Source organism: Astatotilapia calliptera, chromosome 3 (assembly GCF_900246225.1).
Source record: "Astatotilapia calliptera chromosome 3, fAstCal1.2, whole genome shotgun sequence".
NCBI classification, from domain to species: domain Eukaryota; kingdom Metazoa; phylum Chordata; class Actinopteri; order Cichliformes; family Cichlidae; genus Astatotilapia; species Astatotilapia calliptera.
The window spans coordinates 8,949,779-9,092,336 of record NC_039304.1 but is presented as its reverse complement, the minus strand read 5'-3'; the positions used below and the strand labels follow the sequence as shown (position 1 = coordinate 9,092,336).

The 142,558-nt window shown below is 43.0% G+C and overlaps 9 protein-coding genes and 1 pseudogene across 17 annotated transcripts in view; 5 read left to right on the top strand and 5 right to left on the bottom strand.

Annotated features, from left to right (window-relative positions):
- efnb3b (ephrin-B3b) overlaps positions 1-43,117 on the bottom strand; it is a 92,802-nt gene extending 49,685 nt beyond the window's left edge. The window contains exons 1-2 of the mRNA XM_026161642.1: positions 41,516-43,117; positions 1,019-1,308 (exon numbers count right to left, since the gene is read on the bottom strand). Of these exons, the coding sequence (XP_026017427.1) occupies positions 1,019-1,308; positions 41,516-41,664 (439 nt within the window). The 5' untranslated portion in view covers positions 41,665-43,117. The remainder of the gene's footprint in view (positions 1-1,018; positions 1,309-41,515) is intronic.
- A 14,685-nt stretch (positions 43,118-57,802) lies between these two features.
- Positions 57,803-72,009, bottom strand: wrap53 (WD repeat containing, antisense to TP53). 4 transcript variants are annotated; one of them, XM_026161640.1, is made up of 11 exons: positions 71,761-72,009; positions 70,865-71,310; positions 70,583-70,760; positions 68,571-68,666; positions 66,692-66,800; positions 65,942-66,030; positions 64,081-64,304; positions 61,361-61,572; positions 60,043-60,146; positions 59,760-59,903; positions 57,803-58,967 (listed from the first exon to the last, which is right to left on the bottom strand). In XM_026161640.1, the coding sequence occupies exons 2-11, from the start codon at positions 71,130-71,132 to the stop codon at positions 58,742-58,744; spliced, it is 1,650 nt and encodes a 549-aa protein (XP_026017425.1). In that variant the 5' UTR covers positions 71,133-71,310; positions 71,761-72,009; the 3' UTR covers positions 57,803-58,741. The 4 variants fall into 4 exon arrangements, with proteins under 4 accessions (XP_026017425.1, XP_026017422.1, XP_026017426.1 ...); XM_026161637.1 differs by having other exon boundaries at positions 70,583-70,766; positions 71,761-72,008; XM_026161641.1 differs by having other exon boundaries at positions 70,601-70,766; positions 71,761-72,007.
- A 6,584-nt stretch (positions 72,010-78,593) lies between these two features.
- Positions 78,594-99,086, bottom strand: gigyf1a (GRB10 interacting GYF protein 1a). 2 transcript variants are annotated; one of them, XM_026161634.1, is made up of 25 exons: positions 98,830-99,086; positions 92,910-93,533; positions 92,741-92,804; positions 89,814-89,943; positions 88,933-89,028; positions 88,639-88,756; positions 88,066-88,174; positions 87,538-87,737; positions 86,794-87,023; positions 86,578-86,698; positions 86,257-86,442; positions 85,538-85,695; positions 84,862-85,027; positions 84,501-84,724; positions 84,109-84,212; positions 83,891-83,985; positions 83,707-83,780; positions 83,466-83,603; positions 83,036-83,245; positions 82,692-82,912; positions 82,401-82,558; positions 82,093-82,256; positions 79,997-80,041; positions 79,605-79,749; positions 78,594-78,762 (listed from the first exon to the last, which is right to left on the bottom strand). In XM_026161634.1, the coding sequence occupies exons 3-25, from the start codon at positions 92,773-92,775 to the stop codon at positions 78,695-78,697; spliced, it is 3,195 nt and encodes a 1,064-aa protein (XP_026017419.1). In that variant the 5' UTR covers positions 92,776-92,804; positions 92,910-93,533; positions 98,830-99,086; the 3' UTR covers positions 78,594-78,694. The 2 variants fall into 2 exon arrangements, with proteins under 2 accessions (XP_026017419.1, XP_026017418.1); XM_026161633.1 differs by having other exon boundaries at positions 83,891-83,991; positions 98,830-99,085.
- Positions 99,087-99,182: 96 nt separating this feature from the next.
- Positions 99,183-104,575, top strand: LOC113018551 (endonuclease domain-containing 1 protein-like). Of its 2 annotated transcripts, none has more exons than XM_026161636.1 (3): positions 99,183-99,232; positions 102,238-102,551; positions 103,807-104,575. In XM_026161636.1, the coding sequence occupies exons 2-3, from the start codon at positions 102,258-102,260 to the stop codon at positions 104,425-104,427; spliced, it is 915 nt and encodes a 304-aa protein (XP_026017421.1). In that variant the 5' UTR covers positions 99,183-99,232; positions 102,238-102,257; the 3' UTR covers positions 104,428-104,575. The 2 variants fall into 2 exon arrangements, with proteins under 2 accessions (XP_026017421.1, XP_026017420.1); XM_026161635.1 differs by lacking the exon at positions 99,183-99,232 and adding an exon at positions 99,445-99,615.
- A 2,619-nt stretch (positions 104,576-107,194) lies between these two features.
- On the top strand, positions 107,195-108,228 carry LOC113012257 (endonuclease domain-containing 1 protein-like). The gene is made up of 2 exons (XM_026152357.1): positions 107,195-107,443; positions 107,564-108,228. The coding sequence occupies exons 1-2, from the start codon at positions 107,195-107,197 to the stop codon at positions 108,155-108,157; spliced, it is 843 nt and encodes a 280-aa protein (XP_026008142.1). The 3' UTR covers positions 108,158-108,228.
- A 1,489-nt stretch (positions 108,229-109,717) lies between these two features.
- On the top strand, positions 109,718-111,977 carry LOC113012242 (endonuclease domain-containing 1 protein-like). The gene is made up of 2 exons (XM_026152332.1): positions 109,718-109,996; positions 111,061-111,977. Exons 1-2 carry the CDS (start codon positions 109,718-109,720, stop codon positions 111,640-111,642), a joined length of 861 nt encoding a protein of 286 aa, XP_026008117.1. The 3' UTR covers positions 111,643-111,977.
- On the bottom strand, positions 111,757-113,109 carry ufsp1 (UFM1-specific peptidase 1). Its single transcript, XM_026151975.1, has one exon. The coding sequence runs from the start codon at positions 112,974-112,976 to the stop codon at positions 112,218-112,220; it is 759 nt and encodes a 252-aa protein (XP_026007760.1). The 5' UTR covers positions 112,977-113,109; the 3' UTR covers positions 111,757-112,217.
- Positions 113,110-113,668: 559 nt separating this feature from the next.
- On the top strand, positions 113,669-115,494 carry LOC113012237 (zona pellucida sperm-binding protein 3-like; annotated as a pseudogene).
- A 14,042-nt stretch (positions 115,495-129,536) lies between these two features.
- Positions 129,537-138,669, top strand: epoa (erythropoietin a). 4 transcript variants are annotated; one of them, XM_026161630.1, is made up of 5 exons: positions 129,537-129,650; positions 133,753-133,883; positions 134,002-134,088; positions 134,274-134,438; positions 137,123-138,669. In XM_026161630.1, exons 1-5 carry the CDS (start codon positions 129,572-129,574, stop codon positions 137,273-137,275), a joined length of 615 nt encoding a protein of 204 aa, XP_026017415.1. In that variant the 5' UTR covers positions 129,537-129,571; the 3' UTR covers positions 137,276-138,669. The 4 variants fall into 4 exon arrangements, with proteins under 4 accessions (XP_026017415.1, XP_026017413.1, XP_026017416.1 ...); XM_026161631.1 differs by lacking the exon at positions 129,537-129,650 and adding an exon at positions 129,755-130,077; XM_026161628.1 differs by lacking the exon at positions 137,123-138,669 and having other exon boundaries at positions 134,274-135,118.
- A 69-nt stretch (positions 138,670-138,738) lies between these two features.
- On the bottom strand, positions 138,739-142,230 carry pop7 (POP7 homolog, ribonuclease P/MRP subunit). The gene is made up of 2 exons (XM_026161632.1): positions 142,138-142,230; positions 138,739-139,792 (listed from the first exon to the last, which is right to left on the bottom strand). Exon 2 carries the CDS (start codon positions 139,733-139,735, stop codon positions 139,280-139,282), a length of 456 nt encoding a protein of 151 aa, XP_026017417.1. The 5' UTR covers positions 139,736-139,792; positions 142,138-142,230; the 3' UTR covers positions 138,739-139,279.
- Between the last annotated feature and the right edge of the window lie 328 nt (positions 142,231-142,558).

Here is a 142,558-nt window from a genome sequence, read left to right as displayed (position 1 = left end):
CGGCAGACGAAAAGAAATGAAAAGAGCATTTGCACACCTGAGTGAATAGACCTCGCAGGTGCGTGGGAGGGGAGCTATGGGAATCAGGGTCTCTCGCTCTCTCTTTCTTTGTCTATCCTGCTCGCTGTCTCACTCCCGAGGTGTTTTTACAGCGCCTGTGTTTGTACTAGAAACTCGTGGGCGTGTGTGTATACATGCACTTGAGTGTGATCCCTATGTGTTGCGTGCATTGCTCCAGTTGGCCCCAGGTCCGCATTTAAAAACAACCCACATGTTTCAGTTGACGCAAACTTTACCCGCCGATCGTTCCGTCCGATACAGACACCTGGCCTCGCTCGCCTCGGTGACCTCATCGGGTCATCCGCACGGCTAAACTCCAAACAAGCCTTTTGAACAAACCAAAACAAACTGCGCCTCACCATCTGTGGTCACCGTCTAAGGCTGGCAGTAACAATAAACAGGCCCGAGCCCGGCGCTGTGGGACAAAGAGGGCTTCGCAACGACCGACAGCATCTCGATACGAATCTAACCGCTAAACACAAAATCCCACACATGCAGCACATCTAGAGATACTGCAAGAAGAGACAAGAAAACACAGATTGCATTTGAAGCGTGGTAATCCCACAGAGGTGAAACTTTAGGTGAGTAAATAGTTAGTGAAAAAATCTACATCTTACTTCATTTGGGGGAAAAAAACCCTCAAATGTCATGAATGTTTTGTTTTGTTGTGTTTCTTGTTTTTTAGTGCAGTGCATGTCCTGTACTGTATCTCCGCCTGTGGGCTGGATCACACGCAATTCTCAAACCTAATTATTGTAAACACACCCGCCCAATCAGCGCTATCATCTCTGAAATAAACAAACACACTCAGGCACAATCAGAAATCAACCATGCAATCATAACAACCCCCCGCCCTCCAACCGACACCAACCGCACACTGCAAATAAGGCTCAACAAACACGCCCGTAAGCGCACATACACACATCGACCCAGCGTTTGGTCAGGGTCCTCCACTCACCGATGATGTAGTAGTCTTGCATGCTCTTGAACTCGTGGCCCCAGAGGTTGGGCGAGAACTCCTGGAACTTGATGGTGAAGCGGCGTTCGCGGGTGGGCTCGTCGCAAGTGAGCACGATGTTGGGGGGTCCCATCACTTCGCAGCGGTCCGCCTGCTCCCGCGTCGACACGAGGTAGAGCTTGTAGAACTCGTACTCCGGCGTGGACCTGGCGGTGTCCAGAGGAGGGCAGATGAGGTCCAGCCGGTCCCCGATCTGAGGGTACAGAACGTAGCCCTTGTCGTCTCTGAATCTAAAGGAAGGAGAGTCGAAGATAAAAAAAACAGAAAGGAGGCAACGGAGGGAGAGAAAGGCAGAGAATCATTAATTAAAGTCTTTATAAACAGTTCAGAGCCACCTGTCCTTGCTGCTGAATGAGCAACAGATGGGTCCTTTAGCGCTACCGTTTCTCCTTCTCCTATCCTGGTTTTTGTGTCCTTCACAGGGAACAGGTGCCTTTGCAGAGGAACTGCTGTGCAGTCAACTGCACAAATAAATTTTTACTACACAAGCTCACGCAATCCCCCGCTGACCCCATAAGGTGGTGGAGAAAAACGCAGGAAATATAACCACAAATTGATGATTCACGCGGGGAAAATAACCACCGCTGAAGCCAAAAAGGATTCAGCTGTTAGAAAACCACTCATTTTCTTTTGTAAACGAATCCCCGTGAGTTCACAGATATTTGTAACTAATCAAAATCTGGTGCCTTTGAGATTAAGCAGATATTAAAATAATCAGAAGTATTCAAAAGGAAGCTTTTTCGCTTAAAAAAAAATACCTATTTTGGCCAAAGTTATCTCATCTACTTGAATGGGACAGCTGTGACAGAGAAAAGAAACATGTCCTTGATTCTTACACATCTTTTTAACAGGACTTGTGCTTTTTTTTTTTTATCATTTGTAGCATGAAATTATTTATATGTGGCTCTATTTTAAGCATTATATGATAAATTTTATATTCTTTTATACTTCCTCAGAGAGGGCCTGTTGTTCCTTTAGCTAATTATTCTTGCTACCTTTGTCACAAAAATTAGCATGTACTGATCAGGTATATTAATGGCTGCCTACAGATGATCTCATGTTTTCTCCATCGGTCCCTTAGTTATGCTGTCATAGGCCTAGGCTGCTGAGGATTCCCATGATGCACTGAGTGTTTATTCTCCACTCACTTTGTGCTTACACACCACTCTGCATTTAATCATTAGTTATTATTAATCTCTGGCTCTCTTCCACAGTGTGTTTTTGTCCTGTCTTCCTCCCGTCACCCAGCCAGTCCCAGCAGATGGCTGCCCTCCCACCCCCTGCTTCTGCTGGAGCTTCCTTCCTGTTAAAAGGGAGTTTTTCCTTCCCATTTCACCAAGTGCTTGCTCTTAGAGGGTCGCCTTATTGTTGGGGTTTATTTCCTAATTATTTTAGGGTATTTACCTTACAATATAAAGCAATTTGAGGCATTTGCTGCTGTGATTTGGTGCTATATAAATAAAACTGAATTGAATAATACTGCAGCTGGCAATAGTAGGTAGACGAAGGTCTTTTTAACCAGAACTTGCAGCAGGCAGAGAGTTTATGCGCCACTACCTTAAGGTCACAGATTCTGCAGAGCAGAACAGAGACTACAGAGTTTATCCACAGGATGTACAACTCACTGCAGAGACAGATGGCTTTATTGCTGTTATTTATCTGTGACAAAGTACGAGTAAAATATTTCAAGAACTGAATTACTTAATTATTCATGTAAGAGAGAGCATGTGTACAGGAAGACTTTTCACTCTGTGCACGCCATGTGAAACTACGCAGGACAAATGTAGTACAAACATAATGTTACTATCAAAACTGTAGCAAAACATTGAGATTTTTTTTCCTTTTCATCTGCAATGCACATTTTCTCCCCGACTTCATTTTTCTCTCGTTTTTCCGCAGCTCTTGAAGTGAGAACTTCACGTCAACTGAGGAAGAACCAGGCAGACAACTTTCACTGTAGATCAACAAAGCTGCCAAAGCCAGTTCTCAGGTATGTACAGTTAATTAGTTTGCTAATTAGCTGTTTCTGTATCACTCCCTCAACTGCTTTGGTATGAACGGCGTGCCGCTTCGTCTGATGAGTTGACACCTGTCATCTATGGAAAACCTTCAGCCTGATGTGATTCTAATCCAGCAGGCTGACTAAATTCCACCAAAGTAGAACTGGGTGAGGTTGATTATCACTAGCATGACATTTTTGTGGCTTTCTGTGTGCAGCTATGTGTTTAATTTAGTTAAATAGTTTTTCTGGGTAAACGCTGAGTAGAATTTGAGGAAAGATTTTTATACGAAAATTGAAATTAATTCAGCCTACATGAAAAGAGCTGCTGCAGTTTGAAGGCTGGTGGGCTCACTGTGACTTCACAGTTTCCAGAGGTCTCTGCGGAGCAGACAACATGAAACGCAGCAGTCACAGGGGCATAAAATTAACAAATGACTAAGTCTGTGTCATCCCCCCCTCACAGCACAGGGCCATCTCTTGCTGATAAGGCCAAATACTATGAATTATCAACTTAGCTACTCGCCCCGAGGCCTGCGATGACTTTAACGCACCATGCTAGCATGACTGGCTAACAGTGGGAAAACAGAACTATGCACCATCTACCTCAGGTTAAAATAAATGTCACCACTGACAGGAAGAAGGAAAGTGTTTATAGTAGTAAAAGTTCAAATGGGGTGGGGGGTTGCTGGATTTATTCTACTGTTAGCATTCTCAGAGAATCTTACGTGACACTTTGATGTGGATGTGGGAGGAAGCAAATGCCTGTAATGTTAAAGAGCCCATTTTCTGTTACCTCTGACTCAAACGCTGTTTTCTGTTTCCAACAAATCCACACGAACACTGGGGAGTCACAGCACTAAAACCTGCTTAATTATTCTCTCTGTTCTGCTGTCAGACAACCGTTTGAGTATTAAAAATAAACAATACAGGATCACAAAGCACACAAAGACAATGAAGCATGTTACATAACTGCTCTGTCAAAGGGAGACAGGCTACATACTGCTGCTCTCACATAAACATCAAGTGACAGTTTCGTTTGTTAATTAAAAAAAAATATTGTTCACACTTTTCACTAACGCATAAATTGTTTGCTTATCAAGGATTTTCCTTTCATAGCCTCCTTTAAAAGACAACAAAGAGATCATACCAGTCCATAATGATATTAGGTAGGACTGAAAACTATTTGACTTTTGGTAATAAAATTATCTAGCATGACTTTTTTTTCTACTTACAATATGTTTCTTATTAGCTCAGTTGTAGGGATTAAATGAGTATCCCAGCAAATTAATACTGCCTGTTGTTCTGCATATGTGGGCTCACTAAAGTCATACTAATGAAATCCAGTCGCAGTAAAGACTATAGAGAAAGTATAATGATTTTTAGTGTCAATTGTGGGTTAAGCTCCAAAAAACGCTCAAGTCTACGCATCTCACGCAATTTGGTTGAAGTGTTGTTAGAGCTACATATTTCCGAGGCTACACCAAGGCTCAGATGGCCTAACGATTTCTGTTGAGACAAAACAAGTAAAGCGGTGGCTTTCCTGATACTTTTTCAGGAACCCTGAAAGTAAACAACTACTGTCGCTAATCTGAGTTTTCTTAGCTTTAGTAAAATAAGATTATCTGGTCTCCACATTGGACACTACCTGCTGAAGAAGCAAAAATCCCATTTATGTTTTCCATAAGGGTTTTGATTATGAGCCATAATGCTGCACCATGCAAAGAAGACTTACTACGAGCTCTGGCACCAAGAAATGCTGACATGCACTTCTTTAGAAACCACAACCCTGTATGATATCAAACTTTGTCTAAAGAGAAACACTTCAACAAACGACTCTGCAAACAATCCCAAACTGAAACATCTCTGATTGGTGAATGTCTGTAGTACTAACAAAAAGTGCTTAAACCTGCAAATGTCAGGTAACTGAGTTAGCGCCAAACTTCAGAAACCACAAGAGTGGGGAATGCAGTCAGGGACAAACGATTATTATCATGCAAAAATACAAAAATTGATTAAATTCTAGATACATACATACATACATACATAGAAGCCATTTGCTGTGCAATCTAGGATGTGTAATGCATTATGGGATAAGTAGTTCCTTCAACATTAAACTTCAGTCACATCTTATTATCGTCATGATTCACCTTGTAGCTAGTTAGCTTGTTTCAGGGCGTTTATACAATTTATATCAGTATTTTTATAAGGATATAAGAAACAGTCAATGGAGATAATGAATTTAAAAATCACTTTTAAAAATGGACGCTAAAACTAGCTTCCAGAAGTGAGACCACTACACAATGTTTGCATCGGTATGCTAATGTTTAATGTTTTCACCATTTGACGTTAGCATTTTAGCATGCTAACACTGTTAGCTGTAATTGAAGAGTGTTTTACTGTAGTTGTCAAGTAAGTATGACCAACAGATAACATTGTGATGTTAGCAAAGCTAAACAAAGATAGTGAAGAAAAGATAAAGCATGTTACACAGTTCTGCTGGCTGTTTTGAGCAACGAGTTGTTCTGATAAAATTCATGACACGCAGCTATCTAACAGAGTAAAAAAAACATGGGTGTACATGCAAATTATTATACTTTCCAATAGATAAGGATTTCTTTTATTTGGTTGTATGTTTTTTCTTTCACAATCACGCGATGCAAGCTGGCAGGCTACAGCTACCTCTTAGCAATGTGATCTAAACAGCCTTAGACTTTCTAAAAATTGAGATGTAAGCTCTTCTGTCTGTCGGTGTGTTTGGCTAGCGGGCGTACACTGGAGGGAAGCTTCATAATGCAGGCTGAGCGGCGGAGGAGCTTTAGCTGAGGCGGGCCCAGAGGCCTGCTGGGAAGCCACTGTTCCACTTCTCATTACCCAGGTCACTCGGGGTTATCAGGCAATACTTAGACAGGAGAGGCAGGCACTCAGCTTCACTCAACGCATACACGCACACATTTATTTCACCTTCCTGTCGGCTTCAGACTGGTGAGCACATGTACTCATGCCATTTATAGAGCAAGAACTATAAACATGGTGTTAGTTCCTGAGGCTTGTGTAGCACAGCCTAATCAGAAAAATCTATTCAACACATACACAAACCCATACAAATGCCCTTCTGCTCAACACAAAAGGTTTGCCCAAGCACATCCACCCACATCCAAACACACACAGACACACTTGGGTTTATTTTTTCCTAAACATGAACACTAGCACACACATGAACACACCTTAACAGCAACAAGCACCTTTAGCTTCCTGCGTGACGCATTCTTTGAGTGCTATCTGATGGTACCCTGAGTCAGAGCTGAGCTGCATTGCAGAGTGGCTGAGAAAACGCACACAGACACACACAGAATGCTCTTAGAGGTAAAATGCCACTGGGCAGGTGCGGTGCTTTAAAAGAACGGCAGGAAGAAAGACGGAGAAATCAGTGAAGTGAACGAGAGAGAGGAAGGAGTGTGGACAAAAAAAATCAAAAAAAAAATCGAACACGTTAGGCAAGGTATGTAGCGACAACAAAGAGACGTGGAGAACAAGCAGAAAGGAAACACGGCCACAAGCAGCCCACAGAGGATGAGAACAAGGTCCTAAAATATAACGTGGAAGAGGAGGCCAAAACAAATGGGGGAAAATAGAAAGGGTGGAGGAAAGGAGGGCAGAAAGATGGAGAGTGATGGTGAATTCCAGCCTATTCCTGCAACAGAACTCAATTTTCTGATAGGCTCCATGCTCAGGGTGTCACATTTGCCGAGTTAACCCGGGTTAACCCTGCGTTTGTGAGTGAATGATAGTGTCTATGTGCAGTGTAAACAGGATGGAGTTAGGGAGACCTTGTCCCAATCTAATCATGCGGTAAGGGGAAAAATGCTGTGTATTTATCTCAGAGGCATGCTTTCCATGCCCTCCGTGTGAGGCCTTCAGTGTCCTGGGCTGCATTCAAACATCACTTAAACTCTTTTTTTATAAGGTGGATATGTTTAAATCCGCCTTTGAAAAAAAAAAAAAGTCTAGCCAGAAAGCGCCATTTAATTTTTAGAGCCCTCAGAATCTCAGAGGTGCCACAAGGCTGTTAAACTTCCAGAGGAAAAAAAGGGAAGCACGCACAAGAGGGGAGGATGGAGAGCCGGAGTGGGAAAAGTGAAGTGAGGTGAACTTATAAACAACTTTATAGAGTTCATCTGTGACCACATCTAAATAAATCATCCCATTCAGAGACAGCCCTGAGCAACATTACGTTTTCCCTTTACTCTTTTCTTCTTTGCCACATTACGCTCTGACAGAGACTCTCTCTCTCTCAGTGTCTGCTTCTATTTTTTTAAATCCTCTCTCGCTCGCTCTCATCTCTTTTGCCGTCCAGTCTCTCTCCTTCCCCTTTCTCTCGGCCATTAACAATAGAGCCATTCATGTGGCCACACTTTGAAACATGGCGTGGGAGGTTGGAGGGGGCCAGAGGTGACACTGAGGGGGGGGGGGGAGGAGAAAGGAGAAGGCCGTGAGTAGAAGAGATGGAGAGGAGGGGAGGGAGGAGGGGGATGTGAGCATTACAATCTTTTCTTCTTTGGAGCTCTTTTATGAGGGCAGAAACATCATTTTCTCAACCCAAGCGTCACCCTGCCACGACTCCCGAGTCGAGCTGAGAAGACTCAAGTGTCAGTCTCCCTGACGCCTCCCTCCCAACTCCTCCGACCTCTCACACCTCCTGCTTCCCATTCTCCCGCTCCTCCCTGTCCCACTCTCTACCACTATTATAATGCAGTAGCCACTTGGTTTCTTTTACATTTTAAACCGAGAGGAGATGGTTTAAAATCAACCAAAAAGGACTTTTGAGCGTCCTCCCCGCCTCCGTCTATCTACCTGCTCTAGGTGGCATATCGGACAGCTCGAACATTTCCCAGATTCCACAGAGGCAACCTGAGCCGTGTCCAGACCAAAGCCGGGCACACAGGTGCAGTCGGAAGAGGGGGAGGACAAGGGATGGGGCGTGTTTGAAATGTATGTCTGTGTGAACTTGAGGAATATGCTACGGGAGGTGAGGTTTGGGGGATGTTGGAAGGGCATAGGAGTGTGAGCGCCGAGTCCACGAGAGGGGAAAAAAAATCAGAATGGATGCTGGAAAAAAAACAGAAAAAAATAAGGCGAGAGACAAAAGAGAGAGGTGGGATTCCAAGTGATAAAGCATCAGAGTAAACACATAAGGACAAAGAGAAAGCAAGGGAGTTGGACAGATTGCAACTGCAACAAATGTGGAAAAATAAAAGGCTAGGGCGAAAAAAAAAAGAAGGAGAAGAAAAGAAATGGGAGCGGACACTGGAGTTGGCGGGGAACACAAAACAAACCAAAATGAAATCAGTCTGGAGGATTTACTCGAAACTCTTCTAAACTTTAACCTCCTACCGTCCTCTGAGGCGGTTTTGTCCTTGAGCTAACCACAACCTGGTGTGAGCGGGAAGCCAAGGAGAGACAGCAAAGGACCGATCTATTAGAGAATAATAAACGACGGCGGTATTGGGTTCTGTGGCGTTCGAGAGTTGGAGAGGGGGGAAGATTTATGGCGGCCCCTGCGCATAAAGCTGTCTGCGCTAATCTCATGGTATACACAGTGTAATCACACACACAGGGGCCCTCAGTGCAGCCCCCCTCCCTGCACCCAAACCCACCATTAATGTACACACGCTGTCAAACGCACGGCGGGGGGGCACGCACACTAAAGAGTAGCAAACCGATCGGCTACGGGAGGAATACACACTCTACAGGACGAGCGCGCACGTAGACAGGCCCACTGAGCTGCTGCAACACCTGCAGGCCATCTAGTAGCTGTCTAAAGTAAATCCGCTGGGTCTCATTTGCTGGAGAGGTGCTTTCTAAAGTGTGCCACAATGAGCAAACACACACACACACACACACACACACAAACGTCCATTTTGAACATGTCACTCGAGCCTTCATGGAATCTTTAAACCTGATGAAAACACACGGAGCTTCGCGCGGTGGATCCTGCACCATAATTAATTTTCTTCCAGTGCACTTTAATGAATTTTCTATCAAACAAGCATTAAAGTCTTGAAAGAATAAATAATTACTCCTCAGGTATGAATAAAATGATTTAAAAGATTTGGAAATGCAAAATTATCTCACTCCGCTGACAGACTGCATTACCCACTTTAGGGAAAATATTATTTCAAGCCTCAATGCTGGATTAAATCACTTGCTACGGTGAAGCGATTTTTTCTTCTTCTTTTTCCTGCTCTGCAGAGAACCCACACAGAGAAGGATCAGCTATCATTTTCCACTCTTCTGCTGCAGCAATCAGAACCCCAGAAACACCAACAACACGTAACGTAAAACACATGGTCAGGAGTATATGGAACATGAATTCGGCCCAATCTTTCTTTTATACTTGTTCGCGGGAGCCGCGCCTTCGTCCACTTGACCTGTTGTCCTCTTCACGTCTCACCTACATCCCTTTTGCCCGCCGCTCCGTCTGATAGGCGTGCGATAAATGATTCAGGAGCTTTTAAATGTTACTCGTGTTGTGCTCTTTTATCTTGACCTCATCTTTGATCACTTCTGCAACTAAAAAGGGGGCTTTTCAGAGCATGTCTGAAAACCGTTTTGCAGGTTGAACTCGAGGCCTAGCTTCAAAAAATTGCTATTATCATCTTCAGCGGCACCCGTGTGCAGAGTCATCTTATAATAGATTAATACCGTGCTTGCGGTTTTCACACAGACACAAACATCAGCCTGACACGTTTATATTAAAGAAAAAAAAACCTGTGGCTGTAGCTTCTCGAGTAAAGGAAATCATTGAATTCCTGAACTTTTGACACATTATTTGTCATCTTAAGCTGTTGCTAGGAAATAATGGCTGATGATTATGATTTAGCTGTTCCAAATTCTGCATCATCTGACAGGACCTTTTGCACGCAGACACTGCAGTTTCTGCTCCCATCAGTGCGCGGGGCAGACAGACGGTTTTAAAATATCCATAATCATTATTACTGTCTTCATTAAAGAACCATATACCCTGGAGAAGAGCTGCAGAAAGTGGTCTTTGACTGTGTGTATAGAGCTGGAGAGAGATAGAGACGCATTTGTACGAGGTGGAGGGAGACAGAGAAGGGTTCGGAAGAGACAGAGGGGGAGAAGAGAGAGCTATAATGTAAATTGATGAGAGTTTGAGTCTCTCTAGAAGGCATGGCCCAGATACCTCTGAACATTTCTATTATGGATGAAATGGTGAAATGGATGTGAGTTTGACGGGGGAGTAGGGGGGGAGGCAGGGGTAGAAGAGGGAGAATGAATCTCCCAAGCTCGCTTTCCTTCCAAGAACTTGTGTTTTATCTTTAGCGGTATATATCACATACATAGCGGGGAGTAATTTCAACATTGTAAAACGAGCTCATCGTCTTCGTCTCGCAGCGTCCCACAGGGTGGCCGGAGATTTATGCTGGGCAGTAAATCACGTCGGCAAAATAACGCATTTCTTTCTTTAATTCTAGTGGACGTCGCAAAGTTTCCAAAGATAGCAAACACGTCTGACAGAGTTTGATTTGGGAATATATTTTACAAAAGAAACATGAGAAACACTGGAAAAATATGGCGTCTTTGAGCTCTAAGTGTCGTACAAAGAAGCACCAATGAGGATGCTTTTTGTTAGTCATTTTCAGCCACTGCAAGAGGCTGCTTTCTGTAGATCAAACCAACGATTGAACGTGGGCATCAAATACGGCAGTGCTGTCAAAGTGCGCCTCAAAGAAGGTACGCTTAAAGGTCGGGGCTGTGATGCAATGTGTTGACGGCAACAGGGAACCAACTTGTCACACGAAAACGCTTGTAAACGACTTCTTTGCACCAAATTAAAAATTATATGGGTAAGCATCCTTTTATAAGCAAGTACTTTTGTTGTTAATCTCTATGGTGCCTTCCTACAGGTGTGGCTACCCTGTGATTTCCACTCCTCTGTAAGCCGGCGCATCGATCCTATCATCACTTACCTGCAGTACATGAGGACCAGCTCTCGCGCCCACTCTCCTACAGACCGCTCCAACAGCCTTTATAGCCGGTGATGTTGTTCAGGCTCTCTGGTGAAACTTGCTTTCTCTCTAAATATGTTTTCCAAGTTGCTAACCTCGATTCTTGTTCTGCTCCAGATTCCCTACGCATGCCAGCCAGCAGCTCAGACTCTTGCTGTCCAATCTGGTTTTCCTGCCTGCCCACTCTCCAGCAAAACAACCTCGCTCACGGATCTCCTGTCTGCGCTCACCTCTGGGGCCTTCGCCGCACAGTCTGAGCCTTTGAATGCAACTTTTGAAAGGATTCTCCCGCCAGACGGAAGATTTTAAGTGCCTAAGCCTTGTGAGTCCAAATGAGCTTCATCAGCAAATCAAAATTAATCCAACTTGACTTCATCACTCCTGAAAAGCATTCCGTTAAACACTGCCACATCGAGCCACCAGTGTGAGAGGTGCGCATGACAGAAGGCCAGTATTTGATGCCCTGCTGAGAATGCATTGACACGGTGATCTAGCAATTCCTTTAGGAATTGGAGGAGGCCAAAACAGAGCCAAAAGGGCAGGTTTTAACTTAAACATGTGTAAATCTGTAAAATTCAAAAGATGTGTCAACACCAGGGCACAGTGAATGTTTTCTTGGCCCAGAAGTGAAAAATCACATACATGTTACCTACACGTAGGGAAATAAAAGAGGGGAACTGGATATTGAAAGGTTAAAAAGAAAACGAGGAGAGAAATGACAAAAGATAAGCTGACTATGAACAACAGCGTGAACAAGGAAAGAGGAGCACAAGGTTGATGTAAAGTCAGTGAGTGGTGGAAAGCCCTCAGGAATGTCGGTGGTGAGAAACGACAACGCTTGTAATGCGTTCCATATGGCAAGAGGGGGAGGGAGGGCGAAACGGGAGGGGACGAGAGGAGAAGAGGTGGTGAAGGGAAAGGTAAAGCAGCACCGAGGAGGCTTGCAGGGGAGAGAAAAGAGAGGCAGAGGGAGGCGGGAGGTGGCAGTGGGCAGGTAGAGATGCAGAGCCTTGTTTGAATAGTTAGCTGGCATCGTGGGACTTTGAAGGTAACTCCGTCCTTGTCATCTCTTACACACACGCGCGCACACTCATACACACTCGTTCTGCTGTCCAGAGGCGGTCCAGAATGCTGCAGCGTCGGTGTCACATCCAGTACATATCACAACCCGGATAACCACAGAGACACAGGATGGCGGCACGCTGGATGCCTTGGCATTTGCAAAGAGCACGTACACACACACAGAGGCGCTCGCTATGTTTGTCTCCCTCATAAACACACACACACACCCTTCATCTCCCATGCTGCTGTGCTCCTGCTGCGCTCAATACCATCCCATACGCTACAATGCAGCAGACGAGCGTATCGCATTAAGTTGAAACTTGTAGCTGCATCATAAAGAGAAGCGAGAACTAACTAAGCAGCTATGGAAAAAGATTCTTTTCCCTCTTTGAACAGAGCTGAGCAACGCAGCCATATCCAGGTCAACAGAAACTTTTCTCAAGCAAACATCTCCTTCCCTTCTCCTTCGTCATCTCTCCCTCTCATTTACATCCTTGTTCCTGTATTTTTTATGTTTCTGCTCCCGCGTCTTTGGCTCAGAACTTTTGTTCGTGGCGTCTTTTGACTCCTCCAAACATTCGCTAAAAGTGAGCTCTAGACGCCGCACTGCACTCCATCTCTCATGCCTCAAAGAGCCTCCCCTCCTTGCTCTGCCTCTCCACCTCTCTATACCTTTCTTCATTAAAGTCTTGTTTTCTCTCTCCCTCTCTTCACCCAGGTATATATCACCTAATGCGTTTGCAGCTTTACAACGATTGCTGTTTCCTCCAAAGTGTCTCCCTAGAACAAAAATGGAACAATGAAAAACATCCACACATAATTATCAACCAAGAAAAATGTCGCTTTTAGTGGTGGATGCAAATATTACACATGGCCAAAGCTTTATATTAGATTTCTACGCATGTACAAGACGGGAAGGAGACAGGGAATGATTAGCCAAAAGCTAAAGCTGCTGCTCTTCTAGGGCCAGATTTATCAACTCGTTACAGCAACACAAACTGGGTTTTGGCGTTTTCAAAGAGAACACAGTGGCAAGATTACGTGTAAGAAGTGATAACTTTGAGATTTTCGTGACTGCGGCTGCGTATGTATCTCTAGAAGTTCCTTTCTCAAGGTGCAAAATATCGGGAGAAGAATAATTAAATCAACTGTGCTGATATTTCATGCCAAAAAACAAAACTGACCTAATTGTTTTGAAACTGATATTTAAACGAACCAGCTGCGCCTGTGTTTGCAAAAACTTTTCGTAAATCAAAACTAAACCACATCTATCAGCGCCATTTCGGGATTGCACTCACGCGCTGTTTTGTCCAGTTTAATAAATCTGAGACCAAGTTTTCTGTTTTTGAGGGGCAGCCAATCAGAAGAAAGTTGCTTTAAAAGGAGGGTAATGGAGTTACGATACCTTGTTTCAGAAAATGCAAGAACTGAGGTCGTATGAGACCCAGTGTAACACAAATAAGGATGATTTTGAGCCGTGAATCATGCAAAGCTAGTCTAGTGGTGCCCAAGAGTAAAAACATGGTTTCTCTTTAAAACACTAACATATGCTAATTTTCTGTTAGATTTACATCTAATTTCATTGCGTTTGTGTGTGTTTTTAATAAATCGTGTTTTCCTAATATCATTCAGGATTCCTGACTACAGTCTGTGAAATCACCGAGACCCAATCGAGGCACTGACCGACCTGTAAAAGTCACCTATCTCTCAAGCATTAACTCTATAAAAACAGGCTCAGTTTCAGCTTTACGATTGCTTGAGAAAATCTAACAGGTTATAAAACGATTTGTTTGGTTTAAGAAACTGGAGATTATTCTCATCCCATAAAGAAAGGTGCAATTTCCCCCTAAGTGTTTAGTTTCTCTCTGAAAATGAACTCGATGATTAACCAGCAACCGTAAAGCCACAGACAGGTTTTTTGGGGGGGTCCAAAAGCTTTCGAACTGTTCCACAAAGAAACCTAACCATCCCTGTGGGTGATCATGTGAGCCTAAAATCATACTCTACTCCTTTTTTTTACTTCCCTCCTCAGATGTTCTCCATCTTCTCGGCTTTTTTCTATCTCCGCCCTGCTACACTGTCTCAAACCACCATTTCTTCCCGCTCCTATATCTCTTTTCCTCTCACCTCCCCTCCCCACTTCCCCTTTCTCTTCCATTTTCAGCGTGTACTCCGGATGATTTGCAGCAGTCTGGATTGGTCCCATTAAGGTGGTCTAGTGGAGGTGTGCGGTGACAGAGTGCTGCGGGCCCTGACAGCTCTGTGTGTGCGCACATGAGTTTATGAGAAAGAGAGAAAAAGAGTGTGAGAGAGGAAGCGATCGCGAGTGCCCCTATAGTCCACAAATGGATACACCCACGCCTACCCCTCGACGGGGCTGGAGAGTACCCTTGAGACACGCACACACTGACACTACAGAAGCTTATACTTCCCAGTGAACTCTTGTTGTGCTTAAGTGTAAAGCTTATGACGATATCTACACACACATATATACGTAGACAGCAGCAGCTGGTGGTGGAGCAGTCTTTGAGCTTCAACTCTTTCACTCCATCCACCTCACTAATTTAATTAGGTCAATCGGTGCTCTGGAGGAATGAAGGTTATAATGCATGCAGTGGCTCTCATTCACATTCTCAGAAGCGCGCACCACGACCTGCCACAGTCGCCCAAATTTCCAAAGCTCCCTGCATGCGTGTGTGTGTGTGCGTATGTGTCTGAGCGCATCCACATGCAGTCATGCATGTAGCCATTCTCCCGAGGGTCCCTTCTCCCCCATCTGTGACCTGTGAGGCCACTCTTCTGTGTGTGCCTGTGTGTGTGTCGAGGTTCGACTTTACTCCTAAGAGGCCACAGGGTGCAGGGAGTCTGAAACTTTAGCTAAAGGCGACTCAACTTAAGCTCAGTCAGGCCATAGTGTCAGGAGTGCATGGTAATCCATAGGGGCCCCCGAGGGGCCACCAAGCATGCAAAGACTCATGGGACATATCCCCCTCACCCCCAGTCTTTTCTTCACAGAACGAGCAAAGGAACATGGAAATAATGCATGTGCCCAACTCAGCAGTAGTACTAGTAGTATAATTGAATTTACACAGGACTATTTTTTTAGGTGTGGATTAATACACTTAGAGTCCCCAGGATTTGTGCTGTAACATAATGAGTGAAAAACAAGAAAAGGCTCTGGATACACACAAAAAAAGACCGAAATCCGATCTTTTGATTTGATTTGTCAGAGCGTTGACTTCCTGGAGTTTTGTTGTCACTGGGAGATTGTGAGCCAGTCAGCAGAGACCCTGAAAAAGCCATGGCCCAGATCAAGAAGTCATCTGGTTACCTCTTGTAAAACCACAGTGTGACATTTTGACATTTCAGTTTCACAATTTGGCATAAAATCTTAAAATAATAGAAATAAGGTCAAGGGAAGTAGTTATGGTATGTAGACTCTAATATTCCAAAGGAGTGCCCCAAGGATATGTGTTTGTTGTGTGCACCCCAAAGGGGCCTTGTGTATCTGCAGCAGCACTTAATCCACCATTGGAAATGGGAACCTGGCTTCCAGTCGGTTTTCCCCAAAGGCTACGAGCAGCGCTACCCCAACTCCCAGATTCTCAGCTACTCCGACTCCACTGGAACGCATCTTGAAGCGATTTGGGGCTCAAACCCTTCTGTTGCTCCCTCTCTCTCTCTTTTTTCGCCTTCATCCTTGGCTCTCCTAACCTCGCCATCATTCCCTCCCCCCGTTCTCAGCTGAAGGAAGATTTAAGGGCTTAGGGGAAAGCGCTGGAGCGGCAGTCCCGGCTCGACCCAGGGGTTGTAGAGCCCCGTGGTAAAATCAACAGTTAGCTTGCTGCAAGAGGCGAGACTCTGAGCAGTCAGGGAGGGATGAAAGTAGGACAGGCATGGGCGTAGGGATAGCTGATGACTGGCTGAATTGCAAACAGGCGCACATAAGTGCAAGACGATGCGCACACATGCCTGCACACCAACTGAAAGATAAAGCCTCCGGGTCATCAAAAACAAAAAAAATACAATTCACTCCCGTCGGGATATTGAAGGCTGTTATGCCAATATTTCAGTGCTGATAGCTCTGCCAGAGTGTGTGTGTGTGTGTGTGTGTGTGTGTGTGTGTGTGTGTGTGTGTGTGTGTGTGTGTGTGTGTGTGTGTGTGTGTGTGTGTGTGTGTGTGTGTGTCAGTGGCTGCGTGTGGGCGTGTGCTTGAGCACGTCCGTGTGCGTACCTCGCCACTTCTCCTCCTCTTTACTTTCTAAAGAGTGGCTTTTTCAAAAAGTCACCCGGGTATTTTCAAGGGGCCTGTCTAATTCATGCGGGTGAAGTGTTTTAAAAGTTCCATTCCCCGTTTACCTGCGGGGCCCGAAAAACACACAACAGAGGTGTTGAAACCGTCACCTCCCCTCCTTCTCCCTCCACTTTTATCACAACTTCTATCCTTTTGTCCTTCACTTTCCCCCCGTCCCTCCACACCTGCCTCCTCCTTCACTTTCTTTCCATCTTTTTTCTTATCCCTCATTTTCTTCTTTGCTCCTTCGCTTCCCGTCCTCCCCTCCTGCCTCCCTTTTTTACCTCCTCCATCCCTCATCCTCTCTCTCTCTCTCTGCCTCTCATAGGGTTTGAAGCAGAGTGTTTGTCTCTGGGGCTGGATGATTGACAGCTGAGAGAGAGCCAGGCAGCTCTCTGGTGACAGATAAGGACTTTGGCTCTATTACTCACTGGGTCCCACAGACACACACACATACAAACTCTCACCCATCCTTCCCGCACACACACGGATTCACTTACTCTCTTGCAAGCGTACACACACACACACACACACACACACAGAAACACACACTCCCAGTCCCATGCTGCTCCCACAGTTCAGCGGGGAGCAGACAAACCTATTTGCATTAGGAAGCAGCGTGTAAAATAAATAAAGAATCGGATGAATCGAGGAATAAATAGACAGGAGGCACGGCTGGGGATGAGTATGACTGATTTGCAGAGTGTGTGTGTGTGCTCTCTTTTTCAACCTCTGGGCTCCCGAGTGGGGAGAGCGGCAGTGCAGCAAAAAAGAAACACCCTGCACACCCTGTTGAACACACACACACACACACAAACACAAACACAAACACACAGTCAAATATAAATGAAAAGATTCTACAAAGCCTGAATCATTATGGTAATGAAAAATGAAAGGGGTCTAAAAATACTGTTTTATTTCTCCCTTTGTTTTGTGGGAACTCCAGAGAGACCACTGGCTGACAATGAAAAGGAGAAGAGTGAGAAGGAAAAGGAGTTGTTTTGCTTTTTTATGCACATCTCCCTGCACAGCCACCCAAATATCTGGATTGCAACACTCTGCTTTAGCTTCAAAGACAAAAATTGGATTGAGTGCAACTGGTTCAAATTGAGTACATGTTTATGTTCTTGGCAACCAAAAAAAAGAGGGAGAGAGAGAAGCCTTAGTGACTTGTTGATTGACAGCTAAAAGTGGTAAGATGGTGAGAAAAGGAGAGCAGCCGATGCATAAACAGGTGCAAAATCAGAGACGGGGAAAGGAGAGAGAGGGGAAAAATAGAACGGGAACAGGAAAAGGAAAAGGAGAGCAAACATGGAATTAGACAAGAGAAGCAGAGAGCTCGAACTTACATAAGTTTGCGCAAGATTGAAAAATGGAGGGGGAGGTGAAAATCTAGCAAGCAGATAGGATGGATGAAAAGGAAAAGACGCGTGCTGGGCTACAGGTGCATGAGTCGAGGAGACGGTGGTTGAGTAAAACGATGGGAGAGATGAGGAATAATTAGGCCGACCCCCAGCAGAGAAGTGTGGCAGGTGAGAGGACGAATGGCAGGGCGGGGGGGAAAGATGGATGGAAGGGTTGAAGGCGAAGACGTGGTGACATAGGAGAGGGGGGAAAGGGGAAGAAGAAAGGAAAGGGTTAAGGCATGACTAAAGAGGTGGCAGGCTCAGCGTGAGAGAAAGAAGGAAGAAAGGAAAAGGAGGACAGAGGTTTAAAAGCGAGAGGAGGAAAAAGAGGAGAAAGAAGAGGAGGAGGAGGTGACAGAGACAGACGCTTGAGCATGAAAATGGCCTTTGTCATCCCTTCTCAAGCGTAGAGCTGGGAGACAAAGGAAGCGTGAGCGCGAGTCGCTTTTTCCAGCATCTCTTAGATGACAATAGCTATTTGTCTCCTCATCAGAGAAAGGAGAGAGAAGAAAGTGCAGAACATACTGTTCTTCATGTCTGTTTCTCCTCATTCACTTCTTATCGCCGGCCTCCTTACTCTCGCTTTTTCCCCCCTCCCTCCCAGCCTCCCGTCCTTCCCCAACACATTTCTTTCTCCGGCGCACAGACACGCAAACCCTCAAACGCCGTTTCCCTTGGATCCTAAACCGCTCCAACTCTCACCCTCCCCCGTTTATTTGAGGTTGGAGGTTAAGGGTCATGCTTGAGTGCTGATGGTGCATGGAGACAGACAAAGCAGATTAACACGCACACATACGGGGCGAGCTGTGGTATGTCACCCCTCTGGGAAGCTGGGGAACAAGCCTCCCCTCTCATTGGGTGACATAGTATCATATGTTGCCGGTTGCACCAATGGGAGGTCAAAACCCTGATTGTCCTTGCGGTCAGTGGTCATCCACCTCTCGCCTGTCAGGTTTGTATTCATTGCAAACAAATTGCTCAAGGATACTCTGGTTCCTCGTGCGCTTTTCCCAGACAGACATGTTTACTGAATTGCACAACTCTTGTCCTTCAGTGAAGATCAACCTGCTTCTGCTTCTAAACTTAGCATTAATCTGAAGTATGTCGTCTAAGAAAGTGTTTGATCTACTCGTCTAATACGCTTCCTCTCTGGTGACAAATTTAGAGGTTACGTTAGTTGTTTCTCCTCACCAACCTGTGATCTCCTCCGCACGAGGATAGTTTCTGTTGCCGTGAGGAATCAGTGTTGTTCCACAGAAATGTTCTGATGTGTTATTAGTTCATTTGCAAACATCTTTTTTTTCCTTTCTTTTTTTATTGTTGACTATTGAGACAATTTAGTAGCTGTTCTGAGGCTTTTGATCGTAGCAAAACCCAGTTGTCAAGCAAAAGCGGATCTTCAAATTTCCATTTCTGGATATTTCAAGGACTTCTGGTCCACATGGGCTTAAAAACTATGCTATTTTTTTGTCCTTCAGTTGCTGTTTGAGGTTGTTGTGGAAACTCCACAAATCCCCATGCAATCTGAATCAGATACAGTAATTTCTGTCTGCATTAGTGCAGAAAAATCTTATTGTCTCAAATGCTGAACATCTGCCAATGTACCAAAAGCAAATTCAGCTCCTTTCCAGGGGTAATAAAGTACTTTTCCATGAGTTGGTATATGTTTGAAATCAACAAAAATGACTTGATTTGGAGGAAATAATTCAAACAAGCTGATCTGTATTGGAAACAGTGTGGAATATTTCTGCAGCACTGGCAAATTTTAAAGAATTGACTGCAGACACAAAAGGATTTGATGGAGAGGTTTTTGCAAACAAAACAATTGTCAACTCAAAAAAAAGAAAAAATGTAAAACACCAGATCAATTTTGATGTCCTTCTTCTCAGTGTTGATCTGAGTGTGAGGTCCTCCTTCTGATCTGGCATCAGTGGTCAGCTCTGCCAGTGTGTTTAGAAGTGTTAAATGCCCCCCTGACCTGCTGCAGTCTGTTATTAGGCCTACCCACTGCCAGGCCTGCTAACTCATACTGGCATCGGTGCCCACGCCTGGCAGTGCACACAAATCGGTCAGATACACAAACTCACATGTGCAAACACTTAGAAGCAAACATGTTTCCCGCACACGCAGGCACACAAACCTGACGGGCACGCAGCAGAGGGTGAATAGCCAGTGATCCTCCTCCTCCTCCTTCCGCCTTATCAGTGAGTCGCGTTCCGCCTTAGCCATGCATACTGTACAGTCATTAATCATGATTCTCATTAATTATCTATGCACCCGGCTGGCTAATTAACACATCAGCTCAAGCAGAACTAATGCTGCATGCTAGTTCACCTCCCACTCTCACCCAACACACACACACACACATATGTATATCTACAGACACACCCGATAAACAGTACTACCCTGCTTTAGTTTGTGTCCACTGCAAGGAGGAGACAGGACACACAAGAAAGCTTTAATCTGACAGCACGGTTCGGGGCGAGGAGAAGGGCATCAACATGAACCACCAGCTGCAGATTAAAGGAACATTTTTGTTAATTATGCTGAGGCGCTCACGTTTAATGTCTGATGTTGTGATTTAAATTTCTGGTAATGCTCTTCTTGTAATGTCTTTTTAGCGGTCTGTCGCAGTCCACTTACAGATTTGCCAGTTTTGCATTGGTTAGAAGTGTGAAAGATGTGTCGATGGCACACGGGCTGGGCTCAAATCTGATTAAATTTGGTTTAACATAAAGCTTTGGTGGAGACAAAGATCTGCGTTAGGAGCAGCTATTGTTTCAGCAGCTATAAATTCAAATACAAATGCAAAGACATGCAAATTTTAGGCTCTGGGTTCACCAAGCTCACCGTGATGAGACATGGAAATAAGTTGCATGCAGACATTCATTTTATTACATTTTATTTCATTACTATTTATTATTTGAAAGTGCTGGATGGATGAATTCAGTTGCCCTTGTTCTTGTTTTGTTTTTAACTTTACTTTTTTTCTTAGTCTGTATTAACCTGACAAATTCTGTCTATACTTTTTGACCAATTAGTAGATTGTGGCATCTATGTGACAGCTACAATTAAACCCCAACAGCAGATTCTGGTCTAAATCTCAGTTGCAAACATCTAGAAATGAATAACCAGAAACTGAATTTGTCAGAAAATGTAAGTGAGGCTCAAGCACATTAGAGTTTGAATCAAAAGCTCAACATCTCTTTAAATACACTGAAGAGTTTCGTGGTCCAAAACCCAAATATACACAGTTTGTCATCTAGAATAAAAAAAACAGACAGGTCCTTTTAGATTAAAGATTACAGTTACACTCTGTAAATGAAAACAATGTTGATACCTAATTTAAAGCAGTTCATTTAACTGCTTAATTTGCATAACTTCCTGAAGCTTAACTACATATACTGTCTCGCTTAAATATTAAGTAGTATAGTTATTAGTATTTTCATTGTCAGCAGAACACTACTGTACTGCAAACACTACCAGTTCAAATCCATAATTTAGTAGTATTGTGATCTTGTTTCAGTTATTTTGTGTTTAGACTTTGTGATGTTCAAAAGTTGATAAAATCCTTGTTCCTCTAAAAAGTGCGGTGTATGGGGCACATACACGCTATGTCCTGTAAACTCTTAACATAGCTCAATAGGGAAGGTACATTTTATAAACTTTTATATACTAAAATAAAATCGAATAAAAAAGGTGCAACTGGAGTGCATTTACCCTCAAATCACGTAGCAATCGTTTTCTGTGGCACCCTATTTTAAGACAATGTAACTTCTCAAATTCAACAGTGCGTAAAGTGTAGCTGTATGCTCAGAGATACATTGTGAAGTAAAAATAAATGCTGAAATGTCACAGAATAGATCTAATACCTGCTCAATTTTCTTCCAAAAATAATAAATGGTTAATTTACCACTAAAGCTCAAATAAGATCTCAGTGGGGAGAAGGCTGCATAGCACACAAAACAGCAGAAAGTGAAACTTTCGCAGTCTTGACCTTGTAGTTAAGTTAAAGTTTGAACCACCTGACGATTTTTGTTTTTGGTGCGTTTCTTCTCATTAAGGATACACGGAAGCATAAAGAGATAACAAGCAGACAGATTGATTCAAACCAACTTCATTGAGCGTACAGTAGAAGTGTCACATCCCGCTGGGATATCTGGCCACTCCATGTGGCTTTATATGCTGGTCCAGCTTTCACAGTATTTTCTCCCTTTAATCTCCCATGAGGCCTTGGGCAAGAGTGAGATATGTGCCTGGGGGTAAAATGGAGAGTAATTCACACTCAGACATGGAATTATAATGTTTCCATGCATGAAGCCTCTGAATAATTTACAGCATTCAATGGCTTAGCATTACTCATCCCTGCGTGCACACACACACACACACACACACACACACAGGTCTGCAACTGCCCAGGCTGTGGCACAGATTTAGTCGTCGCCCTCGCCTCACCGATCTCTCACTGGTGCATCACTAAATACAACCCCCTCATCTCATTCTTTCTGACAGGCTGTGCAGCATATAATTATGTCCCCCCTGAAACCAGGGCAGTAATCTCACACACTTGTCTGGCCATTATTACGCCGGCTCTGGCTCCGCTCTGCCCACACCTCGTCCCTTCTCTGCCTCTCTCTCTCATCTGCAGCTTGTTCTTTTCAGCTCGCCTCTGATTTCTCTATCTCCACTTCTTCATATCGCCCTTCTCTCTTCCTCCCTCTATGGGCCAAAAAAGCCTGAATGAGAGACAGAATGAGAAAAGGAACGAGGCGCTCTGACATTAACGAGATTGCTCGTTAAGAAAGGGAGTGGGGGGGGGGGGGGTAGAAGGAGAGCGGATGGGAGGTGGAAAATGGAGTGGCTATAATTGGGAGGTTTTTGAAAAGAAGAGAAAGAAAAAGACAGAATTAGGTTTCTGTCCAGGGGCCTGTCTGTGTGTGTGTGTGTGTGGGGAGCAGATACGTAGGGGACTAAATATAAGGTGAGAGAATGACTTGTTGGATTTCTCAAGAGGTGCTAAAGGTCACACACACCTATCAATCAGGTTCATACAAAGAGCCCAGCCTGCTCCCCTCCATCCCCTCTCTCCCAGTTCCCCCCCCATCTCTATACCGAGACAAAGAAACACTTTACAGTAACAGGCTTCTGGAGACTATTTCCTCTCTGCGCTCATAGCTGCTGCACTGTCAGCAGGCCCATTACAGAAATGCATTCCACTGGCATTTCACTTCTTGTCGGGCAGGGAGGCTCGAAAGGCTGCTTCACAACACCAGACACATCCCTGCAGAGACAGCTTGGTTTATAGCAACATAAAGAAGCGTCAAGATCTCTCTGCATGTGGGTAAAAATATTTACTCTCCCTTCAAAATAAGCCTGCAGGAGTCGTGCACAGTGCACTTATATGTTCTCTCTTCAAGGCCCTGGACTCCTCTCCAAACTTTTCCAGCTCATAATACTTGCTAATCAATTCACGGAAACCGATATCCCGATGTCTGAATGAGCGAGACCACCTCGAATGAGTCTGTGTGTGGCGGAAAGCATGGGGGTTTTTTTTGGATTTCTTAATGTGCAAAATACATGCCAACAAATGCGGGCATGTGCGCGTGTATGCTCGTGTAAGTCAGTGTAATCCCTCGCTATGGGACGCCCTCTCTTCTTCCTGTGCCAGATGAGGAGATATTCTGCCAAATCCGACGGGCGAGTGGGCTGCCAACCGCAAACATACACTCGCAACCGCACGGCAAAATCATACGCTGGCATGTGACGCACGCATATGGGACACAAAGAGTTTCTGTATGTCTTGTGCATGTGCGTGTTGGGTGTGTGTGCTGAGATGTAAACACACACTGTTGGCCGGGTGTGGGCAGGTTTATTCTCATCTGTAGGTCTGGAAGAGATGTTGGGGAGGGGGCGATCACAAAGAGGTAAATGGAGGAACTCCGAAATAAATAAAGAAGAAGAAGAAGAAGATGATGATAATAAAAATGTGAATTAATAAATTTTTAGATCAAGGGAACAATATGAGGAAATTAGGCCCATAGTCATGATGGCAGAGGAATAAAGGCAGGCCAAGTTGGTGCTGTGAAACAGTAAACTCCACGGCTTATACAGCTGGATGGATTATCTATACCTCTATTTCTCGCCCCTCCTGTTTCAATCTCTCCATTGTGCACCACTATAGAGCTTTATGGAGGCAGCGGGGTGTGTGAATGTGTGTGTGTGTTGGAGGGGGGGCTGAAATTCCTACTCTTTCTCCAGCTAAATTAATAATATGAGGCTCTCTATCCCTCTCAGTCTGCTTTATCCCTCTATTGCCCCCCCCTCCCTTCGCTGCTTTATCTCCGAGTATTCCTTGATTCTATTATTCCCTTGGAGTTACAGAAGTATCTGCTGGTGTGCATGTGTATTCAAAGCAAGCTTGACAGGCTCCGCACCAAACTGAGCATGAGAAGTTTTTGTGCTGGTGAGAGACTGCAGGGTATGAAAGAGGAAAAGAGTGAGAAATGGCGAGAGGTGGATACGACAAAGGGAACGCTGAGTTGGGGGGAGAGAGAGAGAGGAGCGACGTGCAAAGGCGGAGGTGTGAGATGAGACTGAACAGATCAGAGTCACAGTTTCTAATAAGGGGTATGACACATTCTCAACTTTTACCTTTTCTTCTTCTTTCCCTTTTTTATTCGTAGCCCTATTTCTTCCCTCTTTCTCCCCCACCTTACATTTGTTCCTACATCTCTCCCCTGCCTTTGTTTTTCCACGCAGACCTAAAAACAGGAGCAAAAAAAAGAAAAAGAAAAGAATGCGTGCATATATAACGCAGGCGAATTATTTATTTCACATGAGTGCGCAAATTAACAAGCAACGCTCGCTCGTGTGCACAAATCCAGCTACTTCTGTACAGGTTATTTATGGATTTTCGAGGACCTCACACCTCCTCTGACCTTTAACCTGTTGCATCTGTTTAAGCAAGCGGTATTTGTATTGTGGCATTTTAATTGCCACAATACAAATACCAAGCTGTGAGCGTGTTTCAACTCTGGCCTTCTGCAGCCGCGGATAGCTGCCCTGAACCATATTGTTGCGGTCAAGCTGTGAAAATCCTTTCTATTCGAACCAAATTTCAGTTTTCATCATCACTTTCGTGCGTTTATGCCAGATATAAACCTTTACTCTGTACTATAAACCGTGATTACGTTCAATGGAGTCAAATCGGACATTAGCTGGTCTTTAGCCTGCCAGTGCAAAGCATGAGTATTGGTGGATTGTGCAGATGAGCCGTTAGCGCAGGCTAGCAAGTGGGTGTAATGTGACCCTCACTTAAACCACGTGGAACGTTTTATTTCCAGCAGCGCATTTAAAGCACTAATGGAAATTGTCTTTAGTTTTTGTAGTCTTGGTGTTTTGAAACCAGAAACGATGCATAAATGGTGGATCCGACCGAGAACGCTGCACGCCTACACGTTAGCGTTTCCATTAAAGTAGCCACGTTCTAAATCATACCTGGGAATAACTTTTGCTCTACATGGAAATATCATTTCAAATCTCACATTTTACTGCAGATTACTTAAAGCTGGTAGATGAGACAGACACTTCTTCACAATCAGACGTGTTTTTATAACCAGTGGAGTCACACCCTGCTGACCATTAAATGGAATTTAAGGTTCAGTGTGGGTGGTGGGTTCGCTGTCTGCTGGCATCCCGGGGATGGCCTGTCTGCCTGCAGCGAGCTCTGTTGCCAGATTGAGGCGGTGTGCTCATGTTGGTCTGTCATCCAGCCAAGAAGAACAAAGTTATAAAATACAAGGAGGTGAAGTGTTAAAAACAATGAAGTCTCCACTGCAGTTACTGTTCGTCCTTTTTTTTAATTATTCGTGATGAATGATGATGTGATGATGACCCCACTGTCACTCTGTTTCTTGTTTTGGCCCACTTATCAACCAATCACAACACGACCTACTTATAGTGTCATAGGAGTCATTGTAACAACTACTCACAAGTACGATTACATAGATTGCAAACCGCTCTGTGTAGGCGAACATGTGCACAGATGCATTAGTGTAAATACCTCATAAGACTGTGCAAACAGTCTTCCTACTGTTTTTTCACACTAAACGTTTGATAACCGCAGACCAACGGGAGACTGAAGCAGCAGCGGGATATACAATGTAATGCTATTTGTATTTGTCACAAGGTAGCGAGGCACCTGTTTGAACTTGATTTTTTTATTATTATTATTTGGTTTGGGTTTTTTATCTGGAGCTTCTGTGGAAGTGGCACCCCTGCTGCATTGTCAGCTCTATTTAATTGGATGTTTTTTCGACACAGTGGTGAAATCGGGCTGGAGTTGGCTCTACAAAACAAGATATGGACATATTCTGTACTGTGTGATCAGAACCATTTTTGATATTGTAGGGAGCAATGGTACAAGCAGAAACTGCCAAATTAAGATGTTAGGCTGCAGGCAACAGGCTCGATGGCAGCTTGTGCAAACCAGCACATGTCCAACACCTTTTTTTTCTTCTTTTTCTACTTGCAATGCAACAAGGTGAAAAAATACCACATTCGCCCAGCAGAAATTGGTTGTTTTGACTGATAAGTAGTGACTTCAGCTAGTGCACAGTATAAGTGGGCACCAGCCCAGTTCAAGCACCGCTCCTCACCCTCTTCCTCACCCATCTTTTGTCTCTCTTCTTTCTTTCAGTTCTTCTGTCAGCGGAAGTCTTTAATCAGAGCGTCAATCAGAGAACGACGTGTAAGAGAATGAAGTTAAATCCAATATGAGATACACAAGATAACACAGCTGTTAAAACCATCAGTTGCCTAGATAACAACCCTGTCGCCTGCATTAAGTCTCCTCTCCCTGACTTTCACTCTCTGTCGTTGTCTAATCTCGCTGTCTTAATGGGAAAATGAATGGTTGTTAAATCTCAGCTTCTCTCCATCGCTTCATCATTTCTTTTCTTTTTTTTTCCTAAATTGAAGTCTCTTTGCATCATAGTCTCCTTCGGGGTCATTGTTGTTAACAAGAAGTCAAAATCTAGCCATGGAATAAAATCACTGTCAGATCAGCTGAAATGAGATATAAATCACTGCACAGGAAAACGAAAAGTAATCTCTGTGAGGCAAAAGTTTAGGCTTAAACTAGTTTGCTTAAACCCTTAGTTTCAGAGAGTTTTTTTCTACCGTGGAATCTGTATGATGTCAATACGGTGAGCACGGAAGCCCCGCCCACCTGCTTTCAAACTTTCTGTTTATAATGGGCAGCCAATCAGAGTGAAGTTACCTGAAAGAAATGTAACCTATAACTGCGTGAAATTTTTTTTGAACTGTGATTTAAGCAAAGTTACTCTAGTAGAGTCAAAGATGGCTGCTGGAAACAAGCATGGTTACCTTCTGAAAAAAAACTAAACCTACATTAAACAGATGATAACAGGTTAAGATACCATCCTGTAATTAAATTAAAAATGAAATTCATTTCAGTGAAATTGAAAAAGCCCTTTTGTACAGCTAGCAGAAGGACAATCCTTCATTTCTCCCTTGTAGCGCTGTCCCCACCCCAATTGCTTCATTAAAGCTGCAAGATTACTCACAGGATTGAGGCAGATTAACCAGAAGAGATCCAGAAACTCACCATGACCCACTGCTTGCCAAACCTCAGAGAGAATCAGAGAAGCAAACAGGAGACAGTGCTTGCAAAACACAGAGCCCTTTAAAAAAACAAAAAAAAACAAAAAAAAACTAAAGGAGACAGCAGGAAATAAAACAGGACAACAGAGGTGGTCGAACCGGTTAAGAGGTGAGGAGTGAAAGCTCGTCTGGGCGCAGACAGACTTTTAAACTAAACAGACATTTTTAACAGACGGGTAGATGGGGGAGATAGTCGGCGGGGAAAAGCGATGGATTAATGGAGGGTGACTGTGGGAGGAGAGGCTGTCACCACCTGCAGCAGCCGATGGAAGCGGCGCTTGGGTTTAAAATGGCACTGTTAAGGACAGAGAGATAAGATAGGACTGCGAGCCATTCATCACATTTATAGGAAAGGTGACATTTAGCCAGACGACAGCTTGGTGTGTCTATATTATGAGGGTGCAAAGGCCACAAAAAACATATGAAAATGTGTGAAAATGGGCTTACATGTGAATGGATTCATGTTCTTAAAGCTCATTTTTAAGTATGAAATATTTTTGCTCTTGGATGCTGGGCCTGATATGACCATATTGGGGATACCACTCTTAGTGATGTCATTAAGAGCCAAGAAAAAAAAACTTTCTGAAACACTTTACAAGAGGCTTAATTTTGGCTCATTAGGATTGAAACTTCGGTCATTTTCAGAACGATCGCCCACCAGTGACAACACGTGCACTGATCTTTTGCAACTTTTTCCTCTGTAGTTTGTGCTGCCAAACTCGTTATTCTTGCGCATGTCCGCAGCAGACACACATCCACATAACACACTAACAAGCACCTGTCACTTGTCCAGGTGAGAAATAAAACACGGGTGGGACGAAGAGATAGAGAAAGAGTGCAAAGGGCTTTGGAGAGGAGAGAAATGGGGCTTATGGAGGACAGAGGAGGACCGGATGGAAAGCTGGAGATAAACTAAGCTTCACACAGCAAAGCAAAACGTGTGTTGGGAGAAAGGCGCACTTTGTTGTGAGAGGACGCCGGACAAGCAAACTGACAGCCAGGTTTGAAGGTAGGGAACCAGAGGGGCAGGATGCAAGAGATGGCAATAAGAGAAAGAGGAATAAATGAATGAAGGGGGGGGGGGGGGCAAAAAGGAGGAAAAAAAGAGCGGGGTGATGAGGAGGAGGGAGGGTCCATGGGTTCATAATCCCCTTACAGACAGCTTTGTTGAGTGATTGACAGCCCAGCACGCCACGTTATAGAGTAAGCGCAGAGGGGGCCTGCAATGACTGGAGGGATTATCGCTCCCCTTGGCTTACAAATCCCCTCCCACACCACCTCATCACCACCTCATCACCCCCACCCCCTCCCTTTCCATAGGGTCAAGTGGTACAGGCCAGTTTCTGTTGTTTCCCTGCTCTCTCTTTAATGCTCACCCAGAAGCTCGCTTTGTCTCACATGATTGTGTTGTTTTGCAAATAATGCTTAATGTGCTGATGGAGGGGAAGGGGCGGTGGAGGGGTATCGAGCATCACGGGGATGTGGGGAAGAGAAGGGGAGGGGGGTTGTACACAAACCCACGCAGGGCATGTACACAAGCACGGATACACACCTACGCATGACGCATGCCTGACATCCACACAATCACACTTTCTGCACACAGGCAGAAACGCACGCACACACACACACATTAAAAAAAAAACCCTCCCTCTGTTCAGCATGCAAGGGCATCATGAGGGTACAGAAGCACTTAAACGAGACCTTGAGTGAATTCTTTTGTTCTAGCTAAGTACCGCCATAATAGAGTTAGCTCGCCCGTCACAAGAGTGATTAAATTTAAGAGGAAACATAAGGAGAAAGCAAAGGTTTTGATTAAAAAGAGATAACATTAAAAATACAGTTGAAGTGCGCCACTTATGCATGATAGCGCCGATGTTTGGCTGCTCTACAGCAGCTGCATTAAGGATTTGGGAAATCAGATAATGTGTACGATTTACCAAGTGCCAGAATACACCTCATAGACTGGACGTGTTGCAATATTCAGCTGTGTACACACACTGCACATACACACACACACATATATATATATAACGGCCACCCAGGACTAAGGCTCCAGATGGGCTAGGCCTAACTGGGACTGGTGGCTTTGCTGAAGCACACAAAATAGGGAACCAAACACAAACACCACAGCAGCTGTGTGTGTTAGCCAGCAAAACCCAAGACCACACAGCCAAGGGTTATCGGCGCCACGTAACCGAAATAAGGAGTCCGTACACGTAAGCGTGCGTGCACCCAAGGTACGGGCACGGTGACCCGCAGTCGTGCCGCTTGGCTAAAAGAGAGATTGTGGAAGAGAGAGGCTTTCGCCCCCACCACCACCATTGTGCACTAGCATTCATCTGGCTTGATTTTCTTTGTAGGGAAGGAGGGAGAGAGGGAAGAATCAAGAAAGTTTACAAAAAAAATAGAAAGGAGGGTGTTCCATCTGTTTTTCCCCCTCCTGTGGCTGGGGACCTGCAGTACAGCTGCACTCCAAAGGAGAGCAAGGCTGATAAAGAAGAGGAAAGATTTTTAGAAGGGGAGGTTTCAAGATAGGGTTGCTAATGAGGGAATGGCTGTGTGTGTGTGTGTGTGTGTGTGTGTGTGTGTGTGTGTGTGTGTGTGTGTGTGTGTGTGTGTGTGTGTGTGTGTGTGTGTGTGTGTGTGTGCTAGCCACGCTCTGGTTGGTTCACAGTCACCCCCGAATTACTCTGACACTGCAGTGATAGGCAATCATGATCACTCATTCTGTCTTTACTACAGAGGGCCTATTTACTGCCGGACAATGATGAGCGAATGAGAAGAAGCAGAGACTACAGATCAAAAAAGCCACCCACAAAGAAAAAGAGACACAAAAGGAGCTGCTGGGAGGAACAAGAGAAATAAGAGGAGGAAGAAATGAGAGCAATTTAAAACAAAAAAAGAGAGAGGGGGAATAAATTTTACTGGCTGCCAACCGGCTGTAACATGATAACGGCTTGGATATGTAGCGGAGGGAACTTACACTGATGGCGAGCCAAGCAATGAGTAAAAAGTAAAAAAAAAAAAAAAAAGGAAAGACAAAAGAAATGAAAGGGGGATTAGCGCGGAGAAGTGGACTGGTTTTCGCAGACGACGAGAGGGCTGAGAGTGCGTGTGGGAGAGTGGGAAGCCAGCGAGCCGAGTGTGTGTGAGGGCTTTCAGTGGGGAGCTCTGCGAGGGGAGCTCTTTTGTTCACAGAGGAGCAGAGGGAGGAGGAAGAAGTGAGGGAGAGAGAGAAGGAGGACTGGAAGAAGAAGGGAGTGAGGGATATGCTACTGATAGAAAGAGGAGGGGCGGTGGAGTGTACCTCAGAAGAAACTCAACCCCTCCACTTGGCCTTTTTCCAGGACTGGGAGCAATAACATTTTTCATCTGTGCATACATGAGTATGTGTGTGTGTGTGTGTGTACAAGCTCGCCACTGTGCATGCCTGGATGTGTGTAAGCCAGTGTATCTAAATGAATGCTGAAGTGTGTTAAGGTTGACTGCGAGACATGAGGACAAAAGCAAGACGAGAGAGAGGGAGTTAAAAAACGCTAGAAAGCAGCTCGCACACACAGCGGTGTATTAAAGCCAGAGCTGGGGTATCAGATGATGGGATGTGGAAGGGGCAACAACAATCCACTTCACCACTCTGTCTGTAACAAGATGGATCTTGTTAGAGTTACTTGTGCTAGACAACAAAGCGCTGCAGTGCACTCCATATGTCGTTGCTGCAAAAAAGAAAAAGAGCATTTGGAGGCAGTCAGCTAGTTCACTTTAGTACACGGCCTTAAATCATTGCTTCAGGGTGGAATACTTCTATCGGGAAAATGTCTGCTTTTCAGGAAGTGGGAGAAGCCACCTTGTTTTCGTTTGACAGCCATGCACTTTTGAGTTTATTCATTGCAGGTCTGAAATGGGTTCATAAACCTGAGACTCTGAATCATTTTTTTTTTCAGTCTCGGTGAACAATGCAGCGCTTCAACTGATGACAAACCAAAAAAAAAGGTAACACACTCTTCCTTTTGCAAATTAAAACTAGAACATATAAGCAATTATATGAAACCCCATACACTTTGGGATTTTGCTGCTACAGCTTTTCTAGATCTGGTATAACCAGTTATGACTGCAACTAATTGTTCCAGTCTTCAGAATCACACAAACAGGATCCGTGGTGTGAATTACTGAGCTTTTGGAGGATTTAGCAGGAAGTCGACACAGACTTGCTTTGCTTTAATATCCCTTTGCGAACCTCTCCGACTACGCAGGGGAAAGGATTATGAGACAAACGCAGAGGCCGCTGGGACTCTGCCCTGCAACATCCAAGTACGTGGCCTGTGATATGTTATGGGGAGCGCGGTTGTTTTAGTTAAATAAAACAAAATTAGCTGGGACAAAAACACTTAGCTAAACATAGCTAATAGCTAAAAAAAAAAATAGCTAGCAAATGAACTCAACATTGTGCACATGTGCGGGAACTGCCTTCAGTTTTCCTCTTTGACCATTTGGTCTAATGTGTCAACACTGCAACCCAAAGGAGATTTAGCATGTCTGTTTTCTGTTAAGACTGGGACGTCTGCACAACTGTGTCAACTGACTTAACAAAGGAGTCTGTTTGCGTTTGTATTAACTATTTATAACCTTTTAAATTTTTGCCCCTGACAAACAAAATCATATTGTTTTAAAACTAAAAGTAAAGTAACATCTCAACTAAAACATTTTTAGATAAAAAGTGTGTAAACCCCTCTCTGGAAACACATTGAAGTTAGTTAAATGAGTTCATTTAAAACTAATGAAAAGACAAAACAAAGCTATGACAACTTTGTTGCATCGGCTCAATGCTGAGTGGCTCGAGCGGGGGAAAAAAATAATGAGCATCAGAGTTCGCCACAGAAAGCGCAAAAGATCAGCAAAGACCAAAGAAGCACAGATGAGAAGCGCAGACAAAGGTTGCAGTGGACAGTTTTATTTGTCAAACACTCTGCTTCGCTCTGCTGCAAAGAAGCTTCTGTACCTTTGGCTCCTTGCCTTTCCCATGGCAGGAGGATAACTAAAGAAAAGCAACGCAAACAAACAGAGTAGCTCACGTTACCGGTTAATCCACATATTTTTGACGCTGCCCCCAAGTGGCAGCAGACAGCTACACATGTGCAGAATGAAGAAAGCAGCAGCATGTTTTAAGAGGTTTCCAATTATGATTCTGTACACATAGTTTTTATGTCTGATGACCACTGAAGTTACAGCTCAGCCTCTCTTTATATATTTATATGAAGTAACAGCCCAAAGGACGGGGTCGGCGTGATGGCCCCTGAGACCTGAGACGTGCCTATATCGACTTCCATCTCAGCATGTGATTTCTATAAACTGAGATACACTGATAGCGTTCAGTGGCTGCTAAGCTTCCCTCACGTGAGGCCCGTGTGCATCTGAAAGCAGAGGAGTTCAACCTAATCTTACATTTCCATCATAACGATGCATTTTTAATGTCAGTCCCACTTAAATTAAATGTTCTACAGAACCCAGGAAATGGAGCGTGATTTTTCCCCCTCGCGCTGCTCGCCAAGGTCAGTTTCCCCGTAGACTATAGCAACAATGGGCTAATGCCAAAGCCAGATGGACTACGCTTACTGTACGGTCTTTTAACTCCTAATTAGAAGTATGCATATGTGCGCACACACGCACAAGCATCCGAGGAGGAAGAAAGCGTGAAGGCTGGAAAAATCATCAAGGTGGTGGGAGTCAGCCGTGGAGAATATTGCAAAAGATCTGAGGTAGGAGAAGCAGGACTGTGCATATGTGGAGTAATAAATGTGGCCGTTTATTACTGGGCCGGGTTTCAAGATGACTGGCTGTTATTGCAGAGGGCCATACCAGCACGCAGGGTTCCCCCACCAAAGCCTCTTAGCATGAAGATCATCTCTGACCTATTGTGAGTGAAGAGGGTAAAGATTATCTTAAAGCTAAGATGCTTTGGAGTAACAAGTCCCTACATCTCTCACACAAGAGACCAAACATCTCTCCACACCCGCTACATCGCCCTCCTCCCTACACACACACACACAAATAAAAGCCATGCATCATTTTGTAGCTCAGCACTGAATAGCTGTTCTGCTTTGTAACCGGGCTCCTTGCAGGCAGTGTGATTCATGTCTGCTTACTTTTGCGGCTGCGTGTGCTTTCTGCAAATCTCCGGATAACAGCTTCTTATGCCAAAAATATAAATGTAAAATGAGATATTTAAAGAAAACTCCACCTGTAGCCACTTCATCATTTACAACTGCAGCTACTGGCTGGCTGTATCGCATTTCTGGGTCCATTTCGCCGTTCGACTGTGTACTTTTTGTTATCCCCCGACATGATTTGGCGAGATTGCGTTCCACCTAAGCTATCCTGGAGTACAATGAAAATGAAAGGGTCCCGGTAAATGTCAGGTTTCCGAGTACAGTTCACTCAATCAAAGAATGGGAATGATTGCGGGGGATGAAATCCATCAAAGACGAGGCAGAGACATCATTTGACTGAAGCCTCAAAAGACCAGAATGCAAGTTGACTTTTGAATACGAAGCATGACTCTTACAATGGCTAAGAAAATCTTTGCCGTATTATTATCCCTGTTTTCGCCCACACACGGCACTGAAAGCAACGCATGTGTGTAAAAATCAGAAAGCGCAGCACAAGTCGGCTAAAGAAGATGAGACAAAGCGGGTTCACCACTAAATGTAAATTACAGCGCTTTATCCTGGAGTAAAGTGAACTTCAAGTATTGATTGTACAGTGGAAAAGTAGCTTTATTTTAAAAGGAATTGATTTAGCTTTTGGCAAATTAACTCCATCAACACGTTGTTCTGCTACGAAGCATTTGGCATCATTTCTGCCTCCGTGAGCTTGCTTTATGTGAAGTTTAACCACTGCGTGTGTTTGCATCTTATCATATAAACTGTAGAAGTAAATACCAGGAGGGGAAACAGCTGCCAGTCTCTTAATCGCTCCGTGCTAAGTTGATCAAAGAGCTTATTCTGCTCAAAAAGTCAATGAATTCCTTTAAAGCTTACCAGGTTTCACGCTGGACTTCACAGGGATAAATATTATGGGACGTGTCAGTAATGAGAAATGAGGGCCTGGCTCGGTTGAAGTTGAGCAGGAAGCAGCTAGTCATTGTGGTGACCTACAGATCATCAGTCACTCTCACTAGCTGGGACATGTCACATCATCCAGTACCTCTGTCAGACCTGGTTGTGCTGCCAAATAATCCATCTCCCTCTTCACTGTCTTTCATGGCTGTTTTTGGGTTTTTTTTGTTTCCCTCTCCGAGCCTGTCAGCTCTCTGCTCTCGTCCTGTCTCCTCTATCTTTGCCTCATCTCACCCTGACAACACCCACTTCTTCTATTTTTGCCCTCCTGCTCATATCGGTCGAAGATGTTTGGCAAGACTTCAGCTGTGACAAGGCACAGCTGTCCGCTGACAAACCCCGCTCATTTGTCTCTCTTGTGTGCAGGCGCACACACGCGCGCTCTCTCTTAGCATTCAGTTACAAAACCATTTTGAGCCTGCGACCAATCAAAGCTCCACGCTGACGTCCACCGGGAGATGGCGAGGGGAGAGTGATGGAGTTGCGGTGTTGATGAAAGTGACAGGATGTAAAGCCCGAAACTGGAATGCATTCTGGCTGTTGAGAGAGCAAGATAAGGGAAAAGAAAACATTTGTCTTTTGTTTTGCATTTTACAAGCTCTGCGTAACTGTATAGGTCTATGCAAAAGAGGACTCCACCTCAACTGCCTGCGGGGAGAACAGTTGTAAAAGCACCAAACAGGTGTTGCAAAAAATGTTTTTCTACCAGTTAATTTTAGTGCTAACAATCTAGCCTTAAAACATGGAAATGAAGTCAGCCGCCGCGCTGAGAATAACTCAGTTTGGTGTCAACAGAAATCAAGACTTGAAACATGTTGTAAACAATGCTGTGGTATTTTGTGGGTGGCAGGTGGAGCTACATCAATTACCTGGATGGGCTACTCTTAACTGTTAAAAAGCAGAGACTAGCCAAAAATAGAAAGAGGAAGTACCGTCAGCTCCTGCAACGAAATGCTTGCTAGCTAGCTAGCTAGTTAACCAGCTAACAGAGTAGCATATCTTTTTCAGGTAAAACCACACACACGTGTAGCTAGTGTGACATAGCTGACACGTAATTTGAGACTACACTAGTATCTAGAAATTATTTTTTGAGGAAACAAAGATTTCAGCACCACCATAAACCACTTGATGGGAAGCGGATTTGCACATGCCATTTACAGAGCAGCCTAGAGCTCGGGGATCTCAACACACAGTTTAGTATTCAGGGCACAAACGCACACATGCCACCACATCCTCTCTGTCACAAGGCAGAATCCCGGCACACAAAATGACAAGAGTGTCAGCTGCCTCCCCGCCGCTATACTGTTTAGCTAGCTGTAGCTGCAACAACGTGAGCCCAACCCAAATGTTGTGAGGATGCAGCCGCAGAGCTAGAAGACTCTAAACTGAAGAGCAAAGGAGTTCGGAGGGAGGAGGAGTAAAGAGAAGAAGAGGGCTCGAGGAAGACTCAAGGGCAAATAAAAGGCAGGATAGAGGAGTTGCTCAACACAGTGACAGAGGTTGCCCTTATACTGCACACCCCTCTGGCGTATAAAATCCACACACACTTTGGTACTGGCTTCCCAATCCACCAGTCTGCTCCCTCTGTGTCACCCGGGGGAGGGAGAGGGGGATTGACCTGGCCCAGTCCAAATGCTGCCAGGAGGATTGGATGATCCTGCTTAGAAGGGTGTGCTGTGAAGCAAGCTAATGAGAAGGCCTGTGTGTGTCTGTGTGTGTGTGTTGGCGGGCCTCGCTCAGGGGTTCTGGGTTCAGCCACCCAGGGCACTCTGCCCGGTGATGTTGGGGACACATGTGACCCCGTCAGACCTCCGGCCTGGATTACTGTTACCACCACTATGCCTGTGAGCGTGTGTGTGTATGTCTGTGTGTTTTTGTGAATGCTTGCAGGGAAGAAAGTTGCTTGTTTTTTCATGTGTTCCAACATTTTTCAACCAGCCCAGCCAGCCGCACGCTTTTTAGCTCCTTCATCCCAATCATCAGCACTTTTAACAATTACCAAAAATCCCAAAGTCACTTCGAAAAAGTCCAAGGGACCGGGGAAGTAAATTAGTTCTTTAGCTAACCCCAGCATATTTACAACAGCGCTTTATAGCTGTTATGATGTTGATGAATGTGCACTGCCCCTGCCAAATAAACTTATAATCGAGTGATAAAATAATGAATAAATTCCGAGTGGAACAACAGCCCGTGACACGTGCCAGTTTCCTCACCTCTACTGTGTGTGTGCGCACATCTGCCCTCCTGTCTAGTCTAGTGGTAAAGGTGTGTGTTTATTGCTCACTAGCACACGCTACAAAGGAGATAGATTAGGACCACACACTCTTTACACATGTGTCCAACAGTGATGGGGGGAGGAGGAGGTCGAGCCTCCCGAGGCTCATTTGTGTATAATATGTGTGTGTATGCAGACGCAATAGATACGTCTGTTTGCATGTCTGTGTTTTCATAGTCAAACCCCTTACCTGTGTGTCCATCTGCCCGAACAAAGGAAGAAGGAAAGAGGGAAAAGGAGAAAAGATTGCTGCCTCTGGTCGGATTGGCTGCCTCCTTTTTCTCCTTCCCCTGGCCTTTCCATTCTGCCACATCAGCTGAAAGCTCTTTTCACAGCTCCTGTTGCTCTCAGCTCGTAAACTTACACACACTCCTTTTTTTCACCGAGGGGGAAGAGTGACGGTAGGAAGAGAGAGAGAGAGAGCAAGGGAGCGAGGAAACAAGGCGGGGGGGGGGCTGCTGCCCCGTTGGTTTAACTCGAGCAATACGGTCCATATCATTTTGATCTCGCCTCCTCTCTCGGCCACATTCCTTTTTTTTCTGCACTTCTTCCTAAAAATAAGAAAAATAAAAAAACGCTATACCCAGTGGATATTGTCTAATCATTTCGCCCAAGGATACGTGTAGGCTTACCAGGCTCCTGCTTTCTTACCCACACAGCCCGGAAAAAGGCCTCCAAGCATGAATTATTCATGAAGTCAAAACCTACAGGATGGGTGTAAACGGGTGTGGGCTTTTAAATATACAAACAATCTGTAAACGGGTGCTGGAATGCTGCTCCCGTGATATGACCTACTAACACCTATTCCATAATAAGAATAACCTCCTCGACCAAAAACACATTTGTGGCGGTGACTCCACCAGTCTCTCTCTCTCTGGCGGCTTTTTTTTTTTTTTTTTTGCAGTTGAAACACTTAGCCTAGTTAGCTAGTCTTTTATCCGGCGCCAATTAGCCAACGATTAATGAATTATTGAGAAACGGGAAGGGTGGCGGTGGTGGGGTGGAGGGGGATTAAATTTTAATGTGGATCTTAGGGGGAATAGTTGTATTACAAGTCACCGCAAGCAGCAAACCGGGAGACGCCCACCCTCAGCAGCCATTTACAATAATCTACAGCCATTTACGAAAGCGGGTAAAGAGGAGAGGAAAAAAGGGAGAGAGTGCGAGTAAAGGAGGGGTGAATGAGCGCTTTTTTTGGCATTAAGAACAGACGCTGAAATCAGACTTGCAAAAAGGTTCCAGAAACTACAAAAGTCCATATGTCATGATCAGATGAGTGACCGAAGCCAGCATCCTCGTCTCTCTGTGCGTGTGTGTGTGTTTGGGTCACCTGCCACCCTCCTGCCAGCTACGCCATCTTCACCCCTCCCCCCACCCGAACTCCCAAGCAGTAATGTAAGTTTCGATCTTTCATTAGGGTGGCCGTGTAAGGCCGATAATACGAGATGCTGAGATAAGGATAATATATGTCTGAGGAGGAGCTCTTCCCAAGGTGATCGTTCTGGTTCAGTTCCCTCTTCCTCAAGCAGAACCTGTATTGGCACTTGAGACTTAACTGGTATTGATTTACTTAGGGTTAGGGCCGTCTCCACCCCCCCGCTCTGCTCTCCCCGCCGCTCGGTGTTTCTCTTTCACCTCCCAGCACCTGTCTCTGTTTATATTCCTCCAGGAAGGCTTCTTGTCAGGCTGTGGTAGCATCAACCCGTGGAGGGGTCTATAAAAAAAGGTGGATGTCCTGGTGCATTCTGATATTATATTTAAGGAATTAATCTGGCAGCTGAGCACCCACCCCCCTCCCATCCTCCCTCAAAAGCACCCACAGATGCCTGCTTTTCCTCCTCACCTCTGTCATCCCTCGCACATTTTTTGGGTGCGTCTGTGGCTGCTGTAGCGTCATAATTAGCGGCTGGATGTGACACATGTTTCCAATTTGCTACGTCTGGTCACTGCACCGAGGTGGTGGTGGTGGGGCGGGGGTGCAAGAGATATAGACAGACGTAGAGTGACAGTAGGGAAAAGAGGGAGAGAATAATAGAGGGACAGAAGAGGGGGGGAATGAGAAGAGATGCTTTGATTGTAAAATTCCAGGCCAATATGGATGTTTAAAACAATCCACCATGTTTTTCCCCGTTAGTTTACCTCCTTGTTTATTCCAAGGGAAACAACAAAATTGCACAACTGCCCTGATTTAAAGCTTTCAGTTGGAACACTTAGCCAGCTCACAAATGATGTGGCACAGATGATAATTGCAAAAAAAACAAGGTGCCAATATCACAGTTTGCTAGGCTGGTATCAGTCCATACCTGCACTACTGATATTAGGCTGATATTAGAATTTATGCATCCCTGCAGAAAAAAAAGAGAAGCAGTGGATACTGAGGCGTGAGAAGGAGAGAATATAAGACAGAGGATGGAAGAAAAGATGGGAGGAGAGGTGGAGGGGAAGCTGCAAGTGGATGGTCCAAACTTCAAAGAGGCATACGCAGCAAAGGTCCAGAGGTTAACAATGTGACACCCCATTTACTACACAGACAAGATGTGAACCATACGTGTGCTCTGATTGCTGCAGCTTCTGCTTACTTTTCACCTCATTTCTGAAACCACCTGTGTGTGTGTGTGTGTCTTCCAGAAGCGTGTCCTTGGAAGAAGCAGACTATTTAGACAAGCAGCGGGCTCTTAACATATTTCAGCCCAGGGCCAAAACCTATTCTGCCCCGAGGCAGCTGATTCTAGAGTACTGCTCATGTCACGTAGAGAGCAAGGAGAAACAAGTACACGACAGCATGAAAAAGGGCCAAGAAAATAAACTGGAGGAATGACTAAGCTGATTAACTATGAATAGTAAGCTTCGTGAATAAGCTTCATAGTATAATAAGAAAAGGGCTTTTTGTATTTTGGATGGATATATGAGCGAGCAAATCTGTGGAAATGACAGCAGAGTGTGGCGTCAAAGCCACCGCCCGTCTAATTGCGAGCCGGGCCCATTCACTGAGCCCTAACACCCACCTAACACTAAACTCCATTAGGAGACAATAGCGTGGAATCACCTGTAAGGCTTCAAAAGCCCAGGCTGTGAGCTTCTCTGTGGAAATTACCCTCCCGTGTCCAACTCTACTCCCTGTTGGGCGAATCCACCCACTGCTGACAAAAAGCCCTCATTAAGGGCTTCATGCCTGGCTCCACAGCAGGGGCCCACGCACAGTCACATCTGTGGAGAAGTGGAGAAACTGGGCAGGACGTAGCCTCCAGCGCACGGACGCATTAAAAACCTGTTAGTCTCTGAAAAAGCCCCTGGCATGGGTGTGAGTTAAAGCTGTCTCGGGGGGGGCCCGGTTGGCATAAGTGAGTCAATTTTCTCTTGTGTTTTTTTTTCTCCCTTCTATAAAGTGTACTTAGAAGAAACGGGAGCTATTCTGGAGCGGTGCTCCATGCTGATAGCCTGCACAGAAGTGTTTATCAAGCTGCAAAATATCATTGTTCCAATTTGCCAACAGAAATGTAGCTAGGATTTGCAGAAATGAATCTTTGTGTCACTGAAGGAAAAAAAAAAACTCCCCTCTTTTCCCTTCCATACAAGCCGCCTTGTTATTCTCCACCTCCCCTCTTCCACCACCACCTCCTCCTCCTCACAGCCAGCAGGTCCATTCAGACACAGGGAAATTGGCAGAGGTGTGAGAAAAGTGGTGTCAGTCATTAAGGCTGGACAGCAGAGAGGTGTTTAAAATGGCATTTCCTCAGCTAATGCCTGACACCTTCTCCGTGAGGAAAAGGAGGAGGAAAGAAAATGCAAATGAGCTCGGGCAAAGTGTGCAGACTGGGTGTTTGACAGGCCTGAGGTCCAAAAGGAGGAAGGGAGTGCTACCCTGGACTTTAATCAAGGTCATCCAGCAACAGCAATTAGAGCATCACACAAGTCTTTATCATCCTACACACACAGCTTCCATCTACGGCCTTAGAGCTCACGGGGACTTTTAGAGGCGCTGCAGCTGGACCAGGAACAATAATCAGTGTGACAAATGCAGAGCAGCAGCATTTATCAGATCACAGTTTAGACTGAGCAAACAATACTGAGAGTGAATACAACAATGACGGAATAGTCTTATTTTTTTCTTCTTTAGATACCGCAAAAAACTGTCCAAAAGGAACCCTGACTGAGAAAAATCAGCAGTGTCGGTAAGACGGGCAGTCTGCTGTAGGCCTGCACTCTGTTACGAATTTCTGACCTTATCCAACAGACGGTGATGAAGGTGCTTTTCTACAGACACTCCAACAAGCTGTCAGAATGGCAGCCTTCACAGAAAAAAAAAATCAATATTCCGAGTTAGGCCTGCACTTTGTGGTGAATTTCTGCCTTTATCCAACTTTATTTTCTTCTTTATCGCCTGTGTCATGTCGCATTACCGCTCAGCAGTGCACTCAGTTTCTTGCGTTCATAAAACGTTTCATGATTCTCCCGTCGCATGCAATGAAACCACAAAAAAATCAGTTTTCCCCAAGCATGCTTGGAGAACTTCAAGATCAACCCTACAATTAAGTCAGCCAGTGAAACTGTGAGGTCTGCGAGCGCTCTTACCTTTCGTTCAGGGAATTCCAGTAGATGGGCTCCAGGTTGCTGGCTGTCGTCCCCAGTAAATCCAGTAAGAATACCAGCAGGATCCCCAATCCATTCCCACTTCTTCGACACGCCATCTCAACCCTGACACCCAGCATATGCGGCCCCATTTAAAAGCAAGATCTTTTCTGCGGTTTCGATGCTGTTGCACACGAGGGGGGACTCTCTCAAAACAATAGATGCGCGGCTACAGCCGATCAGGCTATAGGTAGAAGACAGTCAAAGTGTGAAGCCAAAGCCCGCTCTGCACAACCTCATGGATCCGAAATGTGGCAGCTTGTAAGCGATCACAGCACACGCACTGAAATGTGCGAGGGGGAAAAGAAACTTGTTCAATCCGCGCGTCTGGGTGTCCAAAAAACGATTTCTGCGCGTCCACAGTTGCACTAATTCTGTGCCAATCCCATGACTTTCCTCGTTAATCTGTCCTTCCCTTTTATTTCTCCAAAAACTGCGCTCCTCGGCTGAAAGGTAACTCCACGGAATCAAAAATATTTAAAAGAAAAAATGATTGCCACCCAGCCTCTAACTCTGTAGCCTTTCGGTGCGCCCTGATTGTCTTTTTTTCCGAACAATGTTCCCTTGTTCTCTGTGCCGACTCTGTGCGATTTCTCTCCCATTACCTTGTTTCCTCGCAAGAATATCTAGCTTCCAGCATATCAGAGAGGAACCGGGGAAAAGAAATACTGTCAGTGTGGCAGAAGGGCGCAATCAAAACCAGGTCAAAAGTGTGAGGGTGAAACGTTTAAAATGGAAAAGATGTTACTCGTGTCCACAGCTCCATCCTCATAAAGACGTGTTGATGCTCGGCGGGTTCAGTCAGTGCGCGTTACAATCCTTAGTGGCCTCTTTATGGAATCAAAAGCAAACACACACGGGTTGTAAATCCTTAATAGACACGCTGAAAAATAATAATCATAAAAAAGATCCGAAATCGACGATAAATCCAAGAATCAATTCAAAGAAACTGAGAGGAATAAATCAAAGCGCTAGAAAAGCATCTCCACTCTAATAATGTCCCACACAGGCCAACGTGAAAGTTTTGAAGTGATAGAAAGGAAAAAATAATATTAATAATAATAAGATGCGAGTTGTGAGCATCAGTCCCGGCTGGAAATTATCTGATGCGGCGCATCATTTGGAGAGCAGGACGCGTCGCTTCTCGGTCATGGAAAAGCGCTTCATTCGTTATCTCCTCCGTCTCTCTGCCTCAAAATCCCACTGCTTTGACTCGTCCTAACGCTCGCAGCACATTGACAGACCGACTGGCTTGTTTGAGAGGAGGAGGAGGAGGGAAAAAAGGGGCATGGATGAATGGAAAGGAGAAAAAAAAATCCCCATCCTCCGACTGGCAGGCAGGGCGCACTGACGGAGCGCAATTCTTCCAGGCTTTGTCGGCGGGGGCGGTATCGAGTCCCTTTCAGCACCTCCTCTTTCCTCCTCCTTTTAGAGTCTCGGCCCCCCTTCTCCCCTCTCCTAACTCGGACCTTTGGACTCCCTGGCACTCTATTCTGCCTCCTTTCAAACGCCGAACAAGAACCCCCTCCACCACCACTAGCTCTCTAAATGCTCACCAACGTGCGCCCCTGAAAGTGACGAAAGAGCAAGAGCGCCCTCAATGTATTGACTAAGCATCACATGTGGCACTGAGGCAGGATCGTATTGGAAAAACACAATCCAGATGCAGTTTTACAAGGATTTTTCATTCAAATGTCCCCGCAAAGCTACTTCCTACAGGAGTGATTACTCCAGACGCAAAGCGCCTCACAGAACAGCAGGAGCTCGCGCTATGAGGCCTCGTGGATACATAAAGCAAAGTTACAGCACTGTTTCAGGGATGAAGTTGAAAACAGGAACTTGCACCGAAATGTCTCCTTAGAGAGAATTATGATATCTCGCATGATCACTGGGCCGGCCTCACCTCGCTACATCTGCGCAGTGTAAGGGAAAAGAATCCGCTCTCCTTGTGTGGGAGGACAGAGCAGAGTCTCAGCAGCTTCAAAGCGGGCAGCTGAGCTTGATGGGTTGCAGGACGATCCGGGTGGCAGGACCCGCTGAGGGCCACACACACACACACACACACACACACACCAGTGTTTACGGTGGGGCCCTCAGCCTCCCCACTCATCCACGGCAACAAGCCTGAGACTGGACTGTCAAAGCTGTGCCTGTGCTGCCACCAAGTGGTAGATAGAGCGCATGAGCCTTAGGGGAAGACTGACTAATTCTTTAATCCCCCAATGTGACAGCCCCTTTAGCAGTGCATTATAAAGCATTATTGGATTTTGGTGTTTGACAAAGAGTAGATGATAAAAAAAATCACACTTTCCCGCTCTCTGTTGCATTATTTGAAAATAAAGAAAGAAATAAAAAGCACAGTTATTGCAGTAGTTTGGAATGCCAGCTTTTACTGGAATAAAGTGACAAGAACGGATCAATATTCTTTCTTTGTTTCACACCTACATACATGACATGACATCTGCATGAAGAATTCCCCCTAGTCCATGCATGACTTCCTGTTCCACCATCTGTAGCCGAGTGCAGTAGAGCCGCTGATACCTGAGAGGAAGAGATTCTGTAATATCTTTTATTGAAAATATTTCACTTCACAAAAACAAAGAGGAAGAAAACTCTACACACCCCTGAACACGCTCTGCCATTCCTGCACAGCCGGGGAGGAGAAAGGAAATGAAAGTGGGAGAGAAACAGAGGAAAGCAAGAATGAGGGCAGCGACTTATGGGAAAGTTGTGGCTCAGCAGACTTCAATTCAGTGTCATGCTCAAGGGCACTGCAGCACATCAGCTGAGTGAACCTCCAGGCGATCAAACCGAGGGTCCGCAGGCAGCCGGGGATACTCGGAAAGACAGAAGTGCAGACGTTTCCCTCTGCAGTGCGAAATTACAGCGTGCTTTCTTACGAGGATTGTAATTGCAGGGTTATGAGAGCCAAACAAGAAACAAATGCAGCAGAGAGATTTTATAGAGCTGGTCAGAGACACAGAATGAAAAAAAAAGAAAAGAAAAGAGAGCAGAGATGGAGCTGTTTCTGTTGCACTGACCTCCAGAAACCTTGGCAGGGCACACGACAAAGCTAAATGTAGTGGAGGAAGATAGACTGGTTCAGAGACAACAGCAGTTCAGAGGTGGAGCTGGCACGAAAAACAAACCTTCTGCTCTGTCTGGGAATCTATCTGTGTGGGTAAACTGGCGGGCTTGTGGCTCTCTCGCTCTATTTTTGAGTGGAAGATGACTCGGTTAAAAAAAAAAACTGCAGAGCTATAAGACACCACCTACATCAGATCTGCCATGTTGCTGAATAACAGAATGTACTTTCTGGAGATGTATTCATCTGCTTAATATACACTCAGAGCTGCGATGTTGGTGTTTATTAGTGTTCATTTATTCAGGCTGACCTCATTTACTGCACCGACCTTCAACTCTTCTTCGCAACCACATCTTCTCCCCGGTGACTCTGCCGCAGCTGCCAGACTTCACCACAGACACACACACATGCATACACCCACATAGCACACATAATGTGCTATACACGCATTTACACAAAATGACGCGTGAGCATCAACATAAGCAATTACACCAAGTGCATGGTTGACATTATGCATGCAGTGGAAGGTTAGGGATATACACACACATACACAAACACACAAACCAAGCGCAGACACCCACGGTGGCAGCAATACAAAGACCTCAGACAGGAAAACATGCACCCTGATGGGAATGAAATTCACACCAAGGGTGGTACTGATATGCGTGTGTGTCTGCGTGTGTGTGTGCACGAGGATGTGGGTTGTTGTCAGAGCATGGCACCCTCTTCCTGCCTTGCAGATGATAGATCTCAGCTCCTTTTTCCTTCAGCATCCGTCTATCCCTGTGAGCTTCCCTCTCTCGTGCTCTCTCTCTCTCACACACACACACACACACACACACACACACACACACACACACACACCCTCTCGTCTCCTTGTGACAGAGAGAAAGAGACATGGGCTGGAGGGGGATTAAGTAAGGGCAAGGGAGGGGTTGTGCAACATGTGATGAGCAGATCACACGTACCGATGGCACTGACTCTGGATCCGTTAAAAAAAATTGCACCTGACAGCCGACTTCTCCCACACCTACTTGCATTCGCATACTTAAGCAGTGTCCATGTGTTTTTATCACTTTAGTTCAAACTAAGAACATTTTTCCAACTTCTAATTGACCTAAATTGAGTTCCAATGCAAATAGCTTTCAAATTAAAGGCTTTTTTAGGCAGAGGTGTTTCTAGGATCCTTAAATGTGGTGCACAGGTAAGTGGTTCAGATATATGTGTATGTGCATGTGGTAAAAGTGAAGAATGCTGTCTCACACCTTCTCTGCCATACGTCCACCTTTTCAAAGTGAAGGTGTTAGATAGTAGTTGCAAGTACAAGTGCTTTGAGGGCACATTTTTGGTGTTATTTAACATCCATCCATCCATTCATCATCCATCCATCCATCCATCCATCCATCCATCCATCCATCCATCCATCCGTCCATCCATCCATCCATCCATCCATCCATCCATCCATCCATCCATCCATCCATCCATCCATCCATCCATCCATCCATCCATCCATCCATTCATCCATCCATCCATCCATCCATCCATCCATCCATTCATCCATCCATCCATCCATCCATCCATCCATCCATCCATCCATCCATCCATCCATCCATCCATCCATCCATCCATCCATCCATCCATCCATCCATCCATCCATCCATCCATCCATCCATCCATCCATCCATTCATCCATCCATCCATCCATCCATCCATCCATCCATCCATCCATCCATCCATCCATCCACTTCCTTCCAGTTATCCAGTCCAGGGTCACAGGGTGACCGGATCCTATTCCAGCTGTTATTTAACATGATACAGTTATATTTACAATGTTGCATTAGAAGGAAAAGACAGGGAATCCGGCCCGCTTTGTCCCCTAATTACCACCCATGGTTGCCATAAAACGACATAATTATTGGCTGGGGGGGTGTTTTATGCCCTCACCTCATTTTTCATGTAAGATTAAACTTGATTTTTCCAGCGCTGTTGGACATCATCCTCCCATAGCGCAGGGAAATAGAGCTGAAAACATTTCTCTCTGTCTTTTCTGAGATTTGTTCGAAACGACACTCCTAAATCTCACTCTCTCGTCCCCCAGCGCCCACTCTGAACTTGCAAGTCTGTTTTTTTTTTTCATCACTTTCAACTGGGGAGGGATCAAAGCCGTTGAGCGGGAGGTCCTGGATGGCTGGACGAAAATAAAAAGCAGTCATTCACATCGGACACCTGAGACCATCCTTGAACAGGGACATGCATGACCGCCTGTTATCACAGGACCCTCAAATCTTCGTCTGGGTTATGCGACGGCAAACTAAAATGTCTCTTTGACAGCTGAGGGACTCCATTCACCGGGGAAAGGTGAGACGTGTGGATGAAAGGTTCGGGAAACACAGAGTAGATCTTATTCATGGATCTTTGCCAGGAAATAGGTACAAAGCGATGCACTGATGTCGTATACAACTGAATGTTAGGGTGGAAAAAAAAATCATCTAAGTAATAAGTAGTAAACCGTGTAGCAAATGTGGCTTTCAAGTCTTTGGCTGTGACCTTGCTTTGCGACCCTCTACAAACTGAACACACAGAAACCTCGGAGTATTTAAGACTTTCTCCTCAAAACGTCTCATTTGATGTGCAGAGTCCCAAACCCCAGAGGATCTCAGAGGCAAAATAAGCGAAGATTAAAGAAGAGTGACAAAAAGTTGCATGAAAACTTTAAATAACTTCTTGTATACCTGATCGGGGTAGCCACATCTCGTAATGCTGAGCTTTACTCTTTGCTAAAGTTTCAAGTTGTTTAGTGTGCCTCTTGCACGCTCCCATCATCCCTGCATAACCTTTTTTTTAAAATACGCACACACTATAAAAGCCCTTGAACCTAACACACCTACTGTATTCTCAGCTGTAAACACATCTCAGAATGAAACCAGGTGAAGCTGTGGAGCATGAGGTTCAGTGGGTCAGTAGTAAAATATCAAGGCTGGCCTAAACTTTGCACCAACTTAAGTGAAAAAGTCTGATTTCCCAGATTTCTCTTGCTGTCCTTTAAAAACATCTGTGAACCACATGCACTGGTATTGTAATTCAACCCACTGATCACTGCTCCGCTTCCTTTAAGGTTCTGCCGTGTGCAGACCCCTGTTACAGGGTCCGCATCTCCTGGATTCAGTCTTTTTCCCGGGACTTGACGAGAGAAACAAAAAGTGTTGCCAGGGAATATTTCCAGCCTTAGCCTTAAAATATTACCTGACCTGGTCCCTCGTGAGGTGCAGGCCAGCAAGAGTGTCATCCGAGAGGATTTTCACAATCTTTGTGAGGAACTTTGTTGCTTTCCTCATGTGGACAGTCGCTCTGCGTGTCTCTGTCTCCCCTCTCTCGCCTGCCTTTTCATTTTATCAGTAAGACACCTCTTTGCCCCTCCTAATCTCCTCCTCCATCTGTCTCCTCAGCCCCTCGCAGAGATCTTCTGACCCATCGCCACCTGCTTCCTCTCCACTGATGCCGCCGACTCTGATAAACCTCCCCTTCGGTCACTGTGCAGCGGGGGAGTAAGAGAGGGAGGGCTGTTATGAAAGGGTGCAGGGAATGGACAGGCAGGAGGACAAGAGTTGTCATGCTTGCAGCCTGAGGGCAGGTAGGATGATTTTAGGCCCTGCTTCTCTACCTTTCCCCAGAGTGCAATTACGCAAGCAATTACTCTCCCTGGGCGATGCACAGCCGCTAAACCGCCAAGATCACATCCAATCTGCGAGAGCCGACTGGGATACTGGATGCTTAATGTACTTCAATAGGCTCACCCTCATGATAACAAGCTACAAAGATGGCTGGGGGGGGGGGGGGGGGGGGGGGGGGAGGAGGGGGGATGTGTGGAGGATGAGGAGATGATGAGGTGAAGGGTAGGGACAGTAGAAGCGCACGTGCTCAGTTGATATGTATGAGGGCTTACATATCCGTGAGAAAAATATCAATGCAGAGCCTCTCGTCTCTGCTTGTCAGCGACTGTAGAATACGATGATATGACACATCTTTACTCTGCATTAATCTTCCTAGCAATTTCAGATGGATATCCATGCGTGTGTGCCTCCACATCTGGAGTGAATAGAAGGAGATCAGGCTCCGGAGTGAAATGAAACCTCTGGTGCTGTGCTTTTCCCCCAGCTTCAGAGCATGTGCAGGAGTGCAGGTGCCAATTATTTTCACATCTAATGTAAACCAGAGAACAAGGACACGTCAATCACAGCTGCAGCCTTTTGGAATGGAAATGGGATGTATTCATAGGAACACCGCTATTTTGGCGGCTGATGAAATGTGGGTTGGTTGGGATTTCTAAAAATATCCCAGTGGATTCAAGTTTTGTAAGGAAAACCTCAAGTCGTCTGAACTTCAGACTGGTCCGTCCATAATGAGCAGAAATTGTGGCGATGTGAAAATGGAAAACTATTACTGACTGTGAACAATAAGGTGTTTCAATTTTTGAGTCATGCTCATGAAAACATTTATTACTCTGGAATGTCACTCATATCCTAACCAGTGTTAACAGAAGAAGCCATTGATGATTTGCAGGCAGGCAGCCAGGCACTAACAACACATTGACGAACAAGGTGTGCTGCCATGTGAGCTCTTTTGTGAGTCTGCAGTCTAATGCTAATCAAGCAAGAATCGCTGGGCCTAAAAACAATAAATGGAGCAAATTTGGAAGTGTCCAAAATTGCAGCTCCACTAATAGCCACTTGTGGTTGGCTCCAAAAGTGAGTCAGTCCCCATAGACACCCACCTTAAAATGTCCAACGTTAGAAAAATAAACCTCTTTAGAGCCTTTTACTAAAAGTCTTTCTGAAATGAAACGAGCAGTACTACATTTATCACATATTTGGTACAATAGTTGAAAAAGATCCCGAGCCAGCCTTCCTGATCGCATTACTCAGTCTGTTGGTGTTACCAGCTTCAATTCTGCTCCCTCAGCACACAAAATACAGTGTACTTTCCACATTTTAGTGATAGAAAATCTCCATCATTTTGCATCACATATTGATGGATCTCAGCTTCTTTTGTAAATGAAACCTGCTCGCTTCCTTTTTGTTCGCGGCCTCTATTGGTTTGCTGGTTCAGCTTGTTGTTGATGTGGATTCCCAGGATAAACTCGCCCTTCCTGAAGTTAGTCACCATTTCTTTGATCTTATTTATTTACAAGTACATGAATCCTCCCAGACCACTCCACAAAATCATCCATGAATACTCTGTACTCCTCCTCATGCCCATTATTTAAACATCCAACCACTGCAGGATCATCAGATTGTTTTTGTAGGTGGCATGAGTTATACTGAGGTTTGCAGGCTGAACAGCAATGGTGACAGCACAGTTGTCTGTGGAGCTCTTTACTACACACCAAATCAAACAGAGCACTGTCCAGGCTCACACACTGTAACCTGTGTCAGTTAGTAAGTCATCCAGTGATTATGATTTTGGTTAGAGCTAATTCTTCCTTTCATAACAACTATATGAGGTGCTAAAGTTTTTTTAGAAATCACTATTTAAGGTTTAAAGCTATATACAATAGCGCTGTGGCTCATTAACGATAAAGTGGATACCGATACAGGGCGCTAGCTGTTTGCTAGCACTCACCTTTGCTAACATTAGTCAATAAACTGTCTTTGTCTTTTAGTGCATTTGTTATCAATTTATCTATCAGGTAATATGTAATATGTAAATACTTGAAATTCAAGTATTTTTTTTACCAAATGTGAGTACTAATTGGCAGGAATCTCTGTCAGTACATGCTATAGATGCACCTTGCTAACCAAGCTCGCTAGCTTAGCTCTTGGCTTAGCACTCCTTCTCTTCCAAAATGTTCAAATCTAATGTGGTAACATGACCATTATAATCCGTATAGTAATATTTATTAATATTAGTGCCTGTGGTACTTCTTCATTATGTATTTTGTTGTGAGTCAAATAAAATTCTGTCGTGGAAAAATGGTGGCCATTAAGTTGTGCACAGAAAGTGACATGTGAAGCAATGAAAACAGAGAACATAACATCATATTTGCATGTGGGGATGATGAAATTAATACATATGAAAATAAAAAGAACTGGAATTTGTAATAAATGTTTTTTACAGACATAGAGATGTTATTAATACATATATACATACATATGCTAAGATTTTGGGGCATATTAGCATGCCAGTATTTGCTAAACTGCCCTAAACTGTAAAGGTTAGAATGATACTAAATTTTACCACCCTTTCCCTGCTCTGTTTCCATCTAGTACTCAGCTTTATCTAAGGTTTAAAGCTATGTCTTGCCCTCCATGTCATACCTGGTATTTCAGGACCAATTTGATAACTGGTTAGCTAAATATTTGCAGTCAGTAGCCATTTCTTCACCTTTCTAGTTGCACGAAAAGACCGTATTTACTGTCAGCACAGCCAAGTCGGTGAAGAATCAATTTAGCAAGGTTCAAAAACGCATTGTCACCTTACTTTTTGGTGGTACATCCCAGCTACAAATCTTTTGCCATTGCTCACATTAAATGGGGTTAATATATATTTGAATACTTTGCACTTACATTTGTTACAAAGCCTGAACTGTAGACTGTACCAAACAATGTGGGGGCTGTTGAAGTGTCGCGGATAATCTATTAACTCGAAGAAAACTCGATGGAACAACAGCATGCGGCTGCTGTGTCAGAGCAGGGTCAGAGTGAAGCCCTGTGCTAAGCGCCTGCCAAATACATTCAAAGTGTCTGAGAGATAAAGGAGGCGTCCCTTTGACATTTTAAGAAATGCCATGTATGACAACCTCTAAAAGCTACAGGAAATCTGTTCCCTCTGCTTCATGTTCTTAAAAAGCTCTTTTCCTTTTAAAGGCAGCATGAGAGTGACAAACCAGAGAGCAGTCTAGACATTTTAGCATCTCCAGCTTCAGAGACGTGTATGCTCCTCTTTTTTTCCTCCATGCTAATTCAACCGGGGGTCACACGGCTGAGTGTTTGCTTGAGTGCCTCACTGTGGGATTAGGAGATTCAACAGGCAGACAGCCATTTGAATAATTGTTTTCAAATGTCTTTCTTAATATCGAGATCCCATTACTTACTATTCGCCACACTCCCTAGCGATGAGCGCCGGAGCTTTGTGTGTATGTATGTGTGTGTGTGTCTAATGGAAGGCACTTATGCGAGGCCATGGAGACTCGCTCAGGATGCCACATAAATGGAGGCTCAGAACACAGAAACACAGAACACTTGATGTGGATTGGCTCATTAGCTGCACAAGTGGAAAGACTACACTGACTGCAGCCACCTTGGGATGAAGATAACGGCTTTGCTGTCAACTGCGGGACAGCGCTGAGGTTTGGCCAACACGGCTTCAAGGAGCACAGCAGCATAGATACCATTTGTAGTGACATATATTTAGAATTTAGTCAGTGTTCTGAGTTGCTTCCAGAATATCAGCCCTAATAGAGCACATAAGCCTCCAAAGATTGATTTAATAATGGGACTGCCTCACTGAAAACCACTGCATTTAATATTAAATCAATATGCAATTTGTGGTTTTAGCCCAAGGGCAGAATGTTCTGACCATGAAAATAAAAATGTATTGGCTAATTATTAAACCGACCTGAAAAATAAACAAGGTAGTCAAGAAAAAAAAGATGATAATCCTTAAAAAAAAAAAAAAAAAATCCATCTGTATTAAATTAATCTCAATTCAATTAGCAAATAACAACATAGTTCATATCAGGGCACTTTACTGAGGTGACGACCTCACATAATCACAGAGAGAAACTCCATGACTGCCTTCGAGGAAGCACTTGGCAACAATGCGGGATGGAAAAATGAAGGAAATTAATCCAATTTGTAGCTAGCCTTGAATATTGTAGAATCACTCCACAGCACAATAGCACTGACTCAGGGGAGGTTCAAGGCCGATGACTGATGGCAAACAGCTGAGCTGTTAGATGATGCACTGTGGTTACCAAGTAATAGTTCATTTCTTATTTTGTGCAGAGCAGCTAGCATAGAGCCGCCTGCTGCTAGCAACAAGTTAGATAAGGGTGATAAGAGTGAGCCCAGCATTAAACCTGGAGGCTGAAAAACCTGAATAATGGCCCTGTGCTGGTGTCACCTTGCATAGATGTTGTGCTATGCAGAAGGGGATTGCGGGAATTCCACCTACATAGAGGCTGCAGAGACAAACTTGCATAATGTTGACTAAAACACCAACAGAGCATTGAGTGCAGTGAGGCTGCAGGTATGTGACGTGTCGAAAAGCTGACTGTAACAGAAGAGAGCTACAGCAGAGTTCATGAGAAGCACAGAGAGTGACAGAAGCAGAGTTTTAATTGTTTTCAAATCTCAGTTTTTATTCACAACAAAGACCTTATTTGCATTATCATGACTTCAGAACCTCATACAGTATTTGCTTCACCTTGTTTTTCACACTGCCCCCTGGTGGCAGTACACAGCTTCAACATGAACATGTACAGTTTTTTGCATTTTTGCTCATGTACAGACTTTCACATTTGAGTCATGCTGCATTTCCTCCTTTGAGTTGCTCTACCAGCCCTTTACTGCAACCACCTTCTGCCCTTGCTTATATCTGATTATGCCAAAGGACTTTTCTACTCTATTTGAGCATCCAAAGCGCTTCGTACAAGAACTTTTCTACGCTTAAGTGCTTTCTGTGTAACATTTATACATATTCACAGTGTGATGGATACACCAGAGAGCAACTTGGGGTTCAGCAACTTGTCCAAGGATACTTTGGCTAGAACAGCCAGGGATGAAACCACCAACTATCTGCTCAAAAGTTGTTCTGTTCATCTGGATGTAGCATTTTCAGTGGGAGAGTTGATTGAACAGAATCAACTTTTGGGCATTTACTTACCTGGATGGAGCATGCATCAAGACACCAACTATCTGATTGGTGGATGACCCGCCTCCTGGTCCGTCTCCTAATCAGGTGACGGAATCGCCCACTGAAGAATATCCCATTTATTTCTTATTTTCTTGGCCTGATATTGCACTTAAAACAACAGTTTGAATTATTTTCAGGCATTATGCTGGCTTCATTCATCGTGAAATAGCAAGGAAACCTCATGATGCCATGAGACTGGTCATCAGTCAGTAGTCCAGTTAATTCTGAGCCTCTGTAAATGGTGGCCTATGTGTAAGAGTGTCTGTAAAACCCCATGAATTAAAGCCGAAAAGCTACACTTCAGTCACATCTGGATTGTTTGATTTAAACAACATATCTGTGGCGATGTACCGAGGCAAATGTTCTCTTAGTCTAACAATATATAGACCTACAGCTGCTTATGTTAAGATGGGTTACTTGCTCCCTTTTGCATTTAGAAGCCTAATTTTAGCCACTGTTGATATTTAAAATTCAGACACGGCTGGAGATGATTCAATAAAGTTCTGTTTACTGCACATAATGAAAAACTCTCATCTGCTCACAAAAGGTCTCATAGCTCAGGACGGATATAAAGCTCTGGGAAGTGTCCAGATTGACTACAGGCTGATTCGATTTAGCCTTCAGTCGCCGGTGTTATAACTACTTTCTGTCCTGATAGCAAAGAGCAAACACTCAGCTCACAGTCAGTGCAGCAACTTCAATACGGCTCTCATTTCGGAGATTCAAGTCTTTTGTCAATACTTTGCATCTCCTCCTTTATTTCAAATGACAGCCTCAGCCTCACACACACAGGATAGCAGTGTTTTCTGGAGACGTGCCTCGCCTCTCTTCACAGACACTTTTTTTTCAGCTGTTCTTTACTGCAGGGGTTGCGTTGCTCGAACTTTCTCTTTAAATATAAACCCGAAGGCGTTGTGTTGGATCCAAGTCAGGCGACAAACTTGCTCAGGTCATAGTTCTCACTTTTTTCTTCTTTAGAAACTGGTGTGTGATTTTGGCAGCGTGCTTTGGATCGTTTTCAAGCAGCAATATCCCTCCTCTGCCAGGCTTCTGGAAACTGCGAGCCATCTTGTTTGCCAGTATTTTGGTTTATCCACAGGCATTCACGGTGCCGTCTATAAATGTCAACCGTCTGCACTCCTACAAGGCCGTATCATCATCACACCCCCACCTCTGTGCAGTCACCGCGGTGGTCCCAGCCAGGCTGTTCCATCTACCCGAATGTAAACATCTGATCCATTTGTCATGTTCTTTAGCGAAGTTTTAGCCTGCAGTTTGGTGCCAAAGATCAATCAGGTCATTTTTTTCCCTTTTTTCAAAGCTTGACATTATGCGATGTCCTTCGCAAATGTCTGAGCTGTCACACAAATTCAGATTTCCATTGATAACCCCGGTGCCAAGTCTGTAGCACTCGCCCATCTGTTTTCAGAGCTAGACTGTTCAAGTAGTGCAGCACTGTCTGTGGCATTTCAAGAGGACAGCCACAGTGGCTCTGATTAGTGGTGCTGTGGCTCGTTCTGTAGCTCCTGATTTCTACTGCAAATGTTTCTGCTGATTTCCAGCAGGGCACTGACCTCTCTTAATGCTTTTCCATCCTTCTTAAGTCTCACAATTAGATTTTTTAAAATTCCTCTGGCAGTTCTTTTCAAAGTAGAGGAATAATGCAGACATGCACCGCTTATAGAAAGATCTAGTAGAAGTACTCATGGGCAGGTATTGTGAGGTATTATCTTAATTAACGGAAATTTGAATGGCCAAAAGAAAAAACCCTGCATACTTCAAATCACTAATAAAATCTGATAACGTTTGCCCAAACAGGAGGATTTAAAGGTTTTAAAGGACTTTGTTTTCCCCTGAAGATGATGTTTTCCACCATGTTTGCTGCGAGCGAATCCTGCCGTGACTCAGGATCCTCTCTCTCACAGAAATTACCAAAAGTTCTGGTCACAGGACGGTTTTGCTGTCCACTTTGGTATATGTATGGTCTGTGTTTTTCATTGCATTACATTAACACTGCACACTAACTCCAGGTATATGCTGTGCACCAAAGGTGTAGATTTCAAGGTGGGTGCAGGAGTATCTAAACTCATGCAATCATTCTCCGCGCCCTCAATAAAATGATGAAAGAGGCAGAGGACATATTTAGGAAGAACTGCTTTAATGATTTTACTCTGAAAGGAATGTCTCGACAGCAGAGGGTCTTTTTAATGCATAAAATATTCATATAAATTACAAAATGTCAGCTGCATAATGCGACTCTCCCATTTCAGCACATCCCAACGGAGTTCTATTGAACTGAGATCTGTGGAGGCGGTCTGAGTGCAGTGAACTCCCTGTGATGTTCCAGAAACCAGATTGAGATGATCTGAGCTTTGTGAAATGATGCATTATCCTATTGGAAGCAGGTATTAGAAGACGGGTACACCGTGGCCATGATCAACAACAATACTCTAAACTTTAAATGATGCCCACTGGGTGCTAAAGGGCCCAAAACGTGCCAGGTAAATATCCCCCATATGATTACACCACCAGCAGCAGCCTGGCGTTTTACTGCAAAACAGGATAAGAGGCATGCTTTCATGGTGTTTACACTAACTCTGAGTGTTGCAGGAGACATTAAGACTCCTGATGTCAGTTTGGAAGATGTGTGAATTGCATCCTGTTTCCTGTTCCAGCTGAGGGGAGTGGCACCCAGTGTGGTCCTCTGCTGCTGTACCCCATCGGCTTCACGGCTTGACATTTGCACTCAGAGATGCTCTTATTCATACCTTGGTTATAACAAATAGTTCTTTGAGTTATTGGTGCATTCCAATAAGCTTGGTTTGGTCCATATCCTCTGGAATTTCCAGAGACTGTGCACCCAGAGGACTGCTGCTTATTGGACAGTCTTAAAATACTTGACCTCTGACCCGGAGGTTCAGGCCACGGAGATTTGAACTCATGGTGACGACAATATCATGAGCCTTTTATGGCTAGTTGCTGTGTCCAATCTTTGTTTTTACTCACCCTCTGAAAGATATTAAGGCTTTTAAGGTATGTTTCCTAAAGAAAAACCTAAAATCACATATTGGTGACGTGTGAATGTTGCAGAGAGCTGAACAGAAATCAGAATTCTTGCAAGCGTATATAGGCAGGTTATGTCCCCATATATAACAACACTAGTTTGAAATCCGACAGAATGATAACAATGACTCTCGTGTCTTGATCTGGCAAATAGGAGAATAAATCACGCCTGTGTGTTCACGTGCGATCATGTTACATGAGAAAAGTCGAGAATATTTATATGAAAGCACAACTACATTGTTCTGTGTATATGTCAAACAGTTACCTGCTGGCAGATTTTCATGTTATAGATGTTTCCTCTAAACTCTGATGCAAAAATGACACAAATTGGTGAACAAAAATTCATCCGAGTGCAGGAAATTGTGTCCAGCCCTCAAAATTTCCAAGAGGGAGGACCCACAGACCCCAAGCTTAATGTGTCCCCACCCCACCACGCTCCCTCCGTGTCAGTCATCACCCCACTCACTCTTCACTCTGGTGGGGCTGAGATACGGACAGGTCAAGAGCAGACAAACAGGCAGCAATCGCTACACCACTCGATTATTTATTTCTCTTATTTAAAACCTTTTTTTTTTTTTATGTGCCCCCAATTTTCCGTCTTGTCGTCTTTCTGCCTACTTTCCTCTCCCAAGGCGGAGACGGTCGCTAAGCAACCCGCACAACACAACACTGCAGCTCTCCAACTTGGCTCAGCGCTCGCCGTGCCCCTGTGGTTTCAGACAATCAAATACACGGGTGCGTGCGAGTGTGCGTGCACGTGCTCGCACAGAAAGCGTGTGTGAAAGGTGAAAGCTATGAATAGTTTCCATCTCATAAGCAAAAGCCAACAGTCCCTTTAGCTTTTAAGAGCTGCCTCTTGACTCGAGTGCGGCATCATCTTGCATTCATTGAGGATTTATTGCAGGGCATCCAACTCTGAACCGCCTTCCACTGAAAACGCAAAAATGAGTGAGGCTGCGAATCTGTGGAAACGTGCTTTTAATTCATTTGAATAAAACCAGCAGACAGCTCCCTGTTGTGCACGGAGGCGTCCATCTCCAGACTTATCTTCAAGGACAACGCGATTCATAACAGAGTACAAATTTGTGTAGAAATAATAGCTACAAAATTATAGCTCCCATTGCTTGGCAACATATCTGAATGAATGAATAAATCAAGCAACCGACACAGGCTTTAAAAAGTGATCGATTTAATCAGTGTAAAGATCCAAGGCTTTGGTTGGAGCACGCTGAGCTTCTCACCAACCTGCAAAGACACTACAGGAAAGCGCACCCCGGTAACAACGCGAGCATTCGACAAACGGCTGCAAGTATTAATGCAATTAATCAAACACAATGTCTTCTGAGCTGCTAGCACCACTCACACAGGTACAAAAGCACCACAACTAGTAGGAGGAAAACAAAAAGGAAAGAGCACATTTCAAGCAGCAGCTGCTAATTACAAGACTTTCACAGATTGTTTTTGAAGTTACATTCAAAAAAAAGGAGAATCGTCATCACGGCTTTACAAAAATATACATTTGTGGGCATGCACGGAGCAACGCTACCTGTCGCGTCTGGCACTTTAAAAAAGAAGCTAAAACCAGGAGATCCCCGTCACTTTACAAAAGCGAAAACTTGAGAACAAATGGCACTTACTGTAACTATAGCAGTGAAAGATCTCCGGGGAAGCATCGCAGCTACACGCACACGTAAACAAACGCTCCCGCCGACACGGCCGAGAGCCGAGGCGCGATCAGCAGACACGCACGCACGGACACAGTGAGAGGATTTCACTTCCACCACATGTATTCTTATTCAGGAAGTAGAGTCTCTACTAAAATGAAATAAAGGTAAATGTTTAAGAAGAGGCTGGTTATATTTGATTGTAATGTCCTAACGTCTCCTTAGAAAACACCTCTTATCTCAGCATTAAGGCTTTAAAGAACCTCTTAACTTTTGGCTTTGACATTAACCTTTTTTTTTTCCACGTTCTGGTGAAGTTGGCAGTAAACTACAAACAAACAGCCCGCTGACGCTCTATTTGTACAAACCAAAATCAGCTTTACACACAAACATCACATGGCATGTGTAACTCGATTTGTATCAGCTGAGTGCAGTGACAGATATTCAGGCCTCTGCTGCTGTAGTGCTCTGGTCTTGGCTCCCTTCAGCGGCAGGGCTAAGCGGTCCCGCCCACCACAGGGTCAGGACATTGTCCTGCCGGGTGTCTTGCTGTGACATCACAGCACCGCTCCCCTCCGTGTCAGAGGCCGAGTCACCCTCGCTGTCGCCGGGCCACGGGAACTGCCGCTGGCCGCTGGATGTTGCCAGCAGCGGCATGAAGGGATGGATACTGTAGAAGAAGAAGAGGAGAAGGACGGAGCAGCAGAGGGGGGCAGAGAGAAGATCCAGGAAGGGACAAATGAAAATAATGGCGTGATAAGCTGTGGAAAAAAAACTGTTTCTGCTAGCGTGACATGACTGGACTTTCAGCTATTGCACACGCAGCATCACGCTTGAAAAAAGAAAATGCACGATTCATTTCACAGAAAACAACTGAATTACCTCAGGCTTTGCAACATTTTATACATAACTGCTGCACATTTACACCATCTGTGTTTAATTAAAAGTCAACGTTTCATTTTTAGTACATCATTGGCTTTATTCTCTGCAATCACGTATTCACAATCAAAGCTGTTTTTTGTGCCAGAGTATCCAGAATTATTGAGAAGCTGTGGTTTGGTTTTCACTCTCTGCTCTCACAAAGCAGTGACATGCCTGACTAAAGCCAAAGCTGCTCTGTCACTGAATGTTTTGGATCATTTGTTTTGCCTCCTATGATTTTGTGAAAAATGACTGCATGACCCAAACAGCCTGACACAGCAAAACAGCAGCATAACTGAACAACAGCGTAACATAAGTGAATTAGAAAAAGCTGAAACTTTGTTAATTGCTTGTTAATTTATTCAGTTTTGTTTCTACCGAACAACAATGCAGCTGATCAAGATTAGCTTCACCTTTGTAAAATAACACTTTTCCTCTCATGTTAATTATTGAGAAAGATCCACCTTCAGTCTAATATTATAAATGTTTTCATTACTGGAATCTAATCTGTCAGTGAGCTGGATTAGATTAGTAATCATACCTGACTCCGTTGGTGCAGTCCCAGTACGCCTGGAACCTAAGCTGAGGCTGCAGTAGTTCTTCATTACCATCAGGAGGCGCTGTGTGGGTGTCCCATACTGACACCACTCCCTCCGTGTCTCCACTCAGCAGGTACCTGCCAGATCTAAACACACACAAACAGAAACACGAGTGGGAATCGGCTAATACGACGATCCTTGCTGCTATTTAACACAGAAAAACCAGACGAATCACATCACACTCATATACAACAGGATCACTGATGCAGTTTCCCTGTTACTTACTGATCGAGGTCAAAGTAGATGCGCTGATTAGTGGCCACGTTCCTTTTAAGAGAAAACACAACTCTTCCCGGCTCTCTTAGGTCCCAGCACAGGATTTCTGGATCCTGCACACACACACACAAAAGAATTTCCATGAAATCATTCGTTCCCAAGCCTGGATGCTAACTTTATCCATCACAAACAACTGCCACACAACAAAAGGCAGTCAGAATTTATCTTCACAGCCTGTATATAAAATTTGGACATAGCCACACTAAGGTCATTTTGGGGTTTGAAGCTTTAATATTAACATTTTTGCCAGCGTTAATGCTTTAGAGCCAGAAGTCAGCACGAGAGAGACTTCCAAGTTAGCTTAAACTAGCTAGCATGGTTAGCAAGCTGCATCAATAGATTTTGTGTGCTACACGCAGTCACTTTCATGCATAACTGTAACAAGCTGATAATTCTTGATTTCACTACTAGAACATGAGCCATAAGCATCTTGAACAGTCTGCACCTCGCGGCGGGACATGCTCGTCAGATAACTTTGGTTAAAAATGTTCCCAAAGGCACAAACTTGGCTAAGTAGTGCAGTTCAGTAGCTGAAATTAGCAGAAGTGAGAACCAGGAATAAAGCAGTCTCTTCCTCAACTTCAGCACTGACTAATGTCCAAGTTTGAAAAACCCAAAGATCATCAATGATGGAGAAGCTCAGGTTGATCATGATCAAATCACAAGTCACTGGGAAAGCAGCAAATATGCCATTTACCAACATCTACCATTTACCAACATCTGTAGTTTTTCAGCCTCAGGTTTTGCCACTTGATAAAGCTTCAAAAAGCCAAACTTTTTGTCCAATTTCTGTTCTGAGGGTTGAAAACTCAAACACACATCTCTTCAGAGGACACAGAGTACTTACAATAATCATAGATAAAACAATAAAACAAGAACTATCAGACTTTTGATTGATAGCTATTACTTTCAATGGGAGCTCTATTAAATTTAGGACCTACCATTAATCTTCCTTACACACTGCCTTGATATCATTTCTTCAGATTAGAGCGAACCTGTAGCTGAATTAGCTGGCATACAGTTTGCAGCAGGAGAATAATGTTAGATGCTAGCTTAAATATTTCATTTTAAGTTGCTGACACATGCTGAGAGGACTGAGTATCATGTAAAGCTTTACATCATACTTGTGTATTTATATTGTGCAAAGCAACATCAGTTACCTGCTTAACACCCAAACACAACTGATAGTTTGTGTGTGTTCAGCAGCGATTGTTACCTTCGGGTATCTCTCTGCTTGAAGCTGTGTGCGAGTCTGTTCGTGCGTTACCTTGCGGCCGCCGGTGTACAGGTAGTTGCCGTCGGGGGAGAAGAGCAGATGGGTGAGACCTCCGTGGTGACGGGTCGGCAGCAGAGCCAGCAGGGTGCCGTCCTGGCAGGAGTAGAGGCCAGCGCAGCGGGAGTAAGAGCCACAGGCGTAAACAGATTGGCAAGGGCTGAAGCCAAAGCAGGAGATGATGCCACTCTGGCCTTGCTTTTTCACTGCGGTGAGGACAAGAGAGAGCATTTGGCAGCGCTTTCAGCACTTTATAGTTCACAGGACACAATTTGCAGTCTCGTCGACTCAAAGTTGACTTTTTGGCAGTTCAGACATTCCGGAGTCTGTCCATAAAAGCAACAGATTTCTCAGTGATTACACCAGTGAGCCAACGGATTACAATCTCAAGGTGATGATGGTGTGTGTTAGTTAAAGCCTTTGCTGGATCTGCCTCTGCCAATTTAGAAAAAGTCGTTCAAGTACATTTAAAAAAAAAAAAGAGCTTCCAGTGAAATGATGCCATATGAATGTGAGACGGAGGAAAGAAATGCATCACAGTAAACATTGTGTTCTCCTTGGTTTTTGTCAGAAGTACATAATAAAAACGCTCCTTGTCAGTTTGTTCGAGGAGGCTTCAGCCTGTGAGATGTGACAGCCAGCTGTCAAACAGCAACTCACTGAAAACAAGAAACAACCGACTTCACATTATCCTCCCTCTCACGTCTGTTTACTGTCTAAGGGTTTCAATTTCTCACAATATTTCTTGTGAATCCCAAAACGTTGATTCTGTTCATCTGGACGAAGCGTTTGGTCACTCATGCGAGCGGCTTCTTCAGTCTCAGCTGACTGCACGTTTCCCCAACCTTATAAACCGACCAAGTGTGTGAACTGTGTCTTAATTCCACATATTTCACATACGAGGGTCAGTACTACAGGCAGAAACATGGGTTCCCCAGTTTCACCCATTGTGGCCAATTTGTATATGGAAGAAGTGGAAAAGAGGGTTTTGTTATCCTACCCTGGGACACCACCAAGCCATTGGTTCAGGTATGTGGATGACACCTGAGGGAAAAATCAAATCTCAGGACGGACCACAATTCATGGATCACATTAATTCTGTGGACCGACACACCAAATTCACCAGGGAGGATATAAAAAGTGTTAGCCGTCTTAGACTGTGAGATTTCCATCAGTAATGGGGGACATCTAAAAGCTGACGTGTACCGTAAACCTACACATACGGATCAGTATCTAAGGTTTGACTCTCATCATCCACTGGAGCACAAACTGGGTGTCATCAGGACGCTACAACACAGAGCGAACACCATCCCCACAGACACAGCGGCCAGGGAGGCAGAAGAACGGCACATCAAGAAGGCCCTGAGTAAATGTGGTTATCCCAGCTGGACCTTTGTCAAAGCTGGGAAGGCACCTAAAGAAAGCTCCAGCCGATCCAGGACAGAAGGACAACCGCTGCCTAAACAAAAACCTGTAGTGATCCCATGTGTGTCAGGAGTATTGGAGCAGTTGAGACGCATTTTCTCTAAACACTTTCAAACCCCAAAACACGCTGCACCCAAAATTTGTCAGCCCAAGGATCAGGTCCCCCGACACAAACAGAGTAATGTAGTGTACGCTGTTAAGTGCCAGGAGGATTTCTACATCTGGGAAACAAAACAACCCTAGGCTAAGTAGTTAGGTGTTCTGTGTTGTCCTAACTCGTCAGGCCAGAACTCCACAGTCTATTTCCACCTACAGGCCAGCGGACACTTTGAATGATGAGGATGTAACATCCTGGACAGGGAGGAACGCTGGTTTGAGCGCAGAGTCAAGGAGACCATTTACATGAAAAGGGAAAGACCATCTCTGAATCGAGGAGGGGCCTAAGGGTACATCTGTCACCATCTTACAATGCTGTGATTGCAGCCATTGCATCAATGACCAGTGGTCATGGATCATTGGTGATGACAATATGCAAATTAATGATTTAGACTGACTGTCCATGGTTTGCCACTGGTGCTAGTTTCAGTTATTATGCAAATACTAGGAGAAACCTGCAGTCAGCTGAGACCGAAGCAGTCATTTGGATGAGTGAACAAACCTCTTCCACTGAAAACGCTTCATCGAGATGAACAGAACCTTTTAGGATTTACTTACCTGGACGATCGAGCATGCATCACGACATTTCTTGTGAACACTATTTATTTATAGCTGCATTTTTGAGTGTCGTTGAAGTTTGCTCACAATCAGCAAAACATCCAACACAGAATGCGTTAAAAATGACGCTGCTGGTAACAGTATCATCAGAAAGTCAGTGTCTCACTGCAAACTGACACTTCTTCAGTCACTCTGACAGCAGGACTTCACCGCTGTGAAGGAACAATGTGTTTATAGCACAAGGGTGTAACCTTAAAGCAGTGTTTCTCAAATGTGGTAACAGTATCCCTGAGGGAACTCCAATTTAATATCCTTGTTTTCAGTACAGTCGTTAACTGCTGTAAAACCTCACACAGGAAGAAAGCAATAAACACAATCACACCGGCTGTGAGCAGGAGGCCAGCTTCTAATATTTTAATGAAAAAAAGACAAACTCAATTTGTGGTGATACACATATTTGTGTTTGGCCTGATGAAATGAAACGAAAAGATGTTAAATGGGTTTTACGTCACCCGATTGAGGAAAGCTCATCGACAAGCTTCAAGGTGAAAGCCGATGAGACGTTGACGACTGACCTATTGTGGGTCGCTCCTCACAGTCTCTGCCCGGGCGCTCGGTGTGGAAGACCCTGACCATTTTGTCAAACCCGCAGTAGAGCTGCGCGCCATCTGGAGAGAAGCACAGCGAGTGAGCTGCCGTCAGCTCGTCCAGGTGATTGTAGGGTCGGAAGCTGGCTCGCACCTCCCCGTAAAATGCATCCCACACATGGACGGGGTTGTCACGGCTACTGCTGGCTAGACTGAAGAAGAGGAGGTCGAAATAAATAAATATGAATGAATGATTTAGAAATGAATGAGATGAACAAACTGAGCTAACGGAGGGAACAACTAACATGTACTGCAAAACAAACATACAGCTACATGCTTCGCCTCATTATGAAGACAAGGCCGCAGCACATTCTTATTGATCCGCATCAGGGCCAAAGACTGAGCCATGCCTTTTTAACTCTAATTATTGAGCACTGAACAAACGCTGAAACATCACTGCCGCTCAATTAGACAAAGGAGATGAGCCCCCGCCGCTGCTGCCGTGTTCTGTTATGGCCCCTGTGAGCCGCGGCTTTATTCCAGAGCAGGGAAATGCCCAATTATAATGCTAGACTGCTGCTAGCTTGGAGCCATGCCTAGAACTCAGCGCAACTTAACCGAGCCATAACAGGGGCCCTTATTCCCTCTCTACAGGAGGGGCATCAACAACACACGGCTTTTGGCAGGCAGATAGTTCAAGGAGCGCAGAGGGAGAAACAAAACAGCGATGTGAAAAGAGGGAGAGAAAGGGTAAGCAGGAGACATGGCTCTCCTGCTTTGCTAGATGTTTTCTTTTAATCGTCACAACCGCAATCTTTTATCTGACTGCTACAGTCAGTCGGTGTACTCTGTCCGACCACCTGACTGCGCCCTGCAGGAGCTCCTGTTTGATAGATGGCAGCGATCTGAAGACAATCACGAGTGTTTGCTGTCAGTTTCCATCAGCATTTGGATTATAGACACGACTCGAGCGCTTCCCTGCCCGCGAGACTTTTGTTGATGATTTTGGTTTGTCCAGCTCCAGACCCTCACCCACTAACATGGTGAAAGCTGTACGATGTGAGGATGTCGGTGCCAGTTCTGGGCCTTGATCCACTCAACTGCTCGAGGGTCTGACTGAAGGATGATGGGAGTTGGGGGAGTTGGGGCTGAAGGGTAACACACCACGAAAACTGCTGGCAACCTGACCTCGGCTCATTAGCTCAGCCTTACTTCTCTCACCGCAGACGATAAGCAGCCTTCACAGCGACGGCTGGATGCTGCTGATGCTAACTTTCCTTCACAGCACACACACACCAACACTCAGTGATGTCATAATTGCCACATACTTGCTAGAGTGCACCCTTCTAAACACAAAAAAAGGAGAAGGAGATGAGAAGCAAAGCCTCGAGTCAGGGATTCACGAGGCCCTTTAGGTGTTGTCTGGACTCAGGAGTGCTGTTAGCGGGCTGAATCGCACTGTGGGCCTCAAACAGGCGAGCGGATTGCGACGAGGCGGACGAGACGCAGGCCAACTCTTCACTCGTAATGAGAGACATCAGAAAGCTTTTACAGCTTCCCTCCTTGCAGGCAGCCAGCTTCCACAACCGCTGCACATACCTCTGGGATCAAAGAATGAGACACAAGACTACAACAAAATCTTCTGCATTCAGACAGTCTATTAGACACACTGCAGCACAAAGAAAAGCCGACAAATTCACCGGGAACCCGATCCAACCACCCGAGATTAGAAACTGACACAAAACACAACCCGGTGCTTTTTTCAGTGTATACACATTTCACCGTCTCCAAGGTGGACTTGAAGCGAGAGGCTTAGGGAATAGTTTGAAAAAGACCAGGTTCAGCTCACAAGCACGTGTCCGGCTCCAAAGAGTTCATCTTGGGGTACCAGCAGTAGTCATAGATGGTGTCTCCTTCTGCCATCCGCAGCACTGGACTCTAGCAGAGAATAAAAGAAAAGACAGACAGTCAGTAACAGAGGGACTGAGACCTCCTGCATTAAGAAATGTAGGCCAAAGGCACTGGCTGGATCCATCAGCTCTGAGGCTGACACTAAATAAGTGGCTACCCAGAAAAATTCAATTTCAAAAGCCAGTGGAAGCATGTGAGAAACAGAGCAATCAACAGTCAATCTTCTCCTCTCATTACAAAGGCTGCGAGATTTCAACTAGAGAAAATGGATTATATTTCAATTATTTTTGTTCAGTGATCCCAATCAAACCAGCTTGTAATACAATTAAAAGATCGGCTCACTACTTGACATTTCGCCCCGACCAAAACACAAAGTCCATTTTATTCCCACAGATTAATCTTCACTAACGCGTTTTATCAGGCAGACGTCTCAAAGGATTTTTGTTTATTGCAACAAAAAGCAAAACTGACGTTTAGTAATAACCTTCATAAACATCATAAACAGGGAAGCTCCAGATTAGACTGAGACTGCTGACCTTTACAAATGAAGGAGTCTTTATAGCTACGTTCATCTTTCAACTGAATTTAAATCCATAAAATAATGAATATTTGCTCTAACATTTGTTTGTTGCTTTCTCATTTCCCGTCGCCTGTCCGGCCCCCGATGGCAAGCTATTTGTGTACTCACCATTTCAGGAAGCAAGTCCCAGTTGTAGCTGTAAATCTCTGGAGGGATGTTGTACACTCGGAGGACATTGTCTGCACTGTTTGTCAGGATACAAGAACCATCAGGAGCCCTAGGTAAGAGGAAGAGGAGGGATGACAGATCATTAAAGACTAGAACAACAAGTACTCGGGCTGGGTTTGTGTGCATGTTAAAGTAACACAAAACACACATATAATACTAACATATATGCAGCTGCACTATAGCATGTAAGCAGCTCGTACACAGACAACTGTATTTATAGCATTAATTAAAGAAAACTGACCTTTTCTGGGTCAGAAAGGTAAAGCAGAAGTGTTATAACTAGGGATGGGTACCGGTGTCCGGTGCCATGATGGCACCGGTTCTGACATAAACGGTAGTAACCAGACCGAAAAGCAGCGCACATTTCGGTGCTTTATTTTCCTGAGCTGTGATACACTTCTAGCCAATCATTTTACGTTTCCCAGGATAGTAGGCGGGGCCAGGTACGTACGTTCAGTTAGAGCAGAGCTACAGATTAAAAATGTCCAAGGCGAAGCGGTCAAAAGTCTGGCTGTACTTCACAGCAAAATATGCAAACTCAGCAGCAACAAGTGCTTTAAGCTGATACTGTGATACTGTCAAAGGAGGTAACACCTCGAAACTGATGAAACACCTGGCGACGCATAGCGTTTTTTTTAAAAGCCGAGAAATGCGCCGTATTTGATAGCTTGCTGCGAGACCTCACACCGTGCACATCTACTGCGGGTGGGTTGCCAGTTATCGGACCCGGAGCAACATCCCCCAAAAACCCGAAGAATAGAGTCCTGGCCCCTAGCCCTGCCAGTGTAGCAGAAATGATGAGGATGATGATGCAGCAGCAGCAGCTGTTCTTCTCTGTGTGAGTAGCTTCATGTTGTTCATGTGTAATTTACGTTGAGTAGGCTAACCACGTTATTACATTAATGCATGTAAGGTGAACTAGCAAACATCATCATAGCTACATGCGGCTGTCTTCTTGTTTGATGGCAGATACTCCCTTCACCCTGGACAAAAAGGCTAAAATGACCAAAGAAAAAGTGGGAAACAGTTAAACCTGAGAGGTTTTTGGACAAAGTTTGTGTTTTTTTTCCATTGTTTAAGCACTGCTTCCAGCCAAGAGTGATGCCATATATGCCCCATAGCTGCAGAAAAGGCTAACATTGTTATCTTTTTACAAAAACAAAACAAAACAGCTGAACATGAGAGGTTTTTGGACAAAGTTTGTGTTCTCCATTCTTTAAGCACCGGTTTGAGCACCGTTTGAGCACCGGCACCGTTTCAAAAGTACCGATTTGGCACCGGTATCGGATAAAACCTAAACGATACCCATCCCTAGTTATAACTGGTACTGGTAGGTTTGAGTCTATTACCCTAATTCTCTCTGGCCTCCAATTAAATATCACATTGATTTTAAAATCCTATAAAATCCTAAATAATATTGCACCTAGCTGTCTTATTTGATCAAAGCTCAGGCTCACAGTGTCAGCCTGCATACTGTTCTGCCCAGACTACATACTAGTACTCTGCCCATTGGAAGCAACCAGTGAGTTCAGGCGTGACATTACTGGGCAGTGTGGTTGTAGCAGCATCTATTGTGCTCATGCAAACAATGATGGAACCTCACATGTTGATCTGATGCCTTTCCGAGAACTCCAAGTCCAGTGGCAAAACTCAAATATAGCGGCACCCCAGTGCTACCTACCTCTCAGCCCCCCTGCAGATGCACACAGTATCCATTTCAAAGCCTTACGTCGCCTTGTTTTTGTGTCTAAGCCCAGTATGTAATAACCATGAATACGCCCCTCGCAATGTTTTCTTCATATATAAAAAAAGAATTTACCATTTGCAGCCTTTCAGGTAGTTCTCCGGCAGGTTGGAGTACTCTGTCCAGGAACCAGTCAGCATTTGAGGGTTCTGGGTAAAATCTAAGCTGAGCCTGGAGACAGAGAGACAAGGACGTCCTTGGTCAGAGAGGCGCTTGCAACAAGCTCACGCACTCCACTAAAAGCTAGAGCTCACATTTATTAGGAGATGAGCACTTAAAGGTTTATAATTGAAGACAATTTTAAAGCTCATTGCTATTTTAGGCACACATCATCCAATGAAGTCCCTAGCCTCAGTCAAACACGCTCTGTGTATAAAACACAGTGGAAACTTCCAAGTAATAAGCTGCTTCATTTACACACAGTGACACTACAGCTGATTGTTAATTAGATTTCTATTAGTTGACTACATTATTTTTCATCCTGGGTCATTTTCTCCAAATTTTAGCATAATGATGTCTGACAGCCTCAAAATGATGAATCAGTTAATGCTTTGGTGCTTTTAGCTGCCCCACTTAAACACGAGTGTCAATTAAAAAAGCACTTCTCAACATCTAACAACACATTACTAAACACGACACTCTCACTGTCACTGATAAACTTTAAGCTTCAAACACATGTTGACTGCATTGATTGGACTGTTAATTATTTCATCTGTTCACAGTCTCCACCCACTCAGCCAAGTTCTGCACTGCTTACATAGTTGGTGGCTGGAGCCTATCGTGGACTCACATAGGTCTAGAGGTTACAGCCTAGACAGGTTGTGCATCCACCACAGAGAGACTGTAACTCTTCATGCACAGAATCACTGATTAACCCCACATGCATGCCTCTGGAGTATGGGAGGACCATACCTGACACATGCTATACGGCCTGTCACCTTAAATTCGTGTTTGATGTTTTATGCAAAGGATTTTGGTTACTTGGCAGATAATTTTAAGGTAGTTGCTAGGCAACATGATGTTGTTACAATGTCCAATACAGATAAGAACCTTCAGAGGCCCAAGATGTACATTTGGTTGCTCAGCGCCGGGTCAAGTAGGAGGAGTTGGGGGACAAACAAACACATAGTCGGAGATTTCATGTATCACAGTATGAAGTAAAGACCCAGTGTTAAACAAACACCGCTCTAAATGCTCCGTTTCAGACAGGTTCTTCTACTCTTGCGACTTGTATGACAGGGAATACCACTGTTATGGTCATTTCAGGGGCACAGCTCTGGCTGTGAGTACAGAAGCCCCGCCCACCTGTTGTTCACAAGGATAGCTACTGTGAAGCTACCTGCTGGTTTTTGAAGTCCTGCACTAAAGCCACGAGATGAGCGTTTCCACTGTCGCCATCTTGGGTGCAACAGGCCAGATGAGATTGTGCCTAGACCTTGAAACTGCACACTCACTGGTTGATTCTTTTGATTGAAAAGTCATTAGCCAATAGTCTAAGGAGCTTAGAAAGAAAAGCGTCTGGACTTCTTTAAGTTGCTTGAAGACGTTTCACCTCTCATCCAAGAAGCTTCTTCAGTTCTAGGGTCAAATGGTGGAGAGTCCCAGATTTAAGCCCTGTGGGAGTGTCCCCCCAAAGAGGGACAAAGGACCCCCTGATGATCCTCTACCTAATGACATGAGCCAAGGTGTGAAAATGATTAGACTACGATGACCTGGATGACTGAGAACCTTCACAGACTCATTAGCCAATGAGCATGCAACTCTAAACCATAAGACCTTTTCTCTCTCTCAATTCAATGCAGTCCAAAATAACCAACTGCGCCCATTAACTTCTGCACTGGCTTCCTTTTGTTTTTACCTGAAAAAGACAAATTTACCAGCTATGCAAATTGTAACATAAAAAAAGGGTGTAAGAAAAATTAAAAAGTAAACTTCATACTTTTTAAAATATTTTTCAGATGATATCTTCTGTGTTCATCTGCTACAATCTCTTCTAGCAGTTTCTGCCTTTTTATGAATGCGCATCTTGTATCTCAACTCTGCCTAAATATTGCAAACTTACTCTACGTTTAAATCTACAAATAAACCTTTTTTCTTCCACGTACTGTTGTCCGTCACCGGGGCTCTCTGCAGATCCATCACCGTTGTGTTCCTCCTCTGGTTTTGGCCCTTCTTCTCCATTTTGATGGTATTCTTCTTCTTCCTCCCCGATGACTACTACCTCTTTCCCACTATGACCTCCCTCCTCACACTGCAGCAGGTCTCCTGTTCCTGACAGCAGAAGCCAGATTAAACACAGGTCATCTGTAATCTTAATTTATATTAATATATGCATATAATCATGAATTAAAACAGACACAGTCCTGTACCTTCTGCTGTTTGGGCTGGCATTCCCTGCAGCGAGCTAGGCTGTGTTGGTGTTTCTTCATGCCTCTGACCAGGCTCCACAACCTGATCCTGCCCCACGCCCTCCTCACTCATCCTCAGCCTCTTGGCAGATGGCGAAGCCCCTTCCTCTGAGATCTCCCCTGCACCTCCAGGCAGTAAAGGTGGAGGCTGTTGAGGGGGCTCATTATCTGCTTCGGAGTCCTGCCCTGCACCACCTCCACTTTCACCACCTCCCACAGAGTCTGACATCTTTGTTTACCTCCCTCTCTCTCTCTCCCGTGAAGCCCTCCACCCAGCTTTCAAGCGCCCGGTGTCCAGCGGTCGCTGTCAGACGTGGGTGAGGTAGGTGCTACTGGGGTAGTGCTTCCTCCTGCAGTGTGGATGTTTGAGTCTGTTGGGGTACGAGGACATCACAGCACCCACCAGCCTAGGAAACATTGAGTCGAGAAAACATGAAGACGAGAAAAGCGAGACCAACAATGAGCTCGTCAAAACAACGGAAGACCATGATAGCACGTTCACGAAAACCAGGAAAAAAACCGTTAAGTCAGACTGAAGATAAAGTGAACGTGCAGCTGCTGTGAGGGGAGCACGTCACTGCCTCACAGCACACACCTGTGGCTAGTCGTGACTGCCAGCTGCCTCACCAAACTAGCATACGCGTCTATTTGGTCAAGTTAAAGCTTGAGCGATACATATTACATTCTTTCTACATGTCCACGCACGCCCGGTTGCTATTATACATAATGGATGATTCTGGTAAATAAATCAATTAGCGACATTTGCTTTAGCTTCTTATTGAGCGTCCCTTCACATCGGAGCACACACTTTAGCCCAAGTTAGCATTAGCCTACGTTAGCAATCTGATGCTATATACCTGTGTTGTGGCTTGCCTGGCCTTTAGTTGTGTTCGCGGTTTGGCCGAAAAGCAAAACCCGCAGAATCAAGAGTTTCACCAAAAGCCGGAGAAAAAGACCGAACACACAAAACTAATCGCCGTCTTTCTGCTTCGGGACTTTGTTTCCCTTCACCATCTCATTAGGAGAAGTTGTAAACACTGCGGGCGGCCATGTGCTTCAAACTATCGCGAGAGTTCATTGGACGAGACGCGCTCAGTGAGTGCTGATTCTATTATGTGCGGATAAGCATGATTCATAACAAGATGTCTTCTTGGTTTTTTACTCAAACTTCATAGATAACCAAAGAACACACACAGAGTCGGTCACAGCTAAATGCTATTTATTTAGTATTTATTTTGTTCTTCAAACAAAAGCCAAACTATTTACACTTCTTTTCAGTTGTTCTTTTCCAAAACATTTTCATTACATGTATGCTGTTATTTTAACAACATTCAACGACATATTAAGTGAAGGAGATGGGCTGACTGGGGTATAACCATGAGTCCATCATTACAGTCGGTGTTACAGTAACCAGCAAAACTGAACCAGGTAATCTTTCCATCTATAGCTTCTATCCTGAAGCAGGCGGGTCAAGCTGCTCATCAACCAGGGTCTTTAGACACAATACTGTGGTTTCTCTGATCATAAAAGCTTTTGTAGTGCAGTAAAATAGACTGATGATTCATCCATCACAGTATAAGCTTTTTAAAAAATGTGATAACATTTAAAGTAATAATTCAATATCAATTCAATGCCAACTGTGGCTACTTCACTTACCTATAGAAGACAACTGCACACCACACCCACAGTTGATCAGAAACTTTTAACAAGTCTAAACTGACGGTATTCAATAAACATCAGTTTCCATTTGGATAAAAAACTGCATATGTTTGGTTATAAAGAAGGAAAAAACAAACAAACTATAGAATGACTAAAAACACGAATCTCTTAAATTTAATGAGACATACAGAGTAAAGACGTGGTCCGAGAAGACCTTTCAGATTTCAGACACACCACAACCTGGTCGCTTCCGTATCGATTCAGTGCCATCACTGATGGTCAGCAGCACTATTAGATACACAGATTTTAGTGTCAAACCCCACAAATACTACAAACCATCATGCATGCCTGTTCTTACAAGCACTCATAAGACAAGTGTGAATCACTATGTCAAAACTGTAAAAAGATCCAACTCCTAAAACATTTTATTCCCCTGGAGTGTAAAGAAAACAAATCAATTTGAGGACGACCTGCCATTCTGGTTCAGTTTTGCCGAGGACTGTATCCAACAACAGATACGACACAGCAACAAGCACGTGCTCTGAGATGAACCTCTGCATATCACCCAGTAAGCCCAGCTCCAGGCAGCACAGACTTCAGCCCTTTGTCAAGCCTGCACCTTCAGCAGTAATCTAAATAGGAAATCTCAACGAATCCACACTTTATTTGGATCAAAACGAAAAAAAAAAGGGCAACAAAAATCCAACCACCAGTAAAATTAGATCAACCAAAAAGCCCTCATTGCTCTATTCTTTAGTTAACTAGTATCTTTAAAGTAGATCACATTTACACTTTTATACAGGACAAGTCTGTCAGCGAACAGACGTCTTGTTAAAACGCTCTTTAGAGTACAGTTAACGAGGTGGTTTCCAACTTAAACTGAGAACGTTTTCATTAAGCCATTTCAGACTGAACTATACAATTTAAGGCATGTTGAACAAAGAAATAAAGCAAAAGCCATTATGGAGAAAACTCAAAAACACTAACTTTTACATTATTTACAAAGCTCAGCGTTTATGCTGCTGGGCGTTGATGCTTGTGTGTCTTTGTGTCGTTTGATATTGTGTATCTCTGGTGTGTGTGTGTGTGTGTGTGTGCATGTGTGTGTAGACATTGTTCCAGAGGAGAGCCAATGTAACTTTAGCTGAGTGTGTGCATGTAGTGTGTCTGCCTGCTCCTTTGGACTTGAGAATTTATGTGACATATGATAGTTTTGTGTTTTGTTTTCAAAAGTCCTTTTTTTCCTTGTACAATTCTTTCAGTTCATCCAGTTCCACAGCAGCAGCCTTTTGCGATGGCTGAGATGTAATCCGGCCACGTCCACCAAAACTCATCCCAGCACACTGTCTCTGACATCTGGGCAGGAGAGCGGCTCATCGGTCCCAATGGCTAGAAGACCTTTAAGACCACCATCCGAGAGTTTTCCGGCTGAGGTGGATGATGAACTTCTGGGCAACGCAAGCCTTTGTATCCTCTTCTTAGATGGAGTGTGGGATTAAATCCTTAACCGAACACTTCCAGCAAAAAGGGGATGAAGAGTTGATAAACCTGCAACTTCATCTGTCCAACGTATAATGCCATTGGCCTGCCCACACTGAGGTCAAAAAAAGTTTCTTAGGGTCTAAGTTCAAAAGGACAGGTTTAGGGTTCACTGGTTCATGGGTTGGCTGTAGATAAGATCCTCCTTGCAGAGGGCAGCAAATAAAGCACAGCCAGACTCCTGTGAAAACACATAGAAAGAGTGCAAGACATAATCAGCAAAACTTGGACACAGGCATTAACAGAGGACAGGACTGTATATAAATGATGGAAGTGGCAACTGTTAAAAGTTCTGTTGTGAAGCTTTGAGCTGAATATTTCCACTGTGGTGTTTTTGTGATGAACAAGGGTCAGTGCTTATTGAGACACCAGGGCATAGACTCACAGGCTACCCCACTTTTTCATGCTAACCGGCACCAAAATTTGTTAAATGAACATAAAGTTTCAGCAAGACTTGAAATGCCCACAAGACCACAAAGTCTTTCACCAGGAAGAACTTTAAATAAGGTCACACTAAAGCTTCGTTTTCTTGTAGCCTTCCAAACGCCCTCTGCTGGACGTTAGCGAGAGAATGCGAGTTACGGCAACGCTACACTGGCTTCACTTTTTATTCTGGCCGCTACATCTAGTTTTATTACAGCCTTACGATGATCATCTACCACAATTTTAACTTGCCATAGTTAATTATCAATTAATTTAACAAATCCATGAAGGTGCGGAAAGCAACCTGTAACTTTACGAAAGCTTCATTGACCAATAATTTTTGTCATAGTTTGTCAGCAACCTTTTTCCTGCTGATGGAAACAAGTCAACTAAATGAAAATGTATGGATACTTCCATCAGCAAATAACAAGATGAAGATATTCTGGAGAGACTAGATCCAATCTGAATCAATTCATTAAATTGAGTAATCTCCTCGTGCAGTGAGGTTAGACGCACAAATTTGATCTTCCCCGGAAACAGTAAGTTCTTTTGTTTTGTTTTTGAGGTGGCGGGAAACGACACAACTCCCATCCTTGTTTCTCATGAAAAAGCAACAATTTTGAGGCTTGAGAGGAAGAGAAGACACATGTACACAGTTCACACGTCAAGGAAAATAAGAGGTTTTGCAAAACGTGTGGAGCGCCGCTCACCAGTAAAAACACGACAAATTCTAGATTTTGGTCAAATCGATTTTAGATTTACTATATTTAGTCAACTAATAGAATTTAGGCAACTAAATTATGACTAAAATTAAAAGTTTTAGTCAACAGACTAAATTTACTGTGAAAATTAACACTGTAGAAAAGCATTAAACAAAAACAAAAAGGATAAAAACAATTAAAATCCTGGAAGAACATCTTACCAATGCCAAGCACTTGTCCTCCGGTAGTCACTCTGCAGCTCTTGAGGCTGTCATCAGTGTCCATCTCTTTACTGTGCGTGTTGATCAAACACTCTTGGTGGGCTCTTTGTAGCCACTGCAACATCCATTTTGATAAGTAGCTATCAGTCAGTCTTGGAGCCACTGCAGCATGGCCACCACCTCAGTCCATGTGGTTTTACGTTCCTTCCCCGATTACTTCAGGGCTACTGGCAAACTAAACTCTCAGCGAGTCCCATCTCAAACTAGATTTAAAAAACAAAAAAAGATTGGTTTTCTTGAAGAACATTCACTCCATATAATCAATGAATTTTCCTTCATCCATTTTGCATTTTTTTCTTTCTACTCTGAAAGGTAATACAAAAATATGGTTATGTACAGGAGGTGGGAGAAGACGAGCTTCTCGAGTCTCTTATTTCAGTTTGGGAATTTCTTTTTCAGTGACTTTGTCAAAGTCGTAGCAATCCTCCTGTTGTAATTGTGCTCCCATCCCCAAAATTGTACCTCACAGCTTGAATGAACAAAAGTGCATAGGTGAGTCGGTGAGGGCAGGGTGCGAGTGCTTTCGAGGGCTGAGGTGAAGACGAGAGCACCGAGCGGATGCGCTCATACCGTCCTCTCAAGTTCCCCCTCCAGGGTTTGCAGCCCTGCACTCAGTTCTCCACAAAACACAGCCCCATCCTTGATTTTTCTACCTCCGCTCCGCGGCTGATCAAGTCTCAGGACCCACGACACAGATCTAGTTAGAGGATCCTGTCCATGTTGTTGTGATGCCTGCCACTCTTCCTCAAAAACAACGAACCAAAATAAACAAAAACGCCACCACACCACTCAATGTCCTTATGGCAGAAGCGCACTTGCAAACCCCACCCGTCTCATGTGGGAACAAAAAAAGATAAAACAAAAGAATAAAACTGCACCCACAGATATCCATGTGGCTTGTAAACAACCAAAGCTCCAGTATGGAATAGAAAGAGTCCTTTCTTTAGTCACCATTTGTACGACCAGGATTGTAGAGGCAGTGTGTTCAACTGTATCCATCTCGAGTTTGTCTCTCTCCTCCACTGTGTAAATGAAAAAAAAGAAAGAAAAAAAAAAAAAAGACCCCGCTCAACTCTTTGAAGCTTTTTTCGGTTTTGTTTCCATTTTTGAAATCTTCTGAGGAACAAAAACAAAATCTTGTATCAGCACGGGTTTCTTGTCATTTTTTTTTTTGGAATACATTCAATATTTTCTTAAGAAAAGAAAAATAATACACACTTCACATGGCAAAAAATGAAAAAAAAAAAAAAAAGGAAAAGAAAATTAAAAACACACAACAAAAATAGCAGCCCCAAGTGCTCATCTTAGTCCAAATACTTTTTAAACTTTGTATATAATGTATATATTTATATATATTTTTCATTTAAAAAAGAAAACTCGTCATTATCAAATTGCAACAACGAATATGTAACACAATATGCTAACATTTCATGCACCGCTCTGTGCACTTGCACATTAAGATGCTGTATTTTTTTTAATTGTTTTTTTGTGGTTTTCTGTATTTCAGAGTCAGAAACTCGACACCTTTCATTCACAAGTTCGAGAGCTGACAAAAGGCAACGTGATCACACCCCCAGGAAAAACACGCTGGACTAAGCCTTCCGATGGATCACCCCTAGACTCAACTAGAAATATTTACCATACCAACGTACATACTTTACATACACTGTGCTGAGCACTGACACGCACCACACTCGCTCTCAAAAAAGAGTTAATGTCTCGATGGCCATGCACCCTATCCAAGTTCTTAGGCACAAATGTGCATTCATACACATACAAGAAAACAACAACAACAAGAAAAATGAGTACCTGTAGTTTTAACTCATTTCTATGAACAGTAAATGAACATGTACTCTAAACACGCACACTGAAAATCTCACTCGCATGCGCACACAGTAATGTCCCTCATGATTCGCCACGTCTGCTTAGTCCCTTTCAGGTCTAGAGACGGCTCCCCATGGGGAGAAGCTCAGGGAAATAAACTAGTGGTGGTCGTCATGTGATGAGAGCAAAGCTAACATTTACAAATATATGCATTTCTGGTTTTCTATCAGGGGATGAAGAGCTGGTGAGAGAAAGGATGTGTTGTGCAATTGCCCTCTCTCTCTCTCTCATAAACACACACACACACACACACACACACACACGAGCATTCAGTCACACCCATAAAACACACACGTCCTTGTCTGGAAAGGACCACATACATACACACATACATACACACACACACACACACTCACTCTAAACATGAATACAAAATGACTATCCAAACAGAAAAGACAAAAATGGCCTCTTATGTTTCATACATCTTGGTAAGCAACAAAAGACAAAAAACTTGTGCAGACTGTATATTACTGACACAACTCAGCCGCCACACATCAGCCACTCCCAGTCGCTCATACACATTCACAAAAATATTCACTTCTAACTAACCCCATTTGTTTTCTTTTTTTTGTCGTTTTTCTTATTTCGTTTTTTTAGGCAAGTGCAAATCTTCAAGTTTTTTTTATAATCCATTTTTCAATAGCTTTACTTTTTTATATAAACGTAAAAAACAGAACCAAAAAAAAAAAAAAAAAAAAATGCTAAACAAGAGAAATATCAACAGTGTTTGTCTTTTGAGAAAGGATTTGCTCTCTGATAAGGTTTCAACTAAAGGTCCCCCTGAATTTGAAAACCTAACGTCCCGCCCGCTCGGCCCTGCTCGCTGTTTTCACCGCCGCCTTCCAGTTCTGCTGCACACGCCGATAATGTGCACGTACACACACCGTATGCGCACTGATTCTGAACACGCACGCATACACACACACGAACAAAAAGAAAAACTATTCAAATCCCATCTCAATAAAGTGCATTAGTTCAGTATAAGGTGCTTAATCTTTTGAGTGCCAGAGGATACCCATCATCCTTTTAACCTCACCGCGCCTCACCCCCCCTCTCCCCTGCTCTAGTGATCAACTGGTGCAGCAGGGAGCCCTTTTTATTTTTTCTATCCAGAGGGAAAGAACGAGTGGGAGGCGCAGAACTGGGCGCCTCCACTCCACACCTCCCCCTCACCACCATGCTTGCCCCCCTTTGTACCCCACAACCCCCAGTTCGGTTCCCCCAGCAGTGCACATTCGTCATCAGGTTTGTCTGATTAAAAGACAGAAGGCCTCAGGTAGCTATTGCTGCTGCGCTGCGTCACATCAGTAATCCTCCACCATCTCCATCTCATTCAGGCTCATACACTCGCCCGTGTTGTGGAATGAGTACCCTGCAGGTAGGAGAGGGCACAGGGAAGAGAGGGGAGAGAGTACACCAAGATTAGAGAAGGATGGCACAAGGGGTTAAAGGCTGGCTTAAACACTGACAGGAGGGAATAAAGAAAACGATATCATAAGAAGAGGTCTTGGCTTCTTTTTGGTTTCTTTGCCGATTCGGATTTTGTCTGAAAAGGTTTTCGGAAAGCGAATAAACAGCTGCAGTGTTAGCATTATAAGGAAGGGCCCACTGCAAATTACACTGTGTCAGAGAAGAGTGAATAAGCTGTGTTTATACTGTTTTACATATCAACAAGTTGGACTCTGAACGCTCCCTGAGACGGAGCATTGGTAGCTAGCTGATTTATTATTGCATCTCTACTCTCGGTAGGTCATTTAAGCAGATCAGTGTTATACAGTGGAAACAACCTGGTTTCACTTCACACATAATCCTACTGCACAAATGACTACATTTTCCACTTTGCGTTTCCATGCTAAGCATTTCCTCTAGTGAGTAACTCATGTACTTGATCTGGGCTCTGAACTAAAAGCTGAAGGTGGGTGTGAATAAAAACGAAGGCTTGAAAAGGATCGAAAACTAACTCAAACTAAGCTGTGTTAAAAAATAAATAAATAAATTAAAAAAAACCTGGCAATATGAACATATACTGGGAACTATAACAAACACCAACAGTACTAAATACACTCTAGAAACCTAGTGAAACAAAAAAAAAAACTGGACAGAAGGAAACTAAACAACATTAAAACCAAAGAAAAACACTTTTTGGTAAAGCTGTCCATGTACGTGGTGAAGAAGTTCAAAGGAAAAACCTTAAAAGCTCTTGAGGTCGCGTACCTAAGATGCTGGGGTCAGAGTGCAGCATCATGGGCTGTTTCTTCTTCATCTTTCCTCCCTGGTTATCATAGAGACCAGCCTTGCCCATGTGGTTGGCCTGAAACATGGACTGCAGAGTGTTGGGATTCATACCTCGCATTGAATCCTAAAAAACACAAAGCAAAAATGATCACGATCGTAACAGTGCCAGGTTGGACGTGACCCTTTGATGTTTCCGTTTTCTTTTCGAGTTTCAATCCAGGAGACTCCTCATAAAGAAATTAAAGTTTTCACTGTCTATAAAAAGTCTTTAATGCTGTAGTGAAGTTATAGTTGTAGTAAAGGAGAGCACTCATTGATGCTGTGTTAATAACAATCCTGCGTGTATGGCTTAGAGGCATGTCTGCATTTACCTGCAGAGGGAAGTTCATGTTCAATCCAGCCACTTCCTTTGATAACTAGGACACAAAGAGAAGAGGAGGAATTAAAGCCACTCTCAGCCTGTTAATAATACTTTTAAACACATATGTGCAAAGCCTGACCTTCATCCAAAATATTCACTTCCTACAATTTCAATCCAGCTAACCACAGAAGGTTTGTGTGTGAAACCACGTCCATAATGTCTTAAAGAGGACGCGTCATGCTTTTATATATTACGTCGACTATCAAAATCGTCGACGACTAATTTAATAGTCGATGCGTCGTTTGAAGCTTTGTAAGATCCCAAAAGACGCAGGAATAAGTAGCAGGATTTAAGAGTGTAATAACGGACTGAAACAGAAGATGGCAGCACTGCATGTACAAGGATGCCAGCTGCCGTTAAACCCCGAAGAAGAAGAAGAAGCTGTGTCCCAGAATTCATAGTGCGGCTCATCGCAGCCCAGCTCAGTTTCGAACAATGGTGGCAGCTAGTTGGTTTTAATATTACTCTTATTATTCTTTCTGGGTCACAAAATAAACGTTTAACATATTTTCAGGCGAGAATGTAGCTGTGTAAACCTCAAATATCTGCTCAGTTTATCAAGACACCACATATTTTCAAAAGCGCTCCGATGTTGTCGGAGACGTCTTTTACCCACCAGCTCGATAGCTAGCCGGGGGCTAGGCTCACTAGAGCCGTGAGAATACCGGACCCCCCGGCAAATCGTTTTCAAACCCACCGCTGTCTTTCACTACTCAGGTTAAACATGATATATAAGTCACTTAGATAACTTAAAAATGTTGTTGTTTGGCTTTTTTCAGTATTTTATTTGTTCCTGAGTAAATCTGTTTGGCTGAGATTAAAGTTAGTTTTTACACAGCTGAATAAACATCAAGCAGACAGCTGATTATCAGAAGTGTGAGATGCTGGAGAATTTACTCCGGTGTCCTGTTATATTTTAGATAGCAAGGAGTTTATTCAACTTCACCGAAACAATCTGCAAATTTCATTTAAATTCAATAAACTATCATCTTGTCTTTCTTTTTAATTAGCACACACACACACACGCACACACACACACACACACACACACACACACACACGCACACACACACACGCACACACAAGTATGTACAAGTGATCCCTGAGCTTTGACTTCAGACTGCTCTAAACATTCAGTTTCAGGCAGTTTTTCTGTTCTTGGTTGTGAATGATGGCAGTGAGGTTTAAGTGTCTCAAGCTGGCACTGAAAAACAACTCAGTGTTGGTCAAATAAAAAAAAAATGTCACAGCGGCTCCAACCATATATTTTATACAGCCTATGAATCCCCTAGGTTTCCAAGTTAACTCACAGAAATTGAACACTACATCAAACACTTGTACAGACTAGAATGTACCATCGATTCCCACCTGAGAAAACCATCAGTTTCCGACTGAAAATGCAAACTACTGAACACAGTCTGTGTCTATTCACAATAAAAATGAACAATTAGCCACTCGTCATACTATAAATTAAAGGCTTTAATGGGCAGGCTTTCTGTGTTCTATAAAGAGAACATTTCAGCAATGTTTTTCTTTTCTTTAAATTACACTGATGTCGTTTACCGAGCAGGTGACATTTTGGACTGATGTTGTGGGGATGGAGCTGGACTCCCTCAAGGTGGTGTCGGAGAGGCGGATGCTGTCCAAGATAAAGACAATGTTGGATAACACCTCCCACCCACTCCATGACATGTTGGTCAGTCACAGGAGCTCGTTCAGTGAGAGACTGAGATTACCGAAAAGCACCACTGAACGACACAGGAAATCATTCCTGCCTGTGGCCATCTCCCTGTACAACGCATCCACTTAACACACTGTTTGCTGCTACAACTACACATGTTTCTTTTCCAAATATTTATTTATAAGTGACTTATGTATGTATGTATGTATGTATATATATGTATATATTGTACTATTCTTAGTTAGCGTATTGTCTGTCTTGTCTTAATGTTGGTTTAAAATGGAGCACTGTAACAAAAAATAATTTCCCCCAGGGATCAATAAAGTATTCTGATTCTGATTCTGATTCTGATTCTTTCAACCTACCTGTTGCTGCTGTCTCTGTTGGTTGGCTTTCTGTTTGGCACGTCGCTCCAGAAACTGTTTGGCGAACTCTTTGGCTTCCACTGTGTCCCCTAGGTAGGACCGGATGAAATCCAGCACTGCATAGGGAGACTCCACCTCCTTCAGGTATGCCACAATTGTGGCAACTTGATAAACACACAACGTGAATGATTAGTGACACAGAAGTGTTGCTGTAATTTACACAGACATCAGCTATTGATGTCTGTAAGCTGAGGGTAAACTCTAAACACCCTTTAGATTGCTAAATGTGATAAAGTTGAACCGCCTACCATCCACAGAGGAGGAGGAGTTGTTGGCAGAGGTGTTGAGAGCGTGCAGCATCTGTTCACACCAGGTGGTGAAGCCGTCCTGAGGCTTCATGCCCTGCAGCAGCTTCAGCAGCTTCTCCTCCTCCTCGGTGCGCTTACGACGGATCATGTACTGATCACTGTGGAGGACACCCAGGCAAATTATATCATTACTATCATCAACTAAAAGAAATCCACTTTTTCCTGCAAGCAGTGCTTTATAACTGGGCAATCCAACAATCCACATCAGCTGAGTTGCCCAGACATGCTCACCTGAGTGATGGGCTGCTGCGGCTGTTCTTAAGGCCCATGTTGTTGTTGCTGTTCCCACGCAGGCCGGTCTGGTTCTTCACAGCCTCGTCCCACATGCCCATGCTGCCCGAAGACCCTCCACTACTGCTCTTACTCTCCAGACTACCCGGCCCTCCCCACATACCGACGCCATCCACCCACTGCCCTCCCATGGAGGAGCTCCCCATCGACAAACCAGAGTGCTGCAAACGGATAAAAATCAGGCTCCATAAATGACCAACAATATGTACGTTTTTATTTTAAACATGCAAATTCCTGCTACATGCTAACATTATCATTGCTGTAGACCTGAATGGTGAACTCACGCGGTCTCTCTGCTGCTGGGCTCTCTGCTGCTGCTTCAGGAGTCTCTCAGTCTCCTGCTGTATTTCCAGCAAAGCCAGAGCCTGGGGCTTTCCTGCCTTAGAAAGCCCAGAAGAGGAAGCCCCACTCCAACTAGAGCTGCCTGCCCCCGGTCCTTGCTGCTGGGGGGTCTGCTGCAGCAATTTCATGATCAGTTCCTGCTGCTGACGACACTGCGGGAACATATGACAGATCAGGCTATAGCTGTGGTTCTCGTTTCTTAGAGGAAAACAGCATTTAGTGCCGCTCAGCAAAGCAAATTAAATATCAAACATTATGAAAACTAAATCAAAACGCAGCTCGGAATATTTTTGCTTTAATGAACAAAGCCAGTAACATATTTAACAACCCCAAGGCAACACATGGGATAAAATGAATGCAAAATTTCTCCACCTGCTTGCGTCTGAAGATCTCCTCCTCCTCCCTCCTTTTCTGCTCCTCCTGTTGCCTTCTCTTCTCCTCCCTTCGCTTACGCTGCTCCTCTTCCTCACGCTTCGCCCTGAGTTCAGCGTCTCGCCTCTCCTGCTGGAGCTAAAGGAAATGCGTCATCAGTAATTCTGAATGAATATTTGGATCTGACGCTGGTATGACTCAATGGACTCACAGTCTGATATTACTATTCAACAGCCCTCACCTTCTGAAGCTGTTCGAGAGTTGGACCCTGAGTAGAAGGATTCATTGTTATGTCCCAAAGACTGGCTTCACCACCTACATGAAAATGAAAAAGGATCATATTAGCGGCAGCCGCTACAGTTTGTGTGTTTTAACTGTGCCTGCCTGTGTGTGCACAAACCAAACAGCAGCAGTCCACACTGTACCTGACGGCTGTGAAGCTGAGGTATGCATGTCCCACATGGACCCTGTATCTGGCACTGACATCGATCTGTTCATCGAAGGCATCATACTCTGCTCACTGCACCTGGGACATAAAGCAACACCCGACGTGTACGTTTACTTTGAAACTAAACATGTCCTCCAAAGTTCAAACTAGGACCGGAATGAACTCCAACAAATTTAGGGCGAAGCCTCCACCCACCTGTTCATGAGCTGGAATAGCTGCTGCTGCTGTTGGAGCTGTTGATAAAGAGCTGCTGCTGCAAGCTCCTGTTGCTTTTTCAGGCGCTCCTGGTCCAGGTTTCCCTGATGAAGGGGAAAGATATAATGTCAACACAAAGGAAAAGTCAGACTCAAAATTACAATAGCAAATTACTGCATCTAGAACAGACTTGCTTCTGGTAATATTTCAGCTACATTTACACACATTTATCCAAGTCAGCATGCAATAGAAAATTCATTAAATCAACTGTGTGACATTAAGAGGTGAGAATTTAAAATTACAATTCCTGCCACCATAACCTGTCTAGAAATGTGCCCTCTCATTTGCATCCTCCCCTCCCCATCCTCTCGGGTGGCTGAGCTCTGACTCACAGTCCCGGCGGGCCCCCGGTTGGGCTGCGGGCGCTGCGTTGGTGGTAGCTGTCTCACCAGCAGGGGCGGCGGGGAGGGACCCGGGGCAAAGGGCACGCGGCCCCACATCTTGATGACATCCCCCAGGGGTTGGAAACCTTCATCACAGCCCCGCTTCACCAGCAGGGTCATGGTGAAGTAGCCAGCCTGAAACCACTCACACATCTCCACCGTGGTGAATGGACCTGGTTGGTGGGCAGGACAGAGGAGAGTTTGCAATGCAGAAACTGACCTTAGGTGTCGGACTAGCTTCATCTCACCTCAAGAAATTAACAGTTTTTATTCATGTTTTTAGAAAGTATCATCAGGAGAATAGGAGTACCCTGGATCTCTCCCTGGGGGTCCTTATAGAACCACTTCATGGCAGCCTCGTGAGTTAGCGGCAGAGCAGCTGCCGTGTTCCTGCTCTCCTGCTGCTGCAGAGCCTGGGTGAAGCACTCCTCCTCCAAAGAAGTATCCTGCAGTGATGCCACCATCTTCTCTGCCTCCTACACAAATATAAACAAACATTTATTATCTAGTCGACAAGAGTTGGTGTAGCAGGCTCACCCGTAGGATGAAAAGGTGGCGATGCTAATAGTACAGCTAAGACTCACAACTTTGAATGCACTGATACCAGCTAAAACAAAGCTCAGCAGGTTTTAGACCTAGTCAGACAAGGTTATGTTAGTGATGCTTGTTTAAAGTAACATATGTGAAAATATAAACAATATATAGAAGAGCACAGAACAGACATGCAGACGTCCTTTTCAGTTTCCGGCACATCAATCAGCATCAAATGAACTGCTCTATATTTGCAGCCTCCCCCCTAACCATCGCGTTTTTATTCAAAGCAGTGAGTTTTATCAAAAGACAAAAAAAGAAAAGTGCAGTTCTGGTTTTGAATATTCAGCAGCAAAATAATCACCAGTTTCATCCCTCACCTGAAGGCTGTGAAATGTAGTTTGATTAGACATGATTACATAATTTGTCTGAAATGTTCCTCTTGCTGCTCCTACCTGCTGCAGGTGTTTCATGCCTTCGTCGTCCTCAGCGTCTCCTCCAGATGGCGGGAGTAGAGGAGCAGCAGATGAAGGGGGTGGAGGAGGCAGGCTGGAGGAGGTGGCTGCGCCGCTGGGACTCAGCTGGGCCTTGGAGCCCCCTAATGGAGCTGCATCTGACATACGCACATGAAAAGAAAAAGAAGAAACGAGTAAAACAATGGGCCCTATTTTTAGTGTTTCTATTTATAGTTTAGCGTTTGGTGTTGTTTGATGTGAGCGGTAGAGCCGCCTACTGGCTCTGTGTCACATCCAGCAGCCGGTTCAGTAAACAAAGTATCAAATGACTGAGGCAAACACATTCTATTTCAAACCAAAATATCAACATGGCTGAATTTCCTTGCTCAAACACGCCGACCTGAGACTGAAAGGGCTGAGGTCATGAAACCAAAGGTTCAGGATCTCTCACTTTAGAAGCCTTTTTTAAATTTAAATCATTGCACAATAAAAAGTTGCCTAAATAACTTTATTCCGGATTTATACAAAATCAAACAGTCTAATAATTACTGAAATGCAGAAGCATGTATATTTGATATAGACAGTTAACATGTTCTTTTTTTTCTTATAAGAGTTTAACACATTAATGAAATTGCCTAAAACAAATTTTTAAAAAAAGATAATATTGCCGTTTTGTCCTGTTGGCACACTAACACAGAGGTATGTGGAACATGACCTACTTTCACCAGACGTGCTGCTGGCCTTCACAGACTGGCTGTTGCTCAGCTGGGCATTATCCACCACTTGATTAGCACTGCTGGGTTGGGACTCCAGCGATGGAGGGGGACAGTGAGCTGTTGGAGAAGACGAAGGAGATGCTGGCTTTGTCTCACCATCTCCAACAATAAAGATGGCTTCTTTAATCTCTGTGAGGCCAGGAGTGGAAGAAAGGAAGGGGAAAAAAAGTAATGAATCCTCCATTGACTATGATCAGTGAAGGTAAAAGATAGAAGACAACATGTAAATGTAAGATCAAATAAAGACATCCGGTCTCGCCTCACCCTTGTCTTTGTCTCCTTCAGCGCTGTTCCTCTCCATATCAGCAAGGCTGTCTCCCTCCTCTTCCTCTTCCTCAATCCCCTTAAACTCAAACTCCTCCAGGATTGTCTCCTTGCCACTCTTCTGATACAAGATACAGACCAAAAAAAGTGAAGCAATCCCAACAAATAAATATTAAAACAATATCATAACAGTAACAGAAACATCATTCTGAGTACCTTCATAGGCATGAACGCTCCAGACGAGTCAAAAGTGCCCATCTCCCCATCCTCCTCATCTGTACACCACTCAGGCAGGCCGTCCCTATCGTCCTCTAGACCATCGCTGCCTGCGCGCCGACGCCCGCCACCGTGCCCGTCAGAGTCCCGGAAGTCGAAATCAAACTTCCTCCTCCGACCTTCTCCTGGACCACTGTGGTCCCGCCAGCCCGCTGAGCGAGGACCACCATCTGGTAAACAAATGGAAAGTTATTAGCTTCAAAACTGACCTGAGCTACACTCAGAAATTTATTTTTCTGTTTTAACTCAATCTGGAGTTTCATTTTCAAGATATCTGGTTTGGAAAGATCATGATTCATTGAAGCCAACTGCTGAGTCTGCAGAAACTCAGGAAGCTTTAGTTTAACCTAAACCCAGCTGCTTGGTTTTCCCATCACTGACCACTAGATGCCAGTACAATGTCCTTTAAGCTAAAGTTGACACACACATTGTTAACATAGGCTTAAAAACACAGTAATATAACAGTGGAATGATGAGTAATACAAATCTCAGTGATGCTCCATCTTAGTGATTTTAATGAGGCTATACCAAAGTGTAGCTTCCACACTAATGAGTTAGGACAAAAGGTTTATGTCAAAGGAACATTAAAAATTTGATCCAAGTCTTAGCTTGTGTTGACAGCAGAAAGAGGAATAAACAAAGCAGAGTTTATGACAATAAAAAAAACGTTTGTGTTTATCATACCATCCCTACGGGATCCAGCAAGTCTCCAGTTACTGCCCGGCTCCCCTTCGTCTTCCTCCTGCTCCTCCCGTAGGGTGCGCCAGTTATCACTGTCAGCCCTTGTGTACTCTTTCCTCACCGGACCCACGGGACCTCCAGTTTCTTCAAAGCCAGGACGTCCCACCTCCCGCCGCAGCGGCTTCTCAAATCGACGCTCACCCCTGAGAAAAGGAGGGAAATGAAGGGAAAATTAGACCAGTTAGCAGAAGAAAACATGGGCCAGTTTTTAACCCAAGAGCAGTGTGTGCAACCAACACCTCACACTGGAGACAATACATTTGCACAGCTTATCCAGATCTTGGAAGGAAAACTGAAAGAAATACAAAAAATACCTGAAAGGATTACAGACTAGGCTGCACTGCTTGACAGCTGCTCTGAGTAATGATAAAACAGGCTTCTGTTGTGCAACAGAGCACTTGGAGTCATTATTTGCATGACCTTACCAACAATTTAAGGACAGTGCAGGTGCCGTGCGCAGTTTATCCTTACCGGTCGTCCCAGCTCTGGCTGCGGTGAATCTCTCGGACGCTGCGACCGAAACCCACCTCGGCATCTTCAATACTTCTTTGGTAGAATCCACCTTCACCACGGCCTCGGCCTGTTTATACACATTAGAACAAGGCATGTGTGGTTAAGTAGCTTCATCCTGCAGGCAGGTGCACACATCAACACACCATCGAACATCATTCTTCTTTTGTGGTTTCCTTTGCTGGGCTGAACTGTGCATGTGTTTACATTGGCATGTGTTGACAAGGTAAGCGCGTAAGCCCCGTGCTTTTAGGCTGCGGCTGGACAAAAGGAGGACTATTTTAAACAGGCCAAGAGGAAGTGTGTTGCACCAAGATGGTGGAAGAAAGAAGGAAATAAACACTTTAGTAGTTGCCTTAAATAAACTGTTTTACTTTAGCTGGGCAGCAGCCATTGTAGTTTGAGCCGAGGGCTTTAAGCAGCCCTTCTGTTGTTGTTGTTGGACTCTGCAGCACAACTGATTGTGAACAGGCTCAATCGGGGCTATACTTTATTGCCTGTGTCCCTCATCCAACTTTTTTTCCCTGCCGTTACCTCGACCACCCCGTGTGGCTCCTCGTCCACGGACCACTCCAGCTGGGGCCGCACCACCCACTCCTTTTCCCATGAGCCTCAGCACTGCCACACTGTTCACAGACATGGAGAAGTTCCTCTGCAGAGTGAGTTGAACGAGCCAAAAAAAAAAAAAAGGAGAGAGGAATGTGAGGAATGTGAGCTCACAGGCACATCTGTCAACTGAATCTGTATGAGGGTGAGATACCACAAGATAGGGCTCAAACAGTTTAACATTTGCAGATATGCATTTGTGAGAGTGTGGCTGGTGCAGACCTGCTCCTCCTCAGTGAGAGGCACCAGTGCCAGTGGCTGCATGGGCTCTTCTTGCAGAATAGCAGCAAACTCCTTATCCTGCATGTCCTCTGGGACCTAAAAGCAACAACAAGAGGACAAAACCACCTCTTAAAAACTTGAACTCTGACTTCAAACATGTTCATATGTTTAAGGATACAGACTTATACACCACTTTAGAGAAGTCCTATTGTTCTACACTATTTATGCTGCTTTGTATGAGTCGCAATTCAGAGTAAGCCTTATTTTCAGCCCGTCGGGTTATTCTGTCTGAAAGAAGCAGTTTTCCTGTAAGGCCATCCTCTCTTCTCTTCTTCTCTAAGACAATTACTTCTGATTGACTGCCCCTCACAAACAGGGGTGAACTGCAGTTCGGTGTTCTGTGCTTATAGACAGATATTAAAGGCAGGGTTTTTGTCAATGTACTCCAAGCCCGGCATCTCATAAACCGGGCCTCGGACCGGTTTGGTTCCGGGCCGCGAGAGTTGTGGCTCAGGTGTGATTTTCAGGGTTTTTAATCGGTTTTCAGCGTTATTTTGTTATTGTTTTTATCATTAACTCGGTTTTCCTGGGTCTTTTCACGTGTGTTATGAATAACTCTTCTTTGTTTCAGTAGCGGTACTAGTTTTATTTTGTTGTATTTTTCCGCGACACCTTAAAGGCCGGTCCGTGAAAATATTGTCGGGCATAAACCGGTCCGTGGCGCAAAAAAGGTTGGGGACCGCTGCTTTAGCTGATATCCATCTCCTTGTGTCAACAGGTGACTGTAAGCTTACATCATTTTTGCCCCATGTGAATGGGATTCAGTGTTTCACATTGGTATAGACTGTAATAAATAGAGAATGAGTAAACTATTAACCAACCTTGTTGTCTTTGACATAAAGTGCTAACATCTCCTCTCGGCCGTAGCGGTACTCGGCCAGCTTGTACTTTGGCATGGCGGGGGAAGGAGGGGGAGACGTCACACTCCCCCCACTGGACAGTGCACGGAGCCTGTGAGTAAAAGACATAGGATAAAGTACTTTACTTTCAACAACAGGAATTAAAGCGACTGTCCAGTACAACAAATAGGTGTTTTGCAACTGCATGCTAAAGCTTTCAAAGCTGTGTATTTGCTCTACTTTTCCCCCCAAGCTAATAACAATCTCTGACATGTAATGTAAAAAACAAGCTTTATAAATAACTTGGTGCAAATTCCCCAGTTGGCTCTGAACGCACGCACACACGAAAATCAGAGCAATTGTGTAACCTTGACACAATTCCTTTTAATCTCAATTGAAGAAAAATAACTAATAGCATCCATCTTGCAGCAGGAAATTTTTTAGTAAATGTTCTGTAACAAATTCCTCCCACACAGCTCCCCCTGAACACACTTGGCTCAATGCTGACGATATATTAGCTTTCCAATCTCAAGATTTCATTTTAAAAAGCTATTACTAGCTGGCCAACTTCCAAGGCCTGCTGTTTAACAATGGCTCCTTTCACATGCCTCTACAGAGTGTGTCAGTGACTCTCAGCTCCACATCAAAACCATATGCAGCTCAGAGATGGAGAGGCGGGTGTGGGGGGTAGAAAGGTAAAGGGAAGCTTCATGAAAGCCCAGTTGGTAGCATGTAGCAAATCAAAGAGGATAAAAATAAGTGGAGCAGCAACTAATATGCATAATAAGAGAAGCGCTCAGGAAGCAAGCCAGTGGGTGGGTTACTAAGAAATATTTGTGCATCATATGTACCCACCTGCATTTACCTGCAGCAAAACATGAGCTTTCCTCCCTAACAAGGATTCAAATATCCTCTACACACTTAAATCTCTACATGAATAATCCTTTGAGAGTCTTACAAAGATTGGAGTAAGAGAAACTACACCAACCTAAAAGCATGGCCGAATATTTTACTTTGAATTTGACCACAATGACTAACATAGTTGCAGGCTGCGCTGCCAACTAAAGCTCGAATGGTCTAAATAATTTCGTAAGGTTAACTGGCCTTTAAAGACGTGTAAACATGCTGGTCAGGCAGCTGTATGTGGCGAGCACATGAACCGGCCGCTCTGTAACTATATTAAAAAGGGTACGAGGATGAAAGTGAGCTACGAGAGCCACTGAGAGCAAAGCAGCTGCAGATGTGTAAAGGCAGAAATATTCTGTGAGACTGGCACTGCACCAAGAATGCACACAGCAGTCACGGGCCGTTAGAGATGGAGAGCTACCAAACTGCAGACTACGCCCCCCCATTAATCGCTGCACAAACATTCACTGAGCTACAGAAACAGCAGAAGGAAAGAGAGATGGACAGGAGAGAGCAGTGACAAAACCGACACTTTGTTACCACTGAAATGACTAACCACGGCAGGGCGCCTGCAAGCAAGACTCATTTTTAAAAGCACTTTCATATCAAGTTTAAACGTCTTCAGCAACATCTTTTTTTTCCCCATGTGTTAACAGACTGTAACGGAATTTAAAACTGAGACCTTCCTCTGTACTATTTGTTGCCTTTAAGAACCTGTGTAATGATTTCTATGTGAAGACTGACCGAGAATTTATTGTAAGAATCCGAGAATATTATGCTTGATTCGTAGTGTCTACCATTAGTGTCGCTCTCTTCTACTCCCAGCGCCAACAGTGAGCAACACTAGCCAAGAGTAGTACCGAGTCCACAAAAGCTCAAACACACATTCCAGAGAAGGACAACAGAACTGACTTCAGACAACATTTCACTTATGAAAAGTGAGTAGCGAAGCTAGGCTTAGCCAGGTAGCTGATGTGCTTTGGGCATACCATGTAATTTCACCTAATGGTAACCATTAGCTTACCTGCTAACATGGTGACTAAAGCCACAACAAAGTCTGTATTATCCAACTGAAGTTTGATCAAACAGAAAATAAGGCCTTCAGGGGAGAACTAAAGTTTACACGTGCATGATTCATTCACACTTGTAAACGAACTGCATGCTCTCTCCTGTTACAACATATTGTCTTATGTGGTAACTTGGCCGCCTATATTCAAACTGCAGAAAGATCCAACCAAGGTATGACATTACAAATGTTTATATTTCAATTTAAGTGTTCATTTCTTGGTCACATTGCCAATCCAAACACAAAGGATAGGTCAACACCCTGAAGCCAACTGAAGAATGAAGGCTGCTTATGCCATCTGCACAGCTAAGGTTACTTAACAGCATCTCTAACAGCCGTTTTCATACCGGTTTACTCTTACGATGATTTTCTCAGGTAATGCTGGTGCCACCTTCACACAACTCATTTTGTCCAACAAAAACTCATAAACCAAAAGACATCAGCTCTACTTTAATGAGAGACCATTAAAAAAAAAAATCTAAGTATTTCAGGTCATCGCTTCCATTTTGGGCCTTTGTTTTCATGGTTTCTGGTACGGACACTCTGAACCGTTTTGGTTGAGCTGAATTTGATCGAACAGCAGCTTATAACCTAACCAACTTCACTAACCCCTGATCTTTTCCTAGTGTCATTTTCAGGGGAACGAGTCCAATTGACACAGGACGTTAAGACTTAAGCAAATTGCCATTGCGATTTAACGGCCACATTCAAGAAGGTCATTTGGAGGTTACTTAAATCTGCACATTTCATTATGTCCAAAGTTTCCTTAAAAATAAAAAAACAGAATGGCACTCAGCATAACTCATCCGCTTTTAATTTTCCCCCACAAATAAAAACAAACACAAAATAAGCACTTGGTTCCTCTGGGAAATATTTCTTTATAAAAAAAATTGAAAATATATAAATAATAAAATATAAAATAAAATACAAATATTACCATTCTGGGCCGAAGTTAAGAGTCTCAGCAGTCATATTCCTCACGTCCACACAGAACTGAGTATCTAAGGAGGAAAAAAGTATCCAGATTTCTTTGTGTTTTTTCTTTTTTGTGACGAATAAAATGCAACTTTGAAAAGGAGGGTTAACAAAAGAAAACGGTTCCTTACCCTGTCCAGATAATCGGAGCAGGCTGGACTGGGCTGGACCAGGCTCGAGCTGGCTGGCTTTAGTTAGGCTTAGGTGACTAGAAGGCTGAGTGGTGCTTAAGCTGTGGTCACAGAGCTCCCCAAACACACAAAGAGAATAGCTGCCAGTTTCAGGTGCTTGAGGAATACCAGGTTATCAGGTCCTAACTAAGGAAGGGCTTTCAATGATAAGTTTGGAGAATGGAAGCTCCTGCTACTCACAGCCAAAAAAGGTTGTTAACATAAAAAAGAAACGAAAAGAACCTTAGAAATTAACAATGGAACAAAATAAAACACTCTTGCTAATAATGTCTTCTTTTTTTTTGTTTGCGATTTCCTTTTTGTTTTTTTACAGCAGTTATATCTCACATTAACGTTAAAAATATGAACTGATTGATCAAAAGACGTAACGCAGGAACAAAATAACAGCCGAAAAAACAATGAAATAGGCTGCTGGAACAGCTGCCAAGAGCAGACGCGACTCGCACTCCTCTTCTCCTTTCTCTCACTCCCTCTGTGCCGTTTTCTCTCGCTCCAACTGAAATGTGGACTGACGGAGACCTTCTAGGTAACTCCTTTATTTCCTGACCTCCTCCCTTTGCACCACTGGAAAAAAAAAAAAGAAAACAAAATAGTGTTAAACAGAGACAGAATGAGAGAAATATAAAATTTCAAAGAAAAATGGGAAGAAGTAAACACTTCATAAATTAGCTGCTGCTCTTGAGATGCTTTTTCACCGCTTGGCAGTCCACCTCTGTTGTAAGTGAGTGAAGGAACCATAATTTGATTTTCTCCGCAAAGACTCGACATACCATTTACGCAGCGTGCCTGGGACTCACCAACAGATACCCAATTTGATCAATGTGTTGCAGCACTCTGAGTTGAGGGGAAAGTGCTGTGGTATTCCTTCACTGAATAAATGAAAACTATTTCTAGTATAGCACTCAGTCATACTCCAACATTTCTGCTGCTCACAGGAGATTTTCCATCCTGAAATACACCGAGTCTATTTCAGTCATGTTGTGAACCAGATGCTTCCTAAACCATGCAGCTGGCTGGGGATGATTCCTCAAAATGTCATGGCAACTAAAGCAATATCCAGGCAACTAAACCTCAGCAGCAAATGCTCACATACACATACATACATATATTGCCCCTTTAACATGAACACCACTTAGGTTCGCACACTGATGACTAAACACAAGCCATATTTTCCAGCTTCTTCCCATCTTGGTGACTACTTTCCTTCAATATTCCCTCACCACAGACGCTGAACAAAAAACGTTAAGTTCACAAGTTTTCACAACATTTTATTAAATGGCCATCATTGCATATAACCGACACTTGCAAGGTTACCTACGCACTTTACAGAGATTGGCTACATGGTGCTAGCAAACTAGAGAAAATAGACATTGCTGTTTCAATCGGTTTCGTTTTAAATTAGCTTTGTCATCTTGCATTTGCACGGATGCTACTTTCTCTGCCCTCTAATGCGCTGTTTTGCTACACGCTTAGTTATGTTGGTAGTAAATACTGCACATGAGGAAAGCATGAAGAGAAGAAAACTTTACTCAGGCTTATTACAGTTTGATTTATTTAAACTGAAACAAAAGATTCCCAACAACTGACAATCTATGTGAAAATAAATAGATAAATAAATTTTAAAAAAGAAGATAAAATGATGTTGGCTACGATGGTTTGAAGCCAATTTTTCCTCTCCCTTTTTTGTTTTTCCTTTTTTTAGATGAACCCTGTTGCAACAGAGCCAAGAAGCTCTTCTGTTGATAATGTTAGCCAATGACACACACTGGTTCAGAGAAGCTGTAGGTTTTATTATTCTTACAGTTGGGGCTGTGCCATCCTTCACGATAATATTGGTATAAAATATTTTCACATCTTATAAAACCGCCACAGTGCAATATCATTGCTATAGTAAGGCATGCATTTACAATCCCTAGTGTGCACTACAACAAGACAAGGCCCAGACATGTCTGAGAGCAAGAGTCACATGTCATTCTCCAACGACTATTTAACTAAAGACTGAGCTACTTAAACAACCTCCAACAAAGCACTATGCTAAAAAAAATATGCAAGAAAACTGCTCCTGCCAAAGGTGGAAACAAACTTTTCATGACTTGAAGAAAAAGAACAAAAAACACCGCCAACTACAACCAGGCTACAAATGACTCAACCTAGCATGGTTAGCTGCACTTGTTATGAAAAAGAAGAACAAAGTGGATGGAAATTAGGCAATTACTGATGCAGTTACATGAAAAAAGAGACTTAAGCACCTGTTTAAAAAGCTCAGCCTTAGATAGAAAATACCAGGGAAAAAATACTGCTTTTTTTTTTAATGTGACAATATTGTGCAGCTTCTTTAACTTTATTTACTGCTAAACTAAAGTGTTACGCACTTATTCACACTATTGCTTAAAACTTCCAGGGAAAACACTACCTGGGCTAACTGTGTCACTAACATTTAACTATAAACGCTGCCGCATGTTGTTTCATTAGACTCACAATTCAAATTAGTACACGTGCCATCAGTGACAGCTCACCAGAAAATAAGGATGGAAAATGCACTTCATTTAGTTACACTTATAAATGCTGCTGCCTAGGAGTGGGCGATATAAACGATATACGACAGAAACGATATAAATTTGGCCAAGGATAGAGATTTTGACTATATCGCTCTATCGCGATAGCGCATGTTGATGATGTCATCAAGCTGCGCCTGTTTTGGTTGAAAGCATCGCACCGGCTAAAACCATTATCATCTGCAAATTATGGCGGGCGACAGTCATAGCAAAGAGATGAAGCACTTTTGAAATATGGGGAAAGCCAAAAACTGCGCTTCCTCCACTTCCGTAACATTGATTCATTAATGTTGAATTCTCTCGCAGCTGTTCTAGTCCCATGTTGTTGCAGTATATTAATAACTAACCTCGTATTGTGGATGAATAATCTCAGTTGTTCTCCTGACTGAAGTTTGGCCCGTGTATAGCATCCTGCTATGCGATTGCATTTGTCCCCAACCACCAGAATCTCTCACGTTAACTTTTATCGAGTGGAGAAAAAGTTGGCGTTCATCCTCCAGCTTCACTGTGCTAATGTTATGCTAACATAGCTGTGTCGCTAGCAATCACGTAGCATAACGTTACATACCAGGTAGTCCAACTTCAGTAACCCTGCAAACGCCACTGCTGTTTATTTTTCTGTCTTCATTTATGTTGGAAGTGGTAGCAGAGCTGTACGTTTTAATTAGTTTCAAAAATCTCTGTCAGAACATGGTATGAAATGTTTAGGTGGAAACTAGCGAGCTAAATTCCTGTTAACTTGTAACTCCGTTAAATTTAATAAATTCTGTTTTCATGGATGCTAAACTTAATTGTTACACCCGATAAAGCAGCAATGCTGATGATTTAATTAAAGATGAAAGAATTTAGACCGTTTTTAACTCTTAGTGTTCGTTTGACTTTGGGACCTAAAGAAGACGGAGTTTTGGACCCAGATTACTCCGCGAAGCTCCTCACTACGGCACTGGAATGCGCTGACAATCCATCAAGCAGTGCGGCTTACCAAAGTTGAACTAAAACATTTTTTAACAGATTTATGCTCGCCCAAATCGGTTCGAGGTCAGTAAGCACAACCAGAATTCATACATAAGGTACACTCTCGATTTTTGAGAAAATTAAAGGATTTTAAGTGTGCCTTATAGTGTGGAAAATACGTTATACAGAAGAAAAGAATATATCGCGATATATATCGTTACCACACATGCTTCAAATTATATCGCAATATGAATTTTAAGCCATATCGCCCAGCCCTACTGCTGCCTGCATTTTTCAACATTCAGTATTGTTTCTGTAAAATATAATTACTGCAAATTTTCTTTGGATATAATTTTGAGACTCAACTGGACACCCCCACTAACAATGTAGTTGCTGCCCTTTTAATCAGAGCATCTCAAATACAGACAGAAACTTTTTTTTAAACTTTTCACCTAAACCTCTCTCCAGGAAATCCTAGCAGCTAGGATGCTGGCCTTTGTTATTTTAAAGCAAATGTCCAAAACCAATTAATTAATCTGCTCACCTGTTTAAAGACCGCTAACCCACTCAACCTACAAATGAATGCAATTTCCTAGCAACTGCACAGTACATCCTCCTATTGTATTACTAAAGTTCAGTTTTTAAAAAAAAGCCCCACTGCTCACATATCCCTGTTTTCTTGGTTTAAAAAAAAAGAAAAGGAAAAAAAAAGTAGGAAAATCGAGGTCTTAATTGAACTTTTGTACCTATAAGAAATCTGCTACATTGCCAGTAGATATGATTGCCTTATTTACATTAGTTATTACATTCATTATCATTTTAGAAGGCAATACAAATTGATGGAACTACTCAGTGCATAATCACTGCAACTGGTAAAGATTTTAAAGACAGAAAACAGAAAAATGTAAAAAGGAGAATTTAATAATTACCGAGTAAGCAGATTTAAGAGCAGTCCACATTAAACTATTAACACTGCAATACAGACATGTTTAAGACAAATGGAAGATACTGAGCAGGTCCAGTTTACATTCCAATATACAGCAAATATAAAATCTTAATTTAAATTTCTCTTCTGAATTATTGGGGGAAAAGACCATTTTATGCATTTGTAAACCAAAAGCATATAAACTTCTACATGAATTTAAAAGACAGTAGGACCTAATGAACTGTCATGTGTGAACAGGAAAATTGAAACATGCCCTTTAAAACAGGATTCAAACCATTCCAGTCACACAGTTCCCAGTTTGTGTTTGTCAGGCTCCTGATCAGAACGCAAAGTACTTTTTTTTTTTTTTTTACATGAGTACTGTACTTTAAACAGGTGTACTTAGCAGGTGTACCAATTGTCAATTTAAAAGCAGCACAATAAAAACACCTGTAATACCAGGCTCCAGTTATAATGGCCAGATCAGTTATGGCTTAAGGGAAATCCAGAAAGAAAATAATTTCACAGAGAAAACCTCACCGAATAAAATGACACTTTATTGCTCTTTAAGCTCCTAGCAGATATGGCAAATTTTTCTTTACTTTTATGCGCCGTCCAACAGACTTTTTTTTTTTAACTTCGTTTAATACCCTGTATCAACTTTGCTTAAAAAATTATAATAAATAAATAATGCAAGGTCGGAATATGGGATTTCTTGTGCGTATGAATATTAGCAAAACTCATGCACTCCAAAACGTGGCGGGATAAAGATTCCACTCTGAGTAAAAGGGAGCGGTACCAGTGGCTCAAAGTGATACAAGTGCAAGCAAACTTGCAACTCTGACTAAATTAACTATACCGATGGTGCTAAATGTGGCTAACATTTAAACAGAACAGTCGGAGTTGACGTTAGCTACCGACAGTTGTGGCGAGCTACGCTAGCGCGTACCCTGCTCGCCTCTCAAGCCAATTAGAGCGAACTGATTTGTGGGCAAAGTGCAATAAAGCCCTAGTTACAACCTCACTGGCCTCGATATCATATTTCTATTGCATATGAGCAGTTGCTAGCTAGCTTGCTTCGTAACTTAGCACAAGGTATGCACTGATCGTAAAGGCCTTGGCTTGTAGGTTCAAATGACACCAGATATGTCGGCAAAGGGGGCGGAGTATTGGGATCTGAGTCCCCGGCCTGCTCCGCTAATGTGCGGACGACCACCAGCGCCACTCCGCTGTCGGTACTAATGCGTTGTAAACAAAACAAACAACAGCAGAAACAGAATTTTAGCTCTTAAACAACTCAGTGAAAATGTTTTTTTTTTTCATGACAGATAACACCGACCCGTTCGAGCTGCAGAAGCTATTAGCATGTTAGCTCCCGTTAGCCAGCTAGCTAAAAGACAGGCAGCAAAGAGGAACCATGGCTTACCTTCACTGTTTATAGCTACCAGACTGCTTGTCTGCACGGCGTGTCTACAGCCAATTTATCGAATGCATTGGTCTCTTTAAACACTGTAAACGTATTCATTCGACAGAATAGTACTTTCAGAAAGTCGTGCTCTGTATTTTATTTATTATTTTTTTTCCCCTCTCCACCAACGGTCGCTTCTGCGTATCAGTATGTGTCTGCTGGCTCCCAGTCGCTGCTCTTCTTGTTGTTTGTGTTTCGGAAACATGGCCGTCAGTGTGACACCACGTGACTGGACATTGACAAGCGCCTAACCAATGCTGTAGCAGGGCAAACACACCCCTATTTACCAGCCTGGACACTGGAGTGTACTGCACGCCGCGATGCTTTTACAGGCAGAACGTCCGGAAGGGTTATTTAGCCAGTAAGCTGGCGAGCGAAAGCATTTGTTAGCACGCAATTGTATTAAATGCACAACACAGCCAGAGCAATGCAAACTCGCGAGGCAACAGTCACAGAATAGCAATGAAATTAACTTCCATTCAACTTGCATTCACAAACGCTGCTGTCAGTAGCGTTGAGCGTAAAAGCACAGTTAAATATTGTTTCAACAGTGAATTGTATGCCTCGCAGTGCTGGCAGCAAACACTTACTGAGCATGCGCAATGCTTTTCTGGCGGTAGTTGTGGGAGTTAGTCGTTAGAGGGTGCTGTTAAATGCACAGCAGCACAAGTGTGCACACAACCGGATGGTTTAAATGGGGATTAATGAAGATGAAAGTAGCAGTCCTGCCCTCTTCAGTTGCTGGTAAAGTAAATTTCAGAAATGTAGTTTATTAAAAACTAAAAACGAATAATAGTTACAATAGTATGTATGATAATTTTGCACAAAAAAATCTTACAACTTCTAATTGTTGTATGACAGCGGAAAGAAAACAGGTTGAAGATGACTAATTTCATTGCATATAAATATTTTCTCATATTATCTCAGTGTCATCAAAACACTTAGTTGCAAATTTCAATATGGAATGTGGATTACCTTCAGTTTGTTTAAAAAACAAACTGAAACAATATCAGCTTTTCTTGAGGTGGATTCTCTAATATTTTATTCCAATATGCCATATATTGCAAAGTAAATAGTTTTCAACTCAATGTTAATCAAATGAAGCACATATTGGACAATGTTCAGATGGTTAATAACACCATCAGTTTGGGAAAACATGTGGGCACTGGCCCCCTTGACAGAGACAGTGGACCCTCTACCAGTCAGCTGGTAGGGGATGTTGCAGCTGTAGATGGTGGTATATTGTTTGCCTCTCAACCTTTTCTTAAAGTTTCTGAAGGCTTTGATTAAGCAGAGGAATTTAGTTATACTACCACCACATTATTGAACCTCTGCTCAAACTGTCTGCAGAAACGTAATTGTTTTTTGAAGTGCCCAACCTTTAATATCACCAGTCTTGATAGAGTTCATTCTTAACGTCTTTCTGGTCTTCAGGTCATGTCCCAGCTTGTCATGGTTTTACATCGTCCTATGAATTCCACACTGGATTCATGCAGAATGATTGCTCATGTCTGGGTTCAGGCGTACCCAGTTCTCTGCAACCGCACTAACACCTCTGGAGTTTCCCCCTATGAAGGATTTTGTGAAGGCTGCCAGATGTTCATGTCAGTTACATGGGCTCACTTATGCTTCACAGCAATCACATCAAAGCCATGTCCAGCTAGCCTGGTCCCAGGTGCTGTTCTTGCAGCGTTCAGCTTGGCTAGTGAAGCAGGAAAGTGGGCCTCGTGGCACACAGCCAGCAGCACTGTTTGAGATGCTGTGAATGAAAGGTGCAGGAAGAAGCCGGCTGAGTTTATTATTCTCAGTTGGACCATTTCAGCATTTCTGAAAAGGTTATTGTTACATTAGCTGGAAGTAAGAGTAGAACACTGTGGTACAATGTAAAGTGATATTTTTACTAACCAAACATTACATTATTTCATTCTTCAGATTTTTTTTTACAGACAGGAAGTGATGCTGCATATGTATATTTAATATAGACATAGTGTTTAATCTCAGAAGACAGAACACTGTAAAATATAATCCGTTGTTTTTAACAGTCCAGGAATTAATTTTTACTTCAAAACATTAAATTGAGTTTTTATGTTTGTTGGCTACGGAGATTTTTGTCAAGGCGTTTAAAGCCATTACCAACAGACTCTGAAGCAAGACCCAAGAGTGAGTATTTGACTGTTAAGGGGCTTTAATGTCGTAGAGCATTGAGCAAAAACAGAGGAACTGCGGATCCACGGGAATGGAGCCAGCTACTTGGTAGAATTACCCTAGGACAGAGGAAAAGAAAGTCAGTCCGGACAGAATCTGATGCTGAGCTCTTTATGAAAGGTGTCAGAAGGTGGTGAGGATGCTTACTATGGGTAGGGCCACTGATCCGATCTCTGCAGGCTTTCCTAATTGTTGGAGGATGGGCAGGCAAGTCAGCTGCTGAGGTGAGTGTTTAAGCAAGGATTTCCTGAAAACATGGACCAGCTTGACGGTGAGATGTGATTGCATCTTGCAGATGGTTTGTTCTTCCGCCACATGAGAGTCACAGGAATTTGAGAAAAAGAGGACATCAGTGCTTGGAGAATGCAAAGGTCATCAAGGAGATGGATCACCACTCTAGTGAAGACGACAATCTGGTGGTGGAGCTGGTCCTTAAATACTGACAGAAGAACAGGACTTCAGGAGCTCAAATGAATCCAGCCCATCCTCGATTCAGAGAAGTGTTAGGCCACAGGAGACGACCAGTGCAGGAGCATGATAATGGAAATTTCTAATATTAAGGAATCCTAATTTAGAAACGAACTGCGATAACACAAATTATAAAGTAAAGTCAGAGAAGTACATTACTATGACTAGTTGCAAACTCAAGAGGAAGTAACTTGTAAATCATTGTGTCCTGCTTTGAGTTACATTTACAACACCCCAACGTTTTATATTGTACAACATCCATATCATCCATCCAGGTTGTCCAGTATCTTTGGAGTTTACATTTTTACATAGTGCATACTGATAAGACCATGTGCTGCATGAAATATAGAAAATATAAAGTTACAACAACACACGGGTGTAGGAAGCCTAGCCTATAGAGTGAACATGGTGATGTAATTTTTAGAAAGGTAGAAAGGTGCAGACTTGCATGACTAAACCAGATAAGTGAGGTATCCAGCCAACCAGGCCAACCTGAGCCACTGCTGCTTTGCATAGAACGTCTCTGTCCAGCTGTCATTGTACTAGCCTGCTGAAGGAAATGCTGATACAGGATGACACGTTAAGCCGAACCGGAGTATGGAGTCTGAGTCTCTCGGTCTTTTATTGGTGCGCAACAGCCATAGCAAACATGTCAGACCCGATAAAGAAATAACCCAGTTATATTTTCTTCAGGCAACTCCAGCTGTGTGAGGATGCATCTGTTTTTCACGTCTTTATTCCCCATCACCCTGCTGATGGCGTCCCACCTGGTGAGCGCCACTGTGTCCAAGAGCTTCAAAGAGTGCAGCCAATTCTTCTACATGCAGACCCCGCCTGCAGGGATCAGAGGAACAAGCCTCAAGTGGATCTGCCAGAAATATGCAGACAAACTTCGCTACGCCACACTGTATGACAGCAGTCGCCATCTCCCCCTCTACTCGGCCTACATCTTTAAGAAGTCTGACGGGAAGAGGAGGATGGACACCCCCTGGATGTATGAGCCTCAGGTAGAGCCTCAGAGCAGCACAGTAGCTATAACTTGCCACTTTTTGAAGAGATGTTACATGTTTTGGGGCATGATAACATTTTGTTTAAAAAATCTAATCTATACAAGAACAGTGCATATACCGGGTACTAGAATTTTTATATTTTTTTCCCAGAGTTACTTTAGTTTACATGAGTTAATTTTACTTCAAATCAGTCTGGTGCTTGTTACCAAAGACCCAACAGCACAGTATAAGCTGTTAATCACCCAGACATGCCCTCAAACACACCTCTATTTTAAAGACACAGTTTGGCAGTTTGAAAGATGAGAGTTAAAGTCGAAGCTTGTTTGTGTTGGCTAAATATGTATTCTAAGAAAGCTGATTAACAGAGCCTCTTAGGTTACCAAAGTAGGTTTGGTTTATAATGACTCATATCCAATGGGCCAGAAGAAATAAATTGCCTCAAGTGCTAAGGCTTGGTGTATTCTGGCTCTGGTTCAGCCTTGGACTCAAGGCTAAAAGAAATACCTTCTGGCGCTGAATTTGACTAATTGTTGCTCCTTGCTACATATTGATTTCACATAAATCACCGTATTTCATCTGTTTTCACTAAGTCTGAATAAGCACATATCTCAATATTGTGAGTGTTTTAAGCTTTGACAGCATTGTACTGTTGAAATAATCGCTCAATCATGATGATTTAATAACTTAAAAGACTAGCTTGGAATGTTGATACATATTCTTATTCATCACTTTAGTGAAAGAAAACATTGATATTAATGTTATAACATCTTTAAAATCAATGTCTAGCTTCAACATTTCTTCTGTAGCACATTCACTGTATTCATCCATAGCACACTTAAGGCAAGTTATTTTTTCTAGCTCATTTGATGTGAGTCATTATAAACCATAATTACTTTGGTATCCCTGCCAACCAGCTTTCCAATTATATTTTAGTGTGAGAGATGTGTGTGTGTTCAGTTTCGGCATCCAGAATAGGGTTGGTTGGGTTATGGTAAGGTACATCTGACCTCCTGGATCTGGCTCTTTTTTTTAAGCTGACCTGAATCTGGCAACACAGGATTAAGAATCTGACACCTATATTTTTTTAACTGTCATGTGAACAAACAATCAGGCTGTGAAATATGATGTGTAATACCTGCCTTAGATTAAGATGCTTCCAGGCTTTACTGCTCTTATTTAAGTGTTTTGCCCTGTGGATTGAGGACTTTAAAATTGCTAAATGTCATGTTTCTTTTACTTCCTCTTCTTACAGCTGCTTTCAAATGATGAGAGTAGTAACATGAAGGCACTTCCCCTGAGTGAAAAGACTCCCCCTCTGATCGAGGACAGCCAGCTTGTTTTAGAGGACTACACGGATGCCGTAGGATATCGACGTGGCCCACTAAACCCTGACTTGCACCAAGCAGAACCAGATGACAAATCCTCCACTTACACCCTGACCAACATAGTTCCACTGATCACAGATTTCCTGGAAACCTCTTGGAACCCATACTTAGACATCGTTCGCCGACGTCTCAACAATTTCTGCCACGGCAAATCTTTTGTAGTGACAGGGGTGACTGTTTCAGGGGCTGCCATTCAGCGTAATAACAGGGACCGTCTCATCATTCCAAAACACTTATGGCTGGCATACTGCTGTCCACAGTTTGATCATAACTCACCATATGAAGTGAGGTTTATGTTCCCTAGCTACGGCGGCTATGCACTGAATGAACAGGCTGGATTTAGTGTAGTCGAGGTACCTCTAAAGACTCTGGAGACATTCTTAAGGAGCCAGACTGACATAGACAGTGACATGGCCATATTCTACAAGGGATGTGTGGCAGAAAATCCCTTAAAGAAGAAGAGAGACCTTACCAATGTTTTAGTATGATGGAATTTTCATAGTTGATCTTCTACATGAAAAACAGTATTTTGTCAAAAGCTAGCTTGCAGTTAGTAGCCAAGCTAGTGTTAGCTAACATGAGCCAGCTCAGAGAAAACCTGAATAAAAGGAAAACATGTTTTCTAAAAAATATTCTTCAGTGTTTTTAACCACTTAAAAAAATCTGACAATTATTTTGTTAAAGTTAATGTTTAGCAATTAATGAATCAAATTAAAAGCCCAAACAACTACCCAGAGGTGTTTTAAGAAAGATGACTTGGTTTTAGAAAAACTTTATAATTGACTTGAAGTCTGTCCTGCTTTCTCTGCTGTTTTTGTCCTACAGATAGACAGGCTTCATTAGATAAAACTAGCCATTAGCTTTCTGGCTAGTGTTAGCTTACCCTACTTTTATGGAGAAACTGGCAGCTCGCTGGCTAATGCTAATTTGCTTGCTTGCTAAGGTTTTCTATTTTGAGTCCATTTGTATGCTATACTTAGCTAAAGCTGGTCAGTGCTATCTTTGGGAGCTGAGGAGAGGCATTGTGACCATAATAGTCATGTCCTTGTCTCACTCACAGGCTCTTAGAGGCAACACAGAAATTAACAAACAGTATATTTTAAAGTCACATTGCAGTCTGTTTCACACACTGGCAATAAAAAAGGGTTTCACACATGAAAAAAAGTTGCAGACTTTTTAACAGGATGCAGAGTAATGCAGGAATGTTGAAATGCATCTATTGCAAAAACAAGACTAAGCCAACTTTACAGTGTTGAGCAATCCTGCTTCACATGTTATTGAATAAATTAAAGTATAATTCAGTTAGAAAGGAATAGAGCCATTGAATTGTTACAATTTATTAATCTTGCCTTTATGGAAACAAATTATGAACCCAATGGCATCTTTATTAAATCCTTCCTGGGGTAATTGCCATAGCTGTTAAAATTTCCTGCACTTAAACTGAATACATTCAAGCCAAAATGACCTGACTTGTAATTTGTCCACATCTTTGTCTTTATCCCACCTATTGTTCTCCTCGACTCTATTTGTATTATGAACTCTAAAGTGCTCAATTTCAGAGTCCAGATGTTCAAACCAAATTTAAAACATTGTGCTTAAATATTCTACCTCATTTTTGATCTAGGTGACGGAGAAGAATTTGACTGTTACTGACCTGTGCTGTATATGGTAATGCTGAAGAAATAAAGCTCAAATGTGCACTTATTTATATAGTAAAATACAATTTTCAGAAATTCCTCCATGGAAAGAAAATTATAGCCATATATAAGAACTGAGCAACCACGAGTATCTTTAACTTATATTCTGTCTTTATCCAAAAATGTTTCATTATTTTGCATTTCACAGGATGACCAGCAGATAGAAAACAGCATGTCACATATTGCTGCTGGAAAAAATGAGTGCTTCTATGTCTGGAAAGTGTTGAAAATATGCATTTGGTCACAATCACGTATTTGATTTTGTTATATCTTCCTGAGAAGAACTTTGAACTTTTTTGTGATTTCCTTCCTCTTTGGAGCTAAAAGGGGCCACCCAAACACATGAGATATCAATGGAAAGCCCAGGATTTCCTCTATTTAGTACATCAGGACAAGCTCAAATGAGTGAAAAGCTATAGACCAAAAACAAATGTCCATTACAGAGGACACAAATAAGCTGGTTTTAATGATATCTCAGGATATGCCTCTTTTGTGGCACAATCATTCTGTATTTTATTTATAATGTATTTTATTCTGTATTTTATTTTAGTAATCTCTTAATTTTGCAAATAAAAGTTGTTTCATGTTACTACCCTGTTGTTGTGCTGCAAGTTATTATTTTTGAGGCAGTTAGAATTAATAACTGTGGGGCTGAGATAGCTGTTAGCAAGTTTATGCAGCTCTGTGGGAATTCTACAGCTACCAACAGTCATAACAGTCTTGATAACATAGAATGCAGCCATGATCATATCATAGCAATTGTAGTCATTTTAGTAGTCTGCATTCTGTACTTGCAGCATTTACATCCTTAGGCGAGAGTGTAACTCATGTTTCTGTAAAAAGAAAAAAACCCAAACCTTACACATGTACCTTAAAGGCATCACATGCAGCGATTAATAGTTACTACTTTGAAAAAAAGGATGGCTGTAAGGATACACTCACTGTATACATGTGACCGTGCCTGTTAAAAATGAGGCTGTGCAGAACAGGCAGATGGTGGGTTTTTAACAACATGAGTGTACACACACAAAAATGTACGTTAATGTAACCCTGATATACTTAACTTGTATTTTTTCTGCATTTGTCAGTGATATCAGTAGTAGTAGAGTAGAGTATACACTTCATTGGTAGCAAATATAAAGTTCATAATGACGCACAACGGTCTTTAAAAACCCAAGGCACTTTAAAATTGCAAGTATAGCTTTGTGTTTTTGATAAATGCTTGACCATCTGGGAGGATGTGTTCAAAGAAATAACATTACTCTAACCAGTGTGAGGCACCATTGGCCATAGTCCCTGTTTCGCCAGCTGTGGGTGGATATGATAAGGTATAAAGATGGCATTACTTTGCATACTGAGGCCAGATTACAGAGAGCAGAGTGGGAAATGTGTATGAGCTGTTTTACTGAGCATAAAGACGCACGCAGTCATTTGTAGCAGAGCTCAAAAATATACCTAACATACTATTTAACAGCTTTAACTTGTTACCAGAGTGGCTTCAGGATCCCTCCTAGCTATGGCAGCTTGGGCACAGACAGCTTTTCTACTTTTCAGCATAATGTTAGCAGTGATAGGCAAAGTGGAAAAAGAGCTTTCTCCAGAGTGCAAAGAATTCCTCTACATGGGAACGCCACCGAGAGGACTGGAACACCACTCCGTCCAGTTCATTTGTCAGTACTACAACAAAAAGCCACGCTACGTGACTCTGTACAACACTGTGGACCATATACCGATCTACTCTGCCTACATATTTAAACGCTCAGAAGGGGAGAAATGTATGGATGTCCCTTGGATGTACGAACCTCAGGTAAAGAAAACTAGAAAGTTCCCTGCTTTGAAATGTGTGTAAGAATTTGTTGCGTAGTCATGTAATCGCATTCAGTCATGCTCATGCCCTCATTTGCTGTGGGTCTGTCTCTCTGCACAGCTGTCCACATCCTCTGAAACAGACGAGATGCAGCCCTTTCCACGGAGTTACGTGCACATGAACTTTGAAGATGCCCAAGCTGTTCTTGACGATTACACAAATGCCATCCTTTACGAGCGCGGCACGCTCAACCCGGACGAGCATCAGAATGAACCTGACGACAAAGCAGCTACCTACACCCTCACCAATGTGGTACCCGTGGTGCCTGAAGTCAACAACCTAATCTGGGACAAACAGGAACACATGATCCGCAAAAGGCTTAACAACTACTGTCGTGGAACGGCGCACATTGTCACCGGGGTCACCACCTCTGGCAAGATGATCCGCCGGGAAAACATGAACCGCATTGCAGTTCCCACCTACCTGTGGTCAGCATATTGCTGTGTTGACTATGACCACAACACACCTTTTATGAACCGTTATAAATTCCCATCTTTTGCTTACTATGGCCTCAACGAGGATGAGAACAATGACATGGTGGAAGTCTCCGTCCAGAAACTGGAGGAGTTTCTCAAGAAGACAGAATTTGTAAGCCAGAACTTTCAGATCTTTGTGGGCGACTGTTCCATACAAGCACCTGAGAAAACTGCATAGGGAAAATATTTAGAGATATTTCAACATTTGACAAATTAAAGAAAGACAAAAAAAAGTAGTCCTACCAGAAGAGTGCCAGTGTACCTTCTCATTGGTCTCTGGAACATCAATCTCTCAACAGACGTTCCTGTATCTTTTTTATTCCCTTTATTATTTGGTGTTTTTATGATTTTTTGTCCTGTGATTATTCAATTGGGTTTTAATCCTGTTATTACAGAGGCCATAATCTATGAACTGCTTTAAATTGATACCCATCAAACCATTCAGTAATCCTCATGCCCTCTGGATTGGGGCACTGTCATCATAGAGGAGACCACACCCATCAGAATAAAATGTTGCAATCATAGAAAAGTTTCTTTTAACTTGCAGTGCCCCTTCAAAGAGGACAGATGAATCCAAACCATAAAAGAGATATACAGGTTACTAATTTTTCCTTTAATTTGTCACTGATCTTTGTGGTGTTTGTAAGTAAAATGAGGTGCCATCATGTGCCAACAAAACATCCAGCTAAATTATAACAGTGTGACAGTGAGCTATCGCTAACAGTATCCATGAAATTTGCAACCAGAATTTCTTTTGTTATCTACACCTGTGCTTTTTCTACTGTGCATGGTAATTTATATGACACGTTACATCAGGTAAAACAAAAGCTTCCAAGCGGGTCATAAAATCTGCTGACACTGGATATCACGTGTATTTTTTGTTGTTCTGCATAACCTTTACTTTGAAGGCAGAGGCATAGCCAGCTATCAAGGAGGGGGGGGGGGGGGAGGATTTACATTAGTAGGTTGTTCACGTGTTGGAAAGGTGTGGGGGAGGGGCCATACTGTACTTTAAACACTCTTGCAATGTAACAAAATGTAACTTTCTCATATATTTCACAGGAATAAACCACTGAATGAAACTGTCTCTGAACTTTTGTTTTTGACACATTCTGGGCAATTTGAAACCTGTCATCAGACGTCATATGCATATTAAGTTACAGCACCAGCTCATGATGGGATAGAGCTTTTTAATTTGCTGCTGAAATGAAAAATCTAAACTTGATATGTGGAAATTCTCCAATGCAAGACTCCTTCTACACTTTAAACAAAAACTGGCTTTAAAACATGAGTTTCCCATTTCTACTCTTTCATTAAACTTCAGCTTCATTCACTGCAACAAGGCCGACGATGGAAGAAAGGCTATTTTTGAATTGAAGGTCTGAAGTGAGTGCCATTTGTCCTCTGCACTTTACCGTAATAAAATGCTCTCAGTGACTGATAACTACTGCTACGACACTCGTGGGAATTTGAATATATGGAAAAGCCTTTACAATGAGAGAATTGCTCGCTTGAAGTGCAGGTGAGGCATGAAGGGAAATGTGGGGTGTGATAGAGCTGGGACAGAGGCTGTACTTGTTAGGCAGTAGTAGATTGCAGTGGTGTGTCACAGGTGAATTAGAGACACATTAGCAAGAGAAGACACATCTAAAAAGACACAAAAGAGAGCTGCTGAGAAAAAAAAGCTGCAGTGATGATACCTACATTTACAAATTGTGCCTTAGCAACGGCAGCTGCCATGATCTTCCTAATGTGTGGATTGCTTGAAGTGTCCCAGGCAGGAGTTGTGGGAGACTTCAACCATGCGGAGCGCTGCAAGGACTCTCTCTTTATGGGAACACCACCACGAGGATACCTCAGCAACTCCTTTAAGAAGATCTGCCAGCGGTATGAGGACAAACCCCGCTATGTCACCCTGTACGACTCACACAAACACGTCCCCATCTACTCAGCCTATACATTCAAGAAGTCAGACGGGGAGAAGAAGGTGGATTTCCCTTGGATGTTCGAGCCTCAGGTGAGAGTGCTTGCGAGCTCAGTCAAGGATGAAACAAATAAAACAGAAGCCTGGTTTCATTCTCAATTTTGCATGTTTGCCCATACAGTGTGCTATATATCTGACATAATACTATTCACACTATATATACCATATATTCACACTACTCTGTATCTATTCACATGCAGTCATTGGAGATTTCTTGACATTTTTGGAAGTGTAAAGGCAATATCACCTGATGTTTCTTAACAAGCAGCTAAAGAACTGCAGCAACTATGCTACTGTAATAGAAACAATGTAAAGCTGAGATAAGCTGCTTTATTAGCTCTGTGTGCTATTTCACTGAGATAGTGTTGCCATTACCATTTATGCAAATTTGGCATTTTTCTCTAAAAATGACAAAAGTGCGTTTCTTTTCTGTAAGAAGTGGCTGTTTAATTGCAGAAAAGCACTGGCAGCTAGATTTGTCAACTTTTAACGGTGCTTTGTGTAAACTACAACAGAGTTTACAGTTCATGGCTGCGCTTATTGTAAGCTTTAGTAGCTGACTCTCAACCCTTTGGATGCTGTTATACTGTTTTTGTCTTCCTATTTTAATTCAGTTTTATTTATATAGAGCCAAATCAAAATAACAGTTGCCTTAAGCTGCTTTATACTGTAAGGTAAAGACCAACAATCAGACGAAGAGCAAGCACTTGGAGACAGTGGGAAGAAAAAAAACTCCCTTTTAGCAGGAAGAAACCTCCGACAGAAACAGGCTAAGGGAGAGGCAGCCATCTGGTGTGTCAGGTTGGGGTTAATCTTCATAAACAGATTATCTTTTTAAAAGTATAACTTCAACTCTTTGCCCACATACCATGAGTTTTGTCTCCTATATTTGTATAAGTGTGACAAGATATGAGCTTATTCACATTTCCACTGAGTTATTGGACAACTACTGGTCTATTTAAACAGTCGCACAAGCAAACAATACGATCATATCATCTCTATTCCCATGAGTCTTTGCACCATTCCCAGAAAAAAATGAGTGTGCAAACTGTGAGTAAAACTACTTTGCTTTTTATTTTCTCTCTCTCTCTCCATAGTTGGCCTCAGAAAAGAGCAGCAGTAACATGGAGCCCTTCCCCCAGTCTGCAAACATGCACATGAACTTTGAGGACTCCCAGGCAGTCCTGGAGGACTACGCCGATGTGGTTCAGTATGAACGCGGCCAACTAAATCCCGATGAGCATCAGGCTGACCCTCTAGACAAGGCGTCCACCTACACCTTGACGAATGTGGTGCCTCAGATCAGGGAGTTCAACATGGGTCCTTGGGCGGAACACCGAGACATCGTCCGAAAGCGCCTCAACAACTACTGCCGCGGCAAAGCCTTTGTGATCACCGGGGTCACCACTTCTGGACACACGATCCGTCGCAACAACCAGGACCGGGTAGCTGTGCCCGAGTACATGTGGTCGGCCTACTGCTGCACCGAGTTCGACCAAAATGCGCCGTACTTTGTGCGCTATAAGTTCCCTGTCTTTGGTGCATATGGGCTAAATGATCGTGTCAACAACCAAATGGTGGAGGTTCCTCTCAAAAACCTAGAGAAATTCCTCAAGGGGAGGATGGATGTGGACAAGAACTTCCAGATTTTCTATAAAGATTGTGTATCAGATAAATGATATAAAAGGTGATCTTTTGATCTCTTGGCAGAAATGTAGCTCGAGAAATAAATGGAACCCAGATGTCATGTCAAATTAAATTATATGATGGAAGGAATAAAACGGAGAATTGAGTGAGCCTAAATGAAGCTTGTCTCATTTAATATGTTTACATGCGTACAGATCTCTTTCTCAGTGCATATTGAAGCATTGTCCAGCACATATCATGTGTAGGTGATCACAAGACTTTCCTCAGTTTATGATGGCTTTGTGTATCCAGCATGATCAGGAGACGCATGCATTTGTAGTTAATGATCTTGTGCACAAAATGTGAAATAAAAATGAGCAGCTGTCAAGGGTCTATGTAGGCCTGTAGAATACTGAAAAATATTTTTCACAAAAACACAAAATGAAGACATTTGAGAAGCCAAACACACTGTTTTGACCAAGAAATTAACTGATCCTCAAATTTCTAATAAAAAAAAAACAAAACAAAAACCAACATATACGATTGGTACTGCTGCTCTTCAAGAGCTTTAATGAGTTTAACCACAGGATGGCACTGCAGCTCATTTTGAAACAACCATACTGAATGTCTAAAACACATTTAGCAGTCTTGCAGTCTGTGGCAGACACAGATTATAAAATGAAGACTGATCCAGAGATGATACTCTTTTCCATGCCACCCACCCTCTCCTCTGCAGCTCTGTCCTGTCCAGGTCACATCCATAGTAATGCGGGTCGAGAACCAGCAAATAGCTCCCCTTATCCCCGGTCCACACCCCCAATACCCCCTTTGAGGAGTTGTCTCTGTCTCCTCCCATCATCACTGGAGAGTTATGCTTCTCAAAGTGCTGATGGAGCTCAGCCACTGCGACATGCTCCAGCTCGGCCCCTCCGCCTCTGACATGCACCACTTTGCAGGGAACATCGTAGAAATGATCGAGGACTAGAGAGCATTCAAATGTTCCTATCCACTCCCTGGAGCCTGAAAAGGAGTCGGTTTTGTCCCCCATTGTTACCAACGCTTGCTGGATTTCGGGGAGGCTTGGTACCGGCCTGCAGTGGTTCTTAGGCGGAGAGCAGTTATGACAAATCCACGAAGACAGCGTTTGAACGGTCCTGTAGCCACATCCCCAGCCTCTGTCATCCTGTCCATCGCATCCATAGTGGAAGTAGAGATAGTCTCCTTTTATTAGAGAACATTTTATAGCACCCGAAGGTGGATTAGGAAGACCAGTGTGCACATTCTTCAATAAAGTTTTGTCCTTTTGTAAATTTTTGCTCCCTCCTGCTCCACTTCCTCCCCAGTCAATCTCTTCCTCTGACGGCGCTGGCACGGACTTTTTATCCATGTTTTTCCTCTTTTCTGTCCTTTTTTATTTTTTACAAACACATATAACATCCAAACACTCGTCAGCAGTTTCAAAACATCCGACGCTTACTAAGTACAGCTACAATAACTATCCCTACGGAACACTAAGAGGAGTAACTGAGTTCCGTCTTGACATTGGTTCCACTCACAGTTATGCCCTCAAGAGCCTTTCGGTCTTTTCGTTTCATTTTGTTTCTAAACACAAAAAGTCACCGGTTTCAGTCGTTTGAAAGTGAAATTACTGTAGGCTACGACTGCTACTACTACTAAACTAACAAATATTCGAGTGTGCGAAAATATCGTTATCTTGAAATGAATATTTCCACATATGTGTACTGATAAAATAGAATTAGGATGCAGTGTGTTGACAAGAAAAAAAAAGGTCACCAAAACAAAATTGCTTAATGTAGCACCTGTTTTTTATTAAGTATAGCGTGAATAAAAATGTTTGTATTTCCCCCCACAGTCTTTGAAAGTAGAATCCACGGTCCAGCGCGCGAGAGCACGGCGCAGTACACCTGTGTACAACCACGTTTATTTCTCAGGCCTTGGGTTTTCTCTTTGGCAATGGCTACCCAGGGAAAACACACCGGTGTCGCCTACATTTTCGTAGTTTTGGTATATCTGCGTTTTGCCCCAAAAATAATGTAGAAACTCTTTAAAGCACTTCAAATGCGATGCGGCGAAAACAAAGTGAGAATAGCCGAGAAGCATCAGTTTTCCCAGGACAGACGTTCAGTCCCCAGTGTTTTCAACTTGGAGAAAACTTGTCCCAGGAAAGCTCCTGCAGACCAAAGGAAGCGGTGTCTGAAGCTGAAATGGTTATCTCTGCAGGGCTACGAGAATGTGAGACTGAGTCCAGTGTAAAAATAAGCTCAGCTGGTACGCTTAAAGGATTAAAAGAGCAAGTTTGAATTCAACGTAACCGATAAAAGGCAGAAAATGGCATCTAAAAGGAAGATAAATTACTATAATTGATCAATAAACGGCGGGAAAGGGGGCAAATCATACGGCTCGCTAAAAGTATATGAATGATGTAATGTGTTGTTGTATACTGTTAATTGATCAATTATGTTACTATAGCTAGTAGTTAAATTGTAAACAGTTTAAATGGCTGATTTTTTTTTAAATTGTTGGCTAACGGTACAAATTGTATCACTGGCAAAATAAGCGAAGCTGGTCACTTTAGTGGAGTAAAAGTAAAAGCTGAATGATTAGAATAGAAAACCAACAGTGCAGGGTTCAAACGGTTAACAGTAACAAGAAACTTGTCCAGATTAAACTGAGTTCAACGCCTGTGTGTTTATATGATGACAAACACTGGCATAACCTGTGTGTAATTTTTGTGTGAATACAGGAAGCAAAATGTAAGTCGAGAACCACTAAGCCTAACCTGGGAACCAATGACATCCACGGTCAGTGTCTTTGGACTGCAGCAGTTCTCCCTTCATATCTTGGCAGGTTAAACTGAAGTCTTATTCATTCTCTAGTTTGGCGATATTGTTTGTATGTGGAGTCTAAATGAAGCAGGCACTGGAAAGAAAACTTGTTCCACAGATGTGTGCACCTCTCAGTGTAGTTCCACAGTGTATCAGCAGGGGGAAGCAGTGCTTTTAGAAGCCAGAGTGGAGGCCCTGATGCACCCTCCTGTCACTGTATATGTGGACTCTTGCGTAGCTACATTGAAGCCTGACCCTCTCTCCTTGCAAGGCTACAGATTTATCACAAATCAGGGCTGAGTATTTTCTTTTGACTATAAGAAAAAAGTCAATACAGTTGTAGTCATTTGTGAATAGAACACAAAACACATCATGTCCAAGTCTGATACAGTCCTCCTGCATTACACATGTCTTATGGACAGTTTACTGCCAGACTTTCCATCTACATTCTACCATAAATGACTTTAACTCATCTCGTTCTATAATTTGTTGGACAATTGGCAGTTTTTGTATTTTTTTTGTGTCTGTACGACACCATGGTGGATTTAGTCAGTCAATATTTGACTGAAGTGCAGACTTTGTGCACTTCAAAGGGTTTTATAAAGGTGTATATTTCTAGGGATTTTTATACACAAACCCGCATCAGAGGCTGAACATTAACAGTACAAACTAACATAGATTTAAATATAAGGTTTCTATTTAATATGTGAATAAAAATCCTGAAGTATAGAACGCATCATCAGTGGTCTTGAAACTGTACCCGTCAGTCAGTCTGAAGTCTGCACTTCAGTCACATCTTTAGTGTTTGATTCAAAATCCACTGAGGTGGTGTACAGAGGTTAAATTACAAAAAAGGTTAAATTACTGCCTGTGTAGAAAACGTTAGGGAAGAACTGTAATATTGTTGAATTAAATATTGGACTAGTGTGCTTAATTAATGTTTCTGTTTAAAGATGTTCATCAGCTGCCATCTTATGGCCACTTTGAAACAAAGCTTACATAGCAAGCTTGAAAAAAACCTGCTTCTTTCACAGGCCCACCTTCAGTTTAGGCTTCTAAAATTTTAAACATTGCAGTTTCATATCTTCATACTTGTCAGTTTCATCTCAGGTCACATCCACTGATGAGAGATGTACTGTTAAAGGTGTAGTTTCCCATCTAAAGGTCAGCATGTGTCTTTTGTTCAGCCAGCGTACGACAGAGGGAGACAGTGACCTGTGTGAATGCTGCTCTAACCTGTCTGCTGGTGACACACGACTCAGCTGGAGACAGGTTGGACATCCCTTTACAAACACAATATACACAATCATTGAGGTTATTTTTACCAGTTGTTCTAAATGCAATATAGTATCTGTACTACTGGTGTGTTCAGGAATTTGTTAAAGTGACAGCATTTAGACAGGTCCCTTTACCTTAATTTCTTTCACAGCTTCATTCAGACAACAGTGATGGAGAAAGATGTGGTGAGTATGACATTAGACTGTACATCAGGTGATGTAATGTATGAGGCCGGTTTGCTTTCTGAAACATTCAGTTTGTGTTATTGCTTTAAGGGCCATCACAAGAAATATCCAAACATTCATTAATCTATTAGGATTGCTTACAATAGTTGCCATTGTGCCTATTTAGACATTAAGCTGACATTTTTAACCTTCAGATTAATGTAAATAAGTTCATGTCTCCAAGAATTGTACATGTTTTTGACAGAAACGAAGGACGAGGCTGACAAGACAGTTGGCCCTGTTCACATCTCTGTCAGTCGCTGAAAACCCCTTTTTTAGCTGCACAATTAGGTAGGTACAGGTACTCTTGAGACAAACTTGAGGAGCTGAACAATGAATAACACTGATAATAAAGTGGTTTTCCTATGGATCAATTCATTTAATTGTAAAAATGTATACCCAGAGCGGTCTTTTTGGAGCTGTGTTTTCTATAACATCAATAATCTATTTTTTCCCCTGAAAATAGACAAATTAACAAATCTTATCTATGTGAGGAGCAGAGGCAAGCACTTCTTGCTTCTTTTCTCACAAAATACCATAATACAGGGGTGTCCAACTCCAGGCCTCGAGGGGCAGTGTCCTGCAGGTTTTAGATATCACCCTGGGTCAACATGCCTGAATCAAAGGATTACTTCATTACCAGGCCTCTGGAGAACTTCAAGACATGTTAAGGAGGCAATTTAGCCGTTATATCTGCTGTGATGGATCAAGGACACATCTAAAACCTGCAGGACACCAGCCCGCGAGTCCTGGAGTTGGACAACCCTGCCATAATGGTATTCACAATGTCAGTTGGCATGTTCAGTGCCCTGCTGAGATGAGCTGGAGACACTGATTATAACAGGTCTTTACCCTGAGCTATTTAATAAAGCACAATACAAGTACAGCATGTGGGGGTGGGATGGGAACAATTAAATCCATGTTTTGGGGTAAAATCAACAAACTTTTAAAGGCGTGATTAGTGATTCATTACATGCCATATGCAGTGGAAACACTAATCTAGTCCTGTAAAAGGAAACATTAAGGACCAAATGGGAAACCACAGTGAGCAGTGTGATCTTATCACTGCAACACTACACCTGGTTCTATCCCTGAATATAATCTATTATATTAATGTAATAAAATTGACAAAGGGAGGTTGTGGACCAGGGATGTTTTCTCCTTTCTCTCATGCAGAATAACTTAACTTGTGTCACAGATCTCAGAGCAATGTTATTCTTTTGTAAAGGAATAATTTTGTGAATGAAATACCTGAAATGAGGCTCTTTAGTGCAGTATTGTAGATTTTTTTTTTATGTTTGTAACTGTTAATAGTTGATTTTTAAAGTTAACTTTAACTTCCTCAAATTAAGTCTACTAAATCTCCAGATGGTCTACAGCACAGGTGTCGAACTCCAGGCCTCGCGGGCTGGTGTCCTGCAGGTTTTAGATGTGTCCATGATCCGACACAGCTGATTTAATTGGCTAAATGACCTCCTCAACATGTCTTGAAGTTCTCCAGAGGCCTGGTAATGAAGTAATCCTTTGATTCAGGTGTGTTGACCCAGGGTGATATCTAAAACCTGCAGGACACTGGCCCTCGCGGCCTGGAGTTGGACACCCCTGGTCTACAGCACTGTGCAAAAGTGTTGAGCAACCCCTCTTTTTATGTTTAGCTAGGAAAATGGGAAATAGGTGCAGCGATTTATTGAAACTTTGGCAAACACGTGTAAACACCATATAAAACAGAGACCATTCTAACGAGCTTGAAAGTCAATAACTGCCATGACTATTTTCATCATCACAGTCTGAACTCTCTCTGGCATCTTTCTTATTATTTCTCTAACTAGTCTCTCATTTGTCTTTTGCTGTTATCTTACTATACGCTGCCTTGTTGAAAGACACGCTGTCACTGGTCAACTTCAGAAGCTGTACAGAGTCTTGTATGGGGTAAAAATACTGTAAAGAGGAAGCAGATGTGGAGGGCAGCTGTGCTAATTGAGTCTGTTGGAGACTCCAGATGTTTGAAAGTGTGTTACAGCTTAATGTTTGCTGCATCTTTATCTTTGGATGGACATATCAAACCTGTCGTAAAACGCTCTGAGGTCAGTGACTAATTTAAATGTTAGAAAAGGACAGTTTTGACCAGTTGTCAAAAATGCTTCAGTCTAGCTGTTTTCCAGTTTTATGGCTTGGCACAGGAGCTTTGCGTAGCTGCTCAGATTGCATTGTCTTCTGTGGGCCTCTTCCCTGACCTCATGGATGACCTTCAGCTCAGGAGACCATAGCTTGTCACTGTGGTAGACACGTCTCATTGTAGTGAGAATGCACACATCCTCACGAAAGCTGATATGTAAGGTCACGGTGTCAGTCACCTCATAGGGGTCAGTGGCTGCAGGATCAAAGACGACCTAGTCTGTGTAGTCAAAGCAAACTTGAAGTTCCTTCTTTGCCTTGTTGGTCCATCTTATCAGTGTTTTATACACAGGTTAAGCAGATTTCAGTCTTTGTTTGTATGATGAGAAGACATGAACCAGACAGTGACCTGAATGTCCAAAAGCAGCGTGATGTCCAGAATGATAGGCATCTTTTTGTGTGGAGGGAAGCGATTCCCAACCAGGCACAGAAGTACACTAGTACTGAGAGGCAGACTAAAAGGGGTTTGGAAATGAATAGGTAGGAAAAAAAGCTGAAAGTAACAGATAGCAGTAAATCTACAGATTAAGCCAATGAATAGCTAAGATCATGTTTAAAAAGAGTTTTAAAATGCATTTTAAATTAGATCAAATAATGGGTTTTTTTAAGGATAAAAGGCCACTCAAGTCCATCTGTGTGGGAACTTGGATGACAAAAGTTAGAAACCTCTGCTGTAGGTTACTGGATTTAAATAAATGTAGTAAATAATAGAATAGAATAGAATTCAACTTTATTGTCATTGCACATGCACAGGTACAGGGCAACGAAATGCAGTTTGCATCCATCCAGAAGTGCTTTAGTGATATAGATATATTACAATATATATTAGCAATAATATAGATATGTGAGTATATTACAGAAATGGGTCTATTATGGTATGTTATAATGTACACGGTATGAAGTATGTTGTGAATATTCTATAACTATAAGTATGTACAGGCTGTAGTGAGTACAAGCTATGTACAGGATATGAACAGGATATAAATATGAAAAACTATACAGAATATGAGATAAATAACTTTACAGGAATCTGAGATATACAGTTATACAGAAATGGGAACTATGCAAGTTGTAAACAGTTGTAGGATTAAAGATTATCGAATGTACAGAATGATTATTTACACAGAGCTATACAGTAGTGCAGTTAAGATAAGTGAGGGTGTAGATAGTTTCTACAGAGGCTATATAAAGTGCTAGTGGTTGTGAGTGGTGGTTCAGTCCATGTTATTATTGTGTGTTTGAGGGTACAGTTGTCCATTGGGGTGTGTGTATGTTCAGTCCATGAGTTAACGTGGGTCAGATGTCAGGAGGCAGAGTTCAGGAGTCTGACAGCTGTGGGGAAGAAGCTGTTCCGGTACCTGGTGGTCTTAGTCCGGAGGCTCCTGTAGCGCCTCCCAGAGGGCAGGAGGGTGAAGAGTCCATGTGATGGGTGACTGGGGTCTTTGATGATTTTCCCAGCCCTTTTCAGACACCGCTTCCTGCAGATGTCTTTTATGGCAGGAAGTGGTGCTCCGGCGATGCGCTGGGCAGTTTTCACGACCCTCTGCAACGCCTTCCGGTCCGAGGCAGAGCAGTTCCCGTACCAGACTGTTATACAGTTGGTCAGGATGCTCTCGATGGTGCAACGATAGAAGTTCACCAGGATGTCTGAGGACAGCTGGTTCTTCCTCAGAGTCCTCAAGAAGAAGAGGCGCTGGTGAGCCTTCTTGACCAGCTTGGAGCAGTTGGTCGTCCAGGTGAGATCCTTGGAGATGTGGACTCCCAGGAACTTGAAGCTGCTCACACGCTCCACAGCCGTCCCCTTAATGTGGATGGGTGGATGTGGGTCAGCATTCCTCCTGTAGTCCACGATGAGCTCCTTGGTCTTCTCGGTGTTAAGCAGCAGGTTGTTTCTGTTGCACCACTCAGCCAGACGATCCACCTCCTCCCTGTAGGCGGCCTCATCGTTGTCACTGATGAGGCCAATCACCGTGGTGTCATCTGCAAACTTAATGATGGTGTTGGAACCATCAGCAGGTCTGCAGTCGTGGGTGAAGAGGGAGTAGAGGAAAGGGCTCATCACACAGCCTTGTGGTACACCGGTGTTCATTGTGATGGTAGATGAGCAGTGGTTATCCAGCCGGACATGTTGGGGGCGGTTGGTCAGGAAGTCCAGTAACCATTTGCAGATGAGGGAACTGATGCCCAGGTCTGTCAGTTTCCTGATGAGTTGTGAGGGGTGGATTGTATTGATGCTGAACTGAAGTCTATAAACAGCATTCTGGCGTAGGTGTTGTTGTTGTCCAGGTGTGAGAGGACAGAGTGCAGTGCGATGGAGACTGCATCCTCTGTGCTCCTGTTCTGGCGGTATGCGAATTGGTGGGGGTCCAGGGTGGGGGGGGAGACAGGATTTGAAGTGTGCTAGGACCAGCTGCTCTAAGCACTTAGTGATGATGGGGGTGAGTGCTACTGGGCGGTAATCATTGAGGCAAGATGGGTTGGAGTTTTTGGGTATCGGGACGATGGAGGTGGATTTGAAGCAGGCCGGTACCACAGCGTGGGCCAAGGACAGATTGAATATGTCTGTGAGCACTCCTGCAAGCTCCCCAGAACACGCTCTGAGAACACGCCCGGGGATTCCATCGGGACCTGCAGCCTTGTGGACATTGATCCTGCTCAGCACCGCTCCTACATCGGTGGGGGAGAGAGGCAGAGGTTGGTGGTCTGGCGTCACGTCTGCTTTGGTTGTGGTTGTGGGGTTCCCTCGCTCAAAACGAGCATAAAAGTTGTTGAGCTCGTTGAGGAAGGAGACATCAGAGGATGCGGGGAAGGGTTTGGTGGTCCTGTAGTCTGTGATGGTCTGGAGTCCTTGCCACATGCGTCAGGGGTTGGAGATGGAGAAGTGTTCTTCTACCTTCTTTTTGTAATGGTGTTTGGCTTTTTTGATGCCCTTCTTTAGATTAGCCCTGGCTGTGCTGTAGGCGTGTGCATCTCCTGACCTAAAGGCAGTGTTGCGGGCCTTCAGGAGGAGACGAACATCCCGGTTCATCCAAGGCTTCTGGTTGGGGTACATGGTGATCCGTTTCTGGGTGGTGACACTGTCTGTGGTTTTGGAGATGTAATCCAGTACAGATGAGGCGTACTGGTCCAGGTCTGTGTGGGTGAACATATTCCAGTCTGTGTTTTTAAATCTGTCCTGGAGCACTGCGTCTGTCCCCTCTGGCCACACTTTAATTGTCCTCACAGCAGGTTTCACACGTTGGATGAGTGGTGAATACCGAGGTGTGAGGAACAGGGAGAGATGGTCCGATTGTCCAATGTGGGGGAGGGGTGTGGCTTTGTAGGCTCCAGCCAGGTTGGAATACACATGGTCTAAAGTCTTGTCTCCTCTGGTGTGGCAGGAGACATGTTGGTGGAATCTGGGGAGGACTGTCTTTAAGTTGGTGTGGTTGAAGTCGCCAGCAACAATAAAAGCAGCCTCGGGGTGTTTATTCTGGTGTTTGTTAATGGCTGCAGAATAAGTTAGTTAGCAAATGCATGTATATTCCAAAACTCCCCTCACTGACGTTGAAGATGTACTTTCTGGTTGTACCGTACTGGCTGTTATCCTTTATTTAGATGGACAGCTTCTAGACTGTCTGCTTGTTATTGTATTGTATATGTTGCCTGATGATCATGAGATTTGCACATATCCAGTGGACGGTCCTGTGTAGAATGAGAAGAGTTTCCTGTGTTCAGTTGGAGCTCAGATGACATTATGCTATCTGATATCACAAAATCTGGGCTATAGCTTAATATACACTCAGATATGTTCTGCCAGTCTCACAAAGTGCTTTATGAGCTGTATTGACTGAATCTGTTTGAAGACCTAATAAAAAATGAGGGCTACAGCGTTGTTCACTGGCCTGGATAGGTGGTAAGCAAAATTAAGGGAGTGCTTTGTTTTGGAAAATATTGGCGTCTTTAAACTATTGTATCCGAGAGCCATGAGGTTTTCAATTAAAGTTGGATGGTTTTAGGCTTATGGTGTTGTAAGTCAAAATGTGTGGTCTAACCCAGCGGTCCCCAACCTCTGCTCCACGGACTGGGACCGGGCCACGAGAGTTGAGGCTCGGGTGTAAAAATGATGGTTTTCAGGGTTTTTATTATTAACTCAGTTTCCCTGGGTCTTTTCCCGTGTTGTAGTTGTGTCTTATTTTGAAAGAAATATTTTCGCATTACCATAGCGACCAGAGAGCATTATTAAGGGGCAGAGAGGAGGATGTTACTCTCAATGTTGTTGGCATATTTCAGGAGGACGCTGCTAATAAAGTTACACAATAACACAGTGAATTTACGTTTATGACTATATTTACAAAATACTACAGTTTCTGTCTCGGTCGTATTATTTTATTTTGTTGTATTTATCCGCGACACCTTAAAGGCCGGTCCGTGAAAATATTGTCTGACATTAAATCGGTCTGTGGCGCAAAAAAGGTTGGGGACTGCTGCCTTTACCAGAAAAACTAAGAGTCAAAGTTAAACGTGTGCTCATTGAACAGCAGCACAGTGAAGAATGTAAATGGAAGAAAGAGGCTGAGGTGGAATGTTAAACCTAAATCTCAGGCCATAGAGGGCCAGCGAGTCAGTGAAATGGCAGGGAGGAGGGAAAAGGGCATTAAGTGGAAATGACAAGTGATGAGTGGCCAATAGATAAGAGGGAGTGTGACTAGGGGCAGTTAGGTCAGAAGAAATACCAAAGAGGGCAGATGGGCAACAGGAAGAGGACTAAATGTAAGGAAAATAAGTGGTTATGCTTTCAAAGAATTATACAAAAGATAATAGGGAAAATCTGAGGAGCTAAAACACAGAGTTAGCTACAGAGTAAGGAATGCAGTTTAGGTCACTCGTGATGTTGCATCACATCTGAAATGATAGTTGCCAATCTCTTCCTCGGATTAAGGATTGCAGCTTTCTTGATACTGGATTGTATACATTCAGCATAAGAGCTTTTAATTAGCTTTTTAAAAAGTGTGTCTGCATTCATGAGCAGCCTTCTGGACTGGATACCTTGAAGTACATATTAATTGTCCACTCTGGCTATACTGGAACAATAAAACTGGTCTTTGCATCTAGAGGAGGCTCAGTAGATTAGCTGATGGTTTCTAGATTGCTAGAAGCACAGGTGTTCACACAAGCTTATCCTTATATCCCAATTCTAGTTAGTAGGTCAAATGCTCCCTTTACAGGTATCCCCCTTTTATTTGCAGGAGGAGCATTCAGTACAAATGAATATCTGTAAGTGATCACAGTAGCATGGAGTTCCACTGGAGGTTAAATGACAGCATTAGGTCAAGGCATCGGTTTCACTGATGAAATCCCTGTCCCGGGACTCTTTCCAAGCTTGTGGCCGTTACAATGGAATCACAATAACTCCAATAACATACAGTTCTTGTCACAGTATATGCCTGTAACCTGAAACAATAACTTCTGACTTTGTCAGTGACCACTGTCTTGGCTCCTGCCTCGGCTCCTGTGTCGCTCACGGAGAGTTTCCCTGTTCTTTTATGTCAGTTTCCTGTCTTGTGGCGCGCCAGAGGAGTAGACCTAGCTGGGTCCAAGCCAAAAACCTAGACAGAAAGTGAAACACACACACACACACACACACACACACACACACACACACACACACACACACACACACACACACACACACACACACACACACACACACGCTAACAGCTGTGCTCTTTGGCTGTCTCCTATAAAGTACGGTGCAGCGTCTCCTGCAGTTCCCCCTGCTCATGGCACGAGGAATGTGCAATTGGGTTCATCCCAACTTTACATCTCCCCTCCTCCATGTCATCCTAAATTCAATAACTGTGTCCTATTCCAAACCAGGAGTCACTGAGACTGGACACCCCTGCCCCCGCACTCCCCACACATCCCTCACCTCCCACCCCAATCCTCTGCTCTGATCATGAAGCATGGCTCGCAGCACGTACCTTGTCTCCCTCTCCTCTCTCTCTCTCTCATGTTGGCCCAGACATAAGCAAACAGCCCTTTGAGCAAACAGTGCAGCACAGTTGTCAGCACTGGCTTCAGTTTAGCACCGCATTGACATGTACAATTAAAGCTGACTCAGAATCTGGGTCTAGAGTTATATCTATGAACTTAGAAAAATACCTGAAATACATTGAATCAAGTTGTTTTAAGTTCATACTTGTCCTCCAGCTGGTGTTTTAGATGTTGCATGTTTAGGAAAGGAACAAATGCAGAAATGTTCCAGTTGTTTTTCTTGGCTTTTGATTAAAAGTGAATTGAGAAACTTTTTTTAATATTATTTTTTTTATTTACTGACATCAGGACAATCATGACTGTTGTAGTGAATCACTGGTCATAGTTAATATCTGGTTATTAACTTCTCTGTGTGTCGGTGTGTGTGTCTGTGTGTGTGTTATACGTGCAGCTTACATAGGATTTTGAAACGGTAAGCGTGGGGGTATGTAAGCTTGGTGACTTATCAGGGTTTCCAAGTATTTGTGAGTAAAGCTGTATGTGTCACTTAACCCTCATGTCATACTGGGACCTTGCATACTGGGACCATTGCATTGTTAGCTTACGATAATACATATGCAAACATACCTTTACTTCCTGTCTGACGGAGCTTTTTCATGTGGCCCCTGAAGGACACCCTTTTCCTTTATGACACACAGAAGGGACTTCCAGGAAATTTCAATATATTTCCTATACTCTGGCTCCAAAGGGACTGTCAGCACGAGGGCACTGGACACAAATACCCCTGACTGAAGTGCAGAGAATGAGTGCTGCATAACATTTTTAACAGACCTGCATTGAGCTGAATCGTTACAATTCACATGACATAATATCAATTTGATCTTATTTAGTAAATAAAACTGATTAAATTCATTATTGTGCACAGAATTAGTAACGCCATTCTGGTTCCTAATGTTTGTCCTACTTCTGATTGTTTCGTTGTCTCATGAGGAAGTCATATTGAATGAAAACTATTCTAAGAATATCATGAATGAACTCCAACACTCACACTTTCCTTTAAATAGCCTTCATCTTCCTGTAGCAGATGCTTTGTTTAGATGATGGATGAGATTGCTCTTCCATGTGCCTGGGTCAGTTTTGATTTATGTTTTTGTATGTAGTTCAGTGAAACTTTAAATAGGTTGTGGTCATGGTGGGGTTAGAACTTAATTAATTTGAATGTGTTGTGATTTTTAAATGGTATTGCTGCAGCAGCATAATAGTATCTTAAGTAAAATTTGTTGTGAATGGTGCTCGACTGCACTATTCACAACAAATTTTACTTACCTTCCACAGATTAAGTAATGTTCAAGATTAACACTGTTCATAGGGATTTTATTTTCCAATTTTTAGAGGTTTGTGATGGTTGGTACAATTGACTATTTTTTATCTAGTCTCTGAACTCTACTGGAGAGAGAAATGCACCAAATCTTTGTAAATTTTTTGCATATTTAATGTAAGTTCAGGTTAACACATGCTAACAGACTTTGTAAAGCAATAAGTAGCTTAAATGACTAAATAACACTAAGCTCATTGTGCACTTGATTAAATGGAACTAGTTTTAAACATAGTAAAAAAAATTAAGATGTCTCAAAAACCGAGAAAATTGAGAATTTTATTATACTAAAAGGGAAATTATTTATAAAGTTCCAAAACATTTCTAGTTCCACGAGATGAGTCGAGGCTTCTTGGGTGGAAAGAGCAAAAGTTCTCCATTGAGAATCATCAAGTTGAAAATGGCAGCTAAGAGTCTCCCACTCATCACAGGTAAGGACAACCTGCTGAATGTAAAGCTAGAACTTGTACAAAGAACTATTTCAGCATTTAAGTCTGTTCTTTATTTTTCTATGTGTGTTTGTTTGTTTTTACAGTGACGTGAAGGACATTCAGAATTTCCTCCTGAATGAGTGCAAGTTGTAACATTTGAGGATGCATGTCACTGGTTGTGGGAAGTTGGGGGTGTTGAAAGTTATACTTTCCTGTGAGCTATGTACTACATTGTCTACCAATTTGGAGGTTACAAGATGTGCACAGTGAGACCATGCCTTCCTAAAGAGCTGCCTTGATTCAAGTGCTTGACCTAATGAATCTCGTAGTAATAGAACTAGGAATGAGTTGCCAAACACAGTGGAGGGAAGATCCATGCAATAAGTTTTATATGTGTCAAACTGTTTCGATGTAAAATTTGTTCTGATGTTGGCAGGTGATCGTTTGAATATCATAGACGAGAAGAAATTATATAAAAGCTTGCACAACAGGCTTCTGTGCTATTCTTTCATGCATGCATGCGTACTCCCGTCAAACTCTCACATTGATAGAAAACCTTCCAGTTTTCTAGATGCTATTGGATAATGAAACTGACAGAAGAATGTGCCTAATGTTGCAGATGTTAACTATGAGAGATCCTCATCTTATAAGAATGAGAGCATTAGTGTTGTCCCTCCTGTCACTCAACTCGTAGCAGCTACATTACCTTCAAAAATTGCAAAAAAAATATTTCACTCTCAGCATATGTCTGTGAAGGTTCTCAGTCATCCAGGTCATCGAAGTCAAAGGAGCTTTGAAAGAAAAGCGTCTGGACTTCTTTAAGTTGCTTGAAGACGTTTCACCTCTCATCCGAGAAGCTTCTTCAGTTCTAAGGTCAAATGTGAGTGGGCGTTAAGGCGTCTGGGGACATCCTGGGCCATCTGACCTCAGGAAATCGCATGATAAGGTGGGGTCAGGTTTCACAATGAGTTCACCCGAAACCCTGGCTGATTGTGACCCACACCCGTTTTCACACCTTGGCTCATGTGATTAGAGGACTATCAGGGGGTCCTTTTGTCCCTCTTTGGGGGGATACTCCCACTGGGTTTAAATCTGGGACTCTCCGCCATTTGACCTTAGAACTGAAGAAGCTTCTCGGATGAGAGGTGAAACGTCTTCAAGCAACTTAAAGAAGTCCAGACGCTTTTCTTTCAAAGCTCCTTTGACCACTCTCAGCATAGCTATCAGCCATCTCCGAGATACAAGATAAATAGCAGCATCGTGAAAAGTAGAGATAACAAGGCTGAAATAGGCACATTTATGGAAACAGTAGGAAAGACTTGGTTGTGCCCCACTTGAAAGTTTCAGTGGTTTCCTCATTTGGACAGGAGGGTACATGTCAGAAGGTGAAAGCAGCGACGCTGTGGAATGCTGACAGGGGAAGGTCAGTCTTTCCACTCACCATGTCTCTGCAGGCTTCCATGTGCTCTCCCAAGCCATATGCTTTGATTAGAGGCAGAGCCAGAGAGAGTGACAAAGTGACTGCAATGTGTGACGTATTAGACTCATGCTATAGGAGGAGCTGTTGAATACGAAGAATTACCATGTTGAGGAGAGTGAAAACTGCCTGATGAAGTCACTGTTATCTTTTGCATCAAGGAAATGAAAAATGTCCTCCCACGGAGCCATGGTGCTTCCAGTTTTCCTATACAGCAAGCACCAGAACTGTGAAAATCTAAATGCAAGGAGTATTCTTCAGAAGCATTTACTTTACGTGAAGACATGCTGAAATTCATAGTGAGAGATGAGGGACACCTAGACCACATCTGGAATACTATTATAAAGTTCATTTGGTGATGGCTGTCTTAAAGATCTACATTCATATCCACAGAACACTACTATTAAACAGTCTGACACAATGCCAAAACTGACTTTCTATATGTTTTTTTTGTTTCTTTTTTTCATCTCTATAATGAATAAAATCCTTCTAAGTGTGTTTTGTTTCATGCTTCTTCATGCTATGGTAACTTCTTGGATAAATAATGCATCATTTTTGAGTCAAACTGACCCCCAAATATAAAAGATGGCAACAGAATTGTAGATAACAGGGAGATTAACAAATGTAACAAAAAATGTAACATTTTTAAACCAACTGACCATGAGTGAAAAAAGTGATTGTCCCCCTTGATTAACCATTAATTAACAGTACTCCAGAAAACCAAAATGAGAGCCATCATCCACAAAAGGCTAAAACACAGAACAGTGGTGAAACTTCCCAGCGTACCAAAAATACTTCAAGAGTGCTTCGATGACGCATCCCGGACATCACAAAAGAACCCAGACCAACGTCTAAAGAAGTACAGGCTTCACTTGCCTCAGTTATGTTCAGTATTGATGATTCAACAAAAAGAACGTGATTGGACAAAAATGGCATCCATCTGAGAGTTTCAAGGAAAAATCACTGCTAACCAAAAAGAACACAAACTTGATTCATTTCCCCTCCTCACTTAGATATTTTTAAAGTGCTGCAAAAATGTATTTGATGTGTTCTGGTTTTATTGGTCTAAGGTTGCTAAGGAAGGTACGGTAGCTCAGGGATGGGGCGATAAAATAGGTAGTGCAGTGATATTTGAAATGCTACATATTTTCCGTAATAACTTAAGAAACAGCAATTACCTATCCAGGTTGCACCTTACTTCTCAGTTTGGATAGGCTAGAGGATAAGGTAGATGGAATTCTTTTTAAAAAAGAAAAAAAAGCCTATCACTTTTTCTTCCGGAGGGAAGAAATGTTAAAAAATGGGGGAAAGGTACAAAACAGAGACAGGATGTCACTTCAGACAGGAAATACAATCAGTGGCTAGAAGATGGGATGAGAAGAGCAGAGGAATATCAAGAAACGGGAAAGTGAAACCAAATATCCTTCATTACAGAGCAATGGAAACTAACAAAGCCACAAAATAGATTAATAATATATTTCTACATAAAATATAAACACAAACACTATTCTCTTGAGATCTAAATGTTAAATAAACTATTTGCCTTCTTTGTTCAAAATTTGTCTTTGATAAATATTTAACAGCCTATTTTACACATGACCCAATTTACCTGGTCACAGGCTGGTGGGCACAGAGTGTCTATGTGAGAATCACCTGGGAAACATAAAAACACAGACCCGAAAAAAATCTATTAACATAGAACAAAAGAGAAGTCGTTTAAGAAAACGTAACTTTTGGGGGGTTAAGCTGCTAATGTATGTAAACTTTCCAAAAAACCGTCCCTCTTTACCAAACTCCACCTCAAAACAAATACGCTTTTTTAATGAAAAACGGCGTATAAAACAAAGAAAGAGAAAACAAACGAAAGCATTTCTGAAGTTTTCTTTTGTCATTTTCGGCAATAAATATATTCTAATGAGCGTTTCTGAAAGCACCCAGACAATGAATGGGAAGTGTCTGCGCGGCTTTTTTTGAGGCATTATTTACTTTTTGTTATCTAAACACCGATGGGGCTATTATTTGGATAACGATGAAAGAAAACATTTTGCCTTAAGGGAGGAGCGGCTTATATTGTCATCACTAAAACAATGCAACTATATTTTCAAAGTCATCAATAAAAAAAATCAAACGGCATCACTTTTTAGAAACACCTACCGGATAAGTGCACAAGAGATCCACAAAAGAGCTTCGTTTCCAATTAATGGGCAATAGACGGACCTATGGGCCAAACCGCGAGGACCCTGTGAGGGGCTATGCGGATGCCGCTATGGAGTTTCCCAGTGAGTTATGGGCATGCCTTCATGTTTTTTTCTCTGTACTCTGGCTTTACTAGTTACTCTATTTTCACTCTTTACGCAATGAGTCACTGCATGGTGGGTTGATGTTTAATGTCACCGCGGTACGTAGAAAGGCGCGTAGTCGTTCTTGCGGGCTATCACGTTATCACTATATCCTTGGGGGAGGTAAATAAAAGGTTTTGCCAAAGCACAGCGGTGATGCAAAGTGTGGAAGGTGACTGCACGGACCTATTTTTTTACACGGACCTGCACGCTGGTCGGGATTCGCGCAGAGACCAGCGCACTTGGTGGTGTATTGGATCTGTTGGACGGAACCTGAATCGTGACGCCTGCGCATGTGTTTAGTTGTTTCACGATGTGTTTTAAAGATGCTGCACCTGTTTGCGAATGTTGCAGAAAACAGGTAGAGGTAAGAGCGCATGTGAGATTTCTATTTTGGTGCCTCGCTTGGTGTGCATGACCTGCGTGCCACAGCGGTCTCTGTGCTGGGCATTTTTGAACACGCTCATCACGCTGATGACACATGGATGCTTGCATTTAGGCTTCTCGATGTACAGCTTATCCTGTATGGAAGAATATTGGTTCTGGGGTTTGGGATTTAAGCATCTGGAGATAAGTTGCTACTTTTTCCGGTTTTTCGCAGATCACAAAAGAAGAAAAAGAAGAAAAATGACAGTCCTGTGCTACAGGATTGTCATTTTTCTTCTTTTGTGCTTTACTCCCTGTAGCATAGTTATACGTTGAACCGTGCTTTAAGACTGTAATACACCCAGAGGCTCTTGATTATTTAAGATACTAACATTTAAAAATGAAATAAAGCCAATGAATTGTATTTGGTGGAACAAATGTATGATGGAGTGAATATGCATGTTTATGACAAAAAAAAGTCTGCTGATGAAGCAGTTGTTACTGCAAATCGCTGCTCTACATGAGGTGCTGAGTATTGAGGACTTTTTTTGTCTCGTTCATTGGGGAAATCCATCTCCACTGCGTTTCTCTAGCGTGACACAGCATACTGGAAAATGTTCAAACATGCAAGCTGAATCTGTGCTTTCTGGCACAGTCATCGCATACTTAAGTCAGCAGAAAAGAGCAAAGGGTTATCAAAGGGTGACCGCTATAAGGGATTCCAGCAGAACAGGAAATTATGTCAGACCTGTGTCATCTGATAGCTACCTATTTACAACTCTGCACTTTATCATGTGGAAGACCTGTTCAAAGTAGAAGACTGCAAAGCATTCAGCAGCAACCATTCCACTGGTGATATGTGTTTTAAATAGGATCTCCTTATCAGCCCTGTGTGCCATCTAAAATGCTACAGTCTTTTTGCACGTGTTTGTGAGAGTTAGATAGAATAACGCATACCAAAAGTGCCAACTTTAAGTCGGCCGGTCACCTTTGCAAAGCATCTGTCACATACCTGGCCTGAAGTTTGCCATTATCCAAAGTACTGCCACTTGTGGACTGCTGATTTCAATTTAAAATAGCAACATGGTTTTGGCAGCCGTTGGCAGGCGAACCTGTTAACTTCCAGTCTGGCCGCAGTCCTGGGCCGCAAATTCCACCATCGTGGTGAGAAAGTCGAGAGTGGATGCATGTGCGTACACTTTTTAGATTGATGAATTCTCACGTAGGCAGTGGTGGAGTTGAAAAGTTCGCTGATAACCCTCAAGCTGAGTCACACACACTAACAAATGCCAGATCGGATGAAAAAAAAAGAAGCAGAGACCAGTTTGCCTCTCAAACTTGCATATGTTATTTTATCAGAGACTGCACTGGTAACTATATGTTGTTATTTTTCAAATAACAATTAAACTTTCTGTCACTGAGGGTGAAAAAGCCCAGATTCCAGTTATATAGAAGCAGATGTGCCACTGACAATCCTCATGTCACTGCCAACGAGGAAAACGGGAGGTGTAGAGGGCTGTTGACCTCTTCTTGATGTTTTCTCTTGTGTTATCACTTTCAAAAGACTTCATCTAATATTGGAAACCATCTCAATTTGTTGTAGTTATGAGGAGGTCTGAGAACCTAATGTGACCTGTATCAGCCCCATCTGCCTGGGAAAATCATCTGTATTTTCTGTCATGCTTTTGCGTCACACAGCCAGGCTGCTGTGAAAGAGCGCATTCAACATGTGGCACAGAGGAACAAGGCTGATGCCCACATGACCCTCAAGATTTCCAAGTGTATCGTTAGAGTTCAGAATGTGGCTTGATTTCTATGAATGTGACAAGTTTCTTTTATGCTCATGGGAAAAAGTTAGAAACACAGCTGACTAATGTCCCAGCTGTGGAAATACCCTGTTACAGCAAGGATTAAACAAGGTCATTCCTGCACTGTCATGGTATCTGCAGGTTTCTGTTCATAATGCAGCAGATCACATGGTTTCATTTGCCGAATCATGCTGTTGTGACACAGCTTAAACAGTAATGCATCACATACTAAGACTGAGCAGCTCAGTCAGTAGCAATGCATCAAAGTTAGGTACACTATTCCTAGAAAGGCTTTTGTTGGCTAACTGACACAGTCCTCTAGCCTCACATGTTCTCACACTGAACACAGGTCACAGGACAGCAGGGGTCTGAATTAAGTGTGACAACAAATAAATAGATTGTTTTGTGTTCTTCAGCATTTGAGTGCATTTTCCTTTAGCTGATGTCTCTTCTGTAGTTGTGTATTTAAAATAGTTGTCACGATTTTATCACTTGGTAGAATTACTTTTTCTGAAGGATCCCTGGCTATGCGGCTATACGTACGAAAATTCCCAGAGGGGTAATAAGTGAGGAAAAAAAGAATCTGGATGGCTCCACTGAGATGATCTGACCTGGTTCTGTTAGCCAGTGGTGGTTATTTTGCTTGCATGGTTTAGGTCCACTTGTTTCCTCAGCAGATCTCTGTAAATCATCTGCTGTGGCCTTTGTAGGCACCAGCTCTTAACCCAGTCGGACACCAATGGTAGAGTTTGGGCTGGCGTGCTAGACCGCGCTCAAACATCAAATGAGACGATATCGTTTGGTGGATCAATGTTCCATCCTTCCAGTAGAGTTACAGATAGTTGAAGTACCAGTACCAAGGAGCACTGAGGTACAGTATCTTACTAAGATACTTTATTTTTTCTTATAATTTGTTTTCAGAATGATGGACCTGACCTGGGCAGAAGTGTTACTTTAAGACTATGTAGAACATTTGCTCTGCTTGCTTCTTTGTAAAGTTTCCCAGCCATTGGCATCAGAGCCTGTGCCTCTTGGTTTGTCTGGTTACGTTAGGCTGCTCTATGAACTAGATTACTTCATATTTTGTATCGGTCTGGATTTAGGTTTCTGTTTGTTTGCTCATGCTGGTTAGACGGATGCACAAAAACATCAAGAGGCTCATCTTCTCCCCGTTCCCCTAAATAAAATATTATTTTGACGTGAAGCATGTCATGAAAGAATGGTCAAAGTTGACCTACAAACAAGCAGAGAAGTAAAACAAATGGAAAATTACCAGCCTCACAGCTCTTTACCTGAGGGGTGACCTGCAGAGTCCGCATGAGAAAGACATTTTAAAATGTTAGTGAAACAATGAACCATGCTTAACTGTTAATGTGCATATCACACAAAAGTTTAGATTGTGCTTATATTTGACTATGCTTATCCCTTATATATCTGAAGTCCTCTTGAGTGCCATGATTATAATATGGCTGTTATGTCTTAAACTAAACTTATATTATTCAGTATTCCCACACTTTCTCTCACAGCTGTTGCCCTCTTACAAGTGCAAATTATGCACCAAGCCATGCTGTTAACTTGAAGATGTATATATGGATGGTAGAGAAAAATCTGATATGATTTCAGCATAAAAATTATGTAAATGCTTAACTGCAACATGCAATGAAGACAGATTTATCATTAGAAACACAGCGGATGGTTTGAAAACTAAGTTACGTTTCTTTTGTTAATGAAAATGTAAAACGTGTTTTCAGCTCAGAAGAAACTCAGTGTCACAGTTTCAGTGCTGGTACTGGACATGTGAAGTGGTATCAAACCATCGCCAGACTTTGATGAAATGTGTTTGTGTGTCCGTTGTGTGTGATAAGCAGGACTGCTTGCCTTGCTGTTGTTAGTGTTGGACTGGACCCAGCCAGGCTTGTCATCCCCACTGAGGCCAATTTGTGACCTGAGGGTCCTGAACCATTTCATACAGGAAGCACGAGACGCAGAAGGTGCTATGGTGAGAGGAAAATGTATGCATGCATTAAAACCTGAGAGCAGCTGAAGGTTGCTTTATGTTGTCCTCTAAAGACTCTTTGTCTGCTGAAGTCATCAATACTCTCTCTCTCTTTTTGCAGAAGTCATGTAGAGAAGGCTGTGGCCTGTCCCAGTCTGTCACCGTCCCCCAGACTACAGTAGACTTTGATGTATGGGAGAAGAAAAATGTAAGTAATCACTGATGACTGCTGGATGTTAAGCAGCAGATTTAAATCAGCTATCAAATTCAGTCGACCTGTGGGCAAAGCCGTAGTACCTGTTTGTTTCTAATCTGATCATTATTACTGGCTCCGTTTGTTCTAGTATAGGGACGGTCTTTAAATCCTGCCCCCGGTTTTTTTTTTCCTGCAAGGCACAGGAACAAGCCCAGGAGGTGCAGACTGGCTTATGGTTGTTACAACAGTCCCTCAACACGCTACAGACGTCGGTCACCAACACAGCAATGCACAGTCACATAGACAACACCATCAGAAACCTGCTCAGCATCAACGCTGTGCTGCGTAGTCTCAACATCCAGGTGAGTTGGAGAAGCTTCCCAGGTAGTAATTCAGGAATAACAGGTCAGCAGCTGCCCAGCAAACATCACTGTGTTGTCACTGTGTACATGGGCAAATGGTCATGGTCAGGTGCCAAAATGTGCAATATTTGGTTCACAACCAAAGGGGATCTTGCTTTGATATCTGATTGTTGTCCATTTAGACCCTCTTTAATGAGCAGTATAAGCTGTGGTAGTGGGTTTTGAAAGCAGTCAGCTAATTTAGTCGGGTCAGGCATGTGCAGAGGTGCAGTGCTATTTGTAGTGGAGCACATCAGTCAGGCACTTTTGAGTTATCTGCTTCTAAAGCTCTACATTTTTGACCATTATTCAACTATAACTAAGCAAATGGGATCAAACTGACTTTAAAAATATATGAAGTCTTCTGTCTAACCATGTTTATCACTCCTTACTTGTTGCTCACCGCTCTCTCCTCCTCGGACACATCTACTCTCTCTTTTCACATTACTTCCTGTGGGATAGATGTCCATGCACTCCCTAACTATGATGCCATCTCTCTCCCTCTCCTATTCTCTGGTGAATTTTGAATTCTACTGCATGCATTTACAAAGATAATATCAGAGTTAGAGAACTGCAGCAGTTTGACACTTCAGTAGTGTATATTCAATTCAGCACCAAATCACAACAACAGTCGCTTTATATTGCAAGGTAGACCCTACAATAATACATACAGAGAAAACCCCAACAATCATATGTGCCTACTATGAGCAAGCACTTTGGCGACAATGGGAGGAAAAAATTCCCTTTTAACAGGAAGAAACCTCCGGCAAAACCAGGCTCAGGGGGGGCGGGGCCATGTGCTGCAACTGCTTGGGGTGAGAGAAGGAAGACAGGATGAAGACATGCTGTGGAAGAGAGACAGAAGTTAATAACAAGTGTGATTCAGCAGAGAGGTCTATTAACACGTTGAGTGAGAAAGGTGACTGGAAAGGAAAAACTCAATGCATCATGGGAATCCTCCAGCAGCCTACACCTATTGCATAACTAAGGGAGGATTCAGGGTCACCTGGTCCAGCCCTAACTATATGCTTTAGCAAAAAGGAAAGTTTTAAGCCTAATCTTGAAAGTAGAGATAGTGTCTGTCTCCTGAATCCAAACTGGAAGCTGGTTCCACGGAAGAGGGGCCTGAAAACTGAAGGCTCTCCCTCCCATCCTACTTTTAAATACTCTAGGAACAACAAGTAGGCCTGCAGAGCGAGAGCAAAGTGCTCTAATAGGGTGATATGGTACTACAAGGTCAATAGTATATTACAGATTTGAGAGCAGAAGAAAAAGAAACGGATATTAAATGATTTGTGGTTTGCACAGACAGTCTGCACCAAAGTAAAACATCTTTGGGTGCTTTAAAAGCTACTTTTGGAATTTCCCTCTCAGAACACAAACATAACAGTTTAACACTAAATTTAACATTTAAAAAAAAGCATGTGTTGTTCGGTTGTCACAGTTAATGTGATTTGTGTTCAATGAACGAGTGAGTAACTGGTACTCTGGGAGATGGCTCCAGCTGTGAGTGCAGTGCCAAAACTTTGTCCTGCAACTTCCCCGTGTTCTCACACTGCACGTTTAGAGCCAAGTCCCCTCCTGCTCTTCACTTATGATGTTAATATGTGAATGAAACCAAGCAGAATAGACTGAGCTGAACTTTCAGGCTTTCGGTTGCATTTCTACCTTAATATTGATACATAATTAAAATATTTACAGAAGTGTGCACACAGCTGTTAATGGGACTTTGTTAGTGTGTCACTATCAGTGTTTGAATCTTAAACTATGTAATACTACATTTATTTATTACAGGCTGCAGCAAAAAAAGGGCCCTCATATCATAAACATTCAGCCTCCTTTCATTCATCTTAAGTGCTACACTGTTTCCATAGAGAAACTGATGTGTAAAACCTGAGCCTCCACAATATTACTGTTACTAGGACATCACTTGACCCTCATTGCGTGTGCTAACTTTGGAGCCACTAATTTGTGCGGCTCTTAGTAGTTGAATATTGGAACAGACTGCATCTTTATATATAAATTAGTGCACCGTGAGTCCTTCCACCCCTATGGTTCATTTTTGGAAATGCTCTTTGGTAAACAAGATTTTTGATGTGAAAAGAAGTTTTTGCACCTGTGCAGAATAGTAAATCTAGCCCTAAATACCACGATCACAACTTTGACCCCACATTTTTTGTTGTTGTCTGTCTTAATAACTGTGATAACCAATCGAGCCAGCTGTGAATGTTGGCTCGAATTTTGTTATTTGGGGGAAAAATTGGTGAAGCATCAGTACACTGTGTTCCAGCACATCTACGCCTCTGGACATGTGATAGGCAAGATTAGGAAAAGGCATTGCAGAAGAGTGATGCATGTTTTATTCTTATCGTTGCTACTTTGCATAAACCATATAAAAAATAATATTACTGTTAAAAAATCTGGAAAATGTGGGGAAAGGTATGTACTTGATGATTAGAGACAGTGCATTTGTTTCTAAGATGGTCTCACTTATTGCATTAAAGTGAAATAGAGACTCTTTCTTTGGCAACAGACAAACGGAGCACAGTCACAGACATTCAGGTCCAAACTGTCCTGAAGGACAAACTCCTGTCGTAAGAACATGACTCAGGGGTCACATCGTGTTTCTTTGTATTCTCTTTCAGGAATTTACACCACCAGCAAATGCAACAGACCTTGAGGGAACATGGAGGGTGTCCTTAGCAACAGATCTGCTTCAGGTCCACGTCAACTTCCTGCGAGGCAAAGTGCACCTTCTTCTTTCAAGTGCACAGGCATGCAAGCCAGATGTCAGCTGATCGACCGATCGCCCCATCCCGGGCGAAGAAATTTGTGTTTCCAAAGGCAAGAGGAGAAATGTGACACTGGTTAACCTGCACGCTGCTGGAAGCGGTGTGGAATGAGAAAGACGCAGCAGTCGTCGCATGCAGAGGAAGAGCTGAAAGGATAGGACTGTCTCAGCAACGCTTTGGATGGACAGGAGATGAACGCACCTTGGAAAGTAGATGTGACTCATGGACACGGTGACAAAGACCAAAGTGATACTTTTGGGAAGCACTGCTCCAATAGCTGTTTTACTGGCACTCTCTTGCACTTTGTGTGTGAATGTACTTCAGTGTGGGTGAGCTAAGACTGAACGTTTCAGTGTCGTCCGTGTGCGTCTGTTTTCAGCGAGTCTGACCCTTACACTTATTTCTTTAGAGGGAAACACCCAGTTAATACTGACTACACCTGGGCATCAATTTCACTACTGGAGGCAGAAACTAACGTGGCCTCACTCATGGTTTCCACATTTTTCAACTTTGCCTCACAGACACAGTCTCTCAGATTTTTTTCAGTGAATATTTTAATATATTTTTAAGTTGAGGAATTACTATTTATACAGATTTTTCTACTTTAAGCTCAATCTTTGACGTAGTGTCAGGTCTAACATGCTAGTTGGGCTCTTTGTCATGTTTTGTTGTGTAACACTGAACACATTTGCAAAGGTGTTTGCTGCTCTTTCTTCTTTAGTTTTTTGATGATTGTGTGTACCTGATTGGCTGTTTGACACTGCATGTCCTTTCCAAATAACAAAGGCTTACATAGCTGATGTTCAGTTCCAGTGAGTTTGGGGGTGTGAGAGGTCAGTGAGGAGGGTTACATGAGAACTGTGAAGCTGCTACGTCATTGTCCGTGTTGTTGTTTTTGCCTGACTACACTCACCCAGTCTCTACACGCTGATAGCCAGACTGTCTGGAAAAACGTACAATTTACATCCTGTGTGGCTGTAATTGCAAATAGTTTTCCAGAGGCTGACGCGACGCCGTCTTCTCCCTCCCTCTATTGTTCGTCATCAAACCTCAGCCAGGCAATCAGCGAGCCCTGGGAACTCGAGGCTTTCTGTAAAATGGATGCTCAACTGTTTCAGATTAGTTAAGTGTTCTTCCTTGTTTTTTCCCTTATTTTTATATCTTGTCGTGCAAGTGCAAGATGTTTTTAAGGATGTTTGTATGCGTTTTCTTTCCTGTTTTGTGTTGTTTTGTCCCATCACTGTATGATTCCCTATTTAAATACGAAATGTTGTTCTCGGATAAAGAAAGGATGGATGGAAACACAACAAAGGGGAAGTTTGTGCATCTCGTTCATTATTTTTATGCTTTTTTTCCCCCTCTCGATGGGGTGAACAAGCAAGCACAAGTACAAGCTGCCACAGCAGAATTTACTGGTTCCACATACAAATTTTCCAGCCACGAATACAGAAATAACAGTTAAAGAAAGATACACTCTGGCAAGTTTTTATTTTTACCCAGATTTCAAACAATCCAGCATTCATTATATACATTTTGAGCAGCAGTTCAGAGACACAAATCACATTTAAACAGAGTCTACGTCTCAGTGACCCTCAGCTGAACTCACACTGTAAACAATTTGACAAAACACTGTTGTGATGGAGCTATAGAAGTTAGTCTGCAGAGTAACAACTTCCTGGCATGTTTATTGTAGCTGCTACTGCCACCTAGTGGAGATTTACAACAATAACACCTGTTTGCTGCTTTCTTATCGGCATCTTTAAAACCTGAACACACAAACATTATACACATAAAAAAAAAAAGTTGGCACAGCCACATATGTATAAATTATAGTGCACACTAGTGTTGCTCCAAAGCATGCAGACTGAAAAATGTATACAATACAAGAATAGCAAAGGTGGCTCTCCACATAAACTCAGTGTTTGTGATCTACTGGTTAACGAAGGAACAAACAGGGCCTGAGGACTAATGGAGAATCTCAGGCTGATCCACAGGAAACCTCCTGATTGGTCACTGAGCGTCAGGATAGAACACCTTTATGTGAATGGCCGAATTGTTACGTGTACGCGTCATCGGCTCTCCGGCCTCATCAGGATCTTCGGGCTCCAGGTCGTCCACAAGCTCCACTGTGGAGGTGTTGGCTGCCAGCTGTAGCGCCCCCTGACTGCTGGCCTGCAGCTGAAGGGCAATGTTAATAGCCCGGTTGATGGCCAGGCCCAAGCCGTGAACACAGATCTCTCTGTGACCCCCACCTTCCAGAAGCTTCTGACAGCGTGCCAGCTGAGCCCGGAAGTCAGTCTTCATGTTGACGTAGACGTCGTTGCGCCTTTTTGGGAGCTTCCGGGGAAGACGCTTCCTTAGAGTGTACTCCACTGGGTCCATCTCTACAGCAGGCGAGCTGGAGTCTGTGTGTGCAGGGCCCGTCTGAGGGATGGAGGACATACTGGGGTTGCGTGTCTCCGTCATGTTTAGATTTGTGCCAGGGGATCAAGTTGTGGTAGCAGGTGGGGCCACACGAAGAAGCTGAGGAAAGCAGACAGAAGGTGGTGTAACATGGTCAGATTAGCCTCAGGATACCTTTAATCGGATAAAATATTTGGGATGTATCTGGCAATAAAAAAATAATAATACAAAGCAGGTATGAACAAGCATTTTTTTAAAATCAAGATCGAAATTTAGGAAACACAAATTAAGCTACTGGAAACACTGCCACTTCTTGTTGCCCCTGAGATAAGGGGAACTCACTGTTTCACCTCCAACAGCATAAACACAGGGTCAGTTGCTGGGTTAAAAGAGTTTTGAACCTAATCTGCTCTCTCTGACTCCTTCCCTCCTGCTGAGCATGAAGGATCTATTAAATAAGGTTCCAACGATTTAAACTGCGTAAGCTTACATCTTTATAAATACTTAAGTCCAACCACAGAGGATTGTGTTTAGTAATGTTGCATTTATTAAGCGTGGACAGTACAGCAGCCATGAGGTCATGCTGAATTTATTGTTATCTCAGAATAAAATCTAAAGGACCTCACATCTGTGCAGAGCATTGAACAATAACTTGTAGTAATCAGCCATTTTATCATGAGAGGATATTTTGTACAAGATGAGCATTTCTAAAATATATTATTGTAGTACAGTTAAATTAAATACAGATTTTAAAATGGGATTAAATATACACTACCGGTTTTGGATCACCCCAATTTTTCCAGTTATTTATTGCAATTCAAGTTGTTCAAGTCCAATAAATAGCTTGAAATGGTACAAATGTAAGTGGTGAGCTGCCAGAGGTTAAAAAAGTAAGGTTAAACAAAACTGAAAAATAATTTACATTTCAGAATTATACAAAAGGTCTTTTTCAGAGAACACAAAATGCATTAACAATTTAAAGCTGTTCTGCAGCAGTGGAAGTTGATCAAGCCTTGAAAGCTGGTGCTGCTAATTCCTACTGGGGTTCCAGCTTTTCTGGATTACTTACAACCCCGTGTGTCTGCATAAAAGCAGTGTTGGAACACACTTGTGAGCATCAGTTGAACAGTATTGCACTGCAGAAAGTAGTGTGTTGCTACAAAAATGGTGGGGAAAAGGCAATTAACAATACAAAAGAGACAGACCATCATAACACTTAAAAATGTAGGTCTTCCCTACAGAGAAATTGCAGAGAAAGTCAAATTGTCAGTGAGTACAGCTTCCTTCACTATCAACAGACACTCAGAAACAAGTTCAAGTTATGCCAGAACTACCTCAGGAAAAAAGACCAAGATGGTAACCCTGAAAACATGAGTCTCCAGATTTAAAAGATGAACTGGACAAAAGAGTGAAAGCAAAGCAACCTACAAGTGCCACACATTTATAGGAACTTCTGCAACAGATATGGAAAGAACCTTCTGAAGAATATTTTATTTCTATTGTAGAAAGAATGCCACGGGTGAGTTCAGCTGTTATTTGAGCCAAAAGTGGCTACTTTGAAAAGTAAGAAGTTTAGAATACATTTTGGTCTATAAATTGACTCCATGATTATTTATTTTTTTTAACTCCAATTACTTATTTGTACTATGCTTTCATTTCAGAGTGCTGTGAGACATTAAACTACATAATTTTCAATAAAAAACTGGAACAACTGGGGTGTTCTAAAACATTTGAATGGTAGTGTAGTTTAAAGTGAATTTTTAGATGCAGAGCGCAGTAGTTATATATATATATATATATATATATATATATATAGTTATATAGTAGTTTTGTAGAGATTATCCACATATCTCTATATTCTAAACTGCACTACTGTAAATGCTGTCTAGAAAATCATTCTGTACAATACAATAATTATAATTCTATAAACGGTTAACTTGCATAGTTCATATCATATTTCTGTATAGCTTATATTTAATATTTCCGTATAGTTTTTTTATATTTCATATTTCTGTATAGCTTCATATTTATATCCTGTTCATAGCCTGTACACTCACTACAGCCTGTACATACTTATAGTTATAGCTTATTCATAACATACCCTCATACTGTGTACATTGTAGCATACCCATAATAGACCCATATTTTTGTACCCTCATACCTATAACAGACCCTTTTCTGTAATATATCTATATTATTGCTAATATATATTTCGTAATATACCTATATTATGTCTAAAGCACTTTCTGGATGGATGCAAACCGCATTTCGTTGCCTTGTACTTGTGACATGTGCAATGACAGTAAAGTTGAATTCTATTCTAGCCTATGCAGTCCTCTTGCATCGACTCGATAATATCACAGGAGGGCTAACCCTACACAGCAGTGCTATGACTCAGGTAAGCTAACCGTCTAATTTAGTATGAAGCGTCGAAACAGAGCAATTCGTCTGTAAAGAAAACTCACCTTCAAAGGACAACTTCAAATTAAAAAGTTTCTTTATATCATGGCCGAGAGCATGTACAGCGATTTCTTCGCTAAATAACACCGGAAGTGTAGTCCCCATAACCCGGAAATAATACTGCCTCCTTGAGACTGTTTGAAGCAATGACTGTAGAAAACTGTTTTCTACAGTCATTGGTTTGAAGCTGGAAAGACTAAAAAAACAAGTTAGGAAAATTGCTTTTGGAATATATTCTTGCTTCTATCAAACAAAGCTCTTAATTCACCTGATAAAAGAGTCGGCAGTCGTAATAAAGCAGTTAATTTCAAGTTGTAGAGTCAAGCTGCTCTTCATATATTTGACCACCAGAGGGCACTAAATAGTATTGGCTTCGAGAAATGAACCATTTTTCTATACAAGCTTCAATCCTTTAGAAAGCTTCAC

Bases quoted from the DNA above. Each gene is read 5' to 3' on its own strand.
- wrap53 (XM_026161637.1), bottom strand. From the start codon at position 71,132: ATGTCAGACTCTGTGGGAGGTGGTGAAAGTGGAGGTGGTGCAGGGCAG. The intron at 68,667-70,582 runs GTTTATTTGTAG...CTCTGTCTCCAG, and splicing joins CAGTACGTGGAAGAAAAAAG to GCTCAGCTTAGATTTTACCC. The intron at 58,968-59,759 runs GTATGATTACTA...CTTCTTCTACAG, and splicing joins GACTGCACCAACGGAGTCAG to TATCCATCCCTTCATGCCGC.
- gigyf1a (XM_026161633.1), bottom strand. From the start codon at position 92,775: ATGACTGCTGAGACTCTTAACTTCGGCCCAGAATG. The intron at 84,725-84,861 runs GTACTCCTATTC...CCCACCAACCAG, and splicing joins CCCCCAGGGAGAGATCCAGG to GTCCATTCACCACGGTGGAG. The intron at 78,763-79,604 runs GTACGCGACCTC...TCCTACCTGCAG, and splicing joins CTCTGACCCCAGCATCTTAG to GGTACTCATTCCACAACACG.
- LOC113018551 (XM_026161635.1), top strand. From the start codon at position 99,525: ATGCACAGCAGCACAAGTGTGCACACAACCGGATGGTTTAAATGGGGA. The intron at 99,616-102,237 runs GTAAAGTAAATT...TATTTTCTTCAG, and splicing joins CCTGCCCTCTTCAGTTGCTG to GCAACTCCAGCTGTGTGAGG. The intron at 102,552-103,806 runs GTAGAGCCTCAG...CTCTTCTTACAG, and splicing joins CCTGGATGTATGAGCCTCAG to CTGCTTTCAAATGATGAGAG.
- LOC113012257 (XM_026152357.1), top strand. From the start codon at position 107,195: ATGTTAGCAGTGATAGGCAAAGTGGAAAAAGAGCTTTCTCCAGAGTGC. The intron at 107,444-107,563 runs GTAAAGAAAACT...CTCTCTGCACAG, and splicing joins CTTGGATGTACGAACCTCAG to CTGTCCACATCCTCTGAAAC.
- LOC113012242 (XM_026152332.1), top strand. From the start codon at position 109,718: ATGATCTTCCTAATGTGTGGATTGCTTGAAGTGTCCCAGGCAGGAGTT. The intron at 109,997-111,060 runs GTGAGAGTGCTT...CTCTCTCCATAG, and splicing joins CTTGGATGTTCGAGCCTCAG to TTGGCCTCAGAAAAGAGCAG.
- ufsp1 (XM_026151975.1), bottom strand. From the start codon at position 112,976: ATGGATAAAAAGTCCGTGCCAGCGCCGTCAGAGGAAGAGATTGACTGG.
- epoa (XM_026161628.1), top strand. From the start codon at position 129,572: ATGGGCAATAGACGGACCTATGGGCCAAACCGCGAGGACCCTGTGAGG. The intron at 133,884-134,001 runs GTGAGAGGAAAA...CTCTTTTTGCAG, and splicing joins GAGACGCAGAAGGTGCTATG to AAGTCATGTAGAGAAGGCTG. The intron at 134,089-134,273 runs GTAAGTAATCAC...TTTTCCTGCAAG, and splicing joins ATGTATGGGAGAAGAAAAAT to GCACAGGAACAAGCCCAGGA.
- pop7 (XM_026161632.1), bottom strand. From the start codon at position 139,735: ATGACGGAGACACGCAACCCCAGTATGTCCTCCATCCCTCAGACGGGC.